Here is a 144,179-nt window from a genome sequence, read left to right on the forward strand (position 1 = left end):
CTCTGAAAATTTTAAAATCTCATCACGACTTGAAAGAAATCTGCAAAAATTCGAGCTATTAAAAGTAAAGTACCAGGGTTATTATGGGATACATCATCATCGTGTTATTCTCCAAAGGAACTTTGCTGTTCGCTTTTTACTTGTGTTGCATTTTATTTCATACGTGTTGTGTCGCACCTGCGATGGAAAGTTTAACAACAAAGAAATAAATTATGAAGCTGTATGACGTCACCACATATAACCAAGGATTCATAGATATCATATTAAAATCTTAGTCTCTAGTTGTGGAAGGTACTTGCAGCCGTAGTTTTCTTACTGGACCCAGGTATAATAATGAGTCGCAAACTAGAAAATGCAGTTTACAAAAAGGAATCATGACGTAAAACGCTTATAGCCCGAAACAACTGGTTCGTGATTGGCTTCCTCCTCCTGGCTGAAGAGAAGGATCAGGTTGTTGTTGGCTGCCCAGGAAGCCGGGCATTCTCCATCAGTGTCGGTGAAGTTATTTCTCAAGTTAACGTGGTGTCGGTTAAGGTCGCCAGCGTAAACAGGAAGAAGGGAACAGAGGCAACGAATTAGATGACATCACAATGAAGCTTTCAGATTAACTTTTGTACCTTCTGGAAGAAATCAGGCTAACCTCAAGGAAGGTCGTTCAACAGCAAAGTCACGGACCAAGATACATGACTGATGGTGTTACGTCATTAAACAAACATCATTATTTACGAAATAGACACATTACAATACAACAGCAGTGTGCATGTAACATAGTTTTAGAAACCCTGGAACGAATAAAAATTTCTTGTGGTTTCTTTCCTTGCTACGTGGTAGGAAGTAGCCAGCACTTGAGTAACATAAAAAGACGTAATTAAAAATCAAACAGCTCAAATACACACGTAATAATGACGTAATAACGCTCATAATGGAACTCATGATGACGTTGAATATGTTTGTACAGCAATCAAAGACTCACACATATATTTCATGATAATAATGACGTAATATTGACGTAATGTGGAAGTTACATTCAAATCAGGAAAAATTACTTTTCAAATTTATCCACACATTCTAATAAAGACTTTGCTGATTCGTCATCATTCTTTGATGATAAAAGTTCTGCGGTTCGTCTGAGTCTGATACATAATTAATCTATCGGGTTGATCAGCTGGTGGTGATATGTTCGTTGCCATGGTGGCGAGTTCATTGCTGATGGATTTGACGTCACCATCCAGATTGAGAAGAATCATCAATCGTAAGCTTGATAACATGTTCCAGAAGCGGGGAAGTCCCGTCAGGTGCTTTTGTTTTTGTAGGAAGTTGTAAACGTCACTTTCTTTTTCCTTCGTCATGGTTGGATGGTTTTGGTACAATATGCACAAATCTAAGAAACAAAAACAATTATAGTCAAAAATATACAAAACTAACATTGATAAAAAGTAATTTATCCAAAAGCTTGTATAGCTGGGACGAAGGTGTCCACACGCATGTTGACGTCACGATAAATACATTCTGACGTAAAAACTGAAATAATTAAACAGATAGTTTAGTCGAATTAAAAATACAAAAAAATTTAACAATTAACCACATATAGACATGGTGCCTGTCATTTTCCATAATAAATAACTGATCAAGTGCAATAAGAACAAAGTTTACTCGCGAGATAAAGATCGCTACAGTCAGAAATCATTCAGGTTATTGACACAAGTGAAGATTATCTCGTTGTTAACTGCAAATTAGTGGCCATTTCTCCAGATGCTTCCCATCTCAGCCTGGTACGTCATAAGATGTGTTGTGCGAGGGCATTCAGTTAAGTAACAAACGTGACGTCATAATATTTAAAAATATTTACAACAGAGAAAAAAATAGAAAAAAAATCGTGGACTCAAAAATCTTTAAATTCGCCATCTTCATCGCTTGCTTCAAAAATAGATTTTAAAATATCTTGGTCAGCATCGTCTGCACACACGATGTTTAATTCACTTTCGGTGTCAGCGCAATCATCAATGCAGTCATTGTCTTCGTAGATTAAGTGGTCTTCGGTGCCATCTAGAGCATTTGTTTCGCAACAATTTTTTAAATGATGATGCCACCATATCTTCAGGTATACTTTGCCATGCATCCTTAATCCACTGACAAATTTCTGTGATTGTAGGCCGACAAATTGGGCCATTCTTTGTAATACTTGTTGGCCTTCCGCCATCCACCGATTCCACTGTTCGCGCAATTTCGACTTAAAGATTTGTTTAAACTTTAAACTAACGTCCAGTGGTTGTAACATACTTGTCATGTCCCCGGGGATAATTACATTTATCGGTGGTTTAGTATATTTTCCTTTAACTGATCTTTGACCTCGCTTTATCGGTGGCATCGGAAAGCAAAACAAGCAACGATCGTTGCTTACGTAGCCCTCCTGGTCGTCTGCTCGAACAGTTTCAATCCAATCACGTGTTAGACTGGGATCGAACCATCTTTTTCGTTCATTCGTACCTCAATGCCAGTTGGTAGCTTCTCTTTCGGTTTTCCGCTTGAAAACAACACAAGGTGGCAGTTTTGCGCCATCACCAGTTACCGGAAGCATCACAGTAAAATGATTTTATCATTGCCTGTCGTTCTAATGTGGACAGATTTTCCACCCTTGAAATCGAGTGTTGGTTGATACGGAATACCGAAAGTCACTGAGTTCTGGTCAGCGTTTCCAGTTTGAGAGAAATCGTATTTATTAGTCTCACTCGAATATATTAGTAAAATTATCCAACTCCTGTGATAGCCTACTTGTTATCTGACTCCTAGATTGCTATAGGGTGTCAGGTTTAAAAAAACTTCTAAACTATGAGTTAAACAAATTAACTTATATTTGCGTTTACAAGAATCACTTTTATTATATACAGAGCTCAATTGCATAGACCACAGAGCACAAGTTAAATAAGCCAAGTGACTTGAAGAGCCGACTGGCTGACCTTCCAACCGAGCATCACACAAGTCACAACCAATCAAAATATTTACAATCCCATTAAACGCAAAACTGCGCCTCTCACTTCGGAGAGGAGATGTGTAAATGACTAAGTGCACGTGACACATAATAAAACTCGAGCCGTGAGTTAAAAAGAAAACTAAAACCATCTAAGATAAAAACCACAATCACAACCGGATGATGCATAAACTAGTGGACAATAATTAACATATACTTCATTATACATTCATTCATTCTTAACATGCGGTTACATAGGCTGCTGAAACACAAACAATAAAGCACAACAAATATTTTTGCGACAGTGCAAGGTAAATGAATAAAAGTACACAACAGTGCACAATAACGAGAGTCGGTTGCATAACCAGGAGATACCATGATATTAATCTTATGACGAATTGGAACTAACAAACACTTGCTATCACCTCAATACCTTCTTAAGATTCAGATTGAAAAACATTCAAAACCCTGCATTTCACTCAGAAACAAACCGTAGCCTTGCTTGTAAACTTGCAATCAGCAAGTCCTAAAAATGAAAACATCATATACATTGACGTCACGTGTGGGCTAAAGCGAAAATGTTCCTACTTTATTTATGGTGACATCATGGATACGACATCGTCCAAAACACCAGGTCGCTCTTTTGAAATTACTTTAAAATGTTGAATGAGGGCTTGAAGTCGCAAATCGTTCTTCGCAATATCAACGGAAAGGTGCATTAATATTATTCCATCAGAAAAATTAAAATCAAGATATAAAAATTGTTGTAATGTTAAGTCTTGGATTAACATTTCAAGATTTACATTTCTGTTCAAATTCGGTTGTTTTCAAACAAATAGGACATTGTTCAGAATAGCCGCTGTCAGAGTGTTCGCCGCGGTCAGGGTTGTAGTCGAAATACAGTTTGTTTAACAGGAATGGCCGGTAGTCAGCTAGTTGCTGAACGTTGCTGTTTCTTTCCTTGGTCAATCTCGCATTTACCTAAAATAACAAAATTAAGAAATGTTAACAATTGAAACTGTGACATCACATTGAACTTGAACTTGTGAAACTTGAAATTATGCATTAATAGTAAAATTTAGTACCACTATTAATATGATATGCTCATATTCTGTACGAAAGTTCCGGTTCCAGTTTCTGTTAACTTGGCCGTTGCTTCCTAGGTTTAGGTACAATGACACCAGTAAAAGTTTTTTAAGTAATCTAGTCTTTCTACAGCTTGTTATGAAGCGAAACTGCAAAGGTTTGAATAAAATCTGCTTATTCTGCACATAAAATGCAAATGTATGTTATATGTGTGTTGTGCAATGTTTGTTTGTCGCAATGCAATGCTTGTCATTTCAAACTAAGACAAACTTGAAAACAAAATATGTCATTATGCTTTAAACAGAAAAGTTTATAAATTTTATTGGGGGTAGCCCAATTGGGGGTAGGGTTTCTTGACTTTTTGCAAGTTTTTACATTTCTTAAAACGTTTTTCCATAAAAGCAAACCGTATTTTACATTCAAACTAAAAATACAACAAGCAACAAAGACAATACCTAAAAACAACAGTCCACAGTAAAAAAGTTCTATGGTTGGTTAAAGCTAGGTCTTCAAAACTAACGAACAAATTAAAATTTAAGCGAGCAGACGCTTAACTTTATTTCCTTGATACGGGGACGAAGAACTAACCACAGAGCTACAAATGACTCGGACATTCTTCTAGTCCGATCCACAAAAAATTATACAATCAATAAAATATGTAAAGCTTTAGACTTAAAGAAACAGAAATAAAAATGTTTTATTTAATTCATGAGCCAAAACCTTATTGGACTGAGGACCGCACTCAAAAGAGAGACCTAAATTTTGAAGAAATGATGACAAACTGTTTTAAAACATATATTCCATCATTTCAATTACAATCACTGTAATGCCACAAACAACAAAAATGAAATGAAAACAACATTGCAGCTCACTTGAGTACATTCCTTTGCTTTTCTACATGCAAACCCCGGCCCCCACTACATAGAGAGACAATGACACAAGGACCCCACTAATGGTTTAGTTAAGTTACTTTTTTCGGTCAGAGCAGAAAGTTATACTTAAGTAATTTCCAGCAGTGAACATGGCTAATGTAACGTTAATCCGAGTGCAATCAGGCTAAATCGATGGATTACCTTTGGGCTTTATATTCCAAGATTAATGTTAATTCAACTTTTGCATACCAATTAGGACATAATCTCTAATTTAATCCGAGACTACAAAAGATTAACCTGATCAATTTTGCTTTCAGTAAAGCACATCTTGAAATGTTTCGACCCGTTTATAATTTGTATCAAGATTATTTCACTAAATGCAGCAGCATGTCTCAGTTATGCTTTGTCAAATATAGTAGAACAAAACAAAAGTGATGTTAAACTCCATGACGTTGTTTGTTTGTCTTTAAAACTTGGACAGTTTGGTATGAAAAATGGAAGAATAGAATCGGTAACCGAATGTAACCAACACCAAAACGAGGTATATTTTTTATAAAACTTGTGGTCTCCCGATCATGATGCTGTGAATGTGTAACCTGTCCATGGCAGTAAAAATACTCTTTGAGTCTCTGTTTTAGTGTAAACTATTTTAACTGTGTTCTATAATTCATCTTACCTTGATTAGCATATCCAATAGATGTTCACGATCTGCATGCTTTTGGAACACATCAAGAATTAGTGCTGCAAAACTGATTTCTCTGGTCGTTTCATACGATACCTGACCTATGATTTTTATATAATGTGTTTTTCAACCAGTGAAATACAACAAAAGCTATATTCTCAGTCTACAAAATACACGTTACCTTTACATTATTGCACATGGCATGAAAAATTAAAAAATAGCATATATGGAAAAATTGATGCAGATAAGCTCAGTTATGTCCAAACTAAAATTACAAAGTGGTAATTGCATTTTTAGTCGAAATATAGGTATCAAGTCGTATAAAGAAGCTAAATCATTGTTACCTGGTTTTGTTGCATAAGCTACTAAAAGATCAATGCCAGCAGACATCTGGGAATATTCTTCATCAACTTTCGATGGTGAGGTAATTTTTGCTACACAGTTAACACAAAATTGAATCTCTCAAACATTTAAAAAAATGTGCTTTTTCCTAAAATGCTGAATGATTTAGCTAATTATTAAAATTCAGAAAAGCTTTACCAAAACTTACAAAAAATAAACCGCATTCTTGCGTGTAGAACTCCTTTCGGCTTGTTTCCTGTAATTAGGTACAACTTTGTGAAAAGGTACAACTGAAAAGTACAACTAAAAGGTAATTAGGTACAACTTTGTACAGCTTTTTCAACAGCTATTTATGAACTATTTTCAATATAAAGTTACAAATATCTTATCTTGAATCTTAAAACTTACGGCAGCAATCTAAAAAGAGCAACTTTGGTTTATTCTCCAATGTTTTGTTGTAACCCCTAGTGAAGAGTTTTATTACTTCTGAGACATGAATTGTTCCATTATCTGTTCCTACAATCACTTCGTCTTTCTTGGGTGCTACAATAACAAATAACACAACAATGTACTGCAAGCTGTGAAAAATGTAGTTGTAATTAAGTGTTTCATAAAGCTGCATTAACAACACCATAACAATGACATTAATTATATGAATAATAATGAACAAGTTTCATTAAATCTTTAAAATAATTAATTGATGTACCATTTGGTCAAACTAAAGTGTGTTCTTGAGATTATTTACAAATTTTAAAAATATTAACAAAACAGATTAAACATGTTTGATAGAGTTCATCTAAGCAAAAGATTTAAACCACTGAAAACATCTAAAACATAAAATGATTGGAAAAATTAGGCCAAAATTGCAAAGTGTAAAAACTACTGTGTTTTGCCAAACTATTAAGATAAATTAAGCATTAACTAACTATTGCGCTAATTCATAAATTAAGTTACATCTCACTCACACTGTTCTTATCAATCAAACTTAATCACAAAATGCAGTAAAACCTTTTCCCCATTGTCACGAGACCCAAACGTTTTAACAAGTAACAGTATGAGAAACATTCTAAATCCGTGGTTCCCAACGCATGGGTCGCGACCCAAAGTTGGGTCGCCAGGTTATTTTTTTGGGTCGCTTGTTTTTTAGGCATATTGTATCTTGAGCGAAAAATTACAATAAAAAAATTGAAAACTTGAAGAGATCACAAAACTTGAAAATATAAACTCCAAGACATGAAGAATTTTATGTCGTGAAATGAGGAAGCTGTTCTGCGTGACGCTTGAGTAATTTCGCATCAGTTGCATTTTGTCGTACAAAGAGCTCCCGCAGTGAAAAAGTTTTGAGCGCGTCGTGTGAACACTGAAGACCGCAAACTTATTTCATGCAATCCGCAAATGATCCAAACTGTGTGAACAAGTCTGTTGAATTTTTTAAGAGCAAGTTGAAATCGATTCAAGATAAAAAAAAGTACTGTTAAAAATACCGTTGCTGTTTACTCTTCGTATGTTGCGGCCTATCAAATTGCTAAGCAGAAAAACTACAGACGGTGAGAATTTGTTAATGCCAGTTATGAAAGAAGTAGTAAAAATAATGATTGGTGAGAAAGAAAGTGAAAAGTTAAATGCAATTTCTTCATCCAACAACACAGTGAAAAGACGCATAGTAGACATGACTGATGATGTTGTCGAGCAGATTTTTATCCAAGTGAAGGAGTCTCCCTTTTATTCCATTCAATTGGATGAATCTGCCGACATTGAATGTTTGCCCCAACTTTCCGTCTTTATCAGCTTTATCAACAATGAAGCTGTATGAATGAAGATATGCTATTTTGCAAACCGCTAAAACTGCACACCAAAGGTGAAGATATTTTTCAATTGTTGGATTATTTCTTTACGGAGTATTCAATTCCTTGGGATAAATGTGCTGGCATTTGCACCGATGGCGCAGCAGCTTGTACTGGCATCAAGTCTGGTGTGGTAAAACGAATCAAAGACGAAGCCCCAAATACTTTGTGGACTCATTGCTTTCTCGCCAGAAAGGCCGTTGCTGCAAAAAAAATGTCTCAAGAGCAGCACGAAGTGTTGAATAATGTTGTGAAGTGTGTAAACTTCATCAAAGCAAGGCCACTAAATCAGCGTTTGTTTTCGTTTTTGTGCACTGACATGGATTCAGATTATCAAGCTCTGCTGCTGCACACGGAAGTGCGATGGTTGTCACGAGGTCGTGTTCTAAAGCGTGTTTGTGGTTTGCGGGAGGAGATTGCTATCTTCCTGAAGCAACAGAACTATGTAGGATTAGCCGAGAAGTTTTTGGAAAAAAGATTTCAACGCAAAATTTGCTTACCTTGCCTATATATTTGACTGTATGAATTCTCTAAATTTATCTATGCAAGGCAATTGTTTTACGGTGATTGATCACGCCGCCAAAGTTTCTGCTTTCCACAAAAAACTCATACTCTGGAAAATTTATGTCACTAGAGATGAGTAAGATATGTTTCCTGAGCTAACGCAATATATTTGTGGCAAGGAAGTTGATATCAAGCAAACTATAATTTGACACTTGGAACAACTTGCCCAAAAGTTTGTGCACTACGATGGTGAATCTCCAACACCTAATAGCCAAAATGATTGGATAATTGACCCATTTGCTGGAAAGGACCTGCCTTAACTTCCCATCCATGTAGCAGAACAGTTTATGGACATGACGACAGAAGCAGCAAATCGTATTTCTTTTGCGTCCTTCAAAGACAAATACCCCAAATATTCTGCAAATATCCACTTTTGGGCTTCCATGCACAAAGTGTATCCCATATTTTCAAAATTTGTGATTCAAAAACTGATTCCATTTGCAACAACTTGGCTTTGTGAGACTGGATTTAGCGCCATGTGTGCATTGAAAACTAAACAGCGAAACCGGCTGGAAGTTGAAGCTGATTTGCGGCTATGCTTAAGTAAAATAAGCCTCGATTTCAAAAACTCACTGACAGCAAGCGAGCACAGTTATCTCATTAGTGTGATATATGAAGTGATTTGATAAACATATTATTTTCAGAAAAAGTTGCTGCTTTTGAAGTGCTGTGTGTTTCCAACGCAATCTTGGGTAACTTTTAAAATCTTACGACAATTTACTTGGGTCGCAAGATTTTATAAATCGGAATTTTTTTAAAAAATGGGTCGCTTTAAAAACGTGTTGGGAACCACTGTTCTAAATAAATGATGCCAGGCTGAATACACAAAGTTGATTTCAAAACAAATTTTACAAATGGCTCATACTAATACAAATAAAAAAATAAACATATTTTAAAAATACAGACTTCATTCCTTCAAAACAACTTTTTGGTTAAGAAATCTTTTACAAACTTATCATAAGTAAAAAATTAAACTCAAAATGAAGACTCAAGTCTACAAATAAGTAGCAAATAATCACACGGTCTAAGATTAATTCTATACCCAAACACCAGCAATTAAAATGTTTGCATTAACTCAGGCTTTAGTATTTTTGCTTCGAATTATTCAATCTTGCCAGAATTTTGTTCTTAAATACTTACTTTGTGCCCCATGACTAAGAATAAACACAGCACAAAAATCGTGATGAAGAATATCTTGTGAAAACTCTTTTAAATAATCCCACATTTCCTGGAAAACATGGCGTAACAAGAATGTCGAAGTCAGCCATCAACAACAAAACATAAGTACTAACAGTACAAACGAAGTTGTGAAAAATCGATAAACATCATAACATTTTCAGTAACTTGCCTGTTTTTTTTTGTTTTTCAAAACAAGGACGTTACAGAACAGGTAATTTTTAAACAATATTTCTATAGATGCTTGATCTTCTTCGTGGCATGGTAAAGGTGTCAATCCAGTTCTTTCAGGAAACTCGTAATTGCTTATTACAAGTACTGTATTCCGATGCTTTGATATCATTTCATATCCCTTTAGAAAAGTGAAATGTAAATGTAAACAAAGCCTGACACGCTCTGTACAGTCATTCCCATGAATAAAATTATTGCAAATATACTGAGACGTAACTGTCACAGTGAGTATATTAATTACATCACGATGCCCGTGTTTGGTTGCAAATCTTAGTTATTACATAAGATTTACCCTCGTGCAAGTCATACTCAAAACTGGACTTACAACATATTTTTGCTATAAACGCTATGTCTGAGAGGTGTTGGAAAATCAGAGCATCTCGGGACAGCTATTTCTATTAAACAGTTAATTCACGATGTAGTACTTGTATTGACCAGTTTTACATGTCGAGATTTTTTTTATCTCAGACCGTGGAACTTATAAAACAACTGGAAAATTAATATGTTTTTATCTGACGTATATAAATCATTCTTAGGACAATGGCTTATTGGCAATAATCACGCCTTGAAATGAGGTTCGTACGTAACGATGATTAGCCATGGAATGTCGTCAACCTTCACCGTTCATCTCGCTCGGCTAAAGGATAGAAGTCGCCATGTGTCAAGGTCTGATGTTACTGTTACACGTCTAGTAGTGCAGGACACATGCTTAAATGTCATAATACTTTCCTACTTCTTTGACAATATCATGCTTGCCGCCCATTCTGTCATCACCACCATCATCATGCTTGCCGCGTTCGTGATTGCCGCCTTCGTGCTTGCCGCCTTCGTGATTGCCGCCATCGTGATTGCCGCCATCGTGATTGCCGCCATCGTGATTGCCGCCATCGTGATTGCCGCCATCGTGATTGCCGCCATCGTGATTGCCGCCTTCGTCATTGCCGCCATCTTGATTGCCGCCATCGTGATTGCCGCCATCGTGATTGCCGCCTTCGTGATTGCCGCCATCGTGATTGCCGCCATCGTGATTGCCATCTATGATAATGTACAAGACAATACGTTTAACATAATTAATGTATCAAAGCTAATGTACCAGATATCTGTACTGACTAAGTACACGACAGTCAGTAGTAGTGGAAACTGGAAAGTGTTCATAGCAAATGTGCACAAGCTTCTATTTCATGTATATAATTATAGTGCAGTATTTTTACAACAATCATGGTGGACCAGTAATTTTTTCTTCCTACACTATTAAGTATGATAAAGTAGCAGTTCCCATATTGGGTGTAGCGAGACTTTGACAGGGACGCTGTGAAAATTTAACCAAAATCGTTCTATTTCTCTTTACCTACATATTCAAGAATGTAAATCCAATTAAGAAGCAGGCAGAAGTAAAACTGAACTAAAAAATCTCCATCAGAAACTGTTCTATTGTTCACTGAAAGTGATTGAATAAAACTATTGTTTGGTCTTTTGAAATACTTTCAAATTTAGGGTCTACTAGGTGCTGCAAGTGTTGTCAAAGATAACTTTTCAAAGGGCGTTGATAGAATGAAAAGTTTGGAAAGCATTGCCATAAAGTATTTGCAGCAGCAAACGGAACCGCTTACAGATGTGTTACAAAAATTTCAAAAGTTAAAAAGTTACACAGTCAATTAAATATTTCTTTGTGATTTGGCTGACGAAAATGCAAGTTGAAATGTTACAATCTACGTTGAAGCTCTAGAGTCTAGACAATAACTTATATGTTGTAATGATAATATGGTACTGAGTAATTTAAAATTCTCATCATTCAAAAAATCATTGCATAAGTAATGTCTGGCAATCATTCCTGAGTTTGAACCCCAGTTAACCACTATTGACATGATTTTTACTGTTTGCCAAGCACAAAAGAAATGCAGAATAAAGACTTAGACCTGGACGCATCCTTCTTCGACAAAGGCGTTCATCGCAGTCAACAGGCAGGTTCTGTTCAACCATTCTCCTGATATTTCGCTGTCTATCAAGATTCACAACCTAGATCCGCTTGTTCGTTGACAACATGAACAACTTTGTTCTCTTTAGGGGTGAAATTTTAGATACCTTTATAATCAAAAATGGTGACAGACAATGGTGTATCTTGGTCCCTATTTTATTCGATCCGTTCTTCACTTCTTCACCAGCGTCCTTAGATATGCTCTTCATGACATCAATGAAGAAGTTCAGAAGTTCAGTTCAGTTCAGTTCAAAAAATCATCAAATACTTATACTTCTTCAAATTTGATGGGCCCAACTATGATGGTATTATAGTGAGGTTGTCAGAACGCCTCAGAAAAGTGACATGCTTGCCACAGCAACTGGTTTAAGACTAACGAGTTGATTAAAAGCCAGGGTACAATCACATAACCAACATGGCTTGAAAAAACAGATATTTCAAGTTTTGTAGGTTAACATCTAAACCAGGGATGTCCAACCTGCGGCCCGCCTGAGATTTTTGTGCGGCCCGCTAGTCATTTTCACTCCAAAAGTATGTACTTTATGTACCTATTTTTCTTGAAATTTAATAGGTTTTGCGGCCCATTCAATTATTTCAAGTGACAATGCGGCCCACTATAATAAAAGGTTGGACATCCCTGATCTAAACCTTTAAATGTGTGATAAGTCAGAGCATGACTTTGTTCAAAAATGACTGTTTTGGTGAAAATTGTCAGCAAGTAAGCCAGGTTATGTAGAAGAGTATTTTATGCCAAAATCATTGGTGCAGAAACAAGTGTCCAAGCATATGACTAGTATCGGACGTTAGCTAGGTGTTTCAAAAAAGTTATTTGTGACCAATATCACAAACAATAGGATCTGTCCCAGTCATCACACAAAATTTCTAAGCAATCTATCTAAGTTTGACAAATCACAGACAAAAGTGAAGACGCAGTAGAAAAACGACAAACAAATGACAGTGCAAAATTGTAATATTTAGTTAAATTTCTTTCCTCAGCTCACTTTATGTCACACTGTATAACTTAATACGACGAAATACCTTGTTCAGAAAACTGTAAAGATGAAAAAGTGAAAATATCAGAATGAAAAATTTCACTTGTTGTCCTGTCAATCACAGAATAAGTGAAAGTATCATCAAAGTCATCTTCTTCTTGTAAGCTGTACGAGTATCGCAACGCAATGTTTCGATGAAAAAAGACGTGCTTGGTTTCAAGTAATTTTGATGCAACAATGGCGCCCCCTTTGTTCATCATCTGGAGAACAAGATCTTGATTTCGGCTGAAACAGATATAAGAAAAAATAGTAACCCAGAAACCATTGCTACAGCAGAATAATATCTTATCATGTGTTGTATATTATTCGATATACCACATTGAAACAATGAACTGTTGCTGTTCGTTTGTTTGTTCATCTTGGAATCCATCCAGAATCTCCCAACTCACTTCTCTGCAGTTTGAGCATTTGAAATATTTGAAAAGTATCTGCTTGGCTTTAATGCTGCTTCTTTCCGTTTTAAACTGAAGCCTTAGATAAAAATCTGAACATCAGTCTGATGATAAACACATGTCTTCCTGAACTAACTACACGGTAGCAATTCACACGCAATAAACCACATCAGGCAAAAGTAAAAACAAATTTTCTTTACCTCAGCACAGATGTAAGTTCACATTGAATCGTGTTTTGGTGCTTCCATGTCACAGGGTTCAAGCTGACCTTGCTTCCTTCAGTTTCTACTACAGGCTGCATGTAAAGAATTTTTTATACTGACATCGCAAATTAAAATGTAAAAAATGTAAAACTGCAGTGGTGGGATTCAAATATTCTAACATCCGGTTCTCTCACTAGCAGCATGCCATATTGACCCAGGCCAATATACACATAGGCCTATACATACGCTTGTTAACAACCGGTTTTCGGAGGTCATTAAAATTCCAAGAACCGGTGCCAACCGGCTGAATCTCACCACTGGCCTACTCCCGTTTAAGCAAAGTACTTGCCGTGGCCGTGACGCTATCATAGGGCAAGTAGCAAGTAGGCAACGATATTTTCACTGCTTTGCTAAACGCATAGAAAGGTTTGCATTCGAGCGTTAGAGAGATTGCCAAGCTTTCATCGTCCTGTGTTAAAACTCTTCGTGTCATATGAAGTAAAAAATTATGATAAAAAGAGAAACAAATCATGTCTGAAACCTTTGCATCAGCTGTGTAGAATAATGTGAAAACAAAGGCTACGTAATCATCGAGAGCTCCAGGTGGGATTTTAATTTCAGTTTTATCAATCTGGACATGACCACCGTCTTTTCCAATTGCCTGCAACAAAAAACCAAGAAAATATGGAAATTAAAACTGAGTACAAGACATCTGGCCAATACCCACCACTATTCCTTGGAGCGGCTTGTATTCATATGGAGTTCCTGATTGTTTCACTTCTACTAGTCCTAACAAAATAACGATGCAACAAATGTCATTGGCAATGCAAAAAAAATTAAACAGATTTTACTTTAAACATCTTGGCAATCTTCTTCGTAGTAACTTCTAATTATCGCACCTGATTTATTATAATAAATGTACTTAAAATATAACAACCATAAGACACAAATTTTTTTTTTTTCACCATTGACATTTATATTAAAATCTACAAATTTGCCAAAAATTCTCTAAATCCTAAAACTTTCTACTGCATTTCTGTTCCAACATGATTGTGATTATTATTATTGTGATTATTATTATTATTATACGATGAGAACAATAAATAGTATCATTAATAATATTAGCAAAATTTGCTTTACACTTTTTATAAGTGCAAAATTATTTACAAAAGAAAACAACATGAGCCTATTCTTCATCGTTAAAAGCAGAGTTTTGTTTGGTGCTTCGATTGTACAAGTCATTATGTCTGGTTTAAATTATATTTACCTATACTTTTTTGTCTTGCTTTATGCGTGATGCAAAGTATATGGATTATTGCATCATTTTGGTATTAATATACAGTAAGAGTGCATAAGTGTATTTAAGATGATATGTATATTACATGAAGTCTAACAAAATATAGAATATTTGCTAATGATATATCAAAGGAAAGTGCAAAATGCTACAATATAAAGCCACATCTGCTTTACTGTATTTTATTTCCTCCAATACATCTTATCAATACGACAAAATAATATAATTTAATTTAATAAGACAAACCACTAATTCAAACTTTATACCAAACTGTTGTAATTAATAGAACTACATCGGAGATATCTATAATAATAATTTATTACACAAAAAAACACTAACATGTTTCAAACTTTTCAATACCCCACATTCAGAGTGAAGCAAAGTGATGTAGGAATTATATTTCATAGTTTACTATATAGACGAGAAAAAAAAAACAAAAATTTTTTTGACGTTATTTGCAACAAAGTTGCAATGTGAAACAAGCGAAGCCCTTAAATAAGGTCATTCATACCTTATTCAAAGGCATTACAATGAAAGTGGAATGGGTTTCGAACACGGGTTGTATTACAACAAGCCAGGTGCTACAACTGCATCATCACAGAGACGGAATAGCTTTGCCTAACACAGCTCTTGGCCTACTGCCTACAATTGATTGACAGATGGTAGATTTACGCATAAAAGCTTATTTGCTCTGTCGACCCTTAACTTGGTGTCATGGTGTTATGGTGTCAATGCAAATGCTACACACCTGCTATTTGAAGCAGGTTTCTTTGCTTTCTTGGAACAAAGAAAAAAGTAAAATTAGACATGCCTTGTGCGGTTCGTCTCGTGATAATTGTCGAATACGAGCATTTACAACAGAGTGGAACCTTTTAGCAGCAGTGACAAATGAGGACGTCATTGCACCAAACTTAATAAAGTTGGTAAACAATCGTCTTCTCAATAACGGAAAACGTTTGTCACATTAGAAAAATGTGAGGGGGGCTTATATGTGTGGTATAACTGACATTAAAAATGTGTTGTTGGCGTGAAAAACTGTCATACAAATAAACCTTAGTAAAGTAGTCAAAAAAATAAAATTAACAAAAGTTCAAACATTACCAACAAAACTGCTTACTCAAAGAGAAGGTATGAAATTCATTTGTTGTTTGTTGTATTTACCTTTATTTTGAATGGCTTGAGTGAATCAGAGTTGGATCAATTACATTATTTCAGTTCAATTACAATTACAATTACAATTACTTCCTTACATGTTTCAATTACATTACAATTACAATTACTCCGTGCTAAAAATATCAAATTACAATTACAATTACAGTTATAATTACTGTTAAACATGTAATTGATTAATCATAAATTCAACTTCGGTAGAGAGGTGTTCTTTGAAAACCGTAGCGACGTAATTAGCAACGATCACAAACTATTCATATTTCATTCATGATACAAAGAATACCCTTTAATTTAAAAAAACTCGAACGTTTTCGAATATGTCAACTATTCGTAATCATGAGTACTGAAAAATACAAACACAGAAAAATTTTTTAAGCGACTGTTAACAACCAAAAGTTTGAGCGACTGGCAACGACTAACAACGAATAGGCTACAAGACAGGCAATGAAATGTAATCAAACGAATACACAAAGCTGATAGCGGTAAGGCGCCAGCGATAAGGTGTGTAAAATTAAAATAAATGCAAAAGGAAAAGAAGCTCCTGATAACTACAAATTACAAAATTTTGGTTCGCATTTACATTTTCACTTGCTCAAAAACTGTTGGATTGCATTTGATGAACATTAGGGTGCGAAAAGTTTCTGGCCCCAGTAAATTTCTTCTTGCCGTATAAAAGTTACCCGCAATTGAAAATATTCTTTCTGACGGGGCTGATGTTGCTGTTAGTCCCAAATAATCCTTGGCTAAAGTAAAAAGCGTGGGAAGTTCTTCTGACTTCTTCTTCCAATACATTAGTGGGTCTTCATCGAAATGCATGGTTTCTAACCCCAAATAGCTGTCGACTTCACTTATTGAATTTCTCGGTCTTTTCTTTTTTAAGCCTTCTGCCATAAAGTTAAATAGCTTTGGTTTTTTTGCAGGGTTTTCGTCCTCTTTGCTACAACTCTCTTCGTCATCCTTGCCAAGTCTACTTGCCACATGAGTTTTTAGCAAACATATTGCTTCTTCTTTTTCAACGTCATCTTCAATCCAGCTGTTTTTAAATCGTGGATCAAGAAGAGATGCAAGTCTGTTGTCCGGAGAATTTATATATGGCAACAACCTTTTAGAAACAGAGTCTTTAAGATTAGCTGCCAGTTTCTGGCAATAGTGGAGATTTGAGTTTTTTAGTAGTTCCATTGCTTTCAGTAAGCCAAGCACTACCGGACAAATGCAAGAGGATGTTACAATATTTTCTCCTTCAACTTGCTGCATTGCTTCCTTGAAAGGCAGTAGTACACTCACGAGCTCATTCAATGCCAAATAATCTTGATTTGTTATTTTTTCCCGTGACTGGATCAAGGTGAGAGCCGCGTTAACTTCTTCGTGATCCTTTAAGACACTTTGCAACATAATAAGCTGCGAATTCCATCTTGTCACATTCTGTGCTCTTAACGTTATTTTTTTACGTTGCAAATAAGAGGTAGCTTTTACAGATTTTCTTACTGAATTTACAATTTTGGCCACCTTTCCCAGCTGCTTCCCACCGTAAGACTTAGCAAACTCCGAATGTTGCAGACAATCCTTAATACAAAGTTGTTGTGTATGAGCAAAACAGCTTACTCTTTCTGGTAAGTAAGTGAGAAGAGCATGTAAATCAGCACCCTCCTCGGACATTTCTTGTTCAGGATCAGGATTCAACTGTTTCTCATTGTCCTCATTGATTTCTTCACCAGTTTTATGCAGTGTGAACTCAGGAAGGGAAACCTGAAATGCTTTTATCATGGAGGAAGCATTGTCTGACACAACCTTTTTTACTTTTGTTGTAAATCTAAACTTTTCTATTACGTTGTCATAAGCCTCAGCAATGTTTTCAGCTGTATGCCGTCCTAAAAATGAGTCCACTGCCAGGACAAAGCTGCGTAGCTTCCATTCTGCATCAACAAAATGCATAGTGATGCCCAAGAAACTTGTCATGTTGCGGTTAGTCCAGAGATCAATTGTCAAGTAAACATTTGACAAACGTGCAATTTCACGTCTCATCTCTTCTTCCATTTGCTGAATAACCGTTGGTATAAGGGAATTTCTAAATGTGGAGCGGCTTGGTATTACATATCTTGGTTCAGCAGTCAACAACAGATTTCTGAATGTTTGACTATCTACAATACTTAATGGTAACTGATCACAAGCTATTGATTTGAGTAGAGCTTTTGTTAATGCTTTTTGAGTGGCATCATATGAAGCAAATCGCTGGGAAGAAGAAGTTTGAAAAAATGACTTGATAGGTGGTTGACTCTGATCTACCTACCTATCTATCTATCTGTCTTCTTCGTGTTTTCCTGGTGTTTTCCTTTGAGGTTTATATATTTAGAATAAAGATTGGGAGAACATCTGTTCAAATGCGTGATCAAGTTTGGTGAAGCCTAGGTTGAAAACTTGAATTTCTTTTTGCAATTGTGGCAGCAAGCCTCAGTACTGGTCAAAGATTTAAAAAACTCTGACAGTGGCGTAGGAAAGGGTTCAGCACAGGTTTCGGAAGAGTTTATTTGCTGTTCATCCATTTTTGAAATATTAAGATTTAGACTATATTGTAATTTACTAAGTTTTCTGTTGCTGCTGAAGTATGGGAAACAGTTTAGCATGGCTGAGTTGTCTAGTTAATGAGGCACGTATAGCACACCTATGTAAATAGGTTTAATTATTTTATGTTGTGCTTGTCAGGTTTCAATAACAATGTAATTGAAATTGTAATTAGGCAAAAATTTTATCAAATTACAATTACAATTACACAAAATAAAAATGCTTCAATTACAATTACAATTACAATTACATGAAAAATGTAATTAATTACATTCAGCTCAATTACAAATTACAATTGATCCAACTCTGGAGTGAATTAAGAGTTTTGAATAAATTTAGTTAAATTTAATTTCTTAAAAATTAGTTCAACATAAGTAATAGCCGAATTCCATATTATTTAAAACTTTGACCTTAAAGATTTTCTCGTTTTTGGCCATAGCAAACATGTTTTAATTTCTTATACAAATCTGTCAAGCTTTTTAGGATACATTATAATTTAAAGCACTTCAATAGAAATTCAACTTTGTCAAAATTATTCTCACCTTCATCAACATAAGCCTTGCTTTTCTCTACACTCTCAGTGTTTGTAGAATCTAAAAGATGCTGGAACACAATAGTTCTAGTTAATGTCGATCTTACGATGTTATATAAGTGCATTTTTCATTATGCATTCTACAATCTACATGCAACGCATGTTACTCGTTTTGACGTTAGTTTTTTTTGCTGTGCCATACTTAGCATGTTTTGTTCTCAATTGTTAGTTAACAATTAGCAGTCAAGTCATTGAAACGAAAAATATTTACTCGGCCTTTTTCTTTCTTTTGTTTTGTTTGTCTACATTCATACTTTTGAACTAAACAAACTCATGTTAGTTTGAGATGATGACTTTACAACATTGGCAGTTAACTTTGTGGCATGAATTTTTTATAAAATTATATCAAAACAAGACGCCGCAAATAGAAGTTAATCATATGCCTAACTTAATGTTGTTGGCCTACTCTTTGCTAATTAATTATGTTGTGATTGTGCGCTAAATGACAGAGTGTTAATCTCCAAATGTGTGCACTAGAGTTTGTTCCATATGTGTTCGGTCACCAGTTGCATGAGTCTGAGGTGATTAGCGTATATTTATGTATTTCTGTTTACGTTTAAAAACAATTATATTTTCTGCGGCATTTGACTAAATATTCAACATTTAATTCAATAAAACGTTTTAAAAGTAAATTTTCTTACTTTGATTTTAATTTCTGACTCATCAGTGAAGCTCACATCAACTTTGCATGGACCTGCTGCTGGTTCCTTTCTTGTTAGCATCCTGTCAGGAGCAGCTGTAAATAAATTTCAGAATAAGCTGACGTAAGAATAAAACATAGAAATAGTACAAAGTGTAATGTTTTGGCTTAGGAAGAGTTTTCATTTTGTAATTGTGGTTCTTGCATTTCTTAACTTTGGCCACCTCAGGTCTATTGCCTGCAATCACATATCCTTCGTGTATGCCATTCATTTATCAACTGCTGGTTTTTTTACTGGCATTGTTTCAATGACAGTCTCGATTGCTAGAAATAAGATTAAGAACAAAATAAACAATGAAATCATAAGTGTTAAGGCGTTCATGTTTATGCTTTCTTGTTCCGGCTTTAATTCTGTGACAGTCAGAACAACTGGAAGTGATTTTAGTAAGAACACAGTTGGCAAGATCATGAAAACTGCTCATGTTAATCACACACAGTAAAAATGGTACTTGTTAAATAAGTTTTACTAACTTGACATACTCAATTATTTTATGAAATTAACAAAAAATATTCCAAGTATATATACTGGCATCAAAGTATGTATATTATATGACATCAATACATATTTTTACAACTTATCTACGTTTTGTGTTGACATCAGTTTACCTCGGTCAACTTTTTTCAATTTTCAAAAATGTCATTTTTAATACTTAGGGCTATGGATAGGTATAAATCATATAACTGATAATAAATCATATATACCAGTTTGAACATTTGTCATGAAGCCGCTTTTTTCAGGGGATGTCCCTTGTTTTACACCTGGGGATTCCCGGGTTGTGAGAGTAGGGGAACCTGCGTTTATTTCATCTTGGATGGATGTGGCAGAAGTTGAGGAAGATTGCTCTGTTGGTGAAACAAATTAAAGTTAGGGATGGAAATCTGTGTCAACATGCATATGTAGCATGTAACTGAACAAATGTGAAGTAATAGATGAAATTGTAGAAAAGATATTGTGGGTTATATGACGTTAAGCGCATCATGCTCATGGAAGAGCACAAGAAAAACTTTTTTTTTTATTTATTATTATTTGCGTTAACCCAGATACTTTTCTTATTTTAACAGCTTTCCCCCTTTACCTGAAGATGTTTTAGCAACATCACTTGCGGTCCCACCAGCTATATCTGCTTGCTCATTTTTTGGTTTTATTTCTGTGACAGCGTGAAGAGCTAAAAATGGTAACTTGAAAAATAACGATAAGCGGTGATACACGCTTATCATGATAATTTATTTCGAGTATCTTACCTCAATGAGAACCAGATGGTTGGGAGGGTTCGCTTTTTATGCTTAAAACACACGCACGCCCTGATATGATATTCGGATGAATTTTATCGGTGATTTATTATTGAGACGACATCATTAAAATGCTCAGTCAAGTAGAACGTTTAGTAGACATTGAATGTCAAGTATAAAGATTAAAACTAAACCCAGGAACCATTTCAAATAAACAGATGTGTTCTTGTTCTATCAGGCTACCATCTACGGGTGCTTGATCTCGCTTCACAGAGAACTAGATTGCTACGTGGGCTCGTCAATTTTCTGACCAAACCTGCACCCACGGCCAGATAATTCTTGAATTTTATACGAAGTGAATAAATTAAACATTGTTTGACCTCTTGCCTTATTAAGCTATCACCCCTGGTTACTTGTGTCACGCCCGTTTTACATGTGCACTAAGCAGCAACTTTACAACAATTTTGCCATAGCAAGTAATCCCGGAAATTTAGAACAACCAGGTTCATATTAGCTATAACTTACTCTTCACTGCTGAATGTGTTCTTTGACGCTTAAAAGCATCATCATTGGCCCGATTTTGCCACCTTTCTTTGTCAGTGGCTTGGTTAAAATTTCAGACACAACTTCATAAATGTAATGTTTATGCCAACTTGAGTTGTATACGGACATGACATACTTAAAGCTATATCAAAAGTTTTGCAAACACCAAAAATAATTAGCTGTTGTATGAAACATGTTTCAATTGCAATTAAATTCTTACTATTGACGTCATCATTTGCCTGGTGATGTGACACATTTCCTTTAGATGATTCGACAACTTTGGAAGAAGATCTGCAATAATATATTTTTGTTTTCACTGTTTTGACGCTGAATATGTTTGTACAACAATCAAAGACTCACACATATATTTTATGATAACAATGACGTAACGTGGAAGTTACATTCAAATCAGGAAAAATTACTTTTCAAATTTATCCGCACAATCCAATAAAGACTTTGCTGATTCTTCATCATTCTCTGGTGATAAAAGTTTGGCGGTTGCTCTGAGACTAAAACATAATCTATTGCGTTGATCAGCTGGTGGTGATATGTTGGTTGCCATGGTGACGAGTTCATTGCAGATGGATTTGACGTCACCATCCAGATTGAGAAGAATCATCAATCGTAAGCTTGATAACAAGTTCCTGAAGCGGGGAAGTCCCGTCAGGTGCTTTTGTTTTTGAAGAAAGTTGTAAACGTCACTTCCTTTCTCCCTCGTCATGGTTTGATGATTTTGGTACAAGTTGCACAAATCTAAGAAACAAAAACAATTATACAAAACTAATATTGATAAAGAGTAATTTATCCAAAAGCTTGTATAGCTGGGACAAATGTGTCCAAACGTATGTTGACGTCACAATGAATATATTCTGACGTAACAACTGAAAATTAAACAGATAGTTTAGTCGAATTAAAAATACAAAAACTTGTAACAATTAAACACACATATAGACATGGTGCCTGTCATTTTCCATAATAAATAACTGATCACGTGCAATAAGAACAAAGTTTACTCGCGAGATAAAGATCGCTACAGTCAGAAATCATTCAGGTTATTGACACAAGTAAAGATTATCTCGTTGTTGACTGCAAATTAGTGGCAATTTCTCCAGATACTTCCCATCTGAGCCTGGTACGTCATAACATGTGTTGTGCAAGGGCATTCAGATAAGTAACAAAGGTGACATCATAAGATACAGAAATATTTACTATAGAGATAAAAAAATAGAAAGAAATAACTCGTGGACCCAAAAATCTATAAATTCGCCATCTTCATCGCTTGCTTCAAAAATAGATGTTAAAATATCTTTGTCAGCATCGCCTGCACACACGATGTTTAATTCACTTTCGGTGTCAGCGCAATCATTAAAGCAGTCATTGTCTTCGTAGATTAGGTGATCTTCGGTGCCATCTAGAGCATTTGTTAAGCAGCATTTTTTAAATAATGATGCCATCATATCTTCAGGTATACATTGCCATGCATCCTTAATCCACTGACAAATTTCTGTGATTGTAGGCCGACGAATTGGGCCATTCTTTGTAATACTTTTTTGGCCTTCCGCTATCCACCGATTCCACTGTTCACGCAATTTCGACTTAAAAGGTTTGTTTAAACTAACGTCCTGTGGTTGTAACATACTTGTCATGTTCCCGGGAATAATTACATTTATCGGTGGCATCGGAAGCAAAACAAGCAACGATCGTTGCTTTCTTTGATCGTTGCTTTCAACGATCGATTTCACTGGTCAACAAATTTTTTTTTATTTTTTGTTGCATGAGATTTTTTAACTGATTCTACACAATCTTGGGATGCTGATTTCAAATCTGCAATCAGTTTCTTTATGCATGCTCTAGTTTTTATGCAATCGAAAATTCAAATTTTTTCGTTTCTGGCTCATATTTAGTGTGCACTGTCTGTATGGTACAGTACCAGTGTTTCAGATAGAAGCTTTCAGCTCTTTTAAGTTGTAGCCTATTGCTGTTTAAGGGCGTTTGAAGAAGCTAAGCAGTTTGATTATAGTGAGGTATTGCGGACAGATGCTGTAGGATAGGTTATAAGCTCTATTTTACACTCGTAAATGCAAAAATAAACCTGATTCATTTTGTTATATCAGTGTTGTGTACACGCTTTTTTCGTCAAAGATGAAATATAACATCGTTCGTGAAGCCTGCCTACAAAGCTTACTTTGGCATCCATCTTGGCGATCAAGATAAGAAATGGTCTCCACATATTGTGTGCCATAACTGCGAAGAAATGCTCAGAGACTGAACAAAAGGAAAGCGGAAGAGTCTGCCTTTTTGCATTCCAATGGTGTGGCGTGATGAACCCCAAGATCACACGACTGACTGCTACTTTTGCATGGTAAATATGAAAGGTGTTGGCAGGATGAGCCGACAAATGCTTTTTTATCCAAGTATACCATCAGCTATACGACCTGTTCCGCACTCTGATAGATTCCCTCCTCCAGTCTTTAGTGGTTTTACATTTTCTGAAGATGATGAAACTGAATCGGAAAGGGAAGAGGTTATGGAAATGGAGTATAAAAGAACAGATACAGAATCTGAACACTCTTCTGGTGAAACCAGAGTAGCTGTTCAGCAGTTTAATCAATCAGAACTGAATGACTTAGTACGTGATTTAGATTTTTCCAAGCAAGAGGCTCAGCTCTTAGTCTCCAGACTCAAGGAAAAGCAGGTTCTAGATTAATCTGTAAAGGTTTCCTTTTTTCGAAAATAAGAAGAACTCTTTCTTCCCTATTTTTCAGAGGAAAATATGCTGGTATATTGTAACGATATAAATGGTCTTCTCGAACAACTGGGTATCTCCTCGTATGATACAGAACAATGGCGATTGTTTTTGGACAGTTCCAAGCGCAGCATCAAGTGTGTCCTTTTACACAATGGAAATGTTTATGAAGCTGTTCCAGTTGGTCACTCCACTGTCTTAAAGAAACGGCATGATGACATCAGAATTGTTATGGATTTGCTCAGATAACATGAGCACAACTGGATCATTTGTGTTAACCTCAAAATGGTTAGTTTTCTCCTAGGTCAGCAATAAGGATACACTAAATTTCTATGTTATCTATGCATGTGGGACAGCAGAGCACGTGAAAAACATTGGACACAGAAGGAGCGGCCCTTACGTGAAACATTTCAAGTTGGCATGCCTAATGTAACACACAACCCAATCGTAAGCAGAGACAAAATTGTTTTTCCGCCCTTGCACATCAAACTAGGTCTCATAACACAGTTTGTTAAAGTTCTAAATCCTGACAACGAGTCCTTTTATCATCTTCCTTACACTTTTCCTGCTTTGTCAAATGATAAAATTAAAGCAGCAAACTCAAAAAACGTACAAACTCAGAAGTTATTGGATTGCCAGCATTCTTTTTAATGTCATTTTGCAAAAAAAAAATCGCTTATTACATGTATTTTACCAGCAAAAATGTTCTTTGTTACATTTTTTCAAACATTTGGTGCCTAATTGTCTGTAAATACAAATGCTAGTGGTAACACAATAATTTCTGGGAACCTATTTTTGTTTTGAGGTTGGTTATTTGACTATAAGCAAGAACGTCATTTGACAAATCGTGTAATTTTCAGAAAATTTGAATTGAGTAAATAAAAAATAAAAAATCGCAATTTGCAAAAAATCTAGACCTTGCAGAAAAAAACTAAGGTCAGATTCGGATTCAGCGCCCCCAAATTAGGTAAGAACAAGTGTTGGTAGAAATGCAACAAAAATTTTGTTGACCAGTGTTTTCAACGATCGTTGCTTACGTAGCCCTCCTGGTCGTCTGCTCAAACGGTTTCAATCCAATCACGTGTTAGACTGGGATCGAACCACCGTTTTCGTTCACTCGTACCTCAATGCCGGTTGGTAGCTTCTCTTTCGGTTTTCCGCTTGAAAACAACACAAGGTGGCAGTTTTGCGCCATCACCAGTTACCGGAAGCATCACAGTAAAATGATTTTTTTCATTGCCTGTCGTTCTTATGTGGACAAATTTTCCACCCTTGAAATCGAGTGTTGGTTGATGTGGAATATCGAAGGTCACCGGGGTCTGGTCAGCGTTTCCAATTTGAAAGAAATCGTATTTCTTCTCGGCACGTCATTTGACTAGCAAAGGAATGGAATTGTCGCTGGAATTGTCCTAGCTTATGTTCGAAATTGGACAGTAGTTTCTGGGCTATGTGGGTGCAACAACGAATTGAGAGTTCATGACGTTTTAGAGAACCCTGACTCCATCCAACACTTGCTTTAAAGTTGCTGACTGCACCATCAGATTATTTTGCAATTTGCTTTAATGCACAGACCCGTAGTGCTGACTCCAACTCCAGCAATCCTTCGTTCTCTGACTCAATTGAAATGTTCTGTTTCTAACCGTGGGAAAGCAGCAGATGCTTTGCTTTGTTCGATTTCGGTAACGTTTCTAGTTAAGCTTCGCGTTTTCGCCACGTTCTTACGATTCGGTCAGACATGTCAAAGTGACGACCAGCAGCGCGAATGACATGTTGTTCAGCAAACAAACAACTTTAAATTTTCTGCAGCAGTGTACGATACTCACTTTGTTGAAATGGTGCGAAGTAAACAGTAGGAACAGCAAATAAAATGCCCAATAAATTATATACATACAGCATATATACAACAGCAAACAACCACTTTAGCTTTTCTGCAACGTTTGCAGTGTTGTGCGAGGACATTCAGTTAAGTTGAGCGCGATTAAACTAAGATGTATACAGATATACAGAAATCTTTAAAACAGAGGTAAAATTGTCACTTTCAAGCGATTGTAACAGTCTAACAGGTCGCATGTTTGATTTGTTTGTTATGACGTTATTAAGACAAAATAATCGTAACACTAAGATTTTATTTATATTTTATTATTATTTTATATCTATTAACAAAACGTAAGAATTTATATTTTAATTGCGTCATAGTGATGTCATTTCCTGAAACGTTCAATGGGAGGAATGGGTTCAAGTACGTAAATATCTATGACGCAACCAATGACAACATCATCCAAGGTTAAACAAAGAAAACAAATATTATTATTTCTTACTAATAATTGTGAGGTGAATCTTTTCCATCTTCTGTTCCTCGCTCGCATCTTCCACTTCCTGCCTTGCGTGAAATGATTTGATGTAGAACGTCTCAGCTTCCACGGGTTGGTTTTTGTAGTGGTAATAAAAACCTAAATAATTATAAACCAATTATTACGATAAAATATTTTAAAATTAAAAAACTTGATTGTCAATCATAATTCACAATGACGTCATAATCATCAATTCATAAACCAACAATGAATTAATTATTATTTTAAAACATAAATTGCTATTTGGTCACGACGTTGTAAATTAACATACGAACCTATATTATTGCAGCATAATGAGTACATCTTCATCAACCACATCTTCCTACATCCATCGCCGAATGTGGATTCAAATGTGGTGATGACCGGTTGGAGAACTTCGATTGCGAGTGAATATTCAGCAAGATATCTATGGCACTCTGCGATGGTCATCCAACAATAAGCTTTCAATGTTGCCGCCAACTTTTCATCATCGACTTTCACTGATTGGTTGGATTGAACGAAGTCAGTCATGCGTGAAATCACATGACGATATGTGGTTCGTTGCAGATTTTTGTTGTATCGCAATATAAATTTGAAACATTCAAACGCGCATCTCTTCATCAGTTTCACTTTCTCAGTAGGATCATCAATCTGTTTGTGAAGATCACCTGCGCACAATACAGGTTTGAGTAATCTTACTTGAGTTTGTTAAGTGCTTAAGAATATTTAACGTTTGAGTAAGATCACCTGCAAGCAACAGAAGTGTCAATATTGTCGGTGAATATTTCTTATGACTCAGATTAGACATGAGATTGATGACGTCATTCCCGATATCGAATGCGTGTTTTCCAGTTACAGAAGTGCTCTTGATCGTGGAAATTAAACTTTCACAAACCGTCAGTGCTTCGTATATTTTTTGATTTGAAATCAGATCATTTATGGATGAGATTTTTTCACTCATGATTTCCAACCCTGCATTGAAAAGGAGTCAATTTTTAACCCTGCTTTAATATCGATGCATCAAACATAATCTTCTCTGTATTATACAGCGATGAGAAATATGTTTGTCACATCTCTGTGGCAGAATTATCCTTGAACAGAGTGAGTCAACATGATTGTTAGTGACGTAATAAATAGGTTTTATTTATCCATCGTTTATCGCTTGTCAAGATAATGTCTCTTTTTATTCATTATTTGCAATTACTTAGATATTTTTTTTCAACTTCTCGACTTTGATTATTATCCAGTAGATACGATGAGATACTAATTACTAACATTAATAATATTAGCAAAATTTGCCTTACACTTTTCATAAGTGCCATTATTTACAAAAAAACAACATGAGCCTATTTTTCATCGTTAAAAGCAGAGTTTTGTTTGGTGCTTTGATTTGTACAAGTCATTATGTCTGGTTTAAATTATATTTACCTATACTTTTTTGTCTTGCTTTATGCGTGATGCAAAGTATATGGATTATTGCATCATTTTGGTATTAATATACCATAAGAGTGCATAGGTGTATTTAAGAAGATTTGTATATTGCGTGAAGTCCCACTAAATATAGAATATATGCTAATTACATATCAAAGAAAAATGCAAAATGCTACAAAATAAAGCCACATCTGCTTTACTGTATTTTATTTCCTCCAATACATCTTATCAATAAGACAATATAATATAACTTAATAAGTTAATAATAATTTAAACTTTATACCAAACTGTTGTAATTAATAGAACTACATCAGAGATATCCATAATAATAATTTATTACACAAAAAAACACTAACATGTTTCAGACTTTTCAATAGTTCACATTCAAAGTGATCTAGGAATAATAATTCATAGTTTATTATATAGATGAGAAAAAAAAAAAAAAATTTTTTTGACGTTATTTGCAACAAAGTTGCAATGTGAAACAAGCGAAGCCCTTAAATAAGGTAATTCATACCTTATTCAAAGGCATTACAATGAAAGTGGAATAGGTTTCGAACACGGGTTGCATTACAACAAGCCAGGTGCTACAACTGCATCATCACAGAGTCGGCAATAGCTTTGCCTAACACAGCCCTTAGCCTACTGCTTACAATTGATTGACAGGTGATGGATTTACGCACAAAAGCTTATTTATCTGTCGACCCTTAACTTTGTACAATGTTGTCAATGTAAATGCTACACACCTGCCATTTAAAGCCGTTGCTTCTTTGCTTTCATTAGAACAAAGAAAAACGTGAGTAAAATTAGACATGCCTTGTGCGGTCTCGCGATAATTGTCGAATACGAGCATTTACAACGGAGTGGAACTTTTTAGCAGCAGTGACAAATGAGGACGTCAATGCACCAAACTTAATAAAGTCGGTAAACAATCGTCTTCTCAATAACGGAAAACGTTTGTCACATTAGAAAAATGTGAGGGGGGCTTATATGTCTGGTATAACTTATATTAAAAATGTGTTGTTGGCATGAAAAAATGTCATAATAAACCTTAATACGATAGTCAAAAAAATAAAATTAACAAAAGTTCAAACATTACCAACAAAACTACTTATTCAAGAAGGTATGAAAATCATTTGTTGTGCTATTTACTGTTATTTTGAATGGCTTGAGTGAACTAAGATTTTTGAGTAAACTTAGTTAAATTTAATTTCTTAAAAAATAGTTTGACATAAATAATAGCCGAATTCCATATTATTTAAAACTTTGACCTTAAAGCTTTTCTCGTTTTTGGCCATAGCATGCATGTTTTAATTTCTTATACAAATATGTCAAAATTTTTACAATATATTATAATTTAAAGCACTTCAATAGAAATTCAACTTTGTCAAAATTATTCTCACCTTCATCAACATAAGCCTTGCTTTTCTCTACACTCTCAGTGTTTGTAGAATATAAAAGATGCTGAAACACAAAAGTTCTAGTTAATGTCGATCTTACGATGTTATATAAGTGCATTTTTCATTATGCATTCTACAATCTACATGCAACGCATGTTACTCGTTTTGACGTTAGTTTTTTTTGCTGTGCCATACTTAGCATGTTTTGTTCTCAATTGTTAGTTAACAATTAGCAGTCAAGTCATTGAAGCGAAAAATATTTACTCGGCCTTTTTCTTTCTTTTGTTTTGTTTGTCTACATTCGTACTTTTGAACTAAACAAACTCATGTTAGTTTGAGATGATGACTTTACAACATTGGCAGTTAACTTTGTGGCATGAATTTTTTATAAAATTATATCAAAACAAGACGCCGCAAATAGAAGTTAATCATATGCCTAACTTAATGTTGTCGGCCTACTCTTTGCTAATTAATTATACTGTGATTGTGCGCTAAATGACCAAATCCCCAAATGTTAATCCCCAAATGTGTGCACTAGAGTTTGTTCCATATGTGTTCGGTCACCAGTTGCATGGGTCTGAGGTGATTAGCGTATATTTATGTATTTCTGTTTACGTTTAAAAACAATTATATTTTCTGCGGCATTTGACTAAATATTCAACATTTAATTCAATAAAACGTTTTAAAAGTAAATTTTCTTACTTTGATTTTAATTTCTGACTCATCAGTGAAGCTCACATCAACTTTGCATGGACCTGCTGCTGGTTCCTTTCTTGTTAGCATCCTGTCAGGAGCAGCTGTAAATAAATTTCAGAATAAGCTGACGTAAGAATAAAACATAGAAATAGTACAAAGTGTAATGTTTTGGCTTAGGAAGAGTTTTCATTTTGTAATTGTGGTTCTTGCATTTCTTAACTTTGGCCACCTCAGGTCTATTGCCTGCAATCACATATCCTTCGTGTATGCCATTCATTTATCAACTGCTGGTTTTTTTACTGACATTGTTTCAATGACAGTCTCGATTGCTAGAAATAAGATTAAGAACAAAATAAACAATGAAATCATAAGTGTTAAGGCGTTCATGTTTATGCTTTCTTGTTCCGGCTTTAATTCTGTGACAGTCAGAACAACTGGAAGTGATTTTAGTAAGAACACAGTTGGCAAGATCATGAAAACTGCTCATGTTAATCACACACAGTAAAAATGGTACTTGTTAAATAAGTTTTACTAACTTGACATACTCAATTATTTTATGAAATTAACAAAAAATATTCCAAGTATATATACTGGCATCAAAGTATGTATATTATATGACATCAATACATATTTTTACAACTTATCTACGTTTTGTGTTGACATCGGTTTACCTCGGTCAACTTTTTTCAAATTTTCAAGAATGTCATTTTTAATACTTAGGGCTATGGATAGGTATAAATCATATAACTGATAATAAATCATATATACCAGTTTGAACATTTGTCATGAAGCCGCTTTTTTCAGGGGATGTCCCTTGTTTCACACCTGGGGATTCCCGGGTTGTGAGAGTAGAAGAACCTGCATTTATTTCATCTTGGATGGATGGGGCAGAGGTTGAGGAAGATTGCTCTGTTGGTTAAACAAGTTAAAGTCAGGGATGGAAATCTGTGTCAACATGCATATGTAGCATGTAACTGAACAAATGTGAAGAAATAGATGAAATTGTAGAAAAGATATTGTGGGTTATATGACGTTAAGCGCATCATGCTCATGGAAGAGCACAAGAAAAAAATTTTTTTTTTATTCATTATTATTTGCATTAACCCAGATATTTTTCTTATTTTAACAGCTTTCCCCCTTTACCTGAAGATGTTTTAGCAACATCACTTGCGGTCCCACCAGCTCCATCTGCTGGCTCATTTTTTGGTTTTATTTCTGTGACAGCGTGAAGAGCTAAAAATGGTAACTTGAAAAATAACGATAAGCGATGATACACGCTTATCATGATAATTTATTTCGAGTATCGATATTCGAGGATATGTCAAATAGAACATATACAAAATGTTGTTAGCCTAATAATTAACATTGATTTAAGAGTTAAGGAGTATCACCACTAAATAGAAGAAGGCCCCGTTTGTGTGGAAAATGTTAAAATAAATTTCACATCAAAGCTTGAAATCTACAGTTTAAGTTTCAATGTCAAGTATAAAGATTAAAACTAAACCCAGGAACGATTTCAAATAAACAGATGTGTTCTTGTTCTATCAGGCTACCATCTACGGGTGCTTGATCTCGCTTCACAGAGAACTAGATTGCTACGTGGGCTCGTCAATTTTCTGACCAAACCTGCACCCACGGCCAGATAATTCTTGAATTTTATACGAAGTGAATAAATTAAACATCGTTTGACCTCTTGCCCTATTAGGCTATCACCCCTGGTTACTTAAACCGTTTTACATGTGCGCTAAGCAGCAACTTTACAACAATTTTGCCATAGCAAGTAATCCCGGAAATTTAGAACAACCAGGTTCATATTAGCTATAACTTACTCTTCACTGCGGAATGTGTTCTTTGACGCTTAAAAGCAGCATCATTGGCCCGATTTTGCCACCTTTCTTTGTCAGTGGCTTGGTTAAAATTTCAGACACAACTTCATAAATGTAATGTTTATGCCAACTTGAGTTGTATACGGACATGACATACTTAAAGCTATATCAAAAGTTTTGCAAACACCAAAAATAATTAGCTGTTGTATGAAACATGTTTCAATTGCAATTAAATTCTTACTATTGACGTCATCATTTGCCTGGTGATGTGACACATTTCCTTTAGATGATTCGACAACTTTGGAAGAAGATCTGCAATAATATATTTTTGTTTTCACTGTTTTGACGCTGAATATGTTTGTACAACAATCAAAGACTCACACATATATTTTATGATAACAATGACGTAACGTGGAAGTTACATTCAAATCAGGAAAAATTACTTTTCAAATTTATCCGCACAATCCAATAAAGACTTTGCTGATTCTTCATCATTCTCTGGTGATAAAAGTTTGGCGGTTGCTCTGAGACTAAAACATAATCTATTGCGTTGATCAGTTGGTGGTGATATGTTGGTTGCCATGGTGACGAGTTCGTTGCAGATGGATTTGACGTCACCATCCAGATTGAGAAGAATCATCAATCGTAAGCTTAATAACATGTTCCAGAAGAGGGGAAGTCCCGTCAGGTGCTTTTGTCTTTGTAGGAGTTTGTAAACGTCACTTCCTTTCTCCTTCGTCATGGTTGGATGGTTTTGGTACAAGATGCACAAATCTAAGAAACAAAAACAATTTTAGTGACAATGATACAAAACTAACATTGATAAAGAGTAATTTATCCAAAATCTTGTATAGCTGGGACAAATGTGTCCAAACACATGTTGACGTCACAATAAATGTATTCTGACGTAACAACTGAAATAATTAAACAAATAATTTAGTCGAATTAAAAATACAAAAAATTTAACAATTAACCAGATATAGACATGGTGCCTGTCATTTTCCATAATAAATAACTGATCACGTGCAATAAGAACAAAGTTTACTCGCGAGATAAAGATCGCTACAGTCAGAAATCATTCATGTTATTGACACAAGTAAAGATTATCTCGTTGTTAATTGCAAATTAGTGGCGATTTCTCTAGATGCTTCCCATCTAAGCCTGGTACGTCATAACATGTGTTGTGCAAGGGCATTCAGTTAAGTAACAAAAGTGACGTCATAATATACAAAAATATTTATAGCAGAGAAAAAGTAACTCGTGGACCCAAAAAGCTTTAAGTTCGCCATCTTCATCGCTTGCTTCAAAAATATATTTTAAAATATCTTGGTCAGCATCGTCTGCACACAACATGTTTAATTCACTTTCGGTGTCAGCGAGATCATCAATGAAGTCATTGTCTTCGTAGATTAGGTGATCTTCGGTGCCATCTAGAGCATTTGTTAAGCAGCATTTTTTAAATAATGATGCCATCATATCTTCAGGTATACTTTGCCATGCATCCTTAATCCACTGACGAATTTCTATGATTGTAGGCCGACAAATTGGGCCATTCTTTGTAATACTTTTTTGGCCTTCCGCTATCCACCGATTCCCCTGTTCACTCAATTTCAAAAAGGTTAGTTTAAACCAGGGATGTCCAACCTGCGGCCCGCCTGAGATTTTTGTGCGGCCCGTTAGTCATTTTCACTCCAAAAGTATGTACTTTATGCACCCATTTTTCTTGAAATTTAATAGGTTCTGCGGCTCAGTGAATTAGTTCAAGTGACAATGCGGCCCACTATAATAAAAGGTTGGACATCCCTGGTTTAAACCATAGACACCTTAAATAGAAGGACTAGTAGCTCGCACTCTTGGGTTACGGAACTTGGGTCCCAATCGGTAGTTGATCAGCTGAGTGACATTTCATTTGAGTGACACATTCTTTTAACGTTCATTTGAGTGACAAATAATTCATGCTCAACTGAGTGACAGTTCATTTGAGTGACACATTGGTGAGTACTGATCAAACTACTGTAATGGTTGAGAATTGAATTGCACATACGATATAAATGCAACCGATAACATGGATTCCGATGCTCTTCGCAATAGGCCCGACTTCAGCTTTGTTCCCTCCAACATTGGTTGCACTAAGCTTCTTAGAGGCTGACGCAATACGATCTGCATTTGCAGTTCTTTCACAAGACGCTTAACCAAATGAGGCAGAAATTTTCAGATATTTCGAAGAAGTGTACGTTTTAGGCCGCCCAATCCAAACCGCAACGCGCCGAGGAAGACGACCAATCAACCGTCGCCCTACGAATCGACACCCACCCCTCTTCTCACCTGATTTTTGGAGTGTCAGCCAACTCCAACAATCGGGTCTTGCACGTACAAATAACATCCAGAAGGCCTGGCATCACCGCTTCAATGCGATTGTTAACAGATACCACCAAAGCATTTTCAAAATAATTGAAGAGTTTCAAAGCGAGCATCATAGAGTTTCCAAGAACTGTTTTGCCTTGAATTTGGTGCATCGACACCATTGCGCCGATCGCGTATGACAAGGCTAAAAGAAACCTGCATTGGAAATTCGTTTTCCCAGCAAGAAAACCTTTCACAGGAAGTATTTCTCCGCCGAATTGCGCGTAATTTGAAGATCGGACCAACTGCGGAACAAACAGAAGAATTGGACGAGATGGTTGAGGATTCTTAGTTGTTTTTTCTCTAAACTTTGTCTTGTGTGTTTTGTCATCTGTGCATTTACTAATTAACAGCAACTGCAACTTAAACAACAAATGTCAATCTGTCACTCAAATGAATATCACAGTTCTTATCAATGTGTCACTCAAATGAACTGTAATTATGTCACTCAAATGAACTGTCACTCAAATAAACTGTCACTCAGCTGATATACAACCGTCCCAATCATAGACACTTTACATATACTTTTTAGTTCTCGATTTACCTAAGTGATCAATATCAAAGTCGAATAAAAACTATCAAATCTTTATATTGTTGCTGCCGAACTTCATAACATTTCTCCAGCTGCATATAAAATGATACGAAAGTCCGGTTCAATTGTTTTACCGAGAGTGAAACTGTTGAAAAAACTACTCTCCTGTAGTCTTCATGATGAAAACTTGAAAAGCTTCAACCTCAGCAGTGTCTCGTCAACATTCTTTTTGATGAAGTGAAGCTTACAGAAACACTTAGGTACTCAGGTGGTCGTGTTGTTGGTTATGCGCAAAATGGTTCTGGTGATACCGAAGTTCTTGCAACACATGCTTTGGTGATTGAAGTTGTCTGCCATTTTGGTGGTCCTAGATATATACTACGCATTTACCCTGTTGCAAAACTTAATTCAGATCAACTCAATTCTACTGGTAGCGGTAAACAATGCTGGTGGTAGTATAATTGCAGGTAGGTGATAGGTGATAATTGCAATACAAATGTTGCAGTTTATGGTAAATTACATGGCCCTGGTAAAGTCTTCATTGACGCTATAAATTCTTATGCTTTCCTTGTTTTTGACTACGTTCATTCTTTTAAAAATATAAGAAATAACTGGATAACGGTGCATGATAAGGAACTTTCTTTCACAAAAGATGGAAACACATATATTGCACGATGGAAGGACATAGAAGCACTGTATAATGAAGACCGGAAAAACAGCATCCGTCTTACGACCAGTGGTTGTAACATACTTGTCATGTTCCCGGGAATAATTACATTTATCGGTGGCATCGGAAAGCAAAACAAGCAACGATCGTTGCTTACGTAGCCCTTCTGGTCGTCTGCTCAAACAGTTTCAATCCAATCACGTGTTAGATTAGCATCGAACCACCGTTTTCGTTCACTCGTACATCAATGCCGGTTGGTAGCTTCCCTTCCGGTTTTCCGCTTGAAAACAACACAAGGTGGCAGTTTTGCGCCATCACCAGTTACCGGAAGCATCACAGTAAAATGATTTTTATCATTGCCTGTCGTTCTTATGTGGACAGATTTTCCACCCTTGAAATCGAGTGTTGGTTGATGCGGAATATCGAAGGTCACCGGGGTCTGGTCAGCGTTTCTAATTTGAGAGAAATCGTATTTCTTCTCGGCACGTCGTTTGATTATGAACCGCTGGAATTGTCCTAGCTTATGTTCGAAATCGGACGGTAGATTCTGGGCTATGTGGGTGCAACAACGAATTGAGAGTTCATGACGTTTTAGAGAACCCTGACTCCATAAACACTTGTTTTAAAGTTGCTGACTGCACCATCAGATTGTTTTGCAATTTGCTTTAATGCGCAGACCCGTAGCGTTGACCCCAACTCCAGCAATCTTTCGCTCTCTGACTCAATTGAAAAGGTCTGTTTCTAACCGTGGGAAAGCAGCAGATGCTTTGCTTTGTTCGATTTCGGTAACGTTTCTAGTTAAGCTTCGCGTTTTTGCCACGTTTTTATGATGCGGTCAGAGATATCAAAGTGACGACCAGTAGCGTGATTGCCACATTGTTCAGCAAACACAACCACTTTAAATTTTCTGCAGCAGTGTACGATACTCACTTTGTTGAAATGGTGCGAAGTAAACAGTAGGAACAGCAAATAAAATGCCCAATAAGTTATATATATACAGCATATATACAACAGCAAACAACCACTTTAGCTTTTCTGCAGCGTTTGCAGTGTTGTGCGAGGACATTCAGTTAAGTTGAGCGCGATTAAACTAAGATGTATACAGATATACAGAAATCTTTAAAACAGAGGTAAAATTGTCACTTTCAAGCGATTGTAACAGTCTAACAGGTCGCATGTTTGATTTGTTTGTTATGACGTTACTAAGACAAGATAATCGTAACACTAAGATTTTATTTATATTTTATTATTATTTTATATCTATTAACAAAACGTAAGAATTTATATTTTAATTGCGTCATAGTGATGTCATTTCCTAAAACGTTCAATGGGAAGTATGGGTTCAATTACGTAAATATCTATGACGTAATCAATGACAACATCATCCAAGGTTAAACAAAGACAACAAATATTTTTATTTCTTACTATTAATTGTGAAGTGAATATTTTCCATTTTCGATTGCTCGCTCTCATCTTCCACTTCCTGCCTTGTGTGAAATGATTTGATGTAGAACGTCTCAGCTTTCTCAGGTTGGTCGTTGTCGGAGTAACAAATACCTAAATAAATTATAAATCAATGATTACGATAAAATATTTTAAAATAAAAACCTCGATTGTCAATCATAATTAACAATGACGTCATAATCATCAATTCATAAACCAACAATGAATTAATTATTATTTTAAAACATAAATTACTATTTGGTCACGACGTTGTAAATTAACATACGAACCTATATTATTGCAGAATGCTGAGTACAACCACATCTTCCTACATCCATCGCCGAATGTGGATTCCAATGTGGTGATGGCCAGTTGAAAAACTTCGATTGCGAGTGAATATTCAGCAAGATAACTATGGCACAATGCGATGGTCATCCAACATTCAGCTTTCGATGTTGCCGCCAACTTTTCATCATTGACTTTCACTGATTGGATGGATTGAACGAAGACAGTCATCCGTGAAATCACATGACGATATTTGGTTCGTTGCAGATTTTTGTTGTATCGCAATACAAATCGGTAACATTCAAATGCGCATCCCTTCATCAGTTTCACTTTCTCAGTAGGATAATCAATCTGTTTGTGAAGATCACCTGCGCACAATACAAGTTTGAGTAATCTTACTTGAGTTTGTTGAGTGCTTGAGAATGTTTAACGTTTGAGTAAGATCACCTGCAAGCAACAGAAGTGTCAATATTGTCGGTGAATATTTCGCACGACTCAGAGTCGACATGAGATTAATGATGTCATTTCCGGTATCGAATGCGTATTTTCCAGTTACAGAAGTGCTCTTGATCGTGGAAATTAAACTTTCACAAACCGTCAGTGCTTCGTCTATTTTTTGCTTCGAAATCAAATCATTTATGGATGAGATTTTTTCACTCATAATTTCCAACCCTGCATTGAAAAGGAGTCAATTTTTAACCCTGCTTTAATATCGATGCATCAAACATAATTTTCTCTGTATTATACAGCGATGAGGAATATGTTTGTCACATCTCTGTGGCCGAATTATCCTTGAACAGAGTGAGTCAACATGATTGTTAGTGACGTAATAAATAGGTTTTATTTATCCATCGTTTATCGCTTGTCGCTTGTTTATCGATAATGTCTCTTTTTATTCATTATTTGCAATTACTTAGATATTTTTTTTCGACTTCTCGACTTTGATTATATATTATCCAGTAGATACGATGAGAACACTAATTACTAACATTAATAATATCAGCAAAATTTGCCTTACACTTTTTATAAGTGCAAAATTATTTACAAAAAAACAACATGAGCCTATTCTTCATCGTTAAAAGCAGAGTTTTGTTTGGTGCTTTGATTTGTACAAGTCATTATGTCTGGTTTAAATTATATTTACCTATACTTTTTTATTTTGCTTTATGCGTGATGCAAAGTACAGTCGACTCCGCTTAATTCAGACACTTTGGTTCCGCTCACTTTTGGCCGAATTAAGCGAAGAAACGGCTTTGTCCGAATTAAGCGGAAAATTAATTGTTCGTTTCATGGTCATGCGTAAAGGCAGACAACGCATTTAAAATACTGTACTGTTGCGTAATAAATGAATTGCAGCTGCGCTATACTGCAGTAATTGGCACTGATCACATAAAACGCACAAGAGTTATACCTTCAGGTTAGTTGTATTGTACAGTATTTCGATACCAAACGATTCAACAAATACTGTATATTACTGTGTAACACACACACATAGGGTTAAAATAGTAGAGTAACGCAGCTAACTGCCGAACTGTCAAGGAAGCCTCTTTATTTTTTTCTTCGTTTACTTTAGTGAGCAATGTCACTTTTTCTGCTAAACTTTTCTGTACCATTCTGTTCTACAAGATGGACGCAACTGTATCGAAGTAAAAGCGACTATGAAGCTGGCACGGCCTTATATGAGTTCATTGTTGATTGTTACTGCATCATTCGTCATTGTTTCACCATAATCACTCATAATGCAATTGCATCTTGTGTTAAAACGAACGAAGTACTGTTTATTGTGTCATAACTAGGGCCATTTTTACATGACCTTAAAAAATCAATAATATCACTTTATTTTTTGGAAAATATGACTTCATATGACTTTATGTGAAAATCGTGTATTTTTACATGCGAACAACGTCACTCACGGAACTAAAGAGTAAAACATACGCAACATAACAGTAATACACATCCATTTTTATTTTAAACCACTGTTGTAGTACAGTTTCATGTAGTGTGCAATGTTAGAGTCTTTGAAGTTACGATTTGGACGTAAAAATGACTTTAGTAAGGAAAATGAGCGCTCCACAGACGCTGATGTGGGTTGACAGTTGACACTTCTGCAGTTTTGCATAAAGCACTGGTCAAATGTCTTGTCTTTGTAGCGATCTGTCTAGCACAGAGCATTTAACCAGAAAACAAGATTCAGGCTTGTCCAGTGTACCACAAAGCGTGTGCAGAAATTTTTTGCCTCTTAAATCTGTTTCATCCATCACAAAAAACAATTCTTTTTCACTCAATTTATCCAGCAGTTTTTGATTGTCTGCTTCACTCAATTCAAATACTTTTTGGCGACAGGCTGATTCAGAGGGTACAGTTTTTCCCAAATCTACAAACAGCTTTCTAGTTGATGGATGTTGTACTTTTACCAATGGAATGTCACTTGACGCAAATGCCCGAACAAGTTGACTGGTAAAATCGTTTAGTTGCACCGGGTGAATGAATGCTTGTTGCAGAGCTGAGGAGCGGGTCGTTCTTGCTTCAATCGCTTTCTTATGCTTGAGTGTTGCAAGATGCTGTTCAACAAAAAAACGTTTCTCATGCTTCACAATGCAACTGCATACCTGACAGAACAGTTTCTCTGTAGGGGAGATTGTGAAGTCCTTAAATTCATTTACAATCGCTTTGACTTTCGCTGCATTTGATTCTTTCACTTTTGGCATGCTGAACCAGATATTCTCTCTATGTCTAAGTCTCTGTATATATTTAACTGTTATATTCTTCAGTTTGCTACTAGTTGTACTGTATTTGTATATAAGTAGACCAAGGTTGAGCTTTTTAGCTTGCCTACCCACTGACTGAACTTCACATGACGTCCCACTTCAATGCACAGAAGTAGAACAGATTGTGTTGCAACACAATGCAATGTGTGACCTCATAATGCAATGTGTGACCTCATAAAATATAGGTCTGTGACTGTAAGTGTTATGTAGGCCAATCCTACAGTTTACCTTTGTTCAATCAGAAATTGCCTTACTTTCTTAGTGCTTTAATTGCTTCACCGCTTAAATTGGTACTTTTTATTTAAAGTATACAACGATATGACTTTATAACTCAAAAATATGACTATATAACTTAAAAAGCTGATTTATGACCTAACCAGGAAAATATGACTTTATATAACTTCATAACTTTCTTAATGTACCTCATAGGGATGCGGTTTTTGCGTTAAAATTGATTTCACGACTTACTGATGCATAGAAAAAAATATGACTTCAACTAGGGCAACCAAAAGTCAATATGGTCAATTTTTTTTAACCTGCTCAGAATGCTATGAAACAAGCACAAAACAAATTTCAGCTTTGTACGACGTGTGGTATAGAAGTTATTAGGTCAGATAAAGTCAAAATGTTACGTTAGGTCAAAATACGGTCAAATTGTTTCTTTAGGTCTTCTTTTTAGGTCAAAATCTATTAAACTTGTAATTTTGTAACCATTTTGTAATATTATTCTTCCGTTTTTCTCTTTTCTTGTACCGCAAACAATTCCAGTGCCCCAAATTATACTTAGAACCAAAGCCACAAAGAGAGGGAAGGCCTTTCAGCGCGTCTGGTGACGCCACGATGTGAAGGCATTGCATTTGAAACTACAACTACAAGTTGTCAATCTTAATACGCAGAAACGAAAAAAAGTCAACACTAGAAAAGCGTTTTGTCAATTTTAAATGCAGCTTTAGATTAGAAAGTTGCTGGAGACAGTCTAGAGACTATCAGTATAGCGTTTTTCAAAATAAGGTCAAAATTTAAACTATTTAGGTCAAAACAAGGTCAAAATTTGCAAATTTTAAGGTCAAAATTTAAACTTTTTAGGTCAAAAAACTGGTTGCCCTAGTCATAACCTAACGATAGGAATTGCGAACCTGTGTCCGAATTAAGCGGAGAATTGTCCGAATTAACGGGAGTTTTTTTACGTTCAATTTTTACTTTTGTTCCGTTTCCGAACATTTTGGCCGAATAAAGCGGTTGTCCGGGTTATCCGGTGTCTGAATTAAGCGGATTCGACTGTATATGGATTACTGCATCGTTTTGGTGTTAATATACAGTAAGAGTGCATAGGTGTATTTAAGAAGATATGTATATTGCGTGAAGTCCCACTAAATATAGAATATATGCTAATTATATATCAAAGAAAAGTGCAAAATGATACAATATAAAGCCACATCTGCTTTATTGTATTTTATTTCCTCCAAAACATCTTATCAATAAGACAATATAATATAACTTAATAAGACAAACCACTCATTCAAACTTTATATCAAACTGACTGTAATTAATAGAACTACAGCAGAGATATCCATAATAATAATTTATTACACAAAAAAAAACACTAACATGTTTCAGACTTTTCAATAGTTCACATTCAAAGTGAAACAAAGTGATGTAGGAATAATAATTCATAGTTTATTATATAGACGAGAAAACAGAAACAAAAATTTTTTTGACGTTATTTGCAACAAAGTTGCAATGTGAAACAAGCAAAGCCCTTAAATAAGGTAATTCATACCTTATTCAAAGGCATTACAATGAAAGTGGAATAGGTTTCGAACACGGGTTGCATTACAACAAGCCAGGTGCTACAACATCATCACAGAGTCGGCAATAGCTTTGCCTAACACAGCCCTTAGCCTACTGCTTACAATTGATTGACAGGTGATGGATTTACGCATAAAAGCTTATTTATCTGTCGACCCTTAACTTGGTGCAATGGTGTCAATGCAAATGCTACACACCTGCTATTTGAAGCCGTTGCTTCTTTGCTTTCTTGGAACAAAAAAAAAGTAAAATTAGACATGCCTTGTGCGGTTCGTCTTGTGATAATTGTCAAATACGAGCATTTACAACAGAGTGGAACTTTTTAGCAGCAGTGACAAATGAGGACGTCATTGCACCAAACTTAATAAAGTCGGTAAACAATCGTCTTCTCAATAACGGAAAACGTTTGTCACATTAGAAAAATGTGAGGGGGGCTTATATGTGTGGTATAACTGACATTAAAAATGTGTTGTTGGCGTGAAAAACTGTCATACAAATAAACCTTAGTAAAGTAGTCAAAAAAATAAAATTAACAAAAGTTCAAACATTACCAACAAAACTGCTTACTCAAAGAGAAGGTATGAAATTCATTTGTTGTTTGTTGTATTTACCTTTATTTTGAATGGCTTGAGTGAATCAGAGTTGGATCAATTACATTATTTCAGTTCAATTACAATTACAATTACAATTACTTCCTTACATGTTTCAATTACATTACAATTACAATTACTCCGTGCTAAAAATATCAAATTACAATTACAATTACAGTTATAATTACTGTTAAACATGTAATTGATTAATCATAAATTCAACTTCGGTAGAGAGGTGTTCTTTGAAAACCGTAGCGACGTAATTAGCAACAATCACAAACTATTCATATTTCATTCATGATACGTAGAATACCCTTTAATTTAAAAAAACTCGAACGTTTTCGAATATGTCAACTATTCGTAATCATGAGTACTGAAAAATACAAACACAGAAAAATTTTTTAAGCGACTGTTAACAACCAAAAGTTTGAGCGACTGGCAACGACTAACAACGAATAGGCTACAAGACAGGCAATGAAATGTAATCAAACGAATACACAAAGCTGATAGCGGTAAGGCGCCAGCGATAAGGTGTGTAAAATTAAAATAAATGCAAAAGGAAAAGAAGCTCCTGATAACTACAAATTACAAAATTTTGGTTCGCATTTACATTTTCACTTGCTCAAAAACTGTTGGATTGCATTTGATGAACATTAGGGTGCGAAAAGTTTCTGGCCCCAGTAAATTTCTTCTTGCCGTATAAAAGTTACCCGCAATTGAAAATATTCTTTCTGATGGGGCTGATGTTGCTGTTAGTCCCAAATAATCCTTGGCTAAAGTAAAAAGCGTGGGAAGTTCTTCTGACTTCTTCTTCCAATACATTAGTGGGTCTTCATCGAAATGCATGGTTTCTAACCCCAAATAGCTGTCGACTTCACTTATTGAATTTCTCGGTCTTTTCTTTTTTAAGCCTTCTGCCATAAAGTTAAATAGCTTTGGTTTTTTTGCAGGGTTTTCGTCCTCTTTGCTACAACTCTCTTCGTCATCCTTGCCAAGTCTACTTGCCACATGAGTTTTTAGCAAACATATTGCTTCTTCTTTTTCAACGTCATCTTCAATCCAGCTGTTTTTAAATCGTGGATCAAGAAGAGATGCAAGTCTGTTGTCCGGAGAATTTATATATGGCAACAACCTTTTAGAAACAGAGTCTTTAAGATTAGCTGCCAGTTTCTGGCAATAGTGGAGATTTGAGTTTTTTAGTAGTTCCATTGCTTTCAGTAAGCCAAGCACTACCGGACAAATGCAAGAGGATGTTACAATATTTTCTCCTTCAACTTGCTGCATTGCTTCCTTGAAAGGCAGTAGTACACTCACGAGCTCATTCAATGCCAAATAATCTTGATTTGTTATTTTTTCCCGTGACTGGATCAAGGTGAGAGCCGCGTTAACTTCTTCGTGATCCTTTAAGACACTTTGCAACATAACAAGCTGCGAATTCCATCTTGTCACATTCTGTGCTCTTAGCGTTATTTTTTTACGTTGCAAATAAGAGGTAGCTTTTACAGATTTTCTTACTGAATTTACAATTTTGGCCACCTTTCCCAGCTGCTTCCCACCGTAAGACTTAGCAAACTCCGAATGTTGCAGACAATCCTTAATACAAAGTTGTTGTGTATGAGCAAAACAGCTTACTCTTTCTGGTAAGTAAGTGAGAAGAGCATGTAAATCAGCACCCTCCTCGGACATTTCTTGTTCAGGATCAGGATTCAACTGTTTCTCATTGTCCTCATTGATTTCTTCACCAGTTTTATGCAGTGTGAACTCAGGAAGGGAAACCTGAAATGCTTTTATCATGGAGGAAGCATTGTCTGACACAACCTTTTTTACTTTTGTTGTAAATCTAAACTTTTCTATTACGTTGTCATAAGCCTCAGCAATGTTTTCAGCTGTATGCCGTCCTAAAAATGAGTCCACTGCCAGGACAAAGCTGCGTAGCTTCCATTCTGCATCAACAAAATGCATAGTGATGCCCAAGAAACTTGTCATGTTGCGGTTAGTCCAGAGATCAATTGTCAAGTAAACATTTGACAAACGTGCAATTTCACGTCTCATCTCTTCTTCCATTTGCTGAATAACCGTTGGTATAAGGGAATTTCTAAATGTGGAGCGGCTTGGTATTACATATCTTGGTTCAGCAGTCAACAACAGATTTCTGAATGTTTGACTATCTACAATACTTAATGGTAACTGATCACAAGCTATTGATTTGAGTAGAGCTTTTGTTAATGCTTTTTGAGTGGCATCATATGAAGCAAATCGCTGGGAAGAAGAAGTTTGAAAAAATGACTTGATAGGTGGTTGACTCTGATCTACCTACCTATCTATCTATCTGTCTTCTTCGTGTTTTCCTGGTGTTTTCCTTTGAGGTTTATATATTTAGAATAAAGATTGGGAGAACATCTGTTCAAATGCGTGATCAAGTTTGGTGAAGCCTAGGTTGAAAACTTGAATTTCTTTTTGCAATTGTGGCAGCAAGCCTCAGTACTGGTCAAAGATTTAAAAAACTCTGACAGTGGCGTAGGAAAGGGTTCAGCACAGGTTTCGGAAGAGTTTATTTGCTGTTCATCCATTTTTGAAATATTAAGATTTAGACTATATTGTAATTTACTAAGTTTTCTGTTGCTGCTGAAGTATGGGAAACAGTTTAGCATGGCTGAGTTGTCTAGTTAATGAGGCACGTATAGCACACCTATGTAAATAGGCTTAATTATTTTATGTTGTGCTTGTCAGGTTTCAATAACAATGTAATTGAAATTGTAATTAGGCAAAAATTTTATCAAATTACAATTACAATTACCCAAAATAAAAATGCTTCAATTACAATTACAATTACAATTACATGAAAAATGTAATTAATTACATTCAGCTCAATTACAAATTACAATTGATCCAACTCTGGAGTGAATTAAGAGTTTTGAATAAATTTAGTTAAATTTAATTTCTTAAAAATTAGTTCAACATAAGTAATAGCCGAATTCCATATTATTTAAAACTTTGACCTTAAAGCTTTTCTCGTTTTTGGCCATAACATACATGTTTTAATTTCTTATACAAATCTGTCAAGTTTTTTACAATATATTATAATTTAAAGCACTTCAATAGAAATTCAACTTTGTCAAAATTATTCTCACCTTCATCAACATAAGCCTTGCTTTTCTCTACACTCTCAGTGTTTGTAGAATCTAAAAGATGCTGAAACACAATAGTTCTAGTTAATGTCGATCTTACGATGTTATATAAGTGCATTTTTCATTATGCATTCTACAATCTACATGCAACGCATGTTACTCGTTTTGACTTTCAAAGTTAATTTCGTTTGCAGTGACTTAGAATGTTTTGTTCTCAAATGTTAGTTAACAATTTGCAGTCAAGTCATTGAAGCGAAAAATATTTACTCGGCCTTTTTCTTTCTTTTGTTTTGTTTGTCTACATTCGTACTTTTGAACTAAACAAACTCATGTTAGTTTGAGATGATGACTTTACAACATTGGCAGTTAACTTTGTGGCATGAATTTTTTATAAAATTATATGAAAACAAGACGCCGCAAATAGAAGTTAATCATATGCCTAACTTAATGTTGTTGGCCTACTCTCTGCTACTTAATTATACTGTGATTGTGCGCAAAATGACATAGTGTTAATCCCCAAATGTGTGCACTAGAGTTTGTTTCCATGTGTGTTCGGTCACCAGTTGCATGGGTCTGAGGTGATTAGCGTATATTTATGTATTTCTGTTTACGTTTAAAAACAATTATATTTTCTGCGGCATTTGACTAAAAATTCAACATTTAATTCAATAAAACGTTTTAAAAGTAAATTTTCTTACTTTGATTTTAATTTCTGACTCATCAGTGAAGCTCACATCAACTTTGCATGGACCTGCTGCTGGTTCCTTTCTTGTTAGCATCCTGTCAGGAGCAGCTGTAAATAAATTTCAGAATAAGCTGACGTAAGAATAAAACATAGAAATAGTACAAAGTGTAATGTTTTGGCTTAGGAAGAGTTTTCATTTTGTAATTGTGGTTCTTGCATTTCTTAACTTTGGCCACCTCAGGTCTATTGCCTGCAATCACATATCCTTCGTGTATGCCATTCATTTATCAACTGCTGGTTTTTTTACTGACATTGTTTCAATGACAGTCTCGACAGCTAGAAATAAGATTAAGAACAAAATAAACAATGAAATCATAAGTGTTAAGGCGTTCATGTTTATGCTTTCTTGTTCCGGCTTTAATTCTGTGACAGTCAGAACAACTGGAAGTGATTTTAGTAAGAACACAGTTGGCAAGATCATGAAAACTGCTCATGTTAATCACACACAGTAAAAATGGTACTTGTTAAATAAGTTTTACTAACTTGACATACTCAATTATTTTATGAAATTAACAAAAAATATTCCAAGTATATATACTGGCATCAAAGTATGTATATTATATGACATCAATACATATTTTTACAACTTATCTACGTTTTGTGTTGACATCAGTTTACCTCGGTCAACTTTTTTCAATTTTCAAAAATGTCATTTTTAATACTTAGGGCTATGGATAGGTATAAATCATATAACTGATAATAAATCATATATACCAGTTTGAACATTTGTCATGAAGCCGCTTTTTTCAGGGGATGTCCCTTGTTTTACACCTGGGGATTCCCGGGTTGTGAGAGTAGGGGAACCTGCGTTTATTTCATCTTGGATGGATGTGGCAGAGGTTGAGGAAGATTGCTCTGTTGGTGAAACAAATTAAAGTTAGGGATGGAAATCTGTGTCAACATGCATATGTAGCATGTAACTGAACAAATGTGAAGTAATAGATGAAATTGTAGAAAAGATATTGTGGGTTATATGACGTTAAGCGCATCATGCTCATGGAAGAGCACAAGAAAAACTTTTTTTTTTATTCATTATTATTTGCGTTAACCCAGATACTTTTCTTATTTTAACAGCTTTCCCCCTTTACCTGAAGATGTTTTAGCAACATCACTTGCGGTCCCACCAGCTATATCTGCTTGCTCATTTTTTGGTTTTATTTCTGTGACAGCATGAAGAGCTAAAAATGGTAACTTGAAAAATAACGATAAGCGGTGATACACGCTTATCATGATAATTTATTTCGAGTATCTTACCTCAATGAGAACCAGATGGTTGGGAGGGTTCGCTTTTTATGCTTAAAACACACGCACGCCCTGATATGATATTCGGATGAATTTTATCAGTGATTTATTATTGAGACGACATCATTAAAATGCTCAGTCAAGTAGAACGTTTAGTAGACATTGAATGTCAAGTATAAGGATTAAAACTAAACCCAGGAACCATTTCAAATAAACAGATGTGTTCTTGTTCTATCAGGCTACCATCTACGGGTGCTTGATCTCGCTTCACAGAGAACTAGATTGCTACGTGGGCTCGTCAATTTTCTGACCAAACCTGCACCCACGGCCAGATAATTCTTGAATTTTATACGAAGTGAATAAATTAAACATTGTTTGACCTCTTGCCTTATTAAGCTATCACCCCTGGTTACTTGTGTCACGCCCGTTTTACATGTGCACTAAGCAGCAACTTTACAACAATTTTGCCATAGCAAGTAATCCCGGAAATTTAGAACAACCAGGTTCATATTAGCTATAACTTACTCTTCACTGCTGAATGTGTTCTTTGACGCTTAAAAGCATCATCATTGGCCCGATTTTGCCACCTTTCTTTGTTAGTGGCTTGGTTAAAATTTCAGACACAACTTCATAAATGTAATGTTTATGCCAACTTGAGTTGTATACGGACATGACATACTTAAAGCTATATCAAAAGTTTTGCAAACACCAAAAATAATTAGCTGTTGTATGAAACATGTTTCAATTGCAATTAAATTCTTACTATTGACGTCATCATTTGCCTGGTGATGTGACACATTTCCTTTAGATGATTCGACAACTTTGGAAGAAGATCTGCAATAATATATTTTTGTTTTCACTGTTTTGACGCTGAATATGTTTGTACAACAATCAAAGACTCACACATATATTTTATGATAATAATGACGTAACGTGGAAGTTACATTCAAACCAGGAAAAATTACTTTTCAAATTTATCCGCACAATCCAATAAAGACTTTGCTGATTCTTCATCATTCTCTGGTGATAAAAGTTTGGCGGTTGCTCTGAGACTAAAACATAATCTATTGCGTTGATCAGCTGGTGGTGATATGTTGGTTGCCATGGTGACGAGTTCATTGCAGATGGATTTGACGTCACCATCCAGATTGAGAAGAATCATCAATCGTAAGCTTGATAACAAGTTCCTGAAGCGGGGAAGTCCCGTCAGGTGCTTTTGTTTTTGAAGAAAGTTGTAAACGTCACTTCCTTTCTCCCTCGTCATGGTTTGATGATTTTGGTACAAGTTGCACAAATCTAAGAAACAAAAACAATTATACAAAACTAATATTGATAAAAAGTAATTTATCCAAAAGCTTGTATAGCTGGGACAAATGTGTCCAAACGCATGTTGACGTCACAATGAATATATTCTGACGTAACAACTGAAAATTAAACAGATAGTTTAGTCGAATTAAAAATACAAAAACTTGTAACAATTAAACACACATATAGACATGGTGCCTGTCATTTTCCATAATAAATAACTGATCACGTGCAATAAGAACAAAGTTTACTCGCGAGATAAAGATCGCTACAGTCAGAAATCATTCAGGTTATTGGCACAAGTAAAGATTATCTCGTTGTTGACTGCAAATTAGTGGCAATTTCTCCAGATACTTCCCATCTGAGCCTGGTACGTCATAACATGTGTTGTGCAAGGGCATTCAGATAAGTAACAAAGGTGACATCATAAGATACAGAAATATTTACTATAGAGATAAAAAAATAGAAAGAAATAACTCGTGGACCCAAAAATCTATAAATTCGCTATCTTCATCGCTTGCTTCAAAAATAGATGTTAAAATATCTTTGTCAGCATCGCCTGCACACACGATGTTTAATTCACTTTCGGTGTCAGCGCAATCATTAAAGCAGTCATTGTCTTCGTAGATTAGGTGATCTTCGGTGCCATCTAGAGCATTTGTTAAGCAGCTTTTTTTAAATAATGATGCCATCATATCTTCAGGTATACATTGCCATGCATCCTTAATCCACTGACAAATTTCTGTGATTGTAGGCCGACGAATTGGGCCATTCTTTGTAATACTTTTTTGGCCTTCCGCTATCCACCGATTCCACTGTTCACGCAATTTCGACTTAAAAGGTTTGTTTAAACTAACGTCCTGTGGTTGTAGCATACTTGTCATGTCCCCGGGAATAATTATATTTATCGGTGGCATCGGAAGCAAAACAAGCAACGATCGTTGCTTTCTTTGATCGTTGCTTTCAACGATCGATTTCACTGGTCAACAAATTTTTTTTTATTTTTTGTTGCATGAGATTTTTTAACTGATTCTACACAATCTTGGGATGCTGATTTCAAATCTGCAATCAGTTTCTTTATGCATGCTCTAGTTTTTATGCAATCGAAAATTCAAATTTTTTCGTTTCTGGCTCATATTTAGTGTGCGCTGTCTGTATGGTACAGTACCAGTGTTTCAGATAGAAGCTTTCAGCTCTTTTAAGTTGTAGCCTATTGCTGTTTAAGGGCGTTTGAAGAAGCTAAGCAGTTTGATTATAGTGAGGTATTGCGGACAGATGCTGTAGGATAGGTTATAAGCTCTATTTTACACTCGTAAATGCAAAAATAAACCTGATTCATTTTGTTATATCAGTGTTGTGTACACGCTTTTTTCGTCAAAGATGAAATATAACATCGTTCGTGAAGCCTGCCTACAAAGCTTACTTTGGCATCCATCTTGGCGATCAAGATAAGAAATGGTCTCCACATATTGTGTGCCATAACTGCGAAGAAATGCTCAGAGACTGAACAAAAGGAAAGCGGAAGAGTCTGCCTTTTTGGATTCCAATGGTGTGGCGTGAACCCCAAGATCACACGACTGACTGCTACTTTTGCATGGTAAATATGAAAGGTGTTGGCAGGATGAGCCGACAAATGCTTTTTTATCCAAGTATACCATCAGCTATACGACCTGTTCCGCACTCTGATAGATTCCCTCCTCCAGTCTTTAGTGGTTTTACATTTTCTGAAGATGATGAAACTGAATCGGAAAGGGAAGAGGTTATGGAAATGGAGTATAAAAGAACAGATACAGAATCTGAACACTCTTCTGGTGAAACCAGAGTAGCTGTTCAGCAGTTTAATCAATCAGAACTGAATGACTTAGTACGTGATTTAGATTTTTCCAAGCAAGAGGCTCAGCTCTTAGTCTCCAGACTCAAGGAAAAGCAGGTTCTAGATTAATCTGTAAAGGTTTCCTTTTTTCGAAAATAAGAAGAACTCTTTCTTCCCTATTTTTCAGAGGAAAATATGCTGGTATATTGTAACGATATAAATGGTCTTCTCGAACAACTGGGTATCTCCTCGTATGATACAGAACAATGGCGATTGTTTTTGGACAGTTCCAAGCGCAGCATCAAGTGTGTCCTTTTACACAATGGAAATGTTTATGAAGCTGTTCCAGTTGGTCACTCCACTGTCTTAAAGAAACGGCATGATGACATCAGAATTGTTATGGATTTGCTCAGATAACATGAGCACAACTGGATCATTTGTGTTAACCTCAAAATGGTTAGTTTTCTCCTAGGTCAGCAAAAAGGATACACTAAATTTCTATGTTATCTATGCATGTGGGACAGCAGAGCACGTGAAAAACATTGGACACAGAAGGAGCGGCCCTTACGTGAAACATTTCAAGTTGGCATGCCTAATGTAACACACAACCCAATCGTAAGCAGAGACAAAATTGTTTTTCCGCCCTTGCACATCAAACTAGGTCTCATAACACAGTTTGTTAAAGTTCTAAATCCTGACAACGAGTCCTTTCATCATCTTCCTTACACTTTTCCTGCTTTGTCAAATGATAAAATTAAAGCAGCAAACTCAAAAAAAGTACAAACTCAGAAGTTATTGGATTGCCAGCATTCTTTTTAATGTCATTTTGCAAAAAAAAAATCGCTTATTACATGTATTTTACCAGCAAAAATGTTCTTTGTTACATTTTTTCAAACATTTGGTGCCTAATTGTCTGTAAATACAAATGCTAGTGGTAACACAATAATTTCTGGGAACCTATTTTTGTTTTGAGGTTGGTTATTCGACTATAAGCAAGAACGTCATTTGACAAATCGTGTAATTTTCAGAAAATTTGAATTGAGTAAATAAAAAATAAAAAATCGCAATTTGCAAAAAATCTAGACCTTGCAGAAAAAAACTAAGGTCAGATTCGGATTCAGCGCCCCCACATTAGGTAAGAACAAGTGTTGGTAGAAATGCAACAAAAATTTTGTTGACCAGTGTTTTCAACGATCGTTGCTTACGTAGCCCTCCTGGTCGTCTGCTCAAACGGTTTCAATCCAATCACGTGTTAGACTGGGATCGAACCACCGTTTTCGTTCACTCGTACCTCAATGCCGGTTGGTAGCTTCTCTTTCGGTTTTCCGCTTGAAAACAACACAAGGTGGCAGTTTTGCGCCATCACCAGTTACCGGAAGCATCACAGTAAAATGATTTTTTTCATTGCCTGTCGTTCTTATGTGGACAAATTTTCCACCCTTGAAATCGAGTGTTGGTTGATGCGGAATATCGAAGGTCACCGGGGTCTGGTCAGCGTTTCCAATTTGAAAGAAATCGTATTTCTTCTCGGCACGTCATTTGACTAGCAAAGGAATGGAATTGTCGCTGGAATTGTCCTAGCTTATGTTCGAAATTGGACAGTAGATTCTGGGCTATGTGGGTGCAACAACGAATTGAGAGTTCATGACGTTTTAGAGAACCCTGACTCCATCCAACACTTGCTTTAAAGTTGCTGACTGCACCATCAGATTATTTTGCAATTTGCTTTAATGCACAGACCCGTAGTGCTGACTCCAACTCCAGCAATCCTTCGTTCTCTGACTCAATTGAAATGTTCTGTTTCTAACCGTGGGAAAGCAGCAGATGCTTTGCTTTGTTCGATTTCGGTAACGTTTCTAGTTAAGCTTCGCGTTTTTGCCACGTTCTTACGATTCGGTCAGACATGTCAAAGTGACGACCAGCAGCGCGAATGACATGTTGTTCAGCAAACAAACAACTTTAAATTTTCTGCAGCAGTGTACGATACTCACTTTGTTGAAATGGTGCGAAGTAAACAGTAGGAACAGCAAATAAAATGCCCAATAAGTTATATATATACAGCATATATACAACAGCAAACAACCACTTTAGCTTTTCTGCAGCGTTTGCAGTGTTGTGCGAGGACATTCAGTTAAGTTGAGCGCGATTAAACTAAGATGTATACAGATATACAGAAATCTTTAAAACAGAGGTAAAATTGTCACTTTCAAGCGATTGTAACAGTCTAACAGGTCGCATGTTTGATTTGTTTGTTATGACGTTACTAAGACAAGATAATCGTAACACTAAGATTTTATTTATATTTTATTATTATTTTATATCTATTAACAAAACATAAGAATTTATATTTTAATTGCGTCATAGTGATGTCATTTCCTAAAACGTTCAATGGGAAGTATGGGTTCAATTACGTAAATATCTATGACGTAATCAATGACAACATCATCCAAGGTTAAACAAAGACAACAAATATTTTTATTTCTTACTAATAATTGTGAGGTGAATCTTTTCCATTTTCGATTGCTCGCTCTCATCTTCCACTTCCTGCCTTGTGTGAAATGATTTGATGTAGAACGTCTCAGCTTTCTCAGGTTGGTCGTTGTCGTAGTAACAAATACCTAAATAAATTATAAATCAATGATTACGATAAAATATTTTAAAATTAAAACCTCGGTTGTCAATCATAATTAACAATGACGTCATAATCATCAATTCATAAACCAACAATGAATTAATTATTATTTTAAAACATAAATTGCTATTTGGTCACGACGTTGTAAATTAACATACGAACCTATATTATTGCAGCATATTGAGTACAACCACATCTTCCTACATCCATCGCCGAATGTGGATTCCAATGTGGTGATGGCCAGTTGAAGAACTTCGATTGCGAGTGAATATTCAGCAAGATGTCTATGGCACAATGCGATGGTCATCCAACATTCAGCTTTCGATGTTGCCGCCAACTTTTCATCATTGACTTTCACTGATTGGATGGATTGAACGAAGACAGTCATCCGTGAAATCACATGACGATATTTGGTTCGTTGCAGATTTTTGTCGTATCGCACTACAAATCTGTAACATTCAAATGCGCATCTCTCCATCAGTTTCACTTTCTCAGTAGGATAATCAATCTGTTTGTGAAGATCACCTGCGCACAATACAAGTTTGAGTAATCTTACTTGAGTTTGTTGAGTGCTTGAGAATGTTTAACGTTTGAGTAAGATCACCTGCAAGCAACAGAAGTGTCAATATTGTCGGTGAATATTTCGCACGACTCAGAGTCGACATGAGATTAATGATGTCATTTCCGATATCGAATGCGTATTTTCCAGTTACAGAAGTGCTCTTGATCGTGGAAATTAAACTTTCACAAACCGTCAGTGCTTCGTCTATTTTTTGCTTCGAAATCAAATCATTTATGGATGAGATTTTTTCACTCATAATTTCCAAACCTGCATTGAAAAGGAGTCAATTTTTAACCCTGCTTTAATATTGATGCATCAAACATAATCTTCTCTGTATTATACAGCGATGAGGAATATGCTTGTCACATCTCTGTGGCAGAATTATCCTTGAACAGAGTGAATCAACATGATTGTTAGTGACGTAATAAATAGGTTTTATTTATCCATCGTTTATCGCTTGTTAAGATAATGTCTCTTTTTATTCATTATTTGCAATTACTTAGATATTTTTTTTCGACTTCTCGACTTTGATTATATATTATCCAGTAGATACGATGAGAACACTAATTACTAACATTAATAATATCAGCAAAATTTGCCTTACACTTTTTATAAGTGCAAAATTATTTACAAAAAAACAACATGAGCCTATTCTTCATCGTTAAAAGCAGAGTTTTGTTTGGTGCTTTGATTTGTACAAGTCATTATGTCTGGTTTAAATTATATTTACCTATACTTTTTTATTTTGCTTTATGCGTGATGCAAAGTACAGTCGACTCCGCTTAATTCAGACACTTTGGTTCCGCTCACTTTTGGCCGAATTAAGCGAAGAAACGGCTTTGTCCGAATTAAGCGGAAAATTAATTGTTCGTTTCATGGTCATGCGTAAAGGCAGACAACGCATTTAAAATACTGTACTGTTGCGTAATAAATGAATTGCAGCTGCGCTATACTGCAGTAATTGGCACTGATCACATAAAACGCACAAGAGTTATACCTTCAGGTTAGTTGTATTGTACAGTATTTCGATACCAAACGATTCAACAAATACTGTATATTACTGTGTAACACACACACATAGGGTTAAAATAGTAGAGTAACGCAGCTAACTGCCGAACTGTCAAGGAAGCCTCTATTTTTTTCTTCGTTTACTTTAGTGAGCAATGTCACTTTTTCTGCTAAACTTTTCTGTACCATTCTGTTCTACAAGATGGACGCAATTGTATCGAAGTAAAAGCGACTATGAAGTGGCACGGCCTTATATGAGTTCATTGTTGATTGTTACTGCATCATTCGTCATTGTTTCACCATAATCACTCATAACGCAATTGCATCTTGTGTTAAAACGAACGAAGTACTGTTTATTGTGTCATAACTAGGGCCATTTTTACATGACCTTAAAAAATCAATAATATCACTTTATTTTTTGGAAAATATGACTTCATATGACTTTATGTGAAAATCGTGTATTTTTACATGCGAACAACGTCACTCACGGAACTAAAGAGTAAAACATACGCAACATAACAGTAATACACATCCATTTTTATTTTAAACCACTGTTGTAGTACAGTTTCATGTAGTGTGCAATGTTAGAGTCTTTGAAGTTACGATTTGGACGTAAAAATGACTTTAGTAAGGAAAATGAGCGCTCCACAGACGCTGATGTGGGTTGACAGTTGACACTTCTGCAGTTTTGCATAAAGCACTGGTCAAATGTCTTGTCTTTGTAGCGATCTGTCTAGCACAGAGCATTTAACCAGAAAACAAGATTCAGGCTTGTCCAGTGTACCACAAAGCGTGTGCAGAAATTTTTTGCCTCTTAAATCTGTTTCATCCATCACAAAAAACAATTCTTTTTCACTCAATTTATCCAGCAGTTTTTGATTGTCTGCTTCACTCAATTCAAATACTTTTTGGCGACAGGCTGATTCAGAGGGTACAGTTTTTCCCAAATTTACAAACAGCTTTCTAGTTGATGGATGTTGTACTTTTACCAATGGAATGTCACTTGACGCAAATGCCCGAACAAGTTGACTGGTAAAATCGTTTAGTTGCACCGGGTGAATGAATGCTTGTTGCAGAGCTGAGGAGCGGGTCGTTCTTGCTTCAATCGCTTTCTTATGCTTGAGTGTTGCAAGATGCTGTTCAACAAAAAAACGTTTCTCATGCTTCACAATGCAACTGCATACCTGACAGAACAGTTTCTCTGTAGGGGAGATTGTGAAGTCCTTAAATTCATTTACAATCGCTTTGACTTTCGCTGCATTTGATTCTTTCACTTTTGGCATGCTGAACCAGATATTCTCTCTATGTCTAAGTCTCTGTATATATTTAACTGTTATATTCTTCAGTTTGCTACTAGTTGTACTGTATTTGTATATAAGTAGACCAAGGTTGAGCTTTTTAGCTTGCCTACCCACTGACTGAACTTCACATGACGTCCCACTTCAATGCACAGAAGTAGAACAGATTGTGTTGCAACACAATGCAATGTGTGACCTCATAATGCAATGTGTGACCTCATAAAATATAGGTCTGTGACTGTAAGTGTTATGTAGGCTAATCCTACAGTTTACCTTTGTTCAATCAGAAATTGCCTTACTTTCTTAGTGCTTTAATTGCTTCACCGCTTAAATTGGTACTTTTTATTTAAAGTATACAACGATATGACTTTATAACTCAAAAATATGACTATATAACTTAAAAAGCTGATTTATGACCTAACCAGGAAAATATGACTTTATATAACTTCATAACTTTCTTAATGTACCTCATAGGGATGCGGTTTTTGCGTTAAAATTGATTTCACGACTTACTGATGCATAGAAAAAAATATGACTTCAACTAGGGCAACCAAAAGTCAATATGGTCAATTTTTTTTAACCTGCTCAGAATGCTATGAAACAAGCACAAAACAAATTTCAGCTTTGTACGACGTGTGGTATAGAAGTTATTAGGTCAGATAAAGTCAAAATGTTACGTTAGGTCAAAATACGGTCAAATTGTTTCTTTAGGTCTTCTTTTTAGGTCAAAATCTATTAAACTTGTAATTTTGTAACCATTTTGTAATATTATTCTTCCGTTTTTCTCTTTTCTTGTACCGCAAACAATTCCAGTGCCCCAAATTATACTTAGAACCAAAGCCACAAAGAGAGGGAAGGCCTTTCAGCGCGTCTGGTGACGCCACGATGTGAAGGCATTGCATTTGAAACTACAACTACAAGTTGTCAATCTTAATACGCAGAAACGAAAAAAAGTCAACACTAGAAAAGCGTTTTGTCAATTTTAAATGCAGCTTTAGATTAGAAAGTTGCTGGAGACAGTCTAGAGACTATCAGTATAGCGTTTTTCAAAATAAGGTCAAAATTTAAACTATTTAGGTCAAAACAAGGTCAAAATTTGCAAATTTTAAGGTCAAAATTTAAACTTTTTAGGTCAAAAAACTGGTTGCCCTAGTCATAACCTAACGATAGGAATTGCGAACCTGTGTCCGAATTAAGCGGAGAATTGTCCGAATTAACGGGAGTTTTTTTACGTTCAATTTTTACTTTTGTTCCGTTTCCGAACATTTTGGCCGAATAAAGCGGTTGTCCGGGTTATCCGGTGTCTGAATTAAGCGGATTCGACTGTATATGGATTACTGCATCGTTTTGGTGTTAATATACAGTAAGAGTGCATAGGTGTATTTAAGAAGATATGTATATTGCGTGAAGTCCCACTAAATATAGAATATATGCTAATTATATATCAAAGAAAAGTGCAAAATGATACAATATAAAGCCACATCTGCTTTATTGTATTTTATTTCCTCCAAAACATCTTATCAATAAGACAATATAATATAACTTAATAAGACAAACCACTCATTCAAACTTTATATCAAACTGACTGTAATTAATAGAACTACAGCAGAGATATCCATAATAATAATTTATTACACAAAAAAACACTAACATGTTTCAGACTTTTCAAAACCCCACATTCAGAGTGAAACAAAGTGATGTAGGAATAATAATTCATAGTTTATTATATAGACGAGAAAACAGAAACAAAAATTTTTTTGACGTTATTTGCAACAAAGTTGCAATGTGAAACAAGCAAAGCCCTTAAATAAGGTAATTCATACCTTATTCAAAGGCATTACAATGAAAGTGGAATAGGTTTCGAACACGGGTTGCATTACAACAAGCCAGGTGCTACAACATCATCACAGAGTCGGCAATAGCTTTGCCTAACACAGCCCTTAGCCTACTGCTTACAATTGATTGACAGGTGATGGATTTACGCATAAAAGCTTATTTATCTGTCGACCCTTAACTTGGTGCAATGGTGTCAATGCAAATGCTACACACCTGCTATTTGAAGCCGTTGCTTCTTTGCTTTCTTGGAACAAAAAAAAAGTAAAATTAGACATGCCTTGTGCGGTTCGTCTCGTGATAATTGTCAAATACGAGCATTTACAACAGAGTGGAACTTTTTAGCAGCAGTGACAAATGAGGACGTCATTGCACCAAACTTAATAAAGTTGGTAAACAGGTAACTTCTCAATGATGGAAAACGTTTGTCACATTAGAAAAATGTGAGGGGGGCTTATATGTGTGGTATAACTGACATTAAAAAATGTTTTATTGGATTCAAAAAAATGTCATAATAAACCTTAATACGATAGTCAAAAAAATAAAATTAACAAAAGTTCAAACATTACAAACAAAACTACTTATTCAAGGAGAAGGTATGAAAATCATTTGTTGTGCTATTTACCGGTATTTTGAATGGCTTGAGTGAATTAAGAGTTTTGAATAAATTTAGTTAAATTTAATTTATTAAAAATTAGTTCAACATAAGTAATAGCCGAATTCCATATTATTTAAAACTTTGACCTTAAAGCTTTTCTCGTTTTTGGCCATAGCAAACATGTTTTAATTTCTTATACAAATCTGTCAAGCTTTTTAGGATACATTATAATTTAAAGCACTTCAATAGAAATTCAACTTTTCAAAATTATTCTCACCTTCATCAACAAACGTCTTGCTTTTCTTTGCACTCTCAGTGTTTGTAGAATCTAAAAGATGCTGGAACACAATAGTTCTAGTTAATGTCGATCTTACGATGTTATATAAGTTCATTTTTCATTATGCATTCTACAATGTACATGCAACGCATGTTACTCGTTTTGACGTTAGTTTCTTTTGCTGTGCCATACTTGGCATGTTTTGTTCTCAATTGTTAATTAACAATTTGCAGTCAAGTCATTGAAGCGAAGAATATTTACTCAGCCTATTTTCTAGTCTTTTGTTTTGTTTGTCTACATTCGTACTTTTCAACTAAACAAACTCATGTTAGTTTAAGATGATAACTTTACAACATTGGCAGTTAACTTTGTGGCAAGAATTCTTTATAAAACTATACCAAAACAAGACGCCGCAAATAGTAGTTAATCATATGCCTAACTTAATGTTGTTGGCCTACTCTTTGCTACTTAATTATACTGTGATTGTGCGCTAAATGACATAGTGTTAATCCCCAAATGTGTGCTCTAGAGTTTGTTCCATGTGTGTTCAGTCACCAGTTGCATGAAACTGAGGTGATTAGCATATATTTATGCATTTCTGTTTACGTTTAAAACAATTAGATTATCTGCGGCATTTGACTAAAAATCCAACATTTAATTCAATAAAACGTTTTAAAAGTAAATTTTCTAACTTTGATTTTAATTTCTGACTCATCAGTGAAGCTCACATCAACTTTGCATGGACCTGCTGCTGGTTCCTTTCTTGTTAGCACACTGTCAGGAGCAGCTGTAAATAAATTTCAGAATAAGCTGACGTAAGAATAAAACAAAGAAATAGTACAAAGTGTAATGTTTTGGCTTTGGAACAGTTTTCATTTTCTAAATGTGGTTCTTGCATTTCTTAACTTTGGCCACCTCAGGTCTATGGCCTGCAATCACATATCCTTCGTGTACGCCATTCACTTATCAATTGCTGGCTTTTTTACTGGCATTGTTTCTATGACAGTCTCGACTGCTAGAAATAAGATTAAGAACAAAATAAACAATGAAATCATAAGTGTTTAGGCGTTCATGTTTACGCGTTCTTGTTCCGGCTTTAATTCTGTGACAGTCAGAGCAACTGGAAGTGAATTTAATAAGAACATAGTTGGCAAGATCATGAAAACTGCTCATGTTAATCACACACAGTAAAAATGGTACTTGTTATATAAGTTTTACTAACTTGACATACTCTGTTATTTCATGAAATTAATAGAAAATATTCCAAGTATGCATACTGGCATCAAAGTATGTATATTATATGACATCAATACATATTTTACAATTTCTTTACGTTTTGTGTCGACATCGGTTTACCTTGGTCAACTTTTTTCAATTTTCAAGAATGTCATTTTTAATACTTAGGGCTATGGATAGGTATAAATCATATAACTGATAATAAATCATATACCAGTTTGAACATTTGTCACGCAGCCGCTTTTTTCAGGGGATGTCCCTTGTTTCACATCTGGGGATTCCCGATATGTAAGAGTAGAGTGACCTACATTTACTTCATCCTGGATGGATGTGGCAGAGGTTGAGGAAGATTGCTCTGTAGGTTAAACAAATTAAAGTGAGGGATGAAATCTGTGTCAACATGCATATGTCGGATGTGACTGAACTAATGTAAAGAAATAGATGAAATTGTAGAAAAGATTTTGTGCGTTATGTTAGTCGTTGATGTTAAGATGTTCATGACATTAAGCGCATCATGCTCATGGAAGAGCACAAGCAAAAATAATCTTTGTTTTATTCATTATTATTTGCGTTAACCCAGATATTTTTCTTATTTTAACAGCTTTCCCCCTTTACCTGAAGATGTTTTAGCAACATCACTTGCAGTCCCACCAGCTATATCTGCTGGCTCATTTTTTGGTTTTATTTCTGTGACAGCGTGAAGAGCTAAAAATGGTAACTTGAAAATTAACGATAAGCGATGATACACGCTTATCATGATAATTTATTTCGAGTACCGATATTCGAGGATATGTCAAATATAACATGTACAAAATGTTGTTAGCCTAATATTTAATATTGATTTAAGAGTTAAGGAGTATCACCACTGAACAGAAGAAGGCCCCGTTTGTGTGGAAAATGTTAAAATATATTTCACATCAAAGCTTGAAATCTACAGTTGTAGTTTCCTTCCTTACCTCAGTGAGAACCAGAAAGTTGGGAGGGTTCGCTTTTTATGCTTTAAACACATGCCATGATATAATATTCGGATGTGTTTTTTATACGATGATTTATTATCGAGAGGACGTCATTAAAATGCTCAGTCAAATAGAACGTTTAGTAGACGTTGAATGTCATAGGTACCGATTAAAACTAAACCCAGCAACCGTTTCAATTAAACAGATGTGTTCTTGTTCTATCAGGCTACCACCAATGCAGCCTTCTCTGCATTTTACCGACTACTCACTGACGCTGCAAGTCCATACCACGTGGTTTCAATGTCAAGTTTAAGTTTCAATGTCAAGTATAAAGATTAAAACTAAACCCAGGAACCATTTCAAATAAACAGATGTGTTCTTGTTCTATCAGGCTACCATCTACGGGTGCTTGAACTCGCTTCACAGAGAACTAGATTGCTACGTGGACTCGCCGTTTTTCTGACCAAACCTGCACCCACGGCCAGATAATACTTGAATTTTATACGAAGTGAATAAATTAAACATTGTTTGACCTCTTGCCTTATTAAGCTATCACCCCTGGTTACTTGTGTCACGCCCGTTTTACATGTGCACTAAGCAGCAACTTTACAACAATTTTGCCATAGCAAGTAATCCCGGAAATTTAGAACAACCAGGTTCATATTAGCTATAACTTACTCTTCACTGCTGAATGTGTTCTTTGAGGCTTAAAAGCATCATTATTGGCCCGATTTTGCCACCTTTCTTTGTCAGTGGCTTGGTTAAAATTTCAGACGCAACTTCATAAATGTAATGTTTATGCCAACTTGAGTTGTATATGAACATGACATACTTAAAGCTATATCAAAAGTTTTGCAAACACCAAAAATAATCAGCTGTTGTATGAATCATGTTTCAATTGCAATTAAATTCTTACTATTGACGTCATCATTTGCCTGGTGATGTGACACATTTCCTTTAGATGATTCGACAAGTTTGGAAGAAGATCTGCAATAATATATTTTTGTTTTCACTGTTTTGACGCTGAATATGTTTGTACAACAATCAAAGACTCACACACATATTTCATGATAGTAATGACGTAATATTGACGTAATGTGGAAGTTACATTCAAATCAGGAAAAATTACTTTTCAAATTTATCCACACAATCCAATAAAGACTTTGCTGATTCTTCATCATTCTTTAATGATAAAAGTTTGGCGGTTGCTCTGAGATCGATGCATAAGCTATTGCGTTGATCAGCTGGTGGTGATATGTTGGTTGCCATGGTGGCGAGTTCATTGCAGATGGATTTGACGTCACCATCCAGATTGAGAAGAATCATCAATCGTAAGCTCGATAACATGTTCCAGAAGCGGGGAAGTCCCGTCAGGTGCATTCGTTTTTGAAGGAAGTTGTAAACGTCACTTCCTTTTTCCCTCGTCATGGTTCGATGATTTTGGTACAAGTTGCACAAATCTAAGAAACAAAAACAATTTTAGTCACAATTATACAAAACTAATATTGATAAAGAGTAATTCATTCAAAAACTTTGTATAGCTGGGACAAATGTGTCACCGGGGTCTGGTCAGCGTTTCTAATTTAAGAGAAATCGTATTTCTTCTCGGCACGTCGTTTGATTATGAGCCACTGGAATTGTCCTAGCTTATGTTCGAAATCGGACGGTAGTTTCTGGGTTATGTGGGTGCGACGACGAATTGAGAGTTCATGACGATTTTGAGAACATTGACTCCATCCAACACTTGCTTTAAAGTTGCTGACTGCACCATCAGACTGTTTTGCAATTTGCTTTAATGCACAGACCCGTAGCGCTGACTCCAACTCCAGCAATCTTTCGCTCTCTGACTCAATTGAAATGTTCTGTTTCTAACCGTGGGAAAGCAGCAGATGTTTTGCTTTGTTCGATTTCGGTAATGTTTCTAGTTAAGCTTCGCGTTTTCGCCACGTTCTTACGATGCGGTCAGACATGTCAAAGTGACGACCAGCAGCGCGATTGACACATTGTTCAGCAAACACAACAACTTTAACTTTTCTGCAGCAGTGTACGATACTCACTTTGTTGAAATGGTGCGATGTAAACAGTAGGAACAGCAAATAAAATGCCCAATAAGTTATATATATATAGCATATATACAGCAGCAAACAACCACTTTAGCTTTTCTGCAGCGTTTGCAGTGTTGTGCGAGGACATTCAGTTAAGTTGAGCGCGATTAAACTAAGATGTATACAGATATACAGAAATCTTTAAAACAGAGGTAAAATTGTCACTTTCAAGCGATTGTAACAGTCTAACAGGTCGCATGTTTGATTTGTTTGTTATGACGTTATTAAGACAAAATAATCGTAACACTAAGATTTTATTTATATTTTATTATTATTTTATATCTATTAACAAAACGTAAGAATTTATATTTTAATTGCGTCATAGTGATGTCATTTCCTGAAACGTTCAATGGGAAGTATGGGTTCAATTACGTAAATATCTATGATGTAATCAATGACAACATCATCCAAGGTTCAAGAAAGACAACAAATATTTTTATTTCTTACTATTAATTGTGAAGTGAATATTTTCCATTTTCGATTGCTCGTTCCTATCTTCCACTTCCTGATATGTGTGAATTGATTTGATGTAGAACGTCTCAGCTTTCTCAGGTTGGTCGTTGTCGTAGTAATAAATACCTAAATAAATTATAAATCAATGATTACGATAAAATATTTTAAAAATTGAAAAACTCGATTGTCAATCATAATTCACAATGACGTCATAATCATCAATTCATAAACCAACAATGAATTAATTATTATTTTAAAACATAAATTGCTATTTGGTCATGACGTTGCAAATAACATACGAACCTATATTATTGCAGCATAATGAGTACAACCCCATCTTCCTACATCCATCGCCGAATGTGGATTCCAATGTGGTGATGGCCAGTTGGAGAACTTCAATTGCGCGCGAGTATTCAGCGAGATAACTATGGCACAATGCGATGGCCGTCCAACAATAAGCTTTCGATGTTGCCGCCAACTTTTCATCATCGACTTTCACTGAGTGGATGGATTGAACGAAGTCAGTCATGCGTGAAATCAATTGACGATATGTGGTTCGTTGCAGATTTTCGTTGTATCGCCTTACAAATCGGTGACATTCATTTGCGCATCTCATCATCAGTTTCACTTTCTCAGTAGGATCATCAATCTGTTTGTGAAGATCACCTGCGCACAATACAAGTTTGAGTAATCTTACTTGAGTTTGTTGAGTGCTTAAGAATGTTTAACGTTTGAGTAAGATCACCTGCAAGCAACAGAAGTGTCAATATTGTCGGTGAATATTTCTCACGAATCAGAGTCGTCATGAGATTGATGATGTCATTTCCGATATCGATTGCATCATCACCGGTTACGAAGGTGGAATTCATTGCATATTTTAGATCTTTGCAAACCGTCAGTGCTTCGTCTATTTTTTGATTTGAAATCAGATCATTTATGGATGAGATTTTTTCAATCATAATTTTCAACCCTGCATTGAAAAAGAATCAAAAATTTTAGGTTCAAATATTCAATTTTTAACCTTGCTTTAAATTGATGCATTGAATATAATTTTTTGCTGTGTATTATACAGCGATGAGAAATAGGCATGTTGCATCTCTGTAATAAAATTATCTTTTATCTGAACAGGCCGATTTTATTGTCAGTGACGTCATAAGCAAGGCCTTAACTAAAGATAACAGTTGGATTATATTAGGGGAAGTCCCGGATGTAAGCCGAAACTGATTAAACTTGTCGATAGGGATTTGAGAGTTGTCAGAATGAAATAATTTTCGTGATGTTACTTTTTTGCCATTCACATTGGATAAGCTGCAAACGCATAAATAACTTTAAAACGTTTTCGAAAAAATGAGCGAAAAGCATCATTTGTTATTATATAACTTTCTTAGGTTTATTGTTTTCGTTGCAAATGTTTTGGCTTTGGAAGATTTTTGATTTTCTAATTGTGGTTCTTGCATTTCTTAACTTTGGTCACCTCAGGTCTATTGCCTGCAATCACATATCCTTCATATAAGTCAGACCTCGTTAATCCGGACCACTTTGTTTAGTCATAAAGTGTCGGTTTAGCGATCAATCTTGCAAATGCAGCTCCGTGTTTAAAAAGCAGATGCATCTTACTCCTATTCAAAGTACCGAGTTTCTGGCTGGACAGCAACTAAAATAAAATTATATTTTTTGTATGATCCAACCCAGTGCCAAACCCCAGAACTACCGTATTAAAGACGAATGCTCCAATCACTAAGTTATCTCCACAATTAAATTTTTTTACAAATTCCAATGTTACTCAACAAATTTCAAATCAATAAAGACTGTTGGAGAAGTTTAAAGAGCGCAACTGCAACATTGTTATGCGTAGATAATGGGTTATTGTTGTCGTCAACTAACTACTGTATCTAGGACAGTCGTAAACCATTTTCTATTCACTCTTAATAATCCGGTTTATTGGATTTATTGCTATTTATTTAGCACATTTGTTCCAAAACTTTTGAGTCGTAGTCGGACAGCGGGGTTTCCGTATTAAAGGGGTAAAATGCAAAGAAAGAAATCCGTTCCAGGCAGTTTTGTGTCGTATAGATTACGGTTTTTCGGGGTCTGGATTAACGAGGTCTCTACCATCTGCATCTACCAAACGTGGGTAAACTGAGCTAACTACGATTTGCAGTTTTTACCACAAGATGGCGCACAATACTACGATTGAGAGTAAATTATTTGTTACATTTTAGTTCAGCGATAATTTAACACGTCTTAGCAATTCAGCAATTAAACAGGAAGCCAGATCTATTGTAAACATTTGCAAGGAATAAGCAACTTATCAGAATTGTGTGTTTTTGCCTTTCTAGCTGTTAAACAAATAATGATTTTAACCAACACACGTTCACTTGTCGACGAGTTTAACCTTTCCATGCTGTGAATGTGAAACTTCTTCCAAGATCTTTGACAACATTTAAATAAGCAAAGTCGAAAACAGGTTGCTTATGAATATAGAAGATAGATATCACAGGTCGTATGATAAAAGATATTACAACTAACATGCGCAAGATAGTTGGTAGTTCATGTGACATGTAGTGACTGGTTATGATAAACCTACACAGCAAAGTGATGCTTGTTAAGATGACTCAACAAAAATTGTCATACTCTTACGAAACAGCGTATTTCCAGGTACATATACATACATATGATTGGTAAATTACGGCGACAGAAAAAGACTTCACGCTAAAATGAACTTGAAGCAAACGAATTGAAAAGATAACAAAAGCAATGATCCGATCGTTACAAGCATCTACATCAGGGATGTCCAACCTTTTATTATAGTGGGCCGCATTGTCACTTGAAATAATTCAATGGCCCGCAGAACCTATTAAATTTCAAGAAAAATGGGTACATAAAGTACTATTACTGCCCCAAAACTATTACTACATAGAGTACTACTACAGCGCCCCTAAAAGCTGACTGGTACATTTTAATTTGGCTAAGATTCAAAGCTCAAAATATTACTTGGAGTGAAAATGACTGGTGGGCCGCACAAAAATCTCAGGCGGGCCGCAGGTTGGACATCCCTGGTCTACATTAAAGTGGGCTCAAGTTCCAAATAGCGACTGTCAGAACAGCGACTATCAATAGAGCGACTACACGACAGCGATTCATTTAAAACAGCGACTGCCACAACAGCGACCTCACTTCTTTTATTAAATCCAAGGCTTACGCGCACACGCACTTCCATCCCCCACACCTCTCTACACACGTATGCACGCAGAAACAGGCAAATACTGCGTAGTGAAAGATTGAAACCAAAAGGGACTTTAAAACAACATTTTATTTGGACTATCCATAGTCACATGAAGTCACATGATTTAAAAAGCAATAAAATAAAATAAAAATGCAATAAAAATGCAATAAAAATCAAGACACGTTTATTTCTAAATTGCGAGCAAGGGCTCGAAGGAACTGCCGCCGATCATACTGGCCTCGATTTTGCTGTACAACAGTGATTCGTGTGTTCATTGTCACGTATCTTTTCATTCGCTGAGTCAGGTCTCTGCCTTGTAGTAGCAATGATAAACAACAAAAAAATTTGGAAAAATGGAAAGCCTAGTTAAGTCGCTATCATAACAGTCGCTGTTTTAATGCGGTCGGCATTTAGACAATCGCTGTTTGGAATGTCGCTCACTTGATTACGTCGCTATTATGAAGTCGCCATTATGACAGTCGCTGTTTTGACAGTCGTTATCCTGCCTGGATGCCATTAAAGTGATACTTGCTGATTCATTTGTTTACAGAAAACAGTTTAAACGCAAGTTAAGATACCTGAACGATTATTGTGTTTGTTTGCATCAACCGAGCGATTTGACAATCTGAAAAACTTTCTGAATCGACTCTTCGTTGTCTTTGTACTAGTCAACGTTGTCTGCTCTGTGAATCAAAATAATAGAAGATGAAATAAATCATAGCGTTTATAAGTTGCAAGGTGTTTCAGTAGTGTATGAAACTGGAATTGTAAAGTATCGAAATATTTCTCCAAGAATTGGGAAAATGCAATCTGGCACTCAATCTTTAATGCTCCAGCCTGGTATAAGGAGCTAGTTGCTGTGTGTTGTCCGATTGATACAAATTTTTTGAATTTCAGTTTACAGTTTATGCACGAATTTAGAATAGATTACAGGAACCACTGAACAGAAATAAGTGTCGTTATTGCTTGGCGATATGTCATTGCAATAATATTAACATTGTACTACAAGTTATCGAAACTAGTAAGCATGTTATGACACGTTTTAACTACTGTGTTATAAAGCATGTAAGCAAGCTGTAACAAAATATATACCAATAGACTTTTTCTTTCATAATTTCCAACTCTGCATTGAAAAGGATTTAAATATTTTTGTTTCAACAAATTCATTTTTAGCCCTGCTTTAATATCGATGCATTGAATATAATTTTATCTGTATTATACAGCGATGAGAAACATGCTTGTCACGATAATGTCAAGATAATGTCTTATTTTGTTCATTATTTGCAATTACTTAGATATTTTTTCCGACTTTCTCTATTTACCTGAAGATGTTTTGGCAACATCACTTGCAGTCCCAACAGCTCCATCTGCTGGCTCACTTTTTGGTTTTATTTCTGTGACAGCGTGAAGAGCTAGAAATGATTTTAAAATCAATCGATTATAAAAAGCATTCACAGTAAATTGTGCGCCTTGTTTTAAGCTCACATCTACTTCAGTCTCTAAACTTGTTAGATTGTTATTGCTGGGGCGTAAGGAGCAATCATGGATTTAACTTTTATTTATCTGAAGTTGGTAACTTGTAAAATAACGATAAGCGATGATACACGCGATTAAGCAATCAGCTTCTATCGTAAACATTCTTTAAAAGCAATTGAATGAAAAAATTTAAATAAATATTTTAACGAAATACTGACTTCCAATGATTTGTTTTTGAATTGGGGATTCCCGGATTGTGAGAGTGGAGAGACCTTCATTCACTTTATCCTGGATGGACGTGGCAGAAGTTGATTGCTCTGTAGATGAAACAAGGAAAAGCAAACAATAAAAATCTTTATCATTACACTTTTGTTGGAAATAGTTCAATGAATAAACCTTTAAAAGTTAAGAGGAATGTTTTGTTTCAAAACGTTAAACAACTGACCAAGATATCATTAATGATGTTAAATAGGTAAAAACAACCGAAAAACCTGATATGGGTGGATAATTGGTATAGGTTGTTCAGGGTTTAGGTTAGTATAGCATATGTAGTATGGTAGTGTAGTACATATATAGTGTAAGTGGTATAGGTTGTTAGGTATAAATCATATAATTGATAATAAATAAATCATATATCAGTTTGAACATTTGCCAGTAAATCAATTTGATCAGGGGATGTCCCTTGTTTTATACCTGGGGATTCCCGGGTTGTAAGAGTAGAGGAACCTGCATTTACTTCATCCTGGATGGATGTGGAAGAGGTTGAGGAAGATTGCTCTGATAGTTTAGAGAGTAAAACAATGAAAAAATTTCAATTGAATAAATACTAAGTTTATAGATTGCTTGTGTTTAAAACTTTACAGTATGATAAGATTGCAACATTTGATTAAAAAGCCAAACATTGAAGCCACCGGAACACCTGATATTGGCAAATAAGCAGTAGAAGGTTCTGGTCCTACTTCAAACGGAGATGAGAATTCACTCAGCTTTATTTTCACACTGCTTGGTGTTGGTTCAGGTTCCTCGTTCTTTTTAAGATCACATATGTGGTAGGTGACGTCAGATTTATTCAACGAACGCAGCTTTTCGTCAATTTCATCATAGACTGGAAATCATAAAAAACATAAAAAAGCAAACATTACGTTAACGACAACAAATAAAGCAAAGAACAACACAATCATCCAACTTTACTTTCAAATGTAAATGGTACTTAATATTTAATATAATGGCAATATACTGTAGTTATGGTATGCTTTGGATGTAGGAATAATATGGCAGTATACTTAACACGTGCTATTTACCTTGTTGTATATCTGGTCGATTCTTCGCCTCGAAATCCCAGCATCGAACCATGACATCTTTTAAGAACTTGAAGATATCAAGATCTTCAGGATTGTCTTTTAATGATGACTCAACGTCATCAAGATATTTTTGTTTTGGTTTTTGTCCACAATGAATTATAAGATGGGTAATTAGGCCTGGGTTTGGAGGAAAAGGATCATCACAAGAAAATGCAGGATGCCTGGTGAGGATTGCACAGAGCACCATCCCATAGCTAAAATATAAAATACAAGAAAGAATGTTGTTTTACTCTTACTTCACTGTTTTAACTTATGTTGGAAATATTTACAACAGCAACAAATGTATAAATAATTCTTTCACTGACAATTCAAGCTGTTTCATTCACAAAAATAAGAAAACTTTTTCCCACCTATACACATCCATACTTGGCTTTTTATCACTTAGCATGTTTCTCAAAAGCTCTGGTGCAGTGTAGAATGGAGTATGCTGAGTAGTTGGAGTTATTGTAAAAGATCCTCCGGTAACTCCTGTTGCTGTGGCAATAGCAACAGAGCCAAAATCTGCAATCTTCACCATCAGGTCTGGTGTGAGCAAAATATTTTCTGGTTTCAGATTGCAATGTAAGTAGGACCTTTTCTTATCATGGTGGTGCAAGTAACGTAAGCCGTCACTTATTTGATGGGCAAATCGGAGCTGTAGGAGCAATGGAATGTTCGCTATATCTCCTTGTAGCCACAGAAAATCATCCAAGTTGCCAGCTTCAACATATTCCATGATGATTCCAATACAATTGCTCCATTCTGTGATGCCATGAACAGCAACAATGTGTTGATGTTTGAGTCGATAAAGAACTTTCATTTCTCTCTCAACACTGAAAACACAAGTGATACATCTGGAAAATTAAGTCAAATAAATTAGATTTTTTCTACTTTTTATCTAGTGTTGACGTCACAATAGACACTGTTTTATAGATTTACCATAACGTCGACTTGAGTAAAATCAAGTTATTTGAATAATCGAGCTGAGGCAAGTCATTAAATGGGTCATTACAAACTTGTTATCAATCTATTGTAGCAAATTGATGGATTCGCAAGTATCGCTGCTCTACAAAATCTGCAGTCACAAGCATAGATGCGTGGCTTTACGATGATATGGCTGGATGATGGTATGTGGTGTCTAATATTTGGCATATCGCAAAACAGACAGTCACAGTAGATACTATGATTAAGCTTTTACCAACAAGAATTTTTGCTTGGAACAACAGATGACAATCTTTTCGTCACTTAGTTGACAGTAGAATAGCAATAGAGTTGAACACAAATTTCACATCAGTAGTAAAAGTAGTGTTTTCGTTATGTTATTCAACTATCGAGACAAGATATTGGGGCTTGAGCAGAGCAGCCACTGTGTCGTATTCATCCAAAATTTCCAGGTCAAGTATTCCGTGGGGAGCGTGATAGAGAAAACAGTGGAATATAACGTGCTTTTTGGTTTTCTCCTCCTTGCTACACTCACAACAACTATAAACCTTATTCTTGCACTTTGGAGTTTAGTGCAGTGGAATAAACTAGGGATGCAGATGCAGTACGAACTGTATGTAACCCCTAGTAACCACTCAAACCCCAGCCTGATCCCACCAGTAGTCTTATCAAGGCGGCAGGGAATGAATAAGATTCTTTCGTAGTGACTCAAGGTGTAAGCAGTCTTTCCTGTAAAGAACACTTCTTTGTTATTGAGATAGCAAGCTGCCAACTCTATTTTGGCTGAACTTCAGCTTCCGATTCTGAACGAAAATTGTTAGAGTGGTCATGTCTTGCCAAAAAGTTTCCTCTACAGTTTTCTATTTCCTAGCAGAGCACACGATGGCCAAGTCATCCGCGTAGGGCAGTAGGCCATTGTTGTACTACATCATCTTTCTGTTCGGTAGGTCATGAGTGTATATGTGTAAAACGAGGAGCCAAAATCGATCACTGTGTGACGCTGTTCTTTTGACTTTGCGGCCTCCTTTACTGCCATTCACCTGTGGATGGTGTGAGTAAAGATTCAACTTTTAAAAGGCTCCATGACCATGCGGTCCATCTGCCTGTCTGGGAGCAGACAGAGCAACTTGAAGTAACATTCTGAGCAGACGGAGCAACTTGTAGGCAAGGCCGTCGTGCCATAATGTGTTGGCTGACCTTTTCCTTAGCCTTGAAGCTCCTCTCAATGTCCTGGGTTAGGCTAGGCTAAAGCAGTAACTTCGTGTCGAAGGCCAGCACGTTCACATCAAGAAAGGGGGTAGAACGCGGGCATAGATCAAGCATCAGAAGATTTTGAAAGGACAAACAAAATAGAAGTAAAATGTCTTTTTGATGAAGGCTTTTTGGGCTCCCTAAAAGCTCCTAATGCTTTGGATTCTCGACTACAAAAGCCCTTCTCCAGATTTGTGGGAGTTTTGTGCTGTCAGAAGACAGAGATAAAGAGTGGAGGTCACGCAGTGAAAGCTTTATTGCAGGGCCAGCATGGAGTGTAAGCTTGGAGCAGACCCTCGGCAGAAAGGCAAATAGATTCCAGTCACGGTGCCTATGAGGTTGTATATGATACTCCATGCTTTTGACTCGAGTGTAAGAAGTTGGTGGTGTTAATATGTTCCATCACCACACAAGCTTCTTAGCATCGAGCCTTTTTAGAAAATGGATGCTGCTTTGTTAGAAGTGAAACCTGGAGAAGCTCAAAAAAGAGCGGTCGAATGTCTTTTACTCGGAATCTCAACACGGCAAATACAGTCGACTCCGCTTAATTCGGACACTTTGGTTCCGCTCACTTTTGGCCGAATTAAGCGGAGAAACGGCTTTGTCCGAATTAAGCGGAAAGTCAATTGTTCCTTTCATGGTCATGCATAAAGGCAAAAAACGCATTTAAAATACTGTACTGTTGCGTAATAAATGAATTGCAGCTGCGCTATACTGCAGTAACTGGCACTGATCGCATAAAACGTCTTCATTTACTTTAGTGAGCAATTTCACTTTTTGTGCTAAACTTTTCTGTACAATTTTGTCCTACAAGATGGGCGCAATTGTACCGAAGTAAAAGCGACTATGAAGCTGGCACGGCCTTATATGAGTTCATTGTCGATTGTTACTGCATCGATCGTCATTGTTTCACCATAATCACTCATAATGCAAGTGCATCTTGTCTTAAAACGAACGAAGTACTGTTTATTGTGTCATAACCTAACGATGGAATTGCGAACCTGTGTCCGAATTAAGCGGAGAATTGTCCGAATTAACAGGAGTTTTTTACGTTCAATTTTTACTTTTGTTCCGTTCCCGAGCATTTTGGCCGAATAAAGCGGTTGTCCGGGTTATCCGGTGTCCGAATTAAGCGGATTCGACTGTAGTTGGAGCAATGACTGTATGAGATGTTTATTGACGTAAGTAGTAGGGCGCTGTAGAAGTCTCGGTAAACCTGATTCAGGTTTTTATAATCACATGGCAATAAGCCTGACCTATACTCGTTGCCATTCAGGCTGAAATGCTTCCCATTGACCTTTTTGAAGTTCCAATTCTTCACTGAGGTGGTTGGAACTGATGTCGAATGTTTACAAGCAGTGACAAACCAGGGTCAATATTGAAACTTCTCATTTCATAAGCACACACATGTTTGATAGATGTTCCTCATCATCAACACTCCCGAGTGACAGGTCGGGGTTAGTTCTTGTTCTCCAGCTTCTGGAGGAGAAAGTCGCTTCCTCCATTTTGCTAAAGAGAAGGACCAGGTTGTTGTTGGCTGCCCAGGAAGCCGGGCATTCTCAATCAGTGTCAGCGTAGTTATACCCCAAGTTAACATCAGGGCTTTGGAGCCGGAGCCCGAAGCCCCAGAGCTGTACATTTTCAACGGAGCTGGAGCTCTACATGAAATTCAAATGGAGCTGGAGCCAGTTGTTTGAAAAATAGCTCCGGCTCCGATGAATTTCATAACATGCTATGCTACTAGCCTACTACTATTGGCTGAATTCACATAATTTAACAACAACCCTTCACAAAATTAAGAATTGTTGGCTCTTTGGCGCCACCTTTTCTAACTAACCACTTTTTCCAAACTATTCCGATATTAAAATTGAGCGTTTATCCTTAAACCTCAGTTTTTGACGTAATGGAGCCGGAGCTGGAGCAGTGGTATTATTGAGCTCCGGAGCTGGAGCTAATTTATAATAAAAAAGTGCTCCGGAGCTGGAGCTGGAGCAATTTAACATTTAAGCCTGCTCCAAAGCCCTGGTTAACATGGTAGTGGTTAAAGTTACCAGCGTAAACAGGAGGAAGAGAACACGGGCGGTGGCAATGAAACAGGGGCAACGAATTAGGTGACATCCCGAGTGTGAAAGTTTGCATACATCGATGATGATATAATTGTCAATGTTATGCACACCCACTCAATTTTTGCCACCGGGAGAGATTGAAGGCCATAAACATAATAAAAACGTGATGCAATAATAAACCGGAAATCACCAATGAGTTACTTCAAACAAAGCATTTGAAGTCACGCTACGTTGGTTGTTACATTGTAGCGGTCATTAGATAAAACTTATCGTGTTGCTAGTGGGCATTTAGGAGCCACTGCTCCTAATTACATTGAAAGGGAATTATGTATTTGCGGAACGGGTAACATGTCGATATCATACGATATCGACGCTGGAACTGTGAGCACAGATGAGGTCTTGCTGACAAAAAGAATCAGGCGAAGGAAATTTTTCAAATTGATGAAAGTGAGAAAGCAAAAGTAGTAACTGGTTGAGTACTTAATTGAAAACAACGGAACTATAAATTTGCTTCAACCACTTTATGGTCAAACGAATGCGATATTTCATATTAACGTTAAAACAATTTCTATTCTACAAAAAAAAACTGCCACCAATAATAAAAACGACTTAGACAACAATCCAAGCCCAGCTACTGTATATCCGCCTGATTGCATGGTATCCTATGTTACGTACAAAATCAAGTATTTGGCTACGTTCAACACCACTGCAAAGAAAACAAACTTTCCTGAAATGCAAGAAAATACAATGTTAAAGAGCTAAGTTGTGCAGATTCTTTCACCAGCAGTTCGTAAAGCAAAAGACAAAACACAGCGAGAACTGCCTCAAAATCTCACCCAGCAATGCAAAACAACAGGCTACTGCGCGGCAGATTAGATCCTAAATCTACCTTCTTATCTGCGGTGAGCGGCAACAATCTACAGTTTACTGCTTCTTTTCAATTGTCATGTTTTCCCGCATTTCATTCTTTTGAACTCATGGTATCGCAAGGAAGGTCAACCATTAAAACTATACAGATGTCATTTTTTTTGCACCTTGATGCACAAATATCTTGACCAGAAAGCTATTGTAATGTTCCTATTATAATGATAATAGATAAGGTTAATAGAAGAATAGGTGAATAAGAGAAGAATAAAATAGGTTAATCGCATAAATTGCATTATCGAATAGAATTCCATAATCCCAAACCATTTCCATTCACATGTGAAGAAAATACACCGGTTAATCGCATAAATCGGTTAATCGCATAATTTTCTTAAAGAAGCTTTGTGTTGTTCTGATTTATTCTTATTCAGACTGAGCAAGTCCATGAAGACACATTAGTACCATAACGAGTTACGATTGTTTACATTATTATCATTGCCAGCACACAAAAGCGTCACCGGAAAACCGAGTAACTCGCAGTTTTTAATTCATGACAAAGTTTTTAATTCATGACAAAGTTTTTAATTCATGATCAAAAGTGAAGACAATAAGACATAAATAAATTTAACAACAATATAAAACCATTTACTTATTGCTTCGTTACTTTAAAACTACCAACCACCTCTGTTATTAGGTCACAATCATGTTTTGCATTGCAACCGACTCGCCGTGTACGTTGCTTGGTGGATACGCTAGAATAAGCACGCATGATTTTTTTTAACTTGCAAGGATATCTGGAAGACACGCGTAATATTAATTTTATCGACAAAAAATTTGTTTTTTCTATTGCTGAAAATACGCAACTGTATCTTTCTCACTTTGCCTAACAACACCATAGCAACAAAACCTGATCGTACGAATGTTGTTCACCGATTATATCTATACTCAACAATGCCTTATTATCACAAATCATGCAGTATACTTAGATTACATGTGTTATGAATAGTAAAAGATGATTACGTGAGCAGTTAATGAGTCTAGCAATCTGCTTTCAAGCGAATGTTTAAGATGAACTTCTGACAACACCTAGGCTACTGTTTACAACGGTTAATCACATAAAATAGCTTGGAAAATTGACTATGCGATTAACCGGTTTCGACTGTATAAAAATAATCTAATGTATATATGATAAGTTGTACTTACTTCATCATGACTTTTTCTACGGAAGGTCCTTTAACTTTGAAACATTTAGTAACAACTCTTCCCAGTTGATCGTGGATGCATCTTCTAGCTGTAGCAAAACTTCCTCTGCCCAATAAATCCTCTTTATCCCAACTCGTCTTTAAACTGGATGCTTCGTAAGATTGAAATGATGACATCATCCTTGCATTGCGTGGCACTCAAAACTTAGGATGAACAGACTCTAAGCGCATGCATTTAATTTGGAGAGTGACTATTACATCGTAAGTAGCCTAATAATGCATAATACAGCCTTTTGTTAAACATGGGCGGTTAGATAGGAGAACGGGTATGCAAAAGGTTGACTGTTACTATTTCAAATTTTATTTAAACAAACTTTCCAGTAGGGTGAGAGTTTGGTTTGAGGAAATTAGTTTTAAATTAACTAAGTACAAGCTATAATGTAGTAGCCTATTCTCTGTCGTTTTCGGTGGAAAATTAGCAAATATTTTATGCAGTTTGCTCCCTTTTCAAGGTTACTTTAGCAGCCAGTAAAATAAGTATCTACTTCAACAGCCGCCGACTATCGAACTAAATAAAGTATTAGTTGCGAGAGAAAGTACCAGTAGATTATAGCCCCACGCGAAAAGTTTTCACCAGTGCGCCAGACAATTGCACCAATAAATGTTATGCCAAAACTTGCACCATGCCAACCTAATATGCATACTTCTCCAACATCCATAGCCTACTCCAAGTCATTAAATCTTGGTTGTTAATTCATTGATGAACTGAATTACAGACATTTGATTTCATTGCAAACGATCAGACGATCGGTTAAAGGTATAGCCAATGACATGACTTGATTTGACTTGCATTATGTTTTAACTTGACTTGACTTGATCCAATCAGTAATTTGACTCTACTTGACTTAAACCAACTTCCCAAATGACTTGACTTGACTCGAGTCCTAAAAAAATGACTTGGTTACAGCACTACTGTACACCATACTGATATATAACTTAGTACATCCAATCTCCAACACACAGCGCCGTTTCCAGAATGTGCTTGAGAAACAAGACAGTACTAGGTCTGCAGGCTACAGCAATGCAACTAAACCTCAAATCTGGCCGATCTGGTCAAATCAATTCTGGCGACCAACTCAGCTCAGCACTCGCAGATGACCAAAAACGACAAAGCGCCAAACGCCAGATTCCATTTTTAAGGCGCCAAATCAAGTTTACTGGCACATGGCGCCTGATGCAAGAAAAGGAAAAAAATGAAGTGGGCTCGGTAGCCGAGTGGTTCAAGTGCAGGAATCGAAATAATGCGGCTCGTGTTCGACATCCAGTCGCGCTACCGTTGTAATGTTCTTGGGCAAGGAGTTAACGAAATAATAGCTCTTGTTCAGTGGATAGTTCTAAATTCGCGCAATTAGATTCAAATAATCCACAAAACAGTGCAACAATTGGAACTTGCACAAGGGCTAGCTCGGTAACGGGAGCTCACCTTCCCCCTTTCGGAGGGCATGGTCTCCGGCGTTTGACTGCAGGGATTCCCGGCTGGTTGTGTCTAGAGTAGAGAGAGATGAGTGCTTCCGATGAGCGCCAAGAGAGTGTGGAAGATAAGAGAGAAAAGTTGCGTGTGCAGCTCATCCAGTTTCACCATCTGTAGCGATTGGGCTCGCCTGCCACTCGATAATATCCAAAGCAATATAAAAGACACCTTAATGGATATCAACAATGTTCGAGTGTACATATTTCTAAGCTGCCACTCGATAATATTCAAAGAGATGTGGCCAACTGACACTTTAATGATATTAACTATCTGCTTATACTTTACTTTAATTTTACCTTTTCAAAGTGGTGGAGGCTAGCAAGTCTTTACAACACCACAATAAAAATATTTTTAGCTAAGTTATTATTCAGAAGGTAAAGGAGAAAGGAGAAAGGAGAAGGTGAAAGAATTCCTTTTTCATGCCGAATATGTCCGGAAAACTTCTAATTTTCAAATTCGGAATTTTGCTACGAGCTCCGCATTTGAATAATAGGTTGTCACTATTATTAATACGTAATCAAGTTATTCAAAATAGCCAAAGGCATCACTAGTAGCCTACCAGGCATCAGCTAATGCATTGGGTCCAGCGCTTGCTTAGGCCGGCCCTGGCAGGGATCATTAATAAACTTCATCGACAAACTGTGGTCGGTATTTCAGTTCGATGATAGGAAAGTTAAGCTGTTAGTTCAACGACACTTTCTCGAGTTAAGTGAAAAGACGACTTGACTTGAGATGAAAAGCCATACGAAAGATTTCATCGTCCGCCACACATTATTGAACTAAAGTTAAGTAGCTGAAAGCTTATTGTAAGTCACTGTGCCAGACTCTATAGGCTTGGTCGACACAAAATCTGCTCGCCTGCTGATTTTAGGTTTAAGTTACATTTGTTAAACATTACACAACATTCTCTTGCGACTAGTTACTGCATTAACCCAATCTTAAACGACGCTGGTTCCTCACATTCTCAACGACAAACAATTGTATGTAAATCTAAATCGTTACGGCTGTATGCAATTTGTGGGTAAAAGTCCACCAACTTAATCACCTATACCTTTCCTCCAACAAACCAATTGGTAGAAGCTAAGTACTTTGGGAAAAACTTGGATCTGGTTTTAGATAATAATTCACAGAAACCTTTAACCAGTTGTAAACTGGTAACTACATTTGGAAAAGTTGACGCCCAAAGTAAGTGGAAAGCCTAAGCGTAAAAGCATAGAAACAGCGCTAACAACGTAAAATGCTTTATATGTAGCTGAGATTGCATTCACTGTCGTTAAATCGTTAAGAGGTTGGTTCTAAAGCTGAGTTAAAAAGCTGGTTGAATATTAACGAAGTTTTACGATTGGTAAACAACGCGCTTACTGAATGTTTCTATAGATTGTTTAAATACAAGGATAAACTTTGTACTTATAATTTTGCTGAGCATTCAAACTGAAATCTAATTAAGACTTCTAAGAAATATGATTACAACTGTGAGGTGCCAACACACGCAGGGTTGTGTAAAGCGCAGTATGGGCCCCGGCCTGAAAGGAAATTTGAGCCCTTGCAAAAGCTTGTAATTCCTTAATATATGAGGCCGTCCCTGCCGACTGGCGACGACATTTTCTGTACGTTCCTTCGACGCACTATCTTTTACATGGACGACGGGTGACAGAGCTTTCTTGACCGTCGTCAAAACCTAGAGAACGAGAAACTCAAGTCCGATTGCACGAAACTCGATTTCTTGTGAGGTTGTTTCTCGTCAGCACTTTCGCAGAGACCGATCGGCCAAAACGTGAGGGAAGAAAATCGTATTGAGCCAGTAACAAATTCAAGAAACAAATAAACGACTGAAGGAATTAACACACGGTGAGCGGAACACAAAGCAAGTGATCGAAACCTGGCGGTGACATGGTGCCAACCGCCACAAACACGATTCATAAGCGACTACTTGCCACCACCATTAATTTAAACACATTTATGTGATCGGCAAATTTACAAAATGCTGATCACCTAAGGGGCGTCCTTTAGGCCAGCAAAGCCTGCATTCCACCCTAGCCTGGGTATTGATAATTTCATCCTAGCCCTGATATCTAATTAGAAACGAGCGCGCCACTTGTGATGTAGCATAGAGATTTGCAGTCATTTGCAGCTGTTCTGTTCAAGTTGTCATTTCTTTGTAGCAGACTTTCAAGAATTCTTTGCGTGTTCCGTGCACTTTTCTAATATCTAGGTTAGGGTGGAATGCAGGCTTTGCTGGCCTAAAGGACGCCCCTTAGGTATTTTGTATTCAGCATTTTGTGTGAGTAAATGTAAATATTATGACTGTAAATATTATGTTCTGGAATTACCTAGGCTCTTGTGCAAGATTGTTAATTATGGATTCGCTTATTTCCAAAAATGACAAGAGCGTGTTGCAGATGATACTAAATCCTAATCTTCCATTCACCGAAGAAGAAGACAATATTGACTCAGTAGAAGGTATATATATAGGATGTCTATTCCCTGGGGATAATGTTATCAATTAGATGTTCTTAATTTTTTGTTATTATAAAGCTCACTTGTTAGGTCTAGACCCTAGTTCACGACTTCATGTAAAATAATAGTATAAATCTGTGTTTGCAATTTTTCTTGGTTTCCCTCACTCCACCTATCAGCTTTCAGAACCTTACCGGCATGTTCACGTACTTTCTAGTTCATTGAACAATTGTGATCTGGACCATTCAATTAACTGCATAGATTATTGTGATTGCAGAAATGCTATCTTATGTTAACTTAACTGTTAACTTATTACTTGAGGTCGTGATTAAGTTCCAAAACAAACAGTTGACTTTGTGTCCAACCGCCTGTGCCTTTCAGATAAATGTGGTTTTGCCAAACTTCCACACTGATTGTATTAACTTCTATGAAGAATAGAATTAAACAGCAGTAACTGGTATTCATACTTTAAAGCAAACTCGATTTTTTGTTGCATGGACAGACCCAGATGCCCAATTTGATGCCGTAAAAGTGGAAAAGGTTAAAGAGCTGGAAAGGGAAGGAGTGAAACTCGCTGAAAACAAGAAGATTGTTGAATCCTTGTCTTGCTTCGATGAAGCAATTCAAATTTTACCGGAACGCGCGTCCGCTTACAACAACCGTGCACAAACCAAACGCTTCAATAACGACATAGATGGTTGGTCATTCTATATAGAACAGAGTAGAAGAATAAATCTGATGCCAAGTGTTCACCAATTGCTCAGTGAGCTAGTGGACTAAAGATTTCTAATTGTTAATTAAAGGAGCACTCGAAGATTTAAATCGGGCGATATTACTCGGCAACAATTGTGGAAAAGTTGCCGGACTTGCATTTGCTCAACGCTCTATCATCATGAAGTTGAAAGGTGATGACGAGGAGTCAACAAAAGATCTCAAACGAGCTGCAGAGCTCGGGAATAAATTCGCTAAACAAGAGGTTAAAAAAATTAAACTAATTTGTGACCAATATTACTGCATGAGCCGTAATATTCTTTGTGGAATTAGCATACACAGAATTCTAATCAGTTATTTTCATAATAATTAATATCATTTAACCTTATGCTAAAAGTTTTAGCAGTAATTTGCTGTACGTTTAATGATGAATTTGTAGTAATTAGTATGATTAAGAACACTCACATTGTACAGTATATATTTAAGCACTGGTATTAATAATTTACAAATGTTTATGTTATCACATAATAAGCAAAACTGCTGGAAAATGTACATACGATACATTTTTACTGAAGTTAGGGAAAAAGTGTTCCTTTGAGTTTCATTCTTATTTGTTTTTCTTTGATTTGCTTAATTTGATGTCGCTGTTACACTGATGCAAAATAAGTTGATTTCTACAAAAGTAACCGATAGACACTGACACACTGTTTCTATTGCAGTTGGTCCAGAGGAATCCATACGCCGCTCTCTGCAACCAGATGCTTTCACAGGTCATTGGTGAACTTCAAGGAAAATCTGATGAGAGCTGAATGCAGAGGCTGATGTTGCTTAAGTTAACAACTTGCCAGTGTTAAAGCAAACGCAATGCTGTGCACTGCGCATAATTTTGGTAATTTTTATGTCAACCAATTATTTATTTGTTTTTAATTCTGGTTTTTATGCATTGTTTTTCTTGATATATACACACAAGTTTGCCAATACACAAGCCATAGATAGATTGTTATCTAAAATTTTAGCAATGACAAATCACAAGATCTCTCTTGCTTTTCATAAGCTAGCTATCTATTCTCGATCAATTCATTTCAAATGCATATTTTACAGACTTACTGTCAGTGCCATGACCAATATCATGTAAATTTTAATAGTTGTGGTTCCTGTACACTTATGGTAATTTGTCATGACCTGTTTAAAATTTTAGTGAACTAGCTGGTTGTTGTATAATGTTTTTAGTTCAGTCGTTGATATAGTCACAAACTGTTTTGTGTCGTGCATGTTGTAGATGATCGTCAGAGATTGGTTGTCGGTAGTTTTATATGTTCCATGGACCACGGTACAATATCTTGATATTATAGCACCACTGTACTGCTGTCAGTGGTTTTATCTTTATGACATGTAACTACAATTATTGAAACGTGCAACATGTTGTCGCAAATGTGTAAAGTACATGTTTTTAACAAGATGTTTTATGGCGTCATAGATATGTATTATTCATTTGACGTTCGTCTAAAGTTTAGACGAACGCCAAATAAAGCTTTAGACTATAAAGCCTTAATTTTATTCTTTTAAAAAAACTCCGTCAAATAAACTAAATGAATGTTATTGAATGTCAATTGATGTCAAAACAACCAGACAACTATCAGAGTCAGTCGATCAAGCTACAGTAACGTGGCCGAGCATTTACACCAGTCAAATGTACTGCACAGATATTAGTGACTGCTTGTCAGCATCTGCGACAACGACACAACAGCACGATTTATAAGCCTAAGGCTTTCTGGGTGTGATTGCGACTCACCAACAGTCTCAAGCAGTAGCTTGAAACCTGCTGATTATCTAGTTCAGCTTTACCACTATTTGCTTATACCCTCGTAATTTGTTTATAATTTGCTAGTAGTTTAGTTAGAATGTTGTGTATAAAAATTTTCTTGGGAATGCTTGTTGCGTTTTTACAAACTTCGTCTTTGAACATTGGTGGCGCTACCGAGCTGTAATTTTGATCACTTTTTTACTGATCATTGTCAATTAAGAGAAAAGAATCCTTCTTCAGAACGGGGGGAAAAATCCAACAAGCTTCAGTTCAAGCTGTTTCCTGAAATCATTCTCGTCTTTACTTCTGGCTAGGACCCTAGGACATACAAGCAAAATCTAACATAGTTGCCCCTGGGGTTTTCGGCTATTTCTGCGCTCAAGCCGATTCAAACCAGTAAAATTTTCAACTTTCACGAACGTCACCATTTCGTGATCGAGATCAATTCATGATACAGCAACCAACTATCACAAAGTTTGACAATCACGAAACATCAAATTTAAGCGTTTCTCCAATAGACACATTATAAAGTCAGCACTCTCTAATCAATCTTTGCTCAAGTTTAACGCAATAATAAATTGAAGTTTGTGCACATTCTTTCTTTTAATTGCATCATCGGTTTGGTGACGGAGCGATTATACGACTTGTGTTTAATTGAAAATTTTTAATTTAATTAAAATTTTGTTTAATTTGCTTAATTGAAATCTTATTAGGCCTATTAATTATATGGGAGCAATCGTAAGACCAACGATATAAAGATATCTTATATCTTAAAGACTTATATCGGTGGTAAGACTATGACGTCAGCTCAACCATCAATGCTTAAGACTTCAACCCGCAGCAATATAATGACGTAATTTAGTAACAGTTGGTTATTACAACACAGATGCACGATGCGCCTCATTTGTGCGTGTGTGCGGAAGAGGAAGCACGCGGCGACTGTTTTCAAGCCAAGTTACCTGCAGTCGAGCACATTTGAGCAACTCGAGCTCGAAGCGAACAACAGGTTTTGGCAGATTCTCTTCGCATAAATCCTTCGCTTAATACGATAAATATAAATTTCTAAATAAAGTTTATTTTTCGATTAAACTTTCTCGCGCGAAGTCTAATATGAGTTGAATATGATTCAACAGCGTTGTTGCTAATCTACGTTCAACACCGCATCGTTTTATAACTTTGCTCTTATTAATTTGTTGAAGTTTCATAACTTTACAGTGAATCAAAGAACATATTGTACTGCATGGTGCAGCAGCAAAATAAATTTCGTTTTGAAACAGAGAAACTCCCTGGTTGTGTGACCTTATACATGGAGGCTGATTAAGGGAAGTAGTAAGATATTTGATACCAGGTTATCTTGTTGGTGTCCTCCCTCAGTCTCCTGCAATAACTCTCAGGGTTTTTTCAACCCCTCCCTCTCCTGCGCTACATGATCCCGAAATATCCTTTAATCGATCTCGTTTGAACGGAGCCCAGAAAATCCTGAAAATTTTGAAATCTCATAACGACTTGATAGAAATATAAAAATACCCGAGCTACTGAGAAGCAAAGTACCAGGGTTATTATGGGATACATCATCGTCGTGTTATTCTCAAAAGTAACTTTGTTGTTCGCTTTTTACTTGTGTTGCATTTTATTTCATACGTGTTGTGTCGTATCTGCGATGAAAGTTTGACAACAAAGAAATAAATTATGAATCTGTATGACGTCACCACATATAACCAACGATTATATTTATAGATATCAATTTAAAATCTTAGTCTCTAATTGTGGAAGATACCGGCAGCAAGTAAAGCATTGACTTTCAACGCTTTTAACTCTACAATCGCTATTCATATACTTAACCTATAATTAACAATATGTATTAACAATAGCTGAAGCCGTTGAAAACGGCAACGAATTAGGTGACATCACAATGAAGCTTTCAGATTAACTTTTTCTAAGGAACCAGGTAAACCACAAGAAAGTTCAACAGTACGGTCACTGACCTTGTTGTGGCGACCAATCATTCTACCGCTGATGTCGTCACATGCGGTAGTGCTTCTACTCTGACAAAGCGAGCAAATTTCCTTTATACAGGTTCTAGACTCAACTTCTCTCAGTCGACTATTTCGTCAGTTTGAGACAGAGGACAGAAAGTCCTGCCTGGGAAGACCAGGTTTCTACCAAAGGAGTCGGAACCACCAGGAGCAACAAATAAATTTTAAATTTAACCGGTGGTCAACGAGTTATCAACAAACTAAATAAACGCCTCAAGCTTTGTAAAGGGAATACATGATTGTTGTGACCATGAAATACTGAAATGATGACCTATAAGTTTCTGTAATGAAACTTCTAACTATATACTAGGAATAGTCAAGACTCAAGATACTCTCAATCTTTAATCGACCATTATTACGTCACAATAAGAACTAATAAATTCACATACCCCATATTAAATATTATTTCTTAATTGTTGACATAAAATATGTTAGCAAGGGACTGATGGTGTTACGTCATTATACAAACATCATTATTTACATAATAGATACATCACAATACAACAGCAGTGCGAATGTGACATAGTTTTAGAAACTTTGGAACGAATAAAAATTTCTTGTGGTTTCTTTCCTTGCTACCTGGTAGGAAGCAGCCAGCACTTGAGTAACTTAAAATAACGTCATCGAAAATCAAACAGCTCAAATATACACGTAATAATGACGTAATAACGCTCATAATGAAACTCATGATGACGCTGATAATGTTTGTACAACAATCAAAAACTCACACACATATTTCATGATACTAATGACGTAATATTGATGTAATGTGGAAGTTACATTCAAATCAGGAAAATTTACTTTTCAAATTTATCCACACATTCTAGTAAAGACTTCGCTGATTCGTTATCATTCTTTGAAGATAAATGTTCGGCGGTTGCTCTGAGACTAAAACATAATCCATTGCGTTGATCAGCTGGTGGTGATATGTCCGTTGCCATGGTAACCAGTTCATTGCAGATGGATTTGAAGTCACCATCCAGATCGAGAAGAATCGTCAATCGTAAGCTTAATAACATGTTCCAGAAACGGGAAAGTCCCGCAAGGTGCTTTTGTTTTTGAAGGAAGTTGTAAACGTCACTTCCTTTCCCCCTCGTCATGGTTGGATGGTTTTGGTACAACAAGCACAAATCTAACAAACAAAAACAATTATAGTCACAATTATACAAAACTAACATTGATAAAGAGTAGTTGATCCAAAAAGCTTGTATAGCTGGGACGAATGTGTCCAAACGCATGTTGACGTCACAATAAATATATTCTGACGTAACAACTGAAATAATTAAACAGATAATTCAGTCGAATTAAAAATACAAAGAAATTAACAATTAACCACATATAGACATGGTGCCTGTCATTTTCCATAATAAATAACTGATCACGTGCAATAAGAACAAAGTTTACTCGCGAGATAAAGATCGCTACAGTCAGAAATCATTCAGGTTATTGACACAAGTAAAGATTATCTCTTTGTTAACTGCAAATTAGTGGCTATTTCTCCAGATGCTTCCCATCTCAGCCTGGTACGTCATAACATGTGTTGTGCGAGGACATTGAATTAAATAACAAACGTGACGTCATAATATACAGAAATATTTACTATAGAGATAAAATTGCCACTTTCAAGCGATTGCAACAGTCTAACACAGCGGTTGCTAAAGTATGGGTCGCTAACACAAATAAACAACATGTTGGTTCCCAAACAAGGGTCGCGAAGAGTCAAAAAATGGGTCGCACCAAGGCGATGCAAACCTATGTTTGTAATAAAACACATTGTTCCATAGTGAGTGGATCAGATTACCCTTGCTTGTCTGTCTGTAGCGTAGGCCAATAGCTATTTGAGAAAAGATTAGATTGCTGACATTGCAAACGAACTTAGCAACTGTTATGTGCAATCGTTTACCTTAACAATTTACCTTGGTGCAATCGTTATTTTTTCGTGTTAAAATGCGTTGTTTGAAGCTTAGGCCGCGAGATGTTCATCAAACTCGGATTTGGATCGCGCTCGAAAAGTTTGGAAAGCGCTGGTTTAACAGGTCACATGTTTGATTTGCTTATTATGACGTCATTAAGACGAGACAATCGTAACGCTAAGATTTTATTTATTACGTAATATGTAGAAGATAAAGAAACGGATATGACGCGCTGTGCAGATGCCTTGCAACGTAAATTAACAAAACGTAAGAATTCATATTGTAATTGCGTCATACTGATGTCATTCCTTGAAACGTTCAATGGGAGGAATATGTTCAATTACGTAAATATCCATGACGTAATCAATGACAACATCATCCAAGGTTAAACAAAGACAACAAATATTTTTATTTCTTACTATTAATTGTTTGGTGAATATTTTCCATCTTCCATTGCTCGTTCCTATCTTCCACTTCCTGATGTGCGTGAAATGATTTGATGTAGAACGCCTCAGCTTCCTCAGGTTGGTTGTTGAGGTGGTAATAAATACCTAAACAATTATAAATCAATGATTACGATGAATATATTAAAATATAAAACCCGATTGTTAATCACAATTAACAATGACGTCATAATTACCAATTCATAAACCAACAATGAATTAATTATTATTTTAAAACATAAATTGCTATTTGGTCACGACGTTGTAAATTAACATACGAACCTATATTATTGCAGCATAATGAGTACAACCACATCTTCCTACATCCATCGCCGAATGTGGATTCAAATGTGGCGATGGCCAGTTGGAGAACTTCGATTGCGCGCGAGTATTCAGCAAGATAACTATGGCACGATGCGATGGTCAACCAACATTGAGCTTTCGATGTTACCTCCAACTTTTCATCATCGACTTTCACTGATTGGATGGATTGAACGAAGCCAGTCATGCGTGAAATCACAGGACGACATGTGGTTCGTTGCAGATTTTTGTAGTATCGCCATACAAATTGGTAACATTCAAATGCGCATCTCTCCATCAGTTTCACTTTCTCAGTAGGATCATCAATCTGTTTGTGAAGATCAACTGCGCACAATACAAGTTTGAGTAATCTTACTTGAGTTTGTTCAGTGCTTAAGAATGTTTAACGTTTGAGTAAGATCACCTGCAAGCAACAGAAGTGTCAATATTGTCGGTGAATACTTCACACGTCTCAGAGTCGGCATGAGATCGATGATGTCATTTCCGATATCGAATGCATCTCTTCCGGTTAAAGAATTGGTCTTGATCGTGGAAATCAAACTTTCACAAACCGTCAGTGCTTCGTCTATTTTTCGCTTCGAAATCAGATCATTTATGGATGAGATTTTTTCAGTCATATTTTCCAACCCTGTATTGAAAAAGATTCAAAAATTTTAGTTTCAAATAATCAATTTTTAAACCTGCTTTAATATTTATGTATTAAATATAATTTTTTGCTCTGTGTTATACAGTGATGAGAAATAGACATGTTACATCTCTCTAATAAAATTATCCTTCATCTGAACAGGCCGATTTTATTGTTAGTGACGTCATAAGCAAGGTCTTAACTAAAGATAACAGTTGGATTATATTAGGGGGAGTCCCGGGCGTAAGCCGAAACTGATTAAACTTGTCGTTTGGGATTTGAGAGTTGTCAGAAAGAAATAATTTTCGTGATTTTACTTTTTGGTCTTTCACATTGGATAAGCTATAAACGAATAAATAACTTTTATTGTTTATTGTTTTCGTTGCAAATGTTTTGGCTTTGGAAGATTTTTGATTTGCTAACTGTCGTTCTTGCATTTCTTAACTTTGGTCACCTCAGGTCTATTGCCTGCAATCACATATCCTTCATATAAGTCAGACCTCGTTAATCCGGACCACTTTGTTTCGTCATAAAGTGTCGGTTTAGCGGGGAATCTGGATTATCGGAAAGCGAAAAATTAATCAATCTTTCAAATGCAGCTCCGTGTTTAAAAAGCAGATGCATCTTATCCAATTCAAAGCACCGAGTTTCAGGCTGGACAGCAACTAAAATAAAATTATATTTTTTTGTATGATCCAACCCAGTGTCGAACCCCAGAACCACCGTATTAAAGACGAATGCTCCAATCACGACGTTATCTCCACAATTAAATTGTTTTACAAATCCCGATGCTGTGCTGTACTGCTAATTGACATTCAAACAAATTTCAAATCGATAAAGACTGTTGGAGAAGTTTAAAGAGTGAAACTGCAACATTATTATGCGTAGATAATGGGTTATTGCTTCATCAACTAACTACTGTATCTAAGACAATCGTGAATCATTTTCGCTTTACTCTTAATGATCCGGTTTATCGGATTTTATTGCTATTTATTTGCACATTTGTTCCAAAACTTTTGTGTGAGAGTCGGACAGCGGGGTTTCCGTATTAAATGGGTAAAATGCATCATAAGAAGAAATCCGTTCCCAGTAGCTTTGTGTCGTATAATGGGAATTGCTATATACTACACATTTATCAAAGGAAATGTCCTAGCAATGTTTCTTACTCTACAGTATGAAGACTATTTAAACTTATCTTAAAACAACACCTGGACTTTGCTCCGTAGATAATTAATAAATACATAATCATTATATGTGAGGCATAATTCAATGAATAAACCTCAAAAAGTAGATAGAATTGGAGTAGATAGTCTGGTTTTACACTGCGCTGTGCTACGGTATAGTTTGGACAGTAATGCCAACCATTGTTTGGAGCTAACTACGATATGCAGTTTTTACCGCAAGATGGCGCACAATACTACGATTTAGTTCAGCGATAATTTAACAGGTCTTAGCAATTCAGTAATTAAACAGGAAGCCAGATCTTTTGTAAACTTTTGCAAAGAACAAGTAATTTATCAGAGTTGTGCGTTTTTGCATTTCAAGTTGTTAAACAAATAATGATTTTAACCAACACACGTTCACTTTTCAACAAAGTTTAACTTTTCCATGCTGTGAATGTGAAATTTCTTCCTAGATCTTTGACCACATTTAAATAAGCGAAGTCGAAAACAGGATGCTTATGAATATAGAAGATGGATATCACAGGTCGTATGATAAAAGATATTACAACTAATACGCGCAGGATAGTTGGTAAGTCAGGTGACATGTAGTGACTGGTTATGATAAACCTACAGAGTAAAGTGATGCTTGTTAAGTTGACTCCACAAACCTGTTGTGCTCTTATGAAACAGGATATATTCAGCTAAATACATATACAAATGATTTGTAAATCACTGCGACAGAAAAAGCGATACTTGGTAATTTATTTGTTTACAGAAAACAGTTTAAACGTAAGTTAAGATACCTGAACGATTATTGGGTTTCTTTGCATCAACCGAGCGATTTGAAAATCCGAAAAATTTTCTGAATCGACTCATCATTGTCTCTGTACCAGTCAACGTCATCTGCTCTGTGAATCAAAATAAGAGAAGATGAAATAAATCATAGTGCTCATAATTTGCAAGGTGTTCCAGCAGTGTATGAAAGTGAAATTGTAAAGTATCGAAATATTTGTCCAAGGATTGGGAAAATGCAATCTGGCATTCAATCTTTAATGCTCCAGCCTGGTATGAGGAGCTGGTTGCTGTGTATTATTCGACTGACACAAATATTTTGATTTTCAGTTTTTAGTTTATGCCCGAATTTAGAATTGATTACATTGTACCAGCAGTTATCGAAACCAGTTAGCACATTTTGGTGTTTCAACGACTGTGTTATAATGCTGATAGCCTGTTACGTAAGCTATATAGCTATAAATGCATAACTTTTGATGTTTCAACTGAAACTATCCCCCTCGATAACAATTCCTTAAACGTTTTTACTCTACACTATTTCAGAACCACAATCTCAGCCTACGCCTCAATGATTGGAATTTCCATTTACCCTGGGATTCTCCCTCACGTGTTTCTCTGGCTCCATCAGGTGGTTCATGTTCCGGCTTTAATTCTGTGACAGTCGGAGCAACTGGAAGTGAATTTAGTAAAAACATAGTTGGCAAGATCATGAAAACTGCTCATGTTAATCACACACAGTAAAAATGGTGCTTGTGGAATAAGTTCTACTAACTTGACATACTCAATTATTTTATGAAATTAATGGAAAATATTCCAAGTATACATACTGGCATCAAAGTATGTATATTATATGACATCATGACACATTTTACAACCTCTCTACATTTTGTGTCAATATCGGTTTATCTCGGTCAATTTTTTTCAATTTTTAAGAATGTCATTTCGAATACGTAGGACTATGGTTAACAGGTTAGGTATAAATCATATAACTGATAATTAATCATATACCAGTTTGAACATTCGTCAACAAGCTGCTTTTTTCAGGGGTTGTCCATTTTTTTATTCCTGGAGATTCCCGAGTTTTAGTAGTAGTGGAACCTGCATTTACTGATGTAACTGAACAAGTAACAGCAACTGTCAAGGAAGAGCACAAGCAAACATAATGTTTTTGTATTCATTATTTGCAATTACTTAGATAATTTTTCTCCGACGTTTTCTATTTACCTGAAGATGTTTTGGCAACATCACTTGCAGTCCCACCAGCTCCATCTGGTGGTTCAGATTTTGGTTTTATTTCTGTGACAGTCTGAGCTGCTAAAAATGAGTTTAAGATCAAAACAGTCGGTAAAATCATAAAGAGTAGTGAATGAATGAATGTGATGAGAGTTTACAGGAAACTGAACATGCACTGATTTATGCTCACATCTACTTCCTTTTTTAAACTTGTTTAATTTTCCAAATAAAATCATTTAAATCGCATAAAAATTTGTCACCAAAGCTGGTCTTGACTAATCAACTTAAAATTTAAAGGATTTCACTTCAAAAAAACAAACATTGAACCTGATGTCACTTGTTCTGTATCTGAAGGCTCTTGGATTGTGAGAGCAGAGAGACCTTCATACACTTCATCCTGGGTGGATGTGGCAGAAGTTGATTGCTCTGTGGATGAAACAAGGGAAAATTTATAGACAGTAAAATTTGCGTAAGTCGTCATCTTAAGAAGCACAGAAAAAGTGATGATTTACCCAAACAACACAAAATCAAATTTTTTATTGCATTTTTTTGGGTACAACATTTAGATTAAAAACTCTATAAATTGTTTTTGATCAAAACTTTAATGCTTGTCGAGATTTTAAGATTTTAATTTTGTACAAAGAATAGCTTCCATAAAAAGCCAAAATCTACTTAACAGGCACTGACAGCTGGGTGATACAGCTGTCGAAGCAGATTAAGTTTGTAATCATGCTGACAAAGTAGGGTCAAGTTAAACGAATAGACGAGTTGGGCAAAGATGACTTCGCCAAACTTGACACTACAATAGGCTTTCTGCCGGGACCAAGCAATAGGTGGCGGCTTAAACGAACTGACGACTTAACCAAAAGACTTCTACAGTACATGTACAATCTTTATCATTATATTTATGTTAGATATAGCTCCATGAATAAGCCTTTAAAAATTAATGAGATTAAGGAATGGTTTGTTTCAAAACGTTACTTCATGAAGTTAAAAATTAATCAAGCTAAAAAACATTAAACAACCAACCAACATTTCATTAATGGAGCCAAATAGACAAAAGCAACCAAAAAACCTGATGCTGATGGATAAGAAGTAGATGGTTGTGGTCCTACTTCAAACGGAAATGAGAATTCACTCAGCTCTATTTTCACACTGCTTGGTGTTGGTTCAGGTTCCTCATTCATTTTAAGATCAGATATGTGGTAGGTGACGTCAGATTTGTTCAAAGAATTCAACTTTTCATCAATCTCGTCATAAACTGGAATTCATAATAAACTAAATAAATCGAAACAGAAGCAAACAAAAATTTAAGCGGTTTATATTTACTTCAACTACAGTAATAGTACAACGGCCAATCACCAGCTAGGCCAAGTGGATAACTCATGGTTGTAAACCGTCCAGTGGTGCGCATAATAGTATGGCAAATTAAATACGATATATGCTGTAAATATGTAATTTAGAAATAAATTATAGTTTGCTAATTATCTTCACATAAATCGGGTTGATATTTCGACACGATCCATTGATGCATGCTATACATACCTTCTTGTACATCTGGTCGATTCTTCGCCTCGAAATCCCAGCTTCGAACCATGATGGCTTTTAAGAACTTAAACATTTCAAGATCTTCAGGTTTGTCTTTCAATGATGACTCAACGTCATCAAGATATTTTTGTTTTGGTTTTTGGCCACGATTTATTATTACTTCAATAATTATACCAGGGTTGACAGGTTCATCAGAAGAAAATGCAGGATGCTTGGTGAGGATTGCATAGAGCACCATCCCATAGCTTTAAAAAATACAGAAAATTGCTGGTTGTAATAATTATAGTTGTTAAGGTAATCTGCTTGAAAAAAATACGATACCAATTACTAATACAAATGTACCAAGCTTTTATGCCGGGAAGTGCTGCTATTTGAATCATTACAACCGTTAATGCACTCACCTATACACATCCATGCTTGGCTTTTTATCACTTAGTATGTTTCCCAAAAGCTCTGGTGCAGTGTAGAATGGAGTATGCTGAGTAGTTGAAGTTACTATAAAAGATCCTCCTGTAACTCCTGTTGCCGTGGCAATAGCAACGGAGCCAAAATCTGCAATCTTCACCATCAAGTCTGGTGTGAGCAAAATGTTTTGTGGTTTCAGGTCGCAATGTAAGTAGGATCTCTTCTTATCATGGTGGTGCAAGTAACGTAAGCCGTCACTTATTTGATGGGCAAATCTGAGCTGTAGGAGCAATGGAATGTCCGCTATATCTCCTTGGAGCCAGAGAAAAAAGTCTAAGCTGCCAGCTTCAGCATATTCCATGATGATTCCAATACAATTGCTCCATTCTGTGATGCCATGAACAGCAACAATGTGTTGATGTTTGAGTCGATAAAGAACTTTCATTTCTCTCTCAACACTGAAAATACAAATGACACGATCAAAGTTAAGTGTCAATAAATGTTGTAAGTAAGATGAGCATAACCTGTAACTTATGCACATAGACATCCAACTATAACCATAGTGATAATCAAACGGAATTTTAATGAATCAAGTCAAGTTATTGTTTCATATCTTATGATGATTTCTAATCCTTTAAAGTTGTGATCTACAGGAATACACTTTTTTGCATTTTCATGGGTATCATTTGCCATAATTCTGCTTAGATATTAAGTAGGGCTTAAAGAACATCGGATAACTTAACACCCATACAATTAAAAAAGCTTTCTTTTAACAGAATTTTTCTTTATTCCGATAATTTGAAATAGTTTTCAAAGTTTAACTGCCCTAAAGTATAAAGTTGATACAATACACATTGATAAACTTTATGATTGTCACAATGAATGATTCTTGTTTCATTTTTCAGAATTGACTGCATTATATGCCAAGTCAACAAGTCATTTTGTTAAGTTTTCTTACTTAACCATCTTAGTGTAGAATAAAGCAGTTTCTTCTTACTTTCTCATGACTTTTTCCATGTCTTTGGAAGGTCCTTCAACTTTGAAACATTTAGCAACGACTCTTCCCAGTTGATCGTGGATGCATCTTCTAGCTGTAGCAAAACTTCCTCTGCCCAATAAATCCTCTTTATCCCAACTCGTCTTCAAATTGGATGCTTCGTAAGATTGAAATGATGTTGTCACTTTTGTCTTCTGTTTTGTAGCACTCAAAACTTGAGCCATGTTTGAATAAATCAAAATCCTTCAATATTTAGAAGTATTCCAAAATTTACATACTTATAATTTTTGCTTCACTGAAAACTTAACAAATTATCTGACAAGCTTAAGGATATATTGATTGGATGAATTGCATGGATGGCTTAAATTTTTTATCGGGTTTTATTTTGTTGACTTTTGTACACTTTATCGACCTATCGTCATAAAATTAGACGGCATAGTATGGCAGACGCACACTCGGAAATTTGTCGGCATTGCATGTTAGTGCATCAGTGGGCTAAATCAACCAAGCTCTCGTATGTACAGACCCATTAACCCAGGTGTGCAATGCCAACTATCCACCTATTTAATCTTTCTCCAGTGCATGTCGCGGCTAACACTTGTACCTGCACATTTATTTAACATCCTGAGGACGGATAAATCTTCATTGATTCTCATCGAAAACCAGCCAATCATTCAGTCATTATGATTAAATGGGTAAAGTTGTGTCTATTCGTCATACTTCGATGATTCTAAGGATTTTTCAAAGTTTTAACAGTCACTTTTTCCTTGACCAATATGATTACGACTTAAGTTTGTTTTCTGTGCAAAGCATTGTAGTATCTTGCTTTTGTAACGCAAAGTCGCAGCTAAAAATTAGATAACATTCAAATGAAAAAGCAAAATTAGACTTATTAAGCGGCTACATATTTGGTTCAAAAATTAAGGCTTGTAGGCTACAAAGTTAAACGTACAAAAAGTTTAGGCCTACTTGAAACTTATCTCTGGGGTGCAGCTGCCACAAAATGCAGATCAGGAGAAGACATTGCATTCTTTTTGTAAAGCGCAACGTAATTTTGCTTCTGCACACCTGATATCTTGGCGAAAACTACCTGCTGTCCAGCTCAGCTGTACAGTCACAAAAACTTTATCTTCATTGACTGATGTAAAACATCTTCCCTGTAAGCAGACACAAAACATATGAGATAAAGAAAAAGAATCCGCCAAGGTTTACACAAAAAATAAGAAATACAAACTAGCATAAGTAAAGGAAAACTTTCAACGACTGTCTATGAAAAGCATTTTAATAAGAATGGATTGCAAGCTGTGTAAAACACTAACAAATAAACTTCAAATACTTTCATAGACAACCTTAGCTTCAAGCATTATCGGTACTAGACTTTGTTACTTCATAAAAATATCGGCCAGATTGGAAAGTTTGCTGTTTTTGGGTGAGAAACCCCCGACCAAACAAGGCGAAACAACAGCCATTATACTCGCAATTAATCTTAATCCTTCGCTTAGCACTTAGCACCACTTAGCCTAGCAAAATTTTCCTATCTGGAATATAACCTAAGCAGCATATCGCTATCTAATTCGTTGCAATATAGCAAATATGAGGTAACGCAGCATATTTGTGAAAGGCGTCACAATCAACTCAGATATTTTACAGCCTTGGATTAATCTTTAACTTGTTAACCCTATTCTAACTAGGCTTGGCTTCTCCCGCACACTGTCATAGCAAAACGTGGCGTACAGTTGCATTGTTAGCTGTAGAAACTTGAAATTTCGTGACTTTTCCTAAAAAATGTTCAGCTATCTGTCCATGTTTGTTTGATAACGTTGGATTTTGTAATTTTTAAGATATTGCGATGTTTTCATAATTTTGCTCTGCTCTCCGCATTGAAGCGTATTACTCATTTACGCACCAATAGCTCGACTAACTATTCTCTTGCGTTCTCTTCTCCCGGTCAGCTGGTTTTCTGCACAGCGGGGGCGCGGCATAACAAGTGGAATTTCTAGAAATGTGTCACTTTTAGAAATACTTAATTTACACTAAATTCACTTTCTGTAGTTTTACAATTATGATGTATACAGGAAGCCAGGTGATTTTTCTACTAACCTGTCAAAATCCGATCAGTTTACGACGTATAGTTTTCTAGTAATTAACGATTGAAAATGTGTGTGCTGGGTCGGCCACACCTATTTTTTTAGTAAACTCGCGAGCCTGGTTAGGATAGGGTTAAGCAAACAGAAGTTCGCCTCAAAAACGTAAAATGATAGACATCATTAACAACTGATCTATATTCTGTTAGAATTAATCACTGTCACATTTTGACCACAGTCTTTATATAAGCTAGGCTACGACTCGATAATACTGTTCGCACAAAGATTCTGTTATGACATTGGAGTTTGTACGTTTTTAATGCAGACAATTATAGTGATGAGCATATCCAAATAAAATTGTAATCGAAAACCTGTCAGTTGGACTTGTTAACATGTCAAGAGAGTTGTTTGTAGCCACAGTTGATAATTAAGATTTAAAATGGGAAAGTAAAAATCAGACAAAACTTTACGGGTATTCTATCCTTACCATGTTTTCATGTAAATATAAACAATGGTAACGTCACAGGGAAATAACCTTTTACGATTTGTTGGTTCGTTAAATGAGTCGTTGGTTGGAGAACTTGGCTTCAGTGTTGCCACTCAAAAAAAGAAATTAACCCTACCAGCACACCTAAAAAAACCCTACATCTCCCTACGCAGTTTGAACAAAAAAAAAAGAAATTTTGGCAGTTTTATGGCACTTTATAACTACTTTAGTTTCAGTTCAAAAGCAACAGAACTAAAGTAGTTCAAAATTTTACTGACGTTTGTGTTTCCACTAATTGAATATATCAGTAATGTTGAATTTATAACAAGAGCAATAGCAGATAACATTCTTTGGTGCTTGTACTCAACAACTAAGTCAGATTGTCAGAATACATAAACCATAACCAGGGTTATCTTACCTCAATTTTCTGAATTTTAGTGGTGAAGCTGAGCCATACATGTTATCATACCCTATATACACCAAGCAAACTCTATCAAACTAAAGCCCATCATAAGACATCTTCTAACCCAAAAAATATTTAAAAAAAAATAAAACATTTCACAGTACGATACAGCATCACAGTAAACAACTCACGATACAGCATCACAGTAAACAACTCACAGTACGAAACATTCCTTTACAAGTACATCAGACTGCCAAATGTCATAACTCATAAATAGGGCCCGCAAAAGTTAATAAAGTCAAAAATTTTTAAGGACCTCGTCTGACCACGAATCAAAGAATAAAGTTGTTTTCAGCACCTAGGGGATTGTTTCTAAGAAGTTTATAGGTCAAAATAAAGTCAAAATTTACAATAAAGTCAAAATTTGTCAAAATATGGCCTTTTACAAGGTTTTTGTGTTTCTTGAGAGTAATTCTTGTAAAAAGCCTCGTGGAAGCATTATAAATCAGGAAGTGCGAGACAATTAAACCATATTAACCCATAAAAGCAGGAAATAAGTCACAATGCCCACTTGGATCAGCAGTAACTTTTATCGCAAATTGCCCATTGTTTATTGATTGTTACGTATTTAAATAATTCTTATAAAACACTTCCTCTTCATAAACATAGTATTTTCTAAGATCAACAGTTCGGATATTAGGAATAGCCTTCTGACATTCTGTAATACAAAAATGCCTAAGCAAGCTAAATTGTCTTCAGCAAAAGTTAGACAGATTTGTCAATATTTTTCTGATGAATTTAATGCAACTACCGGGGTGATTTAAGGTGCAATTTTTGCGAGGTTATAGTGAAGTGCGATAAAAAGTATTTTGTTGAAGGCCACAGGAAAAGTAAACACCATCAAGCTGGATTGGAGCAACAACAAGCATTCCCTGTTTAATTTGCTGTTTATTAGAATTTACCATGCGGAGAAAATTGAGGCAAAGTGCTCTTTTCACAAGATAACACCTAAATCTATATATATAAAGCTATACCTATACTAAAGCTATACCTAAATCTATCGCCAAAAAACACGACACACTTTTTATAATAATCCATAAAACACCTTGACTTTTCGACAAAATATTACGTTTGGGTTTAAAATCGACAAAATATTATGTTTGGGTAACTGGAGGAAGAACTGTGGCCTCTACAAATAAAGCAATTTCGTTAGGTCAAAATAAAGTCAAAATTTGATAAAAATAAAGTCAAAAAAAAAATTTTTTAGGTCAAAATAAAGATGGACCTACTCATAACTAACATCACAAAAACAAGACCCAGACTTAAAACTAGGTCAGCCCTGAGGTACAGCTTCAATCTGACAATTTACTTAACTAAAGTGTCCATTGTTACTATGATGAGTCCATTGTTACTACAATGAGTCCGTTGTTACTACATGAGATAGGCTAGAACGCATTGTTTCATAATCTGATCAAACAACTCGTCTAGGCTTAGACTATGTTTTTGCCATTATTCAGTAAATTTATTATTTGAATTTATTTTTATTTTACTTTACTTTAAACAAAAGGAAATCTATAAATAAAAGTAAAAAAACCCGTAGGGTCAACCTACACCCTACAAGCGGCCAAAAAACCCTACCGTAGGGTGAAATCCCTACGAGTGGCAGCCTTGCTTGACAATGCCAGTTTCCTATCTTGCAAGTATTCACTTTTTGGTCTAGTCCTAGCAGTCCATAATTTATCATGCAGTCTGTGTTTTGTCGGGTTTGCAAGGAACATGTAAGCTTATGTTGGAATGTGCAACAATGCAGTACAGTTAAGTACGATGGTTCACGTTTGTAAAATCATGCGGCAATAATTAAAGCTGATGCGAATGCAGTTTTAGTAAGATAAACCTTCCAATCAACCTTTCTGCAGTTTAATCCTTTTATTGGGGTGCTAGGAATGATGTCATGACCCGAAACTTACACCCAGTTACAAGAGTTGGTGTTTCGAGTTTCGACTGCGGGGATTTTCTACTGCGATTCCATTTTCGATTGCGGGATGAAGATAATTCAAACGAACTTTCCATCAGTTGTGACTTAAGTTTCGCATCGAATTGCTTTATCATCTGGGGAGTACATGTAATGATGAAAAAGACAATCCATGTTTGGGAGGAATGTACAGGAGGCCAGTTGGATCACTGTACTCGATCATATATGTTTAACGCAGACTTCACAGTAAAAGTACTGTAGCGAGAAACGTGGAACCAATTGACAGAAATTTTGTATTCACGTTAACTCCAGCGATTGGTTTACAACACGATTTTAAGTAAGAAATATTAATTGTTTATAAAACAGTTGTAGGCCTACATGGAATTTATTCTTAACAAAAACATCAATGAGCGACCACTTCAAGCGAAATCTAGGAAAAGATTCTTTGCAAAGGATCCAAAACAACAAATATCCTTCTGGTTAAGACCAAAATCCGTAACATCTAAACACAAGGAGTAGAACCAGGGACATGTAATAGTTCAAAAAGCTACTGAACAGGTTTCAACAAACCTTCATACCTTGGATTGTTTCTTTCGTTTCTTGAAGATTCAATTCATGTCAACTGAGTTTTGAAAATTTGAACAAACCAGTAAACATTGATGAGGTCAATCGTCAATGCGCTGACCAACCAGCAAACGAATATGGCGATACTTACCCTGCAGAGATGAACCCAATACTAACAGCTGCTTAAAATATATCTTTATAATATAGGAGAATTCATTAAAGGTATAAAGTTGAGAATAAGTAACCCAAAAGATTCAAGCATAGCTTACCGACTACTGAAGAATTACGGAACAGAATCTTTTATTTATAGACATTATAGAGAATTCATTATAAACAAGAATAATTTGCCAGCTTCACGAAGAGTAACCAAGATTGAAAATAGTTGAATCAAGACTTACTGGTTAGGTTCTGAGACAGCCTCCAATATAGAGCTGTAGAACAAGTGATAAACCGGAGTAAGGCAAACTCTGCAGCAAATGTCAATACCAAAGAATATCCTTCTCAGTTTCACACCAACGGTGGTGCCATCCAATTCAAGCAGACGAACCATGACTCTGAAATAGAAAACCAATAATAACCAACCAACCAACCAACAATAGAAACTGAAAATGTAGCATAAGGTAAATCTTTTCACCTACCTCGAGTTGTGCTTACCTATATAAAAACAATGGACTCGGAAGAGCCGTATAAAGCCGCCAACAAGCCAAGTAAAACATAGTATCATCCACCTGAAGTAAAAACCCTCAAGTTTTGAAGCGTTTTAAGCAAATTATAGTATTTAGATATAAATGAAAATTGTATCGGTGAACTTGCCAGGGCTACAAAGCCCGTTACTCCAATCCCACAGATGTGGTATATGAACACCGATGGGTGGCGCCCTACCGACCATTTATACCGCAGTATAACGTCAATTCTTGCTTAACCGTGGTTTTTATGATATTTTGCCACAAGTTCCAACAACTCTACCAGCAGCAAATGAACTTTTTTGCGGCAGTCAAGGCCATGTCAATATCAGGTAGTTTTGACGTTTAATGTTAAATTTTTAACAAAATTATTTTAACCAAAAACATAACTGTGTTTCTTATTTTGACAAAAATTGACTTATCTGCCTCATACTCATAACCATGCTGTTGGTGTTTTCAGTTTATCAACGCAAACTATCGACGACTTGTGCGAAAATGATGATGGCTACGTCATCATCAGCGCAACTCCTGTTGACGATGTGAACTCAGTTGACCCCGAATGTAGGGCAGATGCGAGTGATCCAAATTTCAATCTTGACCTGTCCAAATGTTCTATATTGAAGGTAATTCATTCATCATCATTTATCCAATTCATGAAGAAAATTAACTCAAATTTTATAATGACCTCAGCCTTTTTATACTAAAAATTGTTTTATGACGTACAACTTAGGTCACAGACGACGTCATCAAAGCGGATTTTTCTGTACGATGTCTTTCCAAATTGAACGAATCTGCACCGATCCAGCGCTACGTTGATGGATGCCTCAACCAGACGTGCGAGTACAACAGGACAGAACTGCTTGAAGCTGGAGCGATTGTTCCCGAGATCAAGTGAGTGTTCGACGTCTGTTGCAACATGTTGACGCTCACGCAACATGTCGACGCAAGTTGCATTGAACAACTTTCAACAGGAAAGTGGCGCTGGATTCTGTTGAACAAGAAGGAAGATTCGGAGTTAAAATTTACTTCACAAAAAATCAGTCTTATTCTGATAAACTGGATGCGGGGGCTGAGGTCAAGGTTCCGGATCTCGTCTACACAAAAGTGGAACTGATTACCCCTGACGAAGCTCTGCATGTTCAGGTTTGTAACGATGTGCCCTGGAATTACCTAATCTCGATCCTTACAAATACTTTCCCTGAGATTGCCATTATACGTCAGTGATGACGTAATTTCATGATAATATTTTTAATTCAGTTAAAGGAATGTTGGGCGACACCAAGTGAAGATCCTGATGATGAAGGAACAAGATATGACATCATTAAGGACAGGTGACCTGGTTAATATGTAATAATAAGCCTTGTTACGCATTTCTTGATTTTTCTATTTTATTTTAAAAGTTTCCCAGCCAATAACCCATTTGAATCTGATGACGCAATTGAAATTGACCGGAACTACATGGAAGAGTATGCTGCTTTCAATTTCAAGGCCTTTTTGTGGACAAATACTTTAGAGGCAGCAATCTACGTCTATTGTCGCGTCACAATATGTCACGAGGATGTTGACTCTGGATGTCCAGCCGGGGTAACAATGGTCGCTTGTGACAACGATTTCTTTTGTTTTACCTTTGTTTGAAACTTCGAATTACGTTCGTTCATGAAGTTTTTAATTTTCATGTCACAATCAGCCAAGTGGTAACTCGACGAAGAAACGTGACGTGGCATCACCTGATTCGCTCCTTGTTGCATCCAGACCTATCTTCATCAGCAAGAGCAAAAAGAAGAGTTGTGAAGAGGTAACATCTCATGTGACATACTTGAAGATTTTCAACTTATTTTTGAAACGTTTCTTTGTAGTCAAACGGTGGCTGCAGTGACATGTGTGAGATGCGTAATGATGACGTCATGTGCATGTGTTATGAGAGAAGATCTCTCGCTGAAGATGGAGAAACATGTCAAGGTAAAGTCAAAACGATTTTTCCATTCTTTATACTGTATTGACGTCATTTATTACGTCAGATGTTGAGAAGTACGAAGTTGTAGCAAGTGAAGGCGATTGGTCGTTCCTAGTTTACGTCATCGCAGCATTCGTCATCGTGGTTGTATGCTTGCTTGTGTGGAGCAAGAAAGATGGGAAGAGCAAAGATGGCTTCCAAAGTCTTATTTGAAATCGATGAAATAAACGAAGACCACGTCATGTCTACTTTTGTGATCATTTTATAATTATTGTAATATACGGGTTAAATAAGATTTGGAAATCTCGTCTTTAAGTATCGAATCAGCGAAGCGTAACACTGCGTCACAATAATTTCTTGATTATTGTATTAAAGTGGTGACGTAGATGTGGTGCTTGCCTTTTTTGCATGCGTTTAATTTGCAGTATAAGTTTTCATTAGCGTTTATTGTTATGCAGTTATCAATAAGTAAAATGTCTACTAAGATCAATGCTGTAAAATGGACGTCTTTATGCTGTTCTGAGCCAATGTTTTGTCTAATTGTAATCGTTCAAAGAAGCTTCAATATAATCAGTTTAAACAGTTGCCATTCTTGTGAAAACTTTCAGAAAATGTTCAGTGTCAAGTTAGACAAGTTTGTTTTCATCTTCAGACAATAATTCGTTAAGTTGAACAAATAAGTATAAGATTGAGAAAAGCAAACAACAACCTCATGTACCATCGAGCTGTGGGTCAAGCTGTCAAGTTGAACAACCATATGCACCAGGGCGGGCAACTTCTTCGGTCGGCGGGCATGTTATTAGAAAATGAATTACTTCCTGAATAGATTGGAACGCCGCTTTGTCTTATTAATGTTCATGGTCGAAAATGTTTCTTCACAAATGTATGTAGACCCGAACAGAACAAGTAGATTCATGGTCATCTTTCTCAGGTTGGCAAACTTGGACTTATTCAGTGACGCAATACAGGGATTGCGGCAGAATTTGGCTACAGGCCACATTATCATGTAAGACTGGAAACTGTCTGCGGGCAGCTCAAAATCCCGCGGGCCGTATGTTGCCCGCCCTTGATATACACCTATTCCATAAAAAAGTCATGTTGATCTAAGTTGTATAAAAGCAAAGTAGAACGGACTCGATAAAATGAACGATAGAATGAAAATCTGCATAGACACGCGTTAATGCAAGATGCTTATACGCTAATTTAGACTTTTAGAGGTTCGTAGAAATATGTGAAGAATGTAGAGTTTTTAAATGGAAGTGCCCAGACTGGAATGATTGGTATTAACCGCCACATATTCATTGCACGCTTTAACAGCGTTGACAGATCAATGGGATGACATCATAGAGAAGGATTCGATCGAACATGATGAGCGAGATCGCGACTTGCTGCTCGTCACGTCACGCGAGGTTCAAAACTGAACAAAGGAAACACAGAATAAGAGTTCAGCGGGTCCTGGGGGCATTTGACCTCAAGCAACAAACACGCTTTCGCCAAAAACAGAAACTTTGAGAAAACTGGACCTCAACTAATTATCTCTGGGGTCACCAGTTTTAAAGGTCGCCAACCCAAGCGTGCTCATCAAAGCTTCTGCTCATGCATGAAAGATCGACATTGGATCTGGCATCAATATTCGACAAAATGTTGTTGCACAGAAACCAACCAACGTGAAAACGAGCTCTTGATGCCGCATAAACCTGCTCAGTCACCTCGTGCTCCCCCCAGTGGCACAATGAGGGTTACGACCAGTCTATTCAGTCCTTACCCTCTGCTCGTAAATAACGTTCCGCTGCAAAAGTGTCCACATGACTGACGAGCGTTGATGCGGACGATTATAGACTCGGTAACCTACCATTAGGGCTTGGATCAAGTGAGAAATTACTTATTAGTTATTACAATTTGTGCTTCATTTTACTAACTTAGAAGCAGATTCAGCTCAAGTTCTAACAAGAAACAAGCACAGTGCAGGGTGCACAGTTTTATTGGCTCGACACAGTATAAAGTAGGAATTAGTACAAAGTCCTAGAAATTCAATTCTATTGAAGAAATTATACAAAAAATCTATAAGAATATACAAGACAATGCTTTTATAAATAGATATCATATAAATGATGCGGTAGGAGTAGATGGAGCGAGATGAAGAAAATTCAATTCTTCAGTTCGTAATACTTTCCGTTCTTGGGATCAAAGTAGCAGTTGAGACAGGGATCGTACATCAGGTCCAGCATCTCTTCTTCATCAGTTTCAGCTCCTTTTAATCGAAACCGAACTACTTCCATCAGACAACCCCATCGCGTCTGACTCGTTCCCGCCGGACTCCACATCCCAATAACTCTCCTTCTTCTGTCAACAGGTACAATTAATGCGTCGGTATGACGTAGAGAAATGGTCTTTATGACGTCACAGGTACCTGCTGAGTCCTGGTGGAGGGAAGTATGATCGGCGGGCTGAGAAGGTTTGCCCAATCACGTGGGTTTGAATGGTCCAATAGCAAACCGTCGAGAGCTCGATTAGCTTCACTCGATGGATCATTTCGTCGCATCTCTGCTTCGTAGGCCTGAAATTTATCACATGCCTGTGATATGGGATGTGCAAGGAAACTTCAGACTTTATCGGTGGCGATAGGTGCTCCAGCTTATCTCAAGTGCATGTGTCCAAGCTCCAGAATATTGAACAAACCTCAGATTGTGGAGGAGTAGTGTCGCTTCCTAGAAGATTCTTCTGTGAAATATTTGAAGTTCTGTCGTCACTTTGAGGCTCGTTGATTGAACTTTGGACGAGAGTATCAACCGATGGAGTCAACGTTGCATCTGAACTTCTCAACGATACAATACTTCTATTGACAGGTGGCTTGGTAAAGGTTTTGTTTGATCGGGAAGCATCCATGTAACGAGCGCTGTCATAAGCCGGAGATGAAGATAATCTCGATATGTCCGGCGACAGAGAAGATTGCGGCTGCATCAGTTGCTTCACATCCTTGTCAACGTCATTGAAGCCCCTGGACACTTTGAGCAGAGGATTTGAACTTCTTATTGGACTGGGAGTCTTCTTGATGATTCGCTGGAGGATTTTGTCCTCATCATCAGTGGATAAATCTTCTTCAATCCCCTCTTTCTTTGATCCGGAATCTGTGCGGATGCGAGGAAGTGTGTGAGGATGAGATGTAAATCGGAAGACACTTCCCCCATCAACAGGAGGACCTTCATCTACTTGATCTGGATAAAACTTCAGCTCTTCATTGAGCTTTGTGGTGACATCATCACTGTCATCACCCGATGAGTGGCCATGCTCAGTGAAGCGATGCGTGGAAATGTTTTTGAGACTCTTCACAACTCGTTTTGTTTCAAACTTGACTTGAATGTTGACTTTTGGCTCTGATCATAATTTTCTTTCATGTTTTCTTTTCTTTAAGTAAATGATTTCCGGTAAGAAATAGTTATTTTAGTTTAGCTCAGTTAAGAAAAAAGATCATTATTTCATACTAAAGTCGAAAAATGTGTAAGTATATGTATAGTATTCGGGTTCACCCGAATCTCCCACGGATACACTATTTGGCGAATCCATTCGGATTTGGGTTCTTGTTGTTGTTGTATACCTAATTATTACTGATAGCACATAATCCACTTTAACGTCATCGTGCGACATCATGGATTGTCCAAGTCAGAAATTGTCCTTGTACAAACTCTCAAAATATCTTGACTCATAAAACTGCACATTCCATACAGTTACGATGATGATTGCTTCCTGTGGCTCCTCCTCTTCGTTGAAGAGTAGCACCAGGTTGTTATTGGCTGCCCAAGAGAGCTTCCTCGAATATCCGCACCTCTTAAACTGTGTTCGATTATCCAGTCACCTGATAAAGCGGGTATGACGTCACAATGTAGTAACAACAAACGAACTATAAAGACTCTTGCAATTATGACCAAACAATGTGTTTGATATACAGTACTGTAGGCCTATACAGCCTACTCTTATTTCAAGTTATTACAATTTTATGATAATATTTTCAATTCAGTTAAAAGAATGTTGGGCGACACCAAGTGAAGACCCTGATGATGAAGGAACAAGATATGACATCATTAAAGACGGGTGACCTGATTAAGATGTAATAATAAGTATTGTTACGCATTTCTTGATTTTTCTATTTTGTTTTAAAAGTTTTCCAGCTAATAACCCATTTGAATCTGATGACGCAATTGAAATTGACCGGAACTACATGGAAGAGTATGCTGCTTTCAATTTCAAGGCCTTTGTGTGGTCAAATAATTTAGAAGGAGCAATCTACGTCTATTGTCGCGTCACAATATGTCACGAGGATGTTGACTCTGGATGTCCAGCCGGGGTAAGCAGTGGTCGCTTGTAATGACGGATTTTTGTGTTTTACCTTTATTTGAAAATTCTAATTGTGTTCGTTCATGAAGTTTTTAATTTTCATGTCACAATCAGCCAAGTGGTAACCAGACGAAGAAACGTGACGTGTCATCATCTGATTCGCTCCTTGTTGCATCCGGACCTATCTTCATCAGCAAGAGCAAGAAGAAGAGTTGTGAAGAGGTAACATCTCACCCGACATACTTGAGGAAGACTTTCAACTTATCGTTGTTACTTTTCTTTATAGTCAAACGGTGGCTGCAGTGACGTGTGTGAGATGCGTAACGATGACGTCATATGTATGTGTTATGAGAGAAGGTCTCTTGCTGAAGATGGAGAAACATGTCAAGGTAAAGTCAAAACGATTTTTCCATTCTTTATACTGTATTGACGTCATTTATTACGTCAGATGTCGAGAAGTACGAAGTTGTAGCAGTGGGTGACGATTGGACATTCTTGGTTTACGTCATCGCTGCTTTCGTCATCGTGGTTGGATGCTTGTTTGTGTGGAGCAAGAAAGATGGAAAGAGCAAAGGTGGCTTCCCAAGTCTTATTTGAAATCGATGAAATAAACTGAGACCGGGTCATGTCTACTTTAAACAGAAGAATTATTGTTGTGTGCTTTTGCAAAGGACTAATATTATCCTTAGTGACGTCATTTATGTAATCAAGTTTAATATCCGTGTCAACTGCTTCTTGAGGCAATCTGGCCCATGTGAAACAATTGTGTTTATTGCATCACAGAATACAATGCCTATGACGTAGTGATTTTCAACCTATGATCAGAATATATGCGACATCAAGTTTTAACATAACTTCAGGTTTAACTTGTCCATGGCTTCACTTTCCCGTGAATAAATTCTGTATTGTATCGTCTGTTCGTATAAGTCGGTGTCCTTTGTACTTCTGAGTCGTGTTGTCATTGTAAGCTCAAAAGGAAAGCGCCTAAGTTTTACAAGGTACAAGGCATCGTGGGGATTTAATAGAAACCGAGCCACAGTGGCATTAACTACAACCGACATCTTATTCTCTCAGGTTGATTTAAAATCGATGATTCTTCAATGTAAATGTGACCTTGCTAAAACTGCTTTCCTGGGAGTACCGCTGGTGTTTAAATCCCGACTGTTGAAAGCTTATACTGTGGAAATGTCCACTTACAATTGTTACGTTGCAATTAACGCAAGAAAAGAGAAGAGAGAGAGATATTCTCCTTACAACTTCGAGATGATCTGACTCCAATAAACGGTTTGGTGACACTTAATCACGCGACACTTAATCACGCGACGCTTAATCACCGACACATAATCACTAGGACATTTAATCACGCGACGCTTAATCACCGACACATAATCACTAGGACATTTAATCACGCGACGTTTAATCACACATTTACAATTTCAAGTTTCAAGTAGCATTGTATTTTACGATGTAACGTTTTGATGGTACTTTGGTCAAGAGCTTCGGTGACAATAGAATAATGTTAGATATTACATAGGTTATACGTAGCAATGCAAAATGACATGTTATTTCCTGATTGGCTAGTGTGTTTGTATAAAAACTAAGGTTTGGTTAAAATCTCCCCTTCTTGTCTCTACACATAATATTAGTTTTACCTTCTGGACTGTTCATTACTGAATTGGAGTTATAGTTTTGTTTAAATGTGAAAAGATGATGAAAATGTTTCTTATGTGATACAACTTATTTCGGACAATATAACAATTAGACTTTATGAAGCTGGTGTTGATTTAAAGAAACATTATAGAGAAAGCCGGTGCAACGGAGTCAAAGACAATTGTCGGGGAGTTCTAAAAGAAAGACTAATAGCCTTTGGCTTTAGGCCAATCTTAAAAGCAATCCACATCGCCATCCCCACAGAGAGATGCACACGAGCTAGAATTACTGAATTTTCCTCACGCTTTTCCGACATCGAAGTGATTATGTGTCGCGTGATTAAATGTCGCGTGATTAAGTATCCAAGTCGCGTGATTAAATGTCCTAGTGATTATGTGTCGCGTGATTAAGTGTCCTAGTGATTATGTGTCGGTGATTAAGCGTCGCGTGATTAAGTGTCGCGTGATTAAGTGTCGGTACACCCAATAAACGACGTTGCCTGCAAAATGAGAAATGTTGATAAAAGTTGAATTGGAACAAAGTAGAACGAACTGGATAAAACAAACTGAATGAAAATCTGCATTGACACACGCGTTTACGTAAGATGCTTATACACTAATTTAAGCTGTTAGAGGTGGGTATAAAAATGTGAAGAATGCAGAGTTTTTAAAGGGAAGTGCCCAGACTGACACCATTGTATGGCATAAACCTCCACGTATTCATTGCACGCTTTAATGTCGGTCACGTGACACTTTTCGACGACGATTTGCTGTTTCGCCGCTTCGTCTATCTTTTGCAAAGCAGATTTCTCTTTGATAGCTTTTTAATCAAGAGGAACAGTAAAGTTTTGAAGTTTATTCAAACTTTGATTGGACACCCTACGTATAATTTCTCCGCAAAACATTCCAACTAAAAGAAACAGTCGCATGATTTATATCACCGCCTACTGCTGGTCCGGTACCATACTTAAGCCTAAAATAAGCTTATTTGAATTTAAATTACTTTTATTTAAGTCTAACTAGGCTATCTTCGTTCAGCAACTTTAGACTTCGTCTCATAACATCGCAAAACTTGTAACGTTTTGTAAATGTGTACCACTCTACTGACGTAAGTAGGCCTATATTGCGGTAACATCGGTCAATGTTACATGTGGGCTTGCGGCCGTCATTCTAAACAGCTGACTGAATTAAACAATGAATTTGATGCTGTTTCGATGCTATCCCTCGATATTGATGAATCTCATCTCACATCGTAAATTATTGCTGGCAAGTAGCTGTCTTGAGAATTAGGGCCTACTTGCATACGGTCAGATAGACACATATAAACTTCAGGTTGTTTCATTAGTTCGACTGTCTGGACTACAATAACCAGACATGTGAAGAGGTCAAAGCGAATACTACATACTGTGTTAACTCGTTTCAAAAGTAAGGGGTGTCAAGAGAGAGATACGATCCCTTGTGCATACAACTGGACTGACCTTAAATAATTATGTAAGCAATAACTGAGACGGTTACGTCACAAACTATTTAGCTATAAGCTAAATATATATATAGTTATTTTTATATATATTATATATATTATTATTATATTATATTATATATATTATATTATATATATTTTTTATATATATTATTATATATATTATTTATTATTTAATATATATATTTAGCTATATTTATTTAACTATAAGCTGCTGATTTTGGTTGCCTAATCACATAATATAGCCAACTGAGCACATTGGTAAGCTTAGTAAGCATCAGCTCGAGTTTTACACAAAAAATCTACTTCTGAAGATGTTAATGTAGGCTACTCTAGCTCAAATGGAAGCATGCGACACAATGAAGACGAAAAGAATCAAGTTTATGCGGAAGCAAAGGAGTTGCGGTCTCTCGTGTCTGCTGCTGGATAGAATGGACTTTCAAAGATTTAAATGTCAGTTGGATTTTCATAATCAGCTTCGTATTCATCCGAATACAGACTTAAACCCGGCAAAGATTTCTAATCGCTTAAACCTGGTTACCGGGTTTGCTTTGGTGCAAATACAGATTGAAATATAATAGTTCGTAATCAATACTAGTCTACTGTTTCAATCTTTGTTCAAAATATAAAAAAGCTCATACGTGACGTTATTTTATTCGAGCAGCCATGGACATTCACCTTTAATAGCGCGCATTTTTGGGAATAATCAAGGCTTCATGTCTCACGTGACCTCGCCTCCTGCTTATCCCAAAGTGGAGAAAACCTTGGGAACCAGGAGGTCAGCAGTAATGTTGGCTACAGATGCTAGAAAGAGCGTTGTGAGAATCTGGTGTAATTTTAGCTGGGGTTGAACCAGCTGCTTTTTCCAAAACATGTTTGTGGAGTGAACATTAATTTCTTTGCAAGCACGTCTCGTTTGTATAAAAGATAGTGGTGTATTTGATTTCTATGTAGATGCATGGTTTCTCAACCGCGCCAATGATGAACATGGAGTTTGCCAATGAAACAGAGACATTGACCAAGTATCAATTTCTTAGGAACTCCATTGTCAGAAACGTCAAACGAATATGCAATAGAATACAGCACTCAGTTATATCAAAACGCTTCGTGAGCTACTATAGGCGTAGTCGGCGACTCAATCAAATCAAACAGCGACGCACAGTTATAAACGAACAAACTTATCTTTTTGCATTAAAATTACGCACTATACAATGCCAAAAACTTTCAGCACTCACATTACAAGTTAAGAAAGTCTCAAAGTTATGACTTCGATACAAAAGCGAGCACTTTGCACAAAATAAACAAAGCTACTTTTCTTCTATTAGAGACTGTTTGTTTCGTGCTATTACATTTACTCATCTCACTAATGTATAACTAAGCTATAATTTGTATCTATTAGTCTTAAGATATATATTTGTAAAATTATCCAACTGTCGTTTCGATCAGGTGTCGTTCAATAAAGTGTCTTTCGATAAAGTGTCTTTCGATAAAGTGTCTTTCGATAAGGTGTCATAGTACCAGATAAACCTATGCTATATGTTAAACTGGCCAGTAATTATACTGTACCTGCAGTGCGGATCTGTTCTTGTGGTACACGGTGTGCATCAATCACTATACAAACCTTATCCATAAATACGGGTATCGCCTAGATCTCAGTAGTCTATAGCTTACCAGAAGCCTAAACCATCCAATCGTACCGTACAATGACAAGCCATAGCCGTTTGGTTGGATTACTCATTCGAACACGATTAGCCTTTAAACTATTACTTTAAATGATGGTATTATTTCTTTCAGCCCATACGAATGGCTAATCCGTTCATACCTTTTTCCCTTTCCTATGGGCTAATCCTTGACGAATGGGGTGAAACTGAATATATTGAAGCTTCTTTGAACAATCACATTTAGACAAAACATTGGCATAGCAACAGCATAAAGACTTACATGTTGCGGCGTTAATCGTAAAATCAAGAAGAATGATAACTCATATTGCACGCACACGCACAAAGTAATCGATTAGCCTACGTCACGCAGTGTTACGCTTCGCTGATTCGATACTTGAAGACGAGATTTCCAAATCTTATTTTAATCCTTATATTACATTAATTATAATATCATCATACTGCTTCAGAAAATATTAATACTGCTATATAAATGTTGCTTATTTTGTTGACAGTGAAATAAAATACTGTGTATAATGCAGCAACAGACCGAATTATAGGATTTGTTGATCTGGGTGTCGACCGACAATACAACAATGAAGCTCCTGTCACACATGCCCTACAATTTTTTCATTTCTTTCCATACGTTATGAATGGCGAAAACGTATTAATATTTTGGTAACATTCTGCCCATTTTGGTAATTGGTTTACCAACTGGATTGGACTGGATTCTAAGTGAGCGTGAGCAATCTCGGAGAACGTTGACTAAACCACGCAACAATACATCTCTTATTATGTAATACTTAAACTTTAAACACAATCAAAACCCGCTATTTAAATCCAGGTAAAAAAAAACACAACAAACATAAAAACATGAGCAGGAAATGTTCCCTAACTTTAGGGTAAAGCCGAAAAAAATCCGCGGTCATACCACATAGTTTGGAAAATGCAACAAGTCTCAATTTATCTGCATTTCCTTCATGGCTGGTGCCAATGACCATGCAGTCTCGTCAAGTGAATTGGCATTAGATATGCTGACGTCAGCGGAGTTGTCCATACCGATTTGGACCAGTTGGTGGGCTCGTTGAATGGTGACTGTGACAGACACCAAAGTTTGATGACTCTGAGTGTCGGTCACGCGCTGCCCCAAAGATAAAGTGAAAGAAGGTCTTGGATACTTCGGACAAGGGTTACTGGGATTTTCCGTTAGCGCCAACTGGCGGCAAAACATTTCAGCGTCAAAGACCTTGGTCCACTAAAACGAAGGCAAAAAGTTCATACTTCAGTAAAATGCATTTACAACTTCAATTTGCATAGTGTGACAAACGAAAATTACAAAATTGAAGTAGGTGCTTGTATTAGGACTGTTACTAGTATACTATAGTAACTACCAATAATACATGACAATCTCGAGCGTATTAAATCCAAATTTTAATAGTTTTCCCCGCTCAAAAACAATTCACCTGTTGTCTGGCAAGAGGTTCTACCGGATTCTCATCTTCAGTAACTGGAAAAATCTATAAAACCAAGGAAACGTTTTTGCTGGATTCAAATCCCGACTTTACTCAAAGCAACTGGCTTCGTTCAACTCTACCTACACAAGTCTGACAAAGACGACTGGCGTATACATCGGGGACTCCCCGTCTGTCCATGGATAGATTATGGTCGAGCCAGAGGATCAAGCCGCGGTACATGTGGTTCAGGATGGCGTCAGTTTTGTACTTCTGGAGTGCCGATTTCATGAACTGATCCGGGTTTGGAAGCTGTAGTACGACAAAGATGAAGAATGATGATGGCATTTGAGCAAAATGCTCCATCTAGTGTCGGTAATCGTTAAGTTTGGCCCAAGTTGAGTACAGGTAACTGACGTTTTTAGCACTTCTAGCTAGTGGTTAGTTAAAAACAATCTAAGTCAACTTGATCTTTTAACTTATTAACTGGTTTTTATTATATTGGATACTTATTAACTTATTAGTAACTGGACTTAATTACTTACATGACGTAAGCATAAGTAAAACTTAAGCACAGGTAAAAAATGTACAATATCATAATCTCTATTTCCGGACTGAGGAAGGTCTGTGCATAGCTTAAACTCGGCGATAGTTTCTCAAACTCGAAACTCGAAGTCTGGTTACCGAGCTCATGATTGTGCAAGCTCCGATGTAAACACATTTTTTTATTTGTTTTTTTTTGATTTTCGTATTGCATTACAAACTACAGTAAAAACCGAAAAATTAACTCCCGTAAAAAACCTTTATCTGCTGCAGCATCTCCGGACCGAAGAGTGTGTCCTTATCGTTTTCGAGGGGATAGATGACTTGGTTGAAGAGGTTGCCCTTCTCCAGAAGCCAGGAGATGTTCTCCGTATTGTGTCCGTAGTAGAGCTTGCATCCGTATAAATTGGTGACGTGGGAGCGAAAAACCTCCTCCTGGCGGAACCGTAGCTTGACAGTAAAATGGACGGCCTCATCCGAGGAAGCGATGGGACAGATGGAGGCACCGAACGTCTGCTGATTGATCGAGGGAGACGTGACGTCAATAACCATGCCATCGTGCAAGTGTTCCAAGTCGTCTTGTTTTGACTGTCAAGCAGTTAAGATAATTATCATATTGCTGTATTGATGTCTTAATGATTTCATTCTTAACGCGATTAGTGGTTATCTAAGACTCTAAGATAAAGAGTCATCTACGACATAAAAATCTTTGGTACAGTGCCAAGTATCGTTTGATCTGCGTAATCCGGAAAAAATTGGGGCATGTCCTGCGAACGATACTCGCTTCCCAATCCGTTAGCTTCACACGGACGCGCACAAAATTTCACCTTGTGAAAATCCATATCCATCTCCGAAAGAAAGCTTCCAGCATCACATCTATCTAGATCAGAATAAAGCATAAAAGAAGAATGACGTCGCTTTAAAACTAAATGTTCATTGCTTTCACAGAAACCAATGACAGTGTCAACATTGAACCATATGTATAAACTAATGCTAGTTGAACGTGTAGAGTAGCCCTTACCTTGGCTTGCCTCACAGGCGGGTTTGAGGAGACGCAGTTCTGAAGGCCGTCTTGACGGAACTGCAAGTGGAACAAGGTTGTTTATTCTTCTGTTAAGTGGCTGTACGTGGCTTCTATAACCTTTTATTACAATTTCCTTAACGTTTTGAGGAAACTTGAGTGCAAAACGTGTGCATAATGCATGTGGAGTTGCTGTGTATGATTTTGTACATGTGCAATGGGAAGAACGTGCACCCGTGAGCCGGTGGTTCTCAACCTATTGTAGTAAGCATGGCACTTAGGGGGAGGAAGGCATTGGGCGAATGAGGGAAGGTTTGAACCATGTTTTATAAACAAATTGTCTCATGATAATGCATTCAGATAAACTGCTAAACCGTAAATCCAAATCATTTAGTTACCGTATATTCAAATAAATCAGGTTAGACAAATGCAAATAACTCCATTCTACCACAAGAAAAAGCTGGGTGCAGCACATGCATGTAAAACAAGAACTCATTCTTCGAAATCGATGGGCATTATGCGGCGTAAAATATAGACATGGTGCCTGTTATTTTCCATAATAAATAACTGATCACGTGCAATAAGAACAAAGTTTACTCGCGAGATAAAGATCGCTACAGTCAGAAATCATTCAGGTTTTTGACACAAGTAAAGATTATCTCGTTGTTAACTGCAAATTAGTGGCGATTTCTCCAGATGCTTTCCATCTCAGCCTGGTACGTCATAACATGTGTTGTGCGAGGGCATTCAGTTAGGTAACAAACGTGACGTCATAATACAGAGAAATCTTTACTATAAAGAAGAATAGAGAGAAATAACGCGTGGACCCAAAAATCTTTAAATTCGATGCCACCATTAAAATTAAATGATGATGCCACCATATATTCAGGAATACTTTGCCATGCATCTTTAAACCACTGACAAATTTCTGTGATTGTAGGCCGACAAATTGGGCCATTCTTTGTTCTTTGTAATTTTTGGCCTTCCGCCATCCACCGATTCCACTGTTCACGCAATTTCGACTTAAAGATTTGTTTAAACTAACGTCCAGTGGTTGTAACATACTTGTCATGTCCCCGGGAATAATTGAAAAGTCGGTTTTCATTTTCTTCAACTGATCTTTGACCTCGCTTTATCGGTGGCATCGGAAGCAAAACAAGCAACGATCGTTGCTTACGTAGCCCTCCTGGTCGTCTGCTCAAACAGTTTCAATCCAATCACGTGTTAGACTGGGATCGAACCACCTTTTTCGTTCACTCGTACCTCAATGCCGGTCGGTAGCTTCACTTTCGGTTTTCCGCTTGAAAACGACACAAGGTGGCAGTTTTGCGCCATCACCAGTTACCGGAAGCATCACAGTAAAATGATTTTTATCATTGCCTGTCGTTCTTATGTGGACAGATTTTCCACTCTTGAAATCGAGTTTTGGTTGATACGGAATACGTTTTACAAAACCCTGACTCCATCCAACACTTGCTTTAAAGTTGCTGACTGCACCACAAGTAATTTAATACTTGCCATGTTAATTCAAGACGCAAAAGTAACGTAACAGAAAAAGGCGAGATTTAAAAAGTCTAGACTCTAGACCGCGAGGGAACGCAAGAAAGTGGGTGCGGGCACATCAAACAAAACTTTTCTCCACTATTGTTCGCAAAACAATCAACAAAACAAGGCATTCAGTTAAGTAGAGCGCGATTAAACAAACGTGACATCATAATATACACAAATATGTTGTTACAAAAGTATGAGTAAAGTAAGTATTCTTCCTAAAGTATGAGTAGCATGGGTCATAGCTACTCGAGAAAAGAGTAGATTGCTGACATAGCAAACGAACTTAGCAATTGTTATGTTATGCAATCGTTATTTTTTCGTGTTGAAATGCGTTGTTTGAAGTTTGGATCGCGAGATGTTCTCCAAACTCAGATTTGGGTCGCGCTCAATAAAGTTTGGGAACCGCTGGTCTAACAGGTCGCATGTTTGATTAGCTTATTATGACGTCATTAAGACGAGACAATTGTAACGCTATGATTTCAATTATTACGTAATATGTAGAAGATAAAGAAACGGATATGACGCGCTGTGCAGATGCTTTGCTACATAAATTAACAAAACCGACGAATTTATATTGTAATTGCGTCATAGTGATGTTGTTACGAACTTTTGTTCCTCACGTATTGCGTAGTTGCTTGCTGTGTTTTTGTTGAAGGGTTTTTACCAATTTGCGTGTTTGTTCTTAAATATTTTAATCGCTTGATTTGGCACACTCCTTAAATATAAAAGGTTGTGCGCTTTTTGAAGGGGAAGTTAGTCTGAGTCGGCGTCTGCCAGAGACCAATTAAATGTGGCTTTTCGAAGATCATCGGTTTGTTTCATTAGCGCGATAACGCTACAAAGTCTCACAGTTGAAGTTTACTCACAGTTACTCACAGTTAAAGGTGTTGCGTTTAACCATAAACGTGAAGTTAAGCCTGGCTACATGAACGAGAAAATAATCGTTACAATGTCATTTCCTGAAATGTTCATTGGGAAGAATGTGTTCAATTGCGTAAATATCAATGACGTAATCAATGACAACATCATCCAAAGTTAAACAAAAACAACAAATACTTTTATTTCTTACTATTAATTGTGCGGTGAATATTTTCCATCTTCCATTGCTCGCTCTTATCTTCCACTTCCTGCCTTGCATGAATTGATTTGATGTAGAACGCCTCAGCTTCCTCAGGTTGGTTGTTGTATTTGTAATAAGCACCTAAATAATTATAAATCAATATTTTAAATATAAATATTTTAAAATTAAATATTTAAAATTAAATAAATATAAATATTTTAAAATTAAAAAACTTGATTGTCAATCATAATTAACAATGACGTCATAATTACCAATTCATAAACAAACAATGAATTAATTATTATTTTAAAACATAAATTGCTATTTGGCCACGAAGTTGTAAATTAACATACGAACCTATATTATTGCAGCATAATGAGTACAACCCCATCTTCCTACATCCATCGCCGAATATGGATTCCAATGTGGCGATGGCCGGTTGGAGAACTTCGATTGCGCGCGAGTATTCAGCAAGACAATGATGGCACGATGCGATGGTCGACCAACATTGAGCTTTCGATGTTGCCGCCAACTTTTCATCATTGACTTTCACTGATTGGATGGATTGGACGAAGTCAGTCATGCGTGAAATCACATGATGATATGTGGTTGGTTGCAGATTTTCGTTGTATCGCCTTACAAAGTCGTAACATTTATTTGCGCATCTCATCATCAGTTTCACTTTCTCAGTAGGATCATCAATCTGTTTGTGAAGATCACCTGCGCACAATACAAGTTTGAGTAATCTTACTTGAGTTTGTTGAGTGCTTAAGAATGTTTAACGTTTGAGTAAGATCACCTGCAAGCAACAGAAGTGTCAATATTGTCGATGAAAATTTCTCACAAAGCAGAGTCGACATGAGATTGATGATGTCATTTCCGATATCGATTGCATCATCACCGGTTACGAACGTGGTCTTCATTGCAGATTTTAGTTCTTCACAAACCGTCCGTGCTTCGTCTATTTTTTGATTTGAAATCAGATCATTTATGGATAAGATTTTTTCACTCATATTTTCCAACCCTGCATTGAAAAGGAATCAAAAATTTTAGTTTCAAATAATCAATTTTTAAACCTGATTTAATATTGTATTAATATAATTTATTGCTTTGTATTATACAGCGATGAGCAATAGGCATGTTACATTTCTGTAATTAAAATTAGTTTTATCTGAACAGGTCGATTTTATTGTTAGTGACGTCATAAGCAAGGTCTTAACTAAAGATAACAGTTGGATTATATTAGGGGAAGTCCCGGACGTAAGCCGAAACTGATTAAACTTGTCGTTGGGGATTTGAGAGTTGTCAGAATGAAATAATTTTCGTGATTTTACTTTTTTGCCATTCACATTGGATAAGCTGCAAATGCATAAATAACTTTTATTGTTTGTTGTTTTCGTTGCAAATGTTTTGGCTTTGGAAAATTTTTGATTTTCTTATTGTGGTTCTTGCATTTCTTAACTTTGGTCACCTCAGGTCTATTGCCTGCAATCACATATCCTTAATATAAGTCAGACCTCGTTAATCCGGAACATTTTGTTTCGTCATAAAGTGTCCGTTTAGCGGTTGATTTAGCGATCAATATTGCAAATGCAGCTCCGTGTTAAAAAAGCAGATGCATCTTACTCCTATTCAAAATACCGAGTTTCTGGCTGGACAGCAACTAAAACAAAATTATACTTTTGTATGATCCAACCCAGTGTCGAACCCCAGAACTACCGTATTAAAGACGAATGCTCCAATCACTAAATTATTTCCACAATTAAATTTTTTTACAAAGCCCAATGCTGTGCTAATTGACACTCAAACAAATTTTAAATCAATAAAGACTGTTGGAGAAGTTTAAAGAGTGAAATTTCAACATTGTTATGCGTAAATAATGGGTTATTGTTTTCGTCAACTAACTACTGTATCTAAGACAATCGTGAATCATTTTCGCTTAACTCTTAATAATCCGGTTTATCGGATTTTATTGCTATTTATTTGCACATTTGTTTAAAAACTTTTGTGTCGGAGTCGAAAAGCGGGGTTTCCGGATTAAAGGGGTAAAATGCATCATAGGAAGAAATCCGTTCCCAGCAGCTTTGTGTCGTATAATGGGAACTGCTATATACCACACATTTATCAAAGGAAATGTCCTAGCAATGTTTCTTACTCTATCAAGATTATTTATTTACCTTGAGACCTTCCATCATCATCACTAGCTCCATCTGGTGGTTTATTTTCTGGCATTGCTTCTGTGACAGTCTGTGCAGCTAGAAATAAGATAAAGAACAAAATAAACGATAAAATCATAAGTGTAGTGGTGTTTATGATAAGCGTGCACGTGAATATGATTCATGATAAGTTACCTGTTTACAGAAATAGTTTAAACTTATCTAAAAACAACACCTGGACTTTGCTCCATAGATAATTAAATTAATAAATACATAATCATTACATGTGAGGCATGATTCAATTAATAAACCTCAAAAAGTAGATAGAATTGGAGTTTGGTTTTACACTGCACTGTGCTACGGTATAGTTTGGACAGTAATGTCAACCATTGTTTGGAGCTAACTACTATGCAGTTTTTACCGCAAGATGGCGCACAATACTACAATTGAGCGTAAAATATTTGTTACGTTTTCGTTCAGTGATAATTTAAGACATCTTAGCAATTCAGCAATTAAACAGAAAGCCAGATCTATTGTAAACATTTGCAAGGAATAAGCAACTTATCAGAATTGTGCGTTTTTGCCTTTCAAGTTGTTAAACAAATAATGATTTTAACCAACACACGTTCACTTTTCAACAAAGTTTAACCTTTCAATGCTGTGAATGTGAAACTTCTTCCTAGATCTTTGACCACATTTAAATAAGCGAAGTCGAAAACAGGTTGCTTATGAATATAGAAGATAGACATCACAGGTCGTATGATAAAAGATATTACAACTAACACGGACAAGATAATTGGTAAGTTATGTGACATGTAGTGACTGGTTATGATAAACCTACAGAGTAAAGTGATGCTTGTTAAGATGACTCCACAAACCTGTTGTGCTCTTATGAAACAAGATATACCCAAGGACATCTTACACATGCGATAAACTTTTACTTTTTGTTGATGTTAATTTAACTCTGAAATTTCTCATTTTAAAGGAATGTTATTTTGAAAAAACACATATTACTGTATTGGTAAACTCCTGCGACAGAAAAAAACTTCATTCTGAAAATGAATGTTTCAGCAGTATAGTATATATATAAGTTGCAAGGTGTTCCAACACCGTATGAAAGTGGAATTGTAAAGTATCGAAATATTTGTCCAAGGATTGGGAAAATGCAATCTGGCACTCAATCTTTAATGCTCCAGCCTGGTGTGAGGAGTTGGTTGCTGGTTGCTGTGTATTATTCGACTGATACAAATTTTAGATTAATATCAATATCAATAAATCATAGTGTTCAAAAGATCCAAGGTGGTTAAGCGCTGTATAAAAGTGGAATTATAAGGCATCGAAATATTTGTCCAAGATTTGGGAAAATGCAATCTGGCACACAATCTTTAACACTCAAGCCTGGTATGACCTAACCTCACTAGTAATTAATGAATTTAGCCTGGTAAGATAATTATTTAACGTATTTACATATTGTATACATTTAAAGTGTTTGGTGCTAGATTAAGATAGAATCTTGGCTCATGCGGTTACACATCACAAATAAGCGTTACATAGTTTTCTGCAGTATATTTACTGACAGCTACTCTTTGATTTATGGACCACTTGTTTTTGGACCTGCCCCTCACTTTAAGTTATCAAGTTTTCACCAACTAAGTTAGAAGAGTTTATCTGAAGTAGCTGAGCTACAACATGAATCAATTATAATGGGGTAATTTAAACAGGAATGTCACGCTTATTGAAGTTTGTGTGATGAAGATGTTTGCACACATTTCACTTCACGTTTACGCCAGTGTGGGTAGTGTCATAACATTTACGAAGTATTATTGCAACAGCAAGAAAAAAGCAATTGACAGTTTAGATTTATCCTACTTTATATGATCAGGGCCAACTCAGTTCGATTTGTGAAATTTAAAAGTGATGTAACGGGCCGGCGCAGGTTTTGTTTACAGTATATACGACTCAACAAATGATAAGCAACTCTGAGATACTGGAATTTATAAATATAAAAACTATTATTGCTGTGCTGTTGGTTAATTTCTATGAAACAAAAGCTTTCCAAGTATAGAAAAATGTGTCATTGTGGTCTTGATTTTGGGAATTCCCCATAGCTACCGAAGGAATTGCGAGATATGTATGTGCACTATTCTAAGCAATGTGATTCTTGTTAAATATGTTTTACTATTTTCACCTACTGTATACTTGTACTATCTACGAAAACAAATCGAGCGAACACATGTTTAGCAAAATAAGCTTCATTGTAGCTTTCACAAAATTAAATCATTTCACTGTTAATCTAGATAGATTCATATTGAACAAAATAAGATATTCTATTACTTTGAGACCTTGTTAAAAATTAAAGAAAAACAAAGATAGATAAGAAATAGGATGCAGATTCTAAGCGCATGCATTTAATTTGCAGAGTGACTATTTCACCGTATGTAGGTCACGCAGCCTGTTGTTAAAGGTAGTCGGTTAGGTTAGGAGAATGGGTATGCAAAAAGTTGATTTTACCTATTCAAAGTTTTATTTAAACAAACTTTCCAGTAGGGTGAGAGTTAGGTTTGAGAAAATTAATTTTAAATTAACGAAGTATGAGGCATAATGTAGTAGGCTATTCTACGTCATTTTAGGTGGAAAATTGGAAAATGTTTTATTTCACAGGCTAGCCTTATTGCAGTTTACTCCTTTTTCAAGGCTATTTCGGCAGCCAGTAAAAAAGGTATCTACTTATCCAGCCGCCAACTACTTAACTAGACAAAGTATTAGTTGCGTTAAAAAGTACTGGTAGCTATAGCCCCTACTGGAAATTTTGTTTCTATTGCGCCGGATAATTGCACCAATAAACAATATGCAAAAATTTACGCCATGTCAACTTAATATGCATGCTTGTAACATAGAGCAAAACAGCAAACTTTTTTCCCACCCAAACTCAAAACTACAAACACTGTAGATAGCCTATACCCATGAGTTAAAAACGGCCTTCAAAATCAGAACATACCGTAGGGATACCCGTAGAACAGTCTATAATTAGGCATTAGTCTTGACTATAAAGCTAAGCCCAAACTAGGCTTAGTATATGCTGTACAGTGTACACCATACTTATATATGACAAATCAATTATTGCTTTAATTATTTTTGAGCACGTTTTAAGCCTTTTCGGCTTTGTCACTTTTTCCTGTGCATTGGCGCGTGCTAGTATCAACTAGCTTAATTTTTTGTCCCCATCCCGCGTTTGACGAAAACTAAAATGATTGATTGAAACCTAAATCGTTACGGCTGAATGCAATCTGTGGGTTAACCCCACCAACTTAATAACTATCCCTTTCCTCCAACGAACCAATTGGTACCAGCTAAATACTTTGAAAAAGGTTGGATGCGGTTTATATGATAACTCACAAAAGCCTAACCTGTCGCTGTGAACTGGTAACTACATATGGCAAGGTTAATGCCCAAATTATAATTTGGTTAACTAATTAGTGGTAAACCTAAGCGTAAATTAGAGGAAATGCTAACACCCTGAAGTGCTCAGTAAACTACAATGATAAAGTTGCACTAATTGTCGCAACAAAGATTTAAAGTATTGCAGGTTAAATTTTTGATGGAAACTGTGCGCATATGGTTTAAATTACTTGAGACTTCACGGAGAATTCAAATAAATTAAATCCACCTTTAAATTTCAAACACATTTGTTTAATTTAATTGATTGAAAAATGATCCATCAACATCCTTCAAACCATCAGCTCCAGATAAAAAGGTTTCCCTGTTAACAACATCACCTAACGACAACGTGATGACATCTTTTTCTAGCACATCATTGTCGATGTACCTGACAAAGAAGATTCCATCATGCAGCCAGTACCAACGTCATCACATCTATTCAGAGATCATCATCGGTGTGCAATTGTGCTGTACAATTGGGACTCTACACCAACGCCCAACATTATTACCATATACGGCCACGAGAACCCGGGCTTCAGCCTGGGATGGGGTTTCTTTTACGGTGGGTTTTCTTTTCCCATCCACTGGTGTACAGCATTGAAGTTATAAAGAATCAGCAATCTTTTGCTTGAACATATCACCTGTTTGTTAGCTTTATTCTGGATAACCTGGCTTTAAACATGGAACTTTTACCTTCTTTGTTCTGTGTTATTGAGATTAGTGGCCGTGCTAGTTGTCATCAGCAACTTGATACAATCATTATTTTCCTGCAAGTTTTAAGCCGTCTTGGCTTTGTCATTTTCCCCGTGCATTATCACATACTGTTAGCAACTAGCACTGTTTATACGTCCAAACCTCGCCAATGACGAAAAATAAAATGATTGATTAAATGGGAACGTCTGGACTACGACTTTTGACTTGACTTTTGACTTTTGACTTTTGAAACGACTTTTGCTGTTTGCCTTCAGCAAACAGCAAAAGTCTGGTCATACACAAACACAACTTAAACACAAGTGTGCTTGCTAGCCTGTATGAAAGTTTGCCTGATATTCAAGATTGGAAGATTACTGGCGAAGGAGTTGTTTATTTTTTGCCTCGGGCGTGAATAACAGCTTAGGTCTTAGGTTGGTATAAGTCTAACCCGTGAGTCCATTGATGTGGGTATTCCCCAAATCTGGTCTCCACCCCCGGTAAGGTTGAACGATAAACAAGACACGAAAACTTGTACAATAGAAACATTATATATGTAGATAGAATCCATAGCTTTAGAAAAGTCGTTAAAATTTAGTGACTTTAGTATTCCAAGGTAGTCTACACCAGATAAAAATTTGACCTATATAGCACCTTACAAGTGGCTTGTGTTCATAAAAATTGCAAAATTTATTTGGTGTTGACAAGCTGCTCAAACTTTGCGATTATCTCCGCGTCACTTTGAACAACCGTTGTCTGATATACAATTGAATATTTTGATTGGCTCAGAGAAGTATACTTGTCGTCTAGGTAGCCGATTGGTTCGAATGCTCGCAATAAATGTGGTTTGTGTTCCGGGCTCGATACCCAGTGGCACCCAGAGGCGAAACCATTGTGGTGTTTTGGGAAACAAATTTCCGTTAAACTGGCTTATCCGCTCAAAAGTCAAAAATACAGTAACTGTGTCAACAAGACCAGATAATCAAAGAAGCGTTGTTACCCATAATAAATCTTCAATTATGAATTAGTACGTTTGCTGCTATTTCATCTTTCGTGTTTTGCTTTATTTCTATTTTGTTGTACTGAAATGGATGTGAATTTTTTAAGCCAAACTTTATCCTGTGTGAAGAATATAAGTTGTTTCGTTAAACAAATTATGTTGTGGTGATTTCGATATTTACTATATGGGAGCAATCGTAAGATTATGACGTCAGCTCGACCATCAATGCTTAAGACTTCTACCTGCAGCAATCTAATGACGTAATTTAGTAACAGTTGGTTATTACAACACAGTTGCCACAATGCGCCTCATTTGTGCGTGTGTGCGGAAGAGGAAGCACGCGGCGACTGGTTTCAAGCCAAGATACCTGCAGTCGAACACATTTGAACAACCCGAGCTCGAAGCGAACAACAGGTTTTGGCAGATTCTCTTCGCACAAATCTTTCGCAAAGACCCAAGCTACTGAAAAGCAAAGTACCAGGGTTATTATGGGATACATCATCATCGAGTTATTCTGAAAATAAACTTTGTTGTTCGCTTTTTACTTGTGTTGCATTTTATTTCATACGTGTTGTGCGGCACCTGCGATGGAAAGTTTGTCAATAAAGAAAAAAATTAGGAAGGTGTATTACGTCAGCACATATAACCAAGGATTCATAGATATCCAATTAAAATCTTAGTCTCTAGTTGGGGAAGGTACCCGCAGCAGTAGTTTTTTTACTGGCCCCAGGTATAGTATTTAGTCGCAACCTAGAAAATGCAGTTTACGAAAAAGAATTATGACGTAAAACGCTTATAGCCCGAAACAACTGGTTCGTGATTGGCTTCCTCCTCGTGGCTGAAGAGAAGGATCAGGTTGTTTTTGGCTGCCCAAGAAGCCGGGCATTCTCCATCAGTGTCGGTGTAGTTATATCTCAAGTTAACGTGGTGTCGGTTAAGGTCGCCAGCGTAAACAGGAAGAAGGGAACAGAGACAACGAATTAGGTGACATCACAATGAAGTTTTCAGATTAACTTTTGTACCTTCTGGAAGAAATCAGGCAAACCTCAAGGAAGGTCGTTCAACAGCAAAGTCACGGACCAAGATACATGACTGATGGTGTTACGTCATTAAACAAACATCATTATTTACGTAATACACACATTACAATACAACAGCAGTGTGCATGTGACATAGTTTTAGAAATCATGGAACGAATAAAAAGTTCTTGTGGTTTCTTTCCTTGCTACGTGGTAGGAAGCAGCCAGCACTTGAGTAACATAAAATAACGTCATTAAAAATCAAACACCTTAAATACACACGTAATAATGACGTAATAACGCTCATAATGGAACTCATGATGACGTTGAATATGTTTATACAACAATCAAAGACTCACACATATATTTCATGATAATAATGACGTAATATTGGGGTAATGTGGAAGTAACATTCAAATCAGGAAAAATTACTTTTCAAATTTATCCACACATTCTAGTAAAGACTTTGCTGATTCGTCATCGTTCTTTGAAAATAAAAGTTCGGCGATTCCTCTGAGTCTGATACATAATCTATTGCGTTGATCAGCTGGTGGTGATATGTTCGTTGCCATGGTGACGAGTTCATTGCTGATGGATTTGACGTCACCATCCAGATTGAGAAGAATCATCAATCGTAAGCTTAATAACATGTTCCAGAAGCGGGGAAGTCCCGTCAGGTGCTTTCGTTTTTGAAGGAAGTTGTAAACGTCACTTCCTTTCTCAATCGTCATGGTTGGATGGTTTTGGTACAATACGCACAAATCTAAGAAACAAAAACAATTATAGTCACAATTATACAAAACTAATATTGATAAAGAGTTTTTGATCCAAAAGCTTGTATAGCTGGGACAAATGTGTCCAAACGTATGTTGACGTCACCATGAATATATTCTGACGTAAAAACTGAAATAATTAAACATATAGTTTAGTCGAATTAAAAATACGAAAAAATTTAACAATTAACCACATATAGACATGGTGCCTGTCATTTTCCATAATAAATAACTAATCACGTGCAATAAGAACAAAGTTTACTCGCGAGACAAAGATCGCTACAGTCAGAAATCATTCAGGTTATTGACACAAGTAAAGATTATCTCGTTGTTAACTGCAAATTAGTGGCTATTTCTCCAGATGCTTCCCATCTCAGCCTGGTACGTCATAACATGCGTTGTTCGAGGACATTGAATTAAATAACAAACGTGACGTCATAATATACAGAAATATTTACTATAGAGATAAAATTGCCACTTTCAAGCGATTGCAACAGTCTAACACAGCGGTTCCTAAAGTATGGGTCGCTAACACAAATAAACAACATGTTAGTTCCCAAACAAGGGTCGCGAAGAGTCAAATAATGGGTCGCACCAAGGCGATGCAAACCTATGTTTGTAATAAAACACATTGTTCCATAGTGAGTGGATCAGATTACCACTGCTTGTCTGTGTCTGTCTGTAGTGTAGGCCCATAGCTACTAGAGAAAAGAGTAGATTGCTGACATTGCAAACGAACTTAGCAATTGTTATGTTCAATCGTTTACCTTAACAATTTACCTTGGTGCAATCGTTATTTTTTCGTGTTAAAATGCGTTGTTTGAAGCTTAGGCCGCGAGATGTTCATCAAACTCGGATTTGGATCGCGCTCGAAAAGTTTGGAAAGCGCTGGTTTAACAGGACACATGTTTGATTTGCTTATTATGACGTCATTAAGACGAGACAATCGTAACGCTAAGATTTTATTTATTACGTAATATGTAGAAAATAAAGAAACGGATATGACGCGCTGTGCAGATGCTTTGCAACGTAAATTAACAAAACGTAAGAATTCATATTGTAATTGCGTCATACTGATGTCATTCCTTGAAACGTTCAATGGGAGGAATATGTTCAATTACGTAAATATCCATGACGTAATCAATGACAACATCATCCAAGGTTAAACAAAGACAACAAATATTTTTATTTCTTACTATTAATTGTGTTGTGAATATTTTCCATCTTCCATTGCTCGCTCTTATCTTCCACTTCCTGCTTTGCGTGAAATGATTTGATGTAGAACGTCTCAGCTTCCTCAGGTTGGTTGTTGAAGTAGTAATAAGTACCTAAATAATTATAAATCAATGATTACGATGAATATATTAAAATATAAAACCCGATTGTTAATCACAATTAACAATGACGTCATAATTACCAATTCATAAACCAACAATGAATTAATTATTATTTTAAAACATAAATTGGTATTTGGTCACGACGTTGTAAATTAACATACGAACCTATATTATGGCAGCATGCTGAGTACAACCACATCTTCCTACATCCATCGCCGAATGTGGATTCAAATGTGGCGATGGCCGGTTGGAGAACTTCGATTGCGCGCGAGTTTTCACCAAGATAACTATGGCACGATGCGATGATCAACCAACATTGAGCTTTCGATGTTACCTCCAACTTTTCATCGACTTTCACTGATTGGATGGATTGAACGAAGTCAGTCATGCGTGAAATCACAGGACGACATGTGGTTCGTTGCAGATTTTTTTTGTATCGCACTACAAAGTTGTAACATTCATATGCGCATCTCTCCATCAGTTTCACTTTCTCAGTAGGATCATCAATCTGTTTGTGAAGATCAACTGCGCACAATACAAGTTTGAGTAATCTTACTTGAGTTTGTTGAGTGCTTAAGAATGTTTAACGTTTGAGTAAGATCACCTGCAAGCAATAGAAGTGTCAATATTGTCGGTGAATACTTCACACGTCTCAGAGTCGACATGAGATCGATGATGTCATTTCCGATATCGAATGCATCTCTTCCGGTTAAAGAATTGGTCTTGATCGTGGAAATCAAACTTTCACAAACCGTCAGTGCTTCGTCTATTTTTCGCTTCGAAATCAGATCATTTATGGATGAGATTTTTTCAGTCATATTTTCCAACCCTGTATTGAAAAAGATTCAAAAATTTTAGTTTCAAATAATCAATTTTTAAACCTGCTTTAATATTTATGTATTAAATATAATTTTTTGCTCTGTGTTATACAGTGATGAGAAATAGACATGTTACATCTCTCTAATAAAATTATCCTTCATCTGAACAGGCCGATTTTATTGTTAGTGACGTCATAAGCAAGGTCTTAACTAAAGATAACAGTTGGATTATATTAGGGGGAGTCCCGGGCGTAAGCCGAAACTGATTAAACTTGTCGTTTGGGATTTGAGAGTTGTCAGAAAGAAATAATTTTCGTGATTTTACTTTTTGGTCTTTCACATTGGATAAGCTATAAACGAATAAATAACTTTTATTGTTTATTGTTTTCGTTGCAAATGTTTTGGCTTTGGAAGATTTTTGATTTGCTAACTGTCGTTCTTGCATTTCTTAACTTTGGTCACCTCAGGTCTATTGCCTGCAATCACATATCCTTCATATAAGTCAGACCTCGTTAATCCGGACCACTTTGTTTCGTCATAAAGTGTCGGTTTAGCGGGGAATCTGGATTATCGGAAAGCGAAAAATTAATCAATCTTTCAAATGCAGCTCCGTGTTTAAAAAGCAGATGCATCTTATCCAATTCAAAGCACCGAGTTTCAGGCTGGACAGCAACTAAAACAAAATTATATTTTTTTGTATGATCCAACCCAGTGTCGAACCCCAGAACTACCGTATTAAAGACGAATGCTCCAATCACTAAGTTATCTTCACAATCAAATTTTTCACAAAGCCCAATGCTGTGCTGTACTGCTAATTGACACTCAAACAAATTTCAAATCGATAAAGACTGTTGGAGAAGTTTAAAGAGTGAAACTGCAACATTATTATGCGTAGATAACGGGTTATTGCTTCATCAACTAACTACTGTATCTAGGACAATCGTGAATCATTTTCGCTTAACTCTTAATAATCCGGTTTATCGGATTTTATTGCTATTTATTTGCACATTTGTTCCAAAACTTTTGTGTGAGAGTCGGACAGCGGGGTTTCCGTATTAAATGGGTAAAATGCATCATAAGAAGAAATCCGTTCCCAGTAGCTTTGTGTCGTATAATGGGAATTGCTATATACTACACATTTATCAAAGGAAATGTCCTAGCAATGTTTCTTACTCTACAGTATGAAGACTATTTAAACTTATCTTAAAATAACACCTGGACTTTGCTCCGTAGATAATTAATAAATACATAATCATTATATGTGAGGCATAATTCAATGAATAAACCTCAAAAAGTAGATAGAATTGGAGTAGATAGTCTGGTTTTACACTGCGCTGTGCTACGGTATAGTTTGGACAGTAATGCCAACCATTGTTTGGAGCTAACTACGATATGCAGTTTTTACCGCAAGATGGCGCACAATACTACGATTTAGTTCAGCGATAATTTAACAGGTCTTAGCAATTCAGTAATTAAACAGGAAGCCAGATCTTTTGTAAACTTTTGCAAAGAACAAGTAATTTATCAGAGTTGTGCGTTTTTGCATTTCAAGTTGTTAAACAAATAATGATTTTAACCAACACACGTTCACTTTTCAACAAAGTTTAACTTTTCCATGCTGTGAATGTGAAATTTCTTCCTAGATCTTTGACCACATTTAAATAAGCGAAGTCGAAAACAGGATGCTTATGAATATAGAAGATGGATATCACAGGTGGTATGATAAAAGATATTACAACTAATACGCGCAGGATAGTTGGTAAGTCAGGTGACATGTAGTGACTGGTTATGATAAACCTACAGAGTAAAGTGATGCTTGTTAAGTTGACTCCACAAACCTGTTGTGCTCTTATGAAACAGGATATATTCAGCTAAATACATATACAAATGATTTGTAAATCACTGCGACAGAAAAAGCGATACTTGGTAATTTATTTGTTTACAGAAAACAGTTTAAACGTAAGTTAAGATACCTGAACGATTATTGGGTTTGTTTGCATCAACCGGGGGATTTGAAAATCCGAAAAACTTTCTGAATCGACTCATCATTGTCTCTGTACCAGTCAACGTTATCTGCTCTGTGAATCAAAATAAGAGAAGATGAAATAAATCATAGTGCTCATAATTTGCAAGGTGTTCCAGCAGTGTATGAAAGTGAAATTGTAAAGTATCGAAATATTTGTCCAAGGATTGGGAAAATGCAATCTGGCATTCAATCTTTAATGCTCCAGCCTGGTATGAGGAGCTGGTTGCTGTGTATTATTCGACTGACACAAATATTTTGATTTTCAGTTTTTAGTTTATGCCCGAATTTAGAATTGATTACATTGTACCAGCAGTTATCGAAACCAGTTAGCACATTTTGGTGTTTCAACGACTGTGTTATAATGCTGATAGCCTGTTACGTAAGCTATATAGCTATAAATGCATAACTTTTGATGTTTCAACTGAAACTATCACCCTCGATAACAATTCCTTAAACGTTTTTACTCTACACTATTTCAGAACCACAATCTCAGCCTACGCCTCAATGATTGGAATTTCCATTTACCCTGGGATTCTCCCTCACGTGTTTCTCTGGCTCCATCAGGTGGTTCATGTTCCGGCTTTAATTCTGTGACAGTCGGAGCAACTGGAAGTGAATTTAGTAAAAACATAGTTGGCAAGATCATGAAAACTGCTCATGTTAATCACACACAGTAAAAATGGTGCTTGTGGAATAAGTTCTACTAACTTGACATACTCAATTATTTTATGAAATTAATGGAAAATATTCCAAGTATACATACTGGCATCAAAGTATGTATATTATATGACATCATGACACATTTTACAACCTCTCTACATTTTGTGTCAATATCGGTTTATCTCGGTCAATTTTTTTCAATTTTTAAGAATGTCATTTCGAATACGTAGGACTATGGTTAACAGGTTAGGTATAAATCATATAACTGATAATTAATCATATACCAGTTTGAACATTCGTCAACAAGCTGCTTTTTTCAGGGGTTGTCCATTTTTTTATTCCTGGAGATTCCCGAGTTTTAGTAGTAGTGGAACCTGCATTTACTGATGTAACTGAACAAGTAACAGCAACTGTCAAGGAAGAGCACAAGCAAACATAATGTTTTTGTATTCATTATTTGCAATTACTTAGATAATTTTTCTCCGACGTTTTCTATTTACCTGAAGATGTTTTGGCAACATCACTTGCAGTCCCACCAGCTCCATCTGGTGGTTCAGATTTTGGTTTTATTTCTGTGACAGTCTGAGCTGCTGAAAATGAGTTTAAGATCAAAACAGTCGGTAAAATCATAAAGAGTAGTGAATGAATGAATGTGATGAGAGTTTACAGGAAACTGAACATGCACTGATTTATGCTCACATCTACTTCCTTCTTTAAACTTGTTTAATTTTCCAAATAAAATCATTTAAATCGCATAAAAATTTGTCACCAAAGCTGGTCTTGACTAATCAACTTAAAATTTAAAGGATTTCACTTCAAAAAAACAAACATTGAACCTGATGTCACTTGTTCTGTATCAGAAGGCTCTTGGATTGTGAGAGCAGAGAGACCTTCATACACTTCATCCTGGGTGGATGTGGCAGAAGTTGATTGCTCTGTAGATGAAACAAGAGAAAATTTATAGACAGTAAAATTTGCGTAAGTCGTCATCTTAAGAAGCACAGAAAAAGTGATGATTTACCCAAACAACACAAAATCAAATTTTTTATTGCATTTTTTTGGGTACAACATTTAGATTAAAAACTCTATAAATTGTTTTTGATCAAAACTTTAATGCTTGTCGAGATTTTAAGATTTTAATTTTGTACAAAGAATCCATAAAAAGCCAAAATGTACTTAACAGGCACTGACAGCTGGGTGATACAGCTGTCGAAGCAGATTAAGTTTGTAATCATGCTGACAAAGTAGGGTCAAGTTAAACGAATAGACGAGTTAGGAAAAGATGACTTCGCCAAACTTGACACTACAATAGGCTTTCTGCCGGGACCAAGCAATAGGTGGCGGTTTAGGCGAACTGACGACTTAACCGAAAGAGTTCTACAGTACATGTACAATCTTTATCATTATATTTATGTTAGATATAGCTCCATGAATAAGCCTTTAAAAATTAATGAGCTCAAGGAATGGTTTGTTTCAAAACGTTACTTCATGAAGTTAAAAATTAATGAAGCTAAAAAACATTAAACAACCAACCAACATTTCATTAATGGAGCCAAATAGACAAAAGCAACCAAAAAACCTGATGTTGATGGATAAGAAGTAGATGGTTGTGGTCCTACTTCAAACGGAAATGAGAATTCACTCAGCTCTATTTTCACACTGCTTGGTGTTGGTTCAGGTTCCTCATTCATTTTAAGATCAGATATGTGGTAGGTGACGTCAGATTTGTTCAAAGAATTCAACTTTTCATCAATCTCGTCATAAACTAGAATTCATAATAAACTAAATAAATCGAAACAGAAGCAAACAAAAATTTAAGCGGTTTATATTTACTTCAACTACAGTAATAGTACAACGGCCAATCACCAGCTATGATAAATGGATAACTCATGATTACAAATCATCCAGTGGTGCGCATAATAGTATGGCAAATTAAATACGGTATATGCTATAAATATATAATTTAGAAATAAATTATGGTTTGTTACTTATCTTCACATAAATCTGGTTGATGTTTCGACACGATCCATTGATGCATGCTATACATACCTTCTTGTATATCTGGTCGATTCTTCGCCTCGAAATCCCAGCTTCGAACCATGATGGCTTTTAAGAACTTAAACATTTCAAGATCTTCAGGTTTGTCTTTCAATGATGACTCAACGTCATCAAGATATTTTTGTTTTGGTTTTTGGCCACGATAGATTATTACTTCAATAATTATACCAGGGTGGACAGGTTCATCAGAAGAAAATGCAGGATGCTTGGTGAGGATTGCATAGAGCACCATCCCATAGCTTTAAAAAATACAGAAAACTGCTGGTTGTAATAATTATAGTTGTTAAGGTAATCTGCTTGAAAAAAATACGATACCAATTACTAATACAAATGTACCAAGCTTTTATGCCGGGAAGTGCTGCTATTTGAATCATTACAACCGTTAATGCACTCACCTATACACATCCATGCTTGGCTTTTTATCACTTAGTATGTTTCCCAAAAGCTCTGGTGCAGTGTAGAATGGAGTATGCTGAGTAGTTGAAGTTACTGTAAAAGATCCTCCTGAAACTCCTGTTGCCGTGGCAATAGCAACGGAGCCAAAATCTGCAATCTTCACCATCAAGTCTGGTGTGAGCAAAATGTTTTGTGGTTTCAGGTCGCAATGTAAGTAGGATCTCTTCTTATCATGGTGGTGCAAGTAACGTAAGCCGTCACTTATTTGATGGGCAAATCTGAGCTGTAGGAGCAATGGAATGTCCGCTATATCTCCTTGGAGCCAGAGAAAAAAGTCTAAGCTGCCAGCTTCAACATATTCCATGATGATTCCAACACAATTGCTCCATTCTGTGATGCCATGAACAGCAACAATGTGTTGATGTTTGAGTCGATAAAGAACTTTCATTTCTCTCTCAACACTGAAAATGCAAATGACACGATCAAAGTTAAGTGTCAATAAATGTTGTAAGTAAGATGAGCATAACCTGTAACTTATGCACATAGACATCCAACTATAACCATAGTGTTAATCAAAGGAAATCTTAATGAATCAAGTCAAGTTATTGTTTCATATCCTGTATAGATTTTTAATCCTTTAAAGAACTGTGATCTAAAGGAATACACTTTTTTTGCATTTTCATGGGTATCATTTTCCATAATTCTGCTTAGATATTAAGAAGGGCTTAAAGAACATCGGATAACTTAACACCCATACAATTAAAAAAGCTACAGAATTTCGTTTATTCCAAAAATTTTAATAGTTTTCAAAGTTTACCTGCTCTAAAGTATAAAGTTGATACAATACACATTGATAAACTTTATGATTTTAACAATGAATGATTCTTGTTTCATTTTTCAGGACCGACTGCATTATGTGCCAAGTCAACAAGTCTCTTTATTAGGTTTTCTTATGCAAGATGTTCATAATTCAAAACATATGTGTTTATTACTTTAATAATGCCAGCATGATGAAGGAAGTGTGTGGTTGTGGAAGGAAGATTTATAACCCGTCAATTACAGATAAGACAACACTGGAAGGTAACTGGGCCATGATTTTGAGAAATATGTAAATATATTATTGAAAAAAAAAGGGTTTCTTCTTACTTTTTCATTACTTTTTCCATGTCTTTGGAAGGTCCTTCAACTTTGAAACATTTAGCAACGACTCTTCCCAGTTGATCGTGGATGCATCTTCTAGCTGTAGCAAACCTTCCTCTGCCCAATAAATCCTCTTTATCCCAACTCGTCTTCAAACTGGATGCTTCGTAAGATTGAAATGACGTAGTCACTTTTGTTATCTGTTTCGTGGAACTCAGAACTTGAGCCATGATTGAATAAATCAGAATCCTTGAATATTCAGAAGTATTCCAAAATTTACATACTGAAAACTTTTACCAGACTATAAAACTTAGAAATTAAAACAAGGTTATTGATGTATTAGTTGGATGAATCTCATGGATGGGTTAAATTTTTTATCGGGTTTTATTCTGTTGACTATTGTTGATTTTATAGACCTCTCCTTCACAAATTTTATTTTCTACATCTGAAGCTCATTGCCTTTCTCACAAAGTAGATCAACAGACGTAGGATGAGGTGTGATACCATACGAGCGTGGTAAATGTGTGCAAATGTTATCTATGTTGCTGAGGCTTACAGTACCTAATGTTCAAGGGTCGCTTGCAATCGAGTCAATACGACAACGATAAAGTATAAAATGGAGCAAAACAATAATATTGTTGAACTGGCAAATACACAAACTTCTCACAGAAGAATCAAGTGCATCACGCAAACTTTGTATCCAGACGGCAGACTATGGCAAGAGTACACCTGAGGTTTTTTTTCCAAAACAGCACTGCACACTTAGACAAACCGTTGTCTACAAAAGTAACCTAACCATAAAAAGGTATCCTAGGCTAGCCTATATCATAAAACTAGACTGCAGACTATGGTTGAAGCATATATGAAATGTTTTCGGCATTGCACGTCAGAGCACAAGTGGGTTAAATCAAAGATTTGGTTAAATCAACCTGAGTCATGCCAGCAGACACTTTCTGTCAGAGCAGTGGTTCTCAAAACTTTTTAAAAAAATATTATGCATCGGTCTCCCAGCAACTTTGTAAATGCCTCACGGTCCCTTAAAAAATCAAAACAAAACAACACGTTGGTTTTTATGGTATCAATGTGACGGGTGTACCTGCTTCTTTGCAACAAGTTCGGCTATGTTTGGGTCTGTTTTGGACAACGCAACTCTAATATCGTGAATCACATTCAACCGGTTTCGAGCTTTTGGCTTGATGGCAATTAGTGCCGAAAATGCAGATTCACACGCATATGTTGTTGGGAATGGAATTAGTACTTTCAAGGCCATCTTCGAAATGTCAGGGTAGGTTTGAGCCATTGCAATCTAAAAGTCACTGCAAAACTTTTCAATAAATAAGCGTCCCGCATTTCCATCATTCACCAAATCAATAAACTGTTCTTGAAGTAAATTACCTTCTGAAGGCAGATCTCTAACACTCGTTCCAAAAGGGTTGTTTACAAAACGACAATACTTTCTAAAATCTTCCAAGTGAGGGAAGTAACGCCGAATTTTTTCACCAAGAATGGAAATGTGTCGTGTCATGACCTCAAGAACACCTTTGTTGACGTCAAGTTCATTTTTCATCAAGAAAAGCATTGAGATGCGAAAATGGAGCAAAGTTTTTGTTTTGCAATTTGCTGCCACAAGGTCAGCTTCATGTTGAATGCCGACAACTTTTCCTGACAATAAATCAAGTTAGTCTCCTTTCCTTGTAGCGCCAGATTGACAAATTTAATAGATTCGAAAATGTCCACCAAAAATGACAAACACATCAAAAAACAATCATCAGCAAATTTCTGGTTTCTGGCAAGTTTCTGGCAACAAGAGAGTTACAAATTAGGAATCACTTTCAATGCACAATTCTGCAAATAGACGGGAATTGAGTGCATTTGCTTTAATAAAGTTCACTGCTTTAACCACATCGTCAAGGACATTTTTCAGCTGATCAGGCAAAGTGTTTGCTATGAGGGCTTGGCGATGAACAGTGCAATGCAACATCAGGAGATTTTTCCTTAACTAAACTCTGAAAACCGGAACGGCAGCCAAGCATAGCTGGAGCACCGTCTGTGCAAACGCCGATAACTTGTTTCCATTTAAGGTTGTGTTCGTCGAAAAACTTGTTCATGAAATTGAAATTTTCTTTAGTAACTGTTCTTGTGGTGAGGGGACTAAAAAACAAAAACTCATCCTCCAAATGCCTTTCGTGTATGTAGCGTACATAAACACATAGTTCAGCTAAATTTGCAACATCCGTTGTTTCATCAAGCTGAATTGCAAAGAAGCCAAACAATGACTTCTGTATCTTTGACACCACCTACGACAAAATGTTTTCCGATAGCTCAGATATTCTCCTACTCACAGTGTCGTTTGACAGAGACACTTGCTTCAGCTTTTGAACTTCAGATTCTCCCAAAATGTTTGATACAATATCTTGGCAACAAGGCAAGATCAGTTTTTCTCCGATGACGTGAGGCTTCTTAGTGATAGCTATTTTTCTTGCAACTTCGCAGTAGGCCTTTAACCCTGTTGCATTTTCCTTCCATTGATCACCAGTGCTATCAAATCTTGACCTAACTAAACTATCAGCTTGCCGTTTACAAAAATCTGCATCTTTGTTTTGAAAATATGGATGATTTGTTAACATATGTCTTTTCAGCTTGCTAGGTTTTAGAGCAGATCTTGCTAAAAGTTTACAGCAACTTTACAAAGCTCTTAATTTTAGGCTAATTTGACTAAGGCTAAAAAAGCTAAAAGTTCCGAAAAGCATTCAATTGAAAACTTAAATCAGTGAAAACAACCAGCCTTGATCAACTTCACCCACCTCCTTCTTAGTCAAGTATATTTCGTAATTCTGTTCTTGAACTGGTAAACACGACTGTTATAGGAGTACGTCACCATTATGCACTCTTTGATGTCACCAAGCACCCGCTTCGTCAAGGATTAACTCATAGGAAAGGGAACGCACGGATTAGCCATTCGTATGGGCTGAAAGGAATAATTCCATCTTTTAAAGTAATTGTTGTAAGGATAATCGTGTTCGAATGAGTAATCCAACCAAACGGTAAGTCGAATAAGTAATCCAACCGAACTGCTGTGGCTGGTCATTGTACGGTACGATTGGATGGCTTAGGCTACTGGTGTAGACTACTGAGATCTAGGGCTCTAGGCGATACCGGTATGTATGGATAAGGTTTGTATAGTGATTGATGCACGTTGGAATGCCTTGCACAAACTATAAACGGATCTCACTAAAAATCTGAAAAGGCTGAAATGAACAAAATAGCCTAGTTTTCGATTTCAGTTCTTTCATGCGTTTGGTGTGTCTGGCATTAACCTTGCTTAATTGGTCCTGTTTCGTAGAAAAGATATAGGTTATCTACCTCGGGCTTCTAGGCACTGGAATAGCTGTATGCTTACATACTGAATGTAGAATTCAAGCAAGTTCTAAAGACTGCTGAATTGTTGCACAGTGCAATACACAATGGTGTTTGAACTGGCAATCCAGCCAAGGCTAGACCGGTACTCTAGTAGCCAAAAGTCACTTTGTCATGTTTGCAGTGCTCATGCACTGTATTAAATTGAATTCTGGTATTACATGGTGTTTTGTTCAGCATCAGGTTAAAATAGTTTTGCCTCCAAGCTGGAGTGATTGCATCAATTATATACACGCGGCATACCACTGCTGAACATGTTATGGAAGGTCTTTGTCCGTGCAGTTCTAACTCACCCACTGTATTTATCCAGAGTCCCAGTGTGGCATAAGGACATAGCGTTTCACATAGCAATCGACATGAATTTCTTTATTTGGCGGCTAGGATAGAAGTATCTAGAACTTCATATGTCAATTTAGTTCGCTTCCATTAACCTTAGTGTAATAAGTTGATGCGATTCAATATCGGCTCAAACAGAGCGTACACACACGACGGCTAGCACAATCGAATGACCTCTTGGCTCTTAGGGTAATCCGAATGACACCGGTACGACACAAACTTAAAGGGAATAGTAATTAAATTAAATGATAGTAATTAATGGAAATTAAAGTTAAGCATGCTGTTTCCCCACTAGGTGGTGTGCCAGTTAGAAAAGAAGGAAATCGCACAAAATAACTTGAATGAACTAACAGTTTCATTGGTCAACAGTTTCAAGAATATAATAACAATTTGATTCAAACATTTATCACACTTAGGTGTATGATTTTTAAGCAAGTCAGCAAGAGAGGTCTATTCTATAGCTACTGAAAAAGATTTGCCGTCCCCGGGTAGGGCCTGCTATAAATCGAATCATAATCTTTATCATCGGACAGAGGAAATTCTTTGACCGACTTATACTTTGTGGTAATCTTTAATTTCTCCAGCCCCACTTATCTGGCTATCTCTTAAGCAAGTTCTGAATCATACACATAATTTTTTTGTTGCTTGAATTCAGATATGTTTATCAGGAGCACTGAACTGGAGCAAGCATTGGTAATGCTCCAAGGGTATTACAATGGTAGTGCTACTGGGTAATGAACACTGCATAATTGCCAGCTCTAACCATTCGGCTACAAAGCTGGCTACTACTCAACATTGCTGCTTTCTTACACAACGAGCTTGCAGAGTACAGTGATCTTTTGTGATTGTCAGAGAACTTCGAAATCCTGAGTGGACTGAAAGAGCAACTTAACATTCCAGTATTCCAAAAAGGAAATCCATCTGATATGCAAATCATAAGCAAAAGGCAATCATTTAATTTGTCTTGACTTTCGACAAGCGATAAGCAAAGGTTATCACAATAAAACGAAAGGCCATGCTTAAAAAACTTTTTGGAGGGACGCCAAGACAGCTTACTAAAACATATCTTTTAAGTTTGGTTTAAAAATAAGTTGCCCGACAATTTTTATTTTCCTCAAAAATTTTTTTTACGGGATCGTGTTAATATTTTTGGAAGGTGCTTCGCGGTCCCAGAAAGTTGTCTCGCGGACCCAGTTCGAGAACCACTGTGTCGTATGTCATTGGTTGAAGCGAGCAGACATTTTCCTTTTGTTTTTTGTAAAGCGCTATAAAGTTAAATTTTAACTTCCGGTGGGAAACTATGTCCAAAATCGCGGTCAAACGTCGAAAAGAGATCAAAGATAGTCGAAAAAATCCCATAGTCGCTGGTTATGATCGCGTCTGCCTGCACTAATTTGTGACTTCTATGGCGTCAGACCACTTTCAACTTATTAAAAATGAGTTCAAGTTTAACATGATAAAGTGACATTTTAACTTCCAGTGAGGAACGATGCTCAGTAGGCTACATGTTGTAGGTTTTGTTTTGATATGTTTTGCTTCGTTGATCAGTGGCTGCTTCACAAGTTAACGTTTGGTTTCACCATTATATAGTTTTGCATTATTTTTTTGTTGTTTTAATTGATATTTCTCTTCGCAATTTTTTCATTCATATGCAGTCAAATTTAACTCAATTTAAAAAATCACAAGCTGTTTTATTTTAAAATCATTGATTGCAGCCATAGCTGGGGTTTTGTAAGCAACTCGTGCATTTTTAAATTTCTTTCCCCCCGCAGTTAACAATCCGTTTGTCGGCTTTCTACTAACTCCCATAAACCCTTGAACGAACCTTGAACCTTGAACTTGAACGCACCGAGAACAGCTGAATATTGTAAGAAGGATTGAAGGTGGAAACCAGTTGGTGTTGCAGACTTTCTCTTGCTTCTCTGTCTCCACGCCAGTCGAGCTGAGGACTTATAGGCTACTTGGTGACTGCTGCTTCCCGTGATTTGCCATCGCTTTGAGCGAAGCTGGAGTGACATCTCGAAGCGAAGCGTCTATTTCTAGACAACAACACACTCAGTAGAATCCCCCATAATGCCTTTGCGTGAGTGTAACAAACCAGCGCCTTTTATCAGTTTGTAGCTTGCTCCATGAATGAAACATTCCATTATTATGCTGCCAGCGGTCATTTACTGCGTTTTGAACACGGTGCTGCATTTGCAAGATTGATTGATTCTTTACTTTCCAATAATCGGGAAACCCCGCTAAACCGACATTTTTTGACGAAACGAAGTGGTCCGGATTAACGAGGTCTCACTGTATTTAACAATCTCGTTTAAGACCTCTAAGTTTGATGTTGCGCGGTAATGAAGACTAGACATCAACATCAAAAATCTATTTTAAATTTTCAACATTTTTTGTCATTTTCAACATTTTTTCTTGGTTGATTGATTTCGCATAGTTTTCTAAACTTTGCAATTTTCCAAGAAACCTCCGAGTATTAGGCTGCAGGTTTTAGTCAGACCATGCAGGTGCATATCACAAGTTATCTCGCTACTACGCTGCTATGACGCGGTTGACGTAATTTGCTTAAAGGATGTGCAATTGTGCATCTATTGCCTTCGTAGGAACTTGCCAAGGAAAAGGAGGAAGGTGAGGTTTATAAGAAGTTATCTCGCTATTACGCTGCTATGATGCGAATGACGTAATTTGCTTAATGGATGTGCATCTATTGCCTTCATAGGAACTTGTCCAACCTGGTCGAACTTCAGCTAAGCACCAACAAACTCAACAGCTTAGACGGACTTCTCTCCTCCAACCTCGTCTTGCTCCAGATCTTCAACGTCTGCTCCAACGCGCTGACCAACGTCTCGCAGAACGCTCTCGACCAATTGACCGGTTTAATTGTGAGTCTGTCGTTTCTTATTTTTAATTGAACCATTGTGACGTAGGAATGCTAGTTTGTTTACATCTTTATCTTCCAAATGATAAAGTCTTTGCAAGTCTTAAACCCGACGATGACTCCTCATCGCTTCCCGGTTACCGAGCTTGCCTCATCCTCACTATCCTGCTTCTTGTTCCAGGATCTAGATTTATCCCACAACAAGATCAGCAAAATCCACCGCCACGCATTCAACAAACTCCTTAAGTTAAAAGTCCTCAATCTGCATGTGGGAACCTTTTAACTTGGACGACTTCCAGATTTTTGCATTACATTTGATGACGACGCGCAGGCAGAAATGAAAGCATCGCTTTCGTTTATGATGTCACAATGCCATTGGTCTTAACGTTTAAATCTTAATTTTTCCTTGATATTTCGAACTATGTCTGATTGCTACGTCATACCATGTGATATTCACTGTCATGGATCTCACAATAAACGAGTCTTTATTTAGGGGAACTCCCTCACCACGATATCTCTCAACTGGTTTCCGTCATCACAATTTCCCGCCTCACTGTCGTCCTTCAAGTTGAACCACAACCCATGGACCTGCGACTGCGAGGTGAAGGATTTCGCCAACACCTCGTGCAACTTAAACAATTCCCTCACTTCGTCGCTGCATAGGCTATCACGTGCATGTAAGCAATTGTGACTTTCATCGCTAAGGTTTATGACGTCACGACGTTTTGTTGTTGACATGCATCCTGACAAATATTCGTTTAAACCACTTCGAGAGATTCACCTCAAAGACCTTTGCCCTTTGACCTCTCAACCAGATATTTCGTTATCAAATTTGGGATCAAAAAATCCTGGGTCAAATATCCTGGAGACTCTTTTGCATCCCCATCAAATAACCCCTCATGTTATTCCAGTCACACCCACTAAAAAAAACTAAAACCAAGGTGGTTGACTCGAAAAAGGGCCAACCACGACCCCACACGTACAAGTTCCACAGAACTTCCGCACAAAATCTTCATTCTGACGTCACGAACAACAGTTCTAGTTGACATTGTTAAGTTTCGTTTTAAAAGCATTAACGTGGCCGATTACGTGACTGTCATACTGTTTTGTTAATGAGGTTGTAGGTAGTGAAGTCACGATGACGTGTAACAGCAGTCAGAAGACTGACCTAACATAGACGTTGAAGAAGCGTGGTGCGAAGAAGATTGTTCTAGAAGATCACTTAAGATATAAGAAGGACGGAAACTCTCTCACCATACTCAGTGAGCTCTTCTGCTTAGCTGTATGTTCGACGGCAAATGCTGAAAGTTTAGAAGGAAATTGTTTATTAAACCCCCATGTTGCGTCATAATGAGAACTAGTCATCCGCAGAGGTGGAGAGATCTGACCGGGGAAGCTACTGCTGCTCTTCCTCTCAACAAAGATTCAACTGCATCAGACTCCTCGTCACTTTGCCCTTCCATGCTACGTCAGCCGCCCTGTACGTCATAATAGTTATGGCAACAAACACCACTTCATAAAAGCTCCTTATACGTCATAATTGGACTCTTTTTATTCTCGAAACACGAAACAGGCTGTCTTTAATCCAGTCCACGATGACGTCACCACACAAGGGGGCGGCTACCAATCAGGAGGGACTACGGAAGAATATGTGTAAAGATATTGTTGCGTCGTAATGCACAACGATATACGCGTCTGTGTGTTTGTTGATAAAACTTTCAAATAAAATAAGGAATTGTAAAAAGTTCGAGGAGATATCGCGTCATATTGCCGCCGCATTTCCACCGGGCCAGCGATGATTGTGCGTTTTATGACGAATACCAATTCGGTTGAAAAGTTTAATTTTGCGACGACGTGTGGATGGCGATAAAAGAGATTTTGCTCGTGTTCAGCGAAACATTATTCATTCTTTCATGCTCACAGTTACATGTCATAGTTGTTGGATTGTTATTATGGTTGTGACGTTCATATCGGAATTGAGGAACTGTCAAACATAGCAGTCAAACAGAGTGGTTACAGGGCGAGCGAAGAAATAAAAAGTGCGGACACAAAAAGACTCCCGCAAATGAGTCGAAGCGGTCGCGGTGTGGATGCAGAAATACTCGCCAGCCTATGAATGGAAAACATCTGCAACATACTTGGTACAACATTGGTTGCTCAGCAACACAGCTGTCACGAACATTCATAAAACAACATAGCTCGTGTGACGTAGGTTGCACATTCGCCAGATCTGTCAAGTTAACGTTGGAGCAGGCGCTGTTTGTGAAGATATTCTTTCATATTATCACCATATCATGAAGGATACTTTGCGGATGTCTTCAAAGGCTTAAACAGTTGTTTATCTTGGACCTTGTCTGACGAGTAAACCCGCATTTTGGAAAAGATGGAATCGAGTCTCAAACTATGTTGCACCTTGCGCCGCTTAAAGGCGGTTATTTAATTACGTGTCTTGACGGTCGGTCCAGAGAATTAACTGCGGTGAAATATTCATGTTTGTTGTGTTTCATCTGCGCATAAGGGACATAAATTTACCGATATAATTCTTACCACGCTGAGCTTCAGTCTCTGATTATGACGTATGCTGACGTGGTTTGTCGTGATTCTGCAATGGCTGTCAGTGCTTGGTGGTGGTCGATGTAGCTTGGCACCTGGCCACCAGCCACTGTATATAGACGAACTACATGATCGCTTTCTACTGGAGTCGTGTTTTTATTTGTTCTGTCACTTATTATTTTTAGTTGTTGTCACTCGCGCTTGTGATGCCGCCATCTTCCGACCTTGATTGCATTTTTGTCTCGCTTCCTCCTTCACCTTCGAAAATATTGTGCTGGGTCAAACATTTCAAGCCGCGCAGATGTTTATTTGTGCTTATAAGCGCGCAGTTATTATGAAACCTGTCATGTTTCGAACATTTTTAACCACGTTTTCGCCAAAGATTTTGTGCACAGTGTTTAAATAAAACCAACGCTTATTCAGTGGAAATGTTTCGACGAATCGTCTTAAATGAAGTCATAGACACTGGTTTAAGCACTGTATAGCGTTTAAATACAATCCCGTCCCCAGCGCTTTGCTTCAATGTAATCGTCATTTCCGTCTTGACGAAATCCAGGATTGAATCGGTAATAAATCTCGGTATTGTTTATCACCTGACGATTCCTTACAAAGCTGATTGGTTGAAATATGTGGCGTGATTTCAGGGTTATT

General features: G+C 36.5%; 8 protein-coding genes and 2 long non-coding RNA genes across 11 annotated transcripts; 4 read left to right on the top strand and 6 right to left on the bottom strand.

The window, feature by feature from the left end:
- Positions 1-2,971: 2,971 nt before the first annotated feature.
- LOC143451691 (uncharacterized) lies at positions 2,972-47,504 on the bottom strand. The gene is made up of 35 exons (XM_076952407.1): positions 47,363-47,504; positions 46,989-47,129; positions 46,228-46,322; positions 45,533-45,593; positions 37,682-37,906; positions 37,240-37,602; positions 36,932-37,063; positions 32,348-32,678; positions 32,146-32,216; positions 31,222-31,311; positions 30,847-30,987; positions 30,085-30,179; positions 29,386-29,446; positions 27,299-27,523; positions 26,848-27,219; positions 26,540-26,671; positions 21,898-22,228; positions 21,696-21,766; positions 20,405-20,545; positions 19,644-19,738; positions 18,953-19,013; positions 14,115-14,176; positions 13,929-14,048; positions 13,737-13,856; positions 13,385-13,479; positions 13,108-13,263; positions 12,779-13,017; positions 10,499-10,800; positions 9,707-9,886; positions 9,499-9,586; positions 6,359-6,493; positions 6,159-6,206; positions 5,953-6,042; positions 5,603-5,709; positions 2,972-3,949 (listed from the first exon to the last, which is right to left on the bottom strand). The coding sequence occupies exons 1-35, from the start codon at positions 47,502-47,504 to the stop codon at positions 3,761-3,763; spliced, it is 5,307 nt and encodes a 1,768-aa protein (XP_076808522.1). The 3' UTR covers positions 2,972-3,760.
- LOC143451692 (zinc finger BED domain-containing protein 4-like) lies at positions 16,396-18,139 on the bottom strand. The gene has a single exon (XM_076952408.1). It carries the CDS (start codon positions 17,883-17,885, stop codon positions 16,428-16,430), a length of 1,458 nt encoding a protein of 485 aa, XP_076808523.1. The 5' UTR covers positions 17,886-18,139; the 3' UTR covers positions 16,396-16,427.
- A 183-nt stretch (positions 47,505-47,687) lies between the features above and the next one.
- Positions 47,688-94,900, bottom strand: LOC143452422 (uncharacterized). The gene is made up of 23 exons (XM_076953385.1): positions 94,543-94,900; positions 93,939-94,181; positions 92,938-93,399; positions 92,534-92,781; positions 92,064-92,249; positions 91,316-91,414; positions 90,980-91,069; positions 90,764-90,889; positions 90,345-90,425; positions 67,397-67,501; positions 64,338-64,562; positions 63,896-64,258; positions 63,587-63,718; positions 62,164-62,494; positions 61,951-62,021; positions 60,293-60,433; positions 59,535-59,629; positions 58,843-58,903; positions 53,871-54,095; positions 53,429-53,791; positions 53,121-53,252; positions 48,482-48,812; positions 47,688-48,350 (listed from the first exon to the last, which is right to left on the bottom strand). Exons 1-23 carry the CDS (start codon positions 94,548-94,550, stop codon positions 48,125-48,127), a joined length of 4,344 nt encoding a protein of 1,447 aa, XP_076809500.1. The 5' UTR covers positions 94,551-94,900; the 3' UTR covers positions 47,688-48,124.
- LOC143452432 (receptor-interacting serine/threonine-protein kinase 1-like) lies at positions 69,554-76,189 on the bottom strand. The gene is made up of 3 exons (XM_076953410.1): positions 75,961-76,189; positions 70,006-70,467; positions 69,554-69,849 (listed from the first exon to the last, which is right to left on the bottom strand). The coding sequence occupies exons 1-3, from the start codon at positions 76,137-76,139 to the stop codon at positions 69,588-69,590; spliced, it is 903 nt and encodes a 300-aa protein (XP_076809525.1). The 5' UTR covers positions 76,140-76,189; the 3' UTR covers positions 69,554-69,587.
- LOC143452434 (tetratricopeptide repeat protein 36-like) lies at positions 79,818-82,053 on the top strand. The gene is made up of 4 exons (XM_076953412.1): positions 79,818-79,950; positions 80,450-80,644; positions 80,751-80,923; positions 81,378-82,053. The coding sequence occupies exons 1-4, from the start codon at positions 79,848-79,850 to the stop codon at positions 81,465-81,467; spliced, it is 561 nt and encodes a 186-aa protein (XP_076809527.1). The 5' UTR covers positions 79,818-79,847; the 3' UTR covers positions 81,468-82,053.
- On the top strand, positions 86,846-87,413 carry LOC143452439 (uncharacterized). The gene is made up of 2 exons (XR_013115041.1): positions 86,846-86,935; positions 87,151-87,413. It is a non-coding gene; the product is annotated as an uncharacterized LOC143452439 (long non-coding RNA).
- A 6,355-nt stretch (positions 94,901-101,255) lies between the features above and the next one.
- Positions 101,256-102,423, top strand: LOC143452435 (uncharacterized). The gene is made up of 6 exons (XM_076953413.1): positions 101,256-101,274; positions 101,389-101,462; positions 101,532-101,715; positions 101,819-101,926; positions 101,988-102,090; positions 102,150-102,423. Exons 3-6 carry the CDS (start codon positions 101,590-101,592, stop codon positions 102,296-102,298), a joined length of 486 nt encoding a protein of 161 aa, XP_076809528.1. The 5' UTR covers positions 101,256-101,274; positions 101,389-101,462; positions 101,532-101,589; the 3' UTR covers positions 102,299-102,423.
- A 1,906-nt stretch (positions 102,424-104,329) lies between these two features.
- On the bottom strand, positions 104,330-104,712 carry LOC143453080 (uncharacterized). The gene is made up of 2 exons (XR_013115132.1): positions 104,496-104,712; positions 104,330-104,428 (listed from the first exon to the last, which is right to left on the bottom strand). It is a non-coding gene; the product is annotated as an uncharacterized LOC143453080 (long non-coding RNA).
- Positions 104,713-105,818: 1,106 nt separating this feature from the next.
- Positions 105,819-107,302, top strand: LOC143453081 (alpha-tectorin-like). Its single transcript, XM_076954228.1, has 6 exons — positions 105,819-105,950; positions 106,101-106,174; positions 106,244-106,427; positions 106,532-106,639; positions 106,704-106,806; positions 106,866-107,302. Exons 1-6 carry the CDS (start codon positions 105,819-105,821, stop codon positions 107,012-107,014), a joined length of 750 nt encoding a protein of 249 aa, XP_076810343.1. The 3' UTR covers positions 107,015-107,302.
- A 17,374-nt stretch (positions 107,303-124,676) lies between these two features.
- LOC143452430 (uncharacterized) lies at positions 124,677-134,667 on the bottom strand. 2 transcript variants are annotated; one of them, XM_076953408.1, is made up of 13 exons: positions 134,348-134,667; positions 133,201-133,662; positions 132,797-133,044; positions 132,327-132,512; positions 131,584-131,682; positions 131,248-131,334; positions 131,032-131,139; positions 130,613-130,693; positions 130,035-130,139; positions 127,848-128,072; positions 127,409-127,768; positions 127,103-127,234; positions 124,677-125,896 (listed from the first exon to the last, which is right to left on the bottom strand). In XM_076953408.1, exons 1-13 carry the CDS (start codon positions 134,569-134,571, stop codon positions 125,562-125,564), a joined length of 2,652 nt encoding a protein of 883 aa, XP_076809523.1. In that variant the 5' UTR covers positions 134,572-134,667; the 3' UTR covers positions 124,677-125,561. The 2 variants fall into 2 exon arrangements, with proteins under 2 accessions (XP_076809523.1, XP_076809522.1); XM_076953407.1 differs by having other exon boundaries at positions 131,248-131,337.
- Positions 134,668-144,179: the final 9,512 nt, after the last annotated feature.

This window comes from Clavelina lepadiformis, chromosome 4, assembly GCF_947623445.1.
Source record: "Clavelina lepadiformis chromosome 4, kaClaLepa1.1, whole genome shotgun sequence".
In the NCBI taxonomy this organism is placed as follows: Eukaryota; Metazoa; Chordata; class Ascidiacea; order Aplousobranchia; family Clavelinidae; genus Clavelina; species Clavelina lepadiformis.

Excerpts from the sequence above, each read along its gene's own strand:
- LOC143451692 (XM_076952408.1), bottom strand. The coding sequence starts at position 17,885 with ATGGAAGAAGAGATGAGACGTGAAATTGCACGTTTGTCAAATGTTTAC.
- LOC143451691 (XM_076952407.1), bottom strand. The coding sequence starts at position 47,504 with ATGATAAGCGTGTATCACCGCTTATCGTTATTTTTCAAGTTACCATTT. Across the intron at positions 31,312-32,145 it reads GGCAAATGATGACGTCAATA|CTCTTCACGCTGTCACAGAA; the intron begins GTAAGAATTTAA and ends TACCATTTTTAG. Across the intron at positions 20,546-21,695 it reads GGCAAATGATGACGTCAATA|AGCAATCTTCCTCAACTTCT; the intron begins GTAAGAATTTAA and ends TTTCACCAACAG.
- LOC143452432 (XM_076953410.1), bottom strand. The coding sequence starts at position 76,139 with ATGATGTCATCATTTCAATCTTACGAAGCATCCAGTTTAAAGACGAGT. Across the intron at positions 70,468-75,960 it reads GTAGAAAAAGTCATGATGAA|TGTTGAGAGAGAAATGAAAG; the intron begins GTAAGTACAACT and ends TTGTGTTTTCAG. Across the intron at positions 69,850-70,005 it reads CCAAGTATGGATGTGTATAG|CTATGGGATGGTGCTCTGTG; the intron begins GTGGGAAAAAGT and ends TTTATATTTTAG.
- LOC143452434 (XM_076953412.1), top strand. The coding sequence starts at position 79,848 with ATGGATTCGCTTATTTCCAAAAATGACAAGAGCGTGTTGCAGATGATA. Across the intron at positions 79,951-80,449 it reads CAATATTGACTCAGTAGAAG|ACCCAGATGCCCAATTTGAT; the intron begins GTATATATATAG and ends TTGCATGGACAG. Across the intron at positions 80,924-81,377 it reads ATAAATTCGCTAAACAAGAG|TTGGTCCAGAGGAATCCATA; the intron begins GTTAAAAAAATT and ends TTTCTATTGCAG.
- LOC143452422 (XM_076953385.1), bottom strand. Across the intron at positions 63,719-63,895 it reads ATTATGCTGCAATAATATAG|GTATTTATTACTACGACAAC; the intron begins GTTCGTATGTTA and ends TAATTTATTTAG. Across the intron at positions 48,813-53,120 it reads GATTCACCTCACAATTATTA|ATTTGTGCAACTTGTACCAA; the intron begins GTAAGAAATAAA and ends TTTGTTTCTTAG.
- LOC143452435 (XM_076953413.1), top strand. The coding sequence starts at position 101,590 with ATGGAAGAGTATGCTGCTTTCAATTTCAAGGCCTTTTTGTGGACAAAT. Across the intron at positions 101,716-101,818 it reads ACTCTGGATGTCCAGCCGGG|CCAAGTGGTAACTCGACGAA; the intron begins GTAACAATGGTC and ends TGTCACAATCAG. Across the intron at positions 102,091-102,149 it reads AGATGGAGAAACATGTCAAG|ATGTTGAGAAGTACGAAGTT; the intron begins GTAAAGTCAAAA and ends TTATTACGTCAG.
- LOC143453081 (XM_076954228.1), top strand. The coding sequence starts at position 105,819 with ATGATTGCTTCCTGTGGCTCCTCCTCTTCGTTGAAGAGTAGCACCAGG. Across the intron at positions 106,175-106,243 it reads TATGACATCATTAAAGACGG|TTTTCCAGCTAATAACCCAT; the intron begins GTGACCTGATTA and ends TTGTTTTAAAAG. Across the intron at positions 106,428-106,531 it reads ACTCTGGATGTCCAGCCGGG|CCAAGTGGTAACCAGACGAA; the intron begins GTAAGCAGTGGT and ends TGTCACAATCAG.
- LOC143452430 (XM_076953407.1), bottom strand. The coding sequence starts at position 134,571 with ATGGCTCAAGTTCTGAGTTCCACGAAACAGATAACAAAAGTGACTACG. Across the intron at positions 133,045-133,200 it reads CCAAGCATGGATGTGTATAG|CTATGGGATGGTGCTCTATG; the intron begins GTGAGTGCATTA and ends TATTTTTTAAAG. Across the intron at positions 130,140-130,612 it reads ACGTGAGGGAGAATCCCAGG|AGCAGATAACGTTGACTGGT; the intron begins GTAAATGGAAAT and ends TTTGATTCACAG.